Below are 117656 nucleotides of genomic sequence, written 5' to 3'. Positions count from 1 at the left end.
TCTGTCCACAAATTCTCATTCTCCAAATGTTCACAAAGTGAGCCTTTTCAAAGGTACTGTCTTCTAAAAGTAAATGTGAATTATTTCTTTGTATTTAAAACAAACAAACAAAAAACGGGTTTTCTATTAGGAGCATGTGCAGCAAGTTTATTACATGTGTAGGTCACAGGAGTGAAGGTGAATGACAAAAATAATTTATTAAAAAACCTGAAATTTGTAGTAACATACAACATAGTTATGGAACAGTATATAACAGTATGAACACAGCAGTTTTTCTGCTTGTCAGATTTGATTTGATTTGATTTGATTTCCTTTCAAAAATCAGTCAAGAAAAGGTAACCTGGCTACTAGATGCTGCAAACAATACAAACAGCTTCTACTCTTATTATTATTATTTGATAAAGTGTCCAACACATATCTTCTTTTTATAAAATGGTTGCTAAAAATAAGCAAAAGAACCTCTACTGGAACGAAAAAAAACTATGTCAGATTTTGGAATTGGGCAGTTACACTTCTAAATCCAGATTCCCTCCCCCCCAGTTACAAAATTTGAGTTAGCACAACTTTGAAAGACAAAACACAAAATGCTGATACTGAAATTCCAGATTATGTCATGGGTTCATCACAAATCCCACACATTGAATGGCTAGATTCAGTTTTTCACGATCCCTTTCCAGATCACAATGAGTTGTCTGGGAACTTAGTCATTTAAAAATGTAAATATTCAAGAGCTTTCAAAAGGGAAATTTTATTGCCAAATAGGAGCAACTGACCATGGTTTATCAAATTAAAAAAAAACCACTGATTGCATTCACAGAAGCCATCAAACCACTGGAAATGGATTCACATGGCACACTAAGCTGTGATCAAGGAAAACATTATGGCCTGGTGTTTTGCATTCATCCAGTCAACTTGTTAAGAAGGGGCTATCCTAGACTAGTTGCTTCAGAAAAGGGCATTGCATTAGTCAAAATGCCATTTTACTTCCCATAATCTCTACAGCTGAGCAATAAGAGCCACATTCTCATAACAAATAAAAATCACTCCTTCAAAAGATCAGGGAAAAGAATAAAGCAAATGCAATTATTTCTTTAAAATCAGAAATATTTACCAACAGAAAGAAACATGCAAAAAAGTGGATTTGGATTTATTTGGATTTAAATTGCATTTGGATTTAGTCCTCTCCCATTCCAGAAATATATGGTGTACAATGGGTGTAATATTTATATCCAATGAAGAAGTGGGATCCGGATTTTCTCTTTTGGAGTATAATAAAAATCACAAGAACTTTTTGATGCAAAAAATCATGACCATAGTCAGACTTTGCTGATGAATGGGTACCCAAACAGATAAGGCATTCACCACCTTGAAGGAATTTCACTGATCATATTGAATCTCTGTTTTTTTATGAAATTCCTCAAATGTTTCCTGGGAGTAAAAAAACAGCCTTTTGTTCCAGGCCAGGTATATTTCCCTAAGCGCTTCCTTGCCTTTCTTGGTTCATGGCCAGAAGAAAGATCTTTATAGCATTTGTGTTGTATTGTATCCTCACTGGGGCTTTCTACATAATTAATATTTGCTCTGTCACTGAAGATGCCACCTTGTCAGAAGATCTTGCTGTTCATTAGAATAATAATAATAGTAGTAGTAGTAGTAGTAGTAGTAGTAGTAGTAGTAGTAAAAAGTTGGGAGAAACCCTGGAGGTCATCTAGTCCAACCCCCTGCTCAGGCAGGAAACCCTACACCATTTCAGACAAATGGCCATCCAGTCTCTTCTTAAAGACTTCCAGTGTTGGCGCATTCACCGCTTCTGGAGGCAGGTTGTTCTACTGGTTAATTGTTCTGTCAGGAAATTTCTCCTTAGTTCTAGGTTGCTTCTCTCCTTGATTAGTTTCCATCCGTTGCTTCTTGTCCTGCCTTCAGGTGCTTTGGAGAATAGCTTGACTCCCTCTTCTTTGTGGCAGCCCCTGAGATATTGGAACACTGCTATCATGTCCCCCCTCGTCCTTTTCTTCATTAAACTAGACATACCCAATTCCAGCAACCGTTCGTTAATCCAATAATCTCCAAGAAAGTATAATTAAGCTTCATAAATAGAAGCTAGACAGTCAACTTTAATACATATAATAAATACAATTTAATAAATTAATATTAATATAGTTAATAACTTTAAGGGATTCTTTAGCTGGCATGTCCTCATGTCCTCAAGAACAAGATTGGTCAAGATATTTCTTAACATCTCTGTTTATTCAAGGAAGGAATTTAACTTAGAGTTTCCGACAGCCATTAGAAAAAACAGGAAGCACCAATACAGTGATACCTGTAAAAACATCAAGGATGGAAACAGATACAGAAAAAGAAATTCTTCTAAAAGTTCTCTAAACCTAGAAGAAAATTCCAAACTCAAATCAATATGCTAAAGGTGCCAATGAACAGATAATAATTGATTCAAAGAAAATAAAAGATGGGAGGCAGATACTGAGGTTCTGTACAGATAGTCCTTGACTTACGACCAGAGTTGAACCCAATATTTCCATAGCTAACCAAGACAGTGGTTAAGTGAGTTTTACCATTTTATGACCTTTCTTGCAACAGTTGGTAAGTGAATCACTGCAGTTATTAAAGTAGCACAGTTAAGTGAATTTAGCTTCCTCATTAATTTTACTTGTCAGAAGGTCACAAAAGGTGATTACATGACCCCAGGACATCGCAAGTGTCCTAAATATATGCCAGTTGCCAAGCATCCAAATATTAATCACATGATCACAGGGATGCTGCAACGGTCAGAAATGTGAAAAATGATCCTGAATCACTTTTTTTCAGTGCCATTGTAACTTCAGTCACTAAATGAATGGTTGTAAGTTGAGGACTATCTGTACCACAGAGATGTCAATATCCAAGAAATTTTGGAAGATAGTCCCTATTTACAAGAGTACCTGGTACTATTAGATCAACACTCAGCCACTACCAAGTTGGGAGGCTACAAGAATCGATGAAATATTTAGAGAAATAGGGCAAATGATCAATAATATTTCTAACCAAACCTATGCCAGCAAACCTGAAGAATGATATGATGGCCAATAGGCTGGAGGAGCTCAGTCTACACAGCAATACCAAAGAAAGACTTAACAGAGCGTGCAAACTATCACACAATATCCTTAATTCCACATCTTACCAAAGCAATATATAGAATAGTCCAGTATACATTAGATTTCTACATGGAAATGGAAATGTTCAAAATGTTTTTAGAAAAAGCTGAGAAACAAGAGACTTTTCTGCTGGTGCATAATGGATAATTGAAAGAATACTAAAGAATACTAAAAAGATGTCAAGACTGCTTAATTGAATATTAAAATACCCTCAATTCTGTCAAGCACATTGAGTTGTGGAATGTCCTTAGGAAAATGTGAAGCTCAGAATATCTCATTTTTATTATTCAAAACTTATATACCGATCAGAAAGCCATGGTCAAGATGAAACAGGCTGAAATAGATTGGCTCCATGTAAAAAGAGGTGTGAAATATAGCTTTATGTTCTTTCCACATTCATTCAACCCAAATGCAGAATATAAATATAGAGGGACATTTGACTGGAATAAGATGAATCTGGATTTAAAAACAGAGGAAACAACAATAACCTGTGCTATGCTACTGACACTATGATAACTGAAAAATGTAATTAATCTGGAAATTCTAGTAATGAAAGTTAAGGAGCATGGTGAAAAAAATGGGACTACAAATATTATGAAGACCAAACTAATGTCAACAGTTATACCTCATAATATACAAATATGATGACCAAATTAATGTCAACTGTTGGATAGTTTCCGCCTTGTAAAATTGGAACCAGCTATCAGAAAATATGTCATAGGAATCAGCTGTCAGAAAATATGCCATAGGTTAGTACTTGGTAAAGAAGCAATAAAGACCTTGGAGAAAAATATTCAAATGCTGTCATATGTCTATACCTATGAAGAATCATGCAGGTAATAGATTTTCTATGGAAGCGAAAGTTGAACTGTGAGGAAGGTTAAAAAAATATTGATTAAAAGAATTTTAGACTTTAGTATTGGAAAAGTTTCTTGAGACTATCATGGATAGTGAAGAAAATAAGCATGTGGATCATACAGTAAACCAGTCTGGAGTTGTCACCAAAAGCACAAATGACCAGGCTCATAATTATCATTGTGAGAAGATCCAAATCTCTTGAGAAGTTCATAGTGGTGAAAAAAATGGAAGAGGACAACAGCAGCAAAGTGGATGGAGTCAATTACAGCAGTCCTGGGTGCATCATTGGGATACTTGAATAACCAGATTGGACATAGACCATCCTGGAGAACATCTATCTATGCAGTCACTAATAATTGACACTGAATTGATGTTATATAATCAGTTAAACCATGAACTTCAAATGACTGCTCCATCAAGGAGTGGTTTGGAAGTATGAACAAGCAGTTGCCTATCAAATATACCACACTAGATCTTTTATATTGCTTCAGAATGTAATGCTTATTTATTCAATGCAATTGTGAGGTGGCAATCGGCACAAATGTGTGAACTATGTTCTAATGCACTAGATGAGTGATGGCAAACTTTTCAGAGACCGAGTGCTCAAACTGTAACTCAAAACCACTTATGTATCACTGGGTGCCGGGTGGGCGTGGCCCGCTGGGTGGGCATGGCTATGGTAGTCATGGCAGATGAGCGGGCATGGCCAGCTTGATGTTGCTCCTGGGGAGGGACGCCTGTGGGGGCCGGGCAAGGTTGGGGAGATCCAGGGGGTCTTTGGTGAGTGGGGCAGTGGGCAGAAGGCTCTTCCTGCGTGGTAAGGTAACGCAAGGTGGGGCAGGGCAGGGGTGCCATTGTCGCAGGGCAAGGCGAGGCAGGGGATGGTGTGGCTGCTGCCTAACACCATTGCCCCCACACACAGAGACCAGTGAGCACATGGGTGCTGGGATGCATCCGGCCATGTGGGACCTCGGCGAGCTAGTGGACGGCTGGTTGAAGAGGACGGTTGCCATCTCCAGTGCATGGCGTGCGTGCCCACAGAGAGGGCTCTGAGTACCACCTCTGGCACGCGTGCCATAGGTTCGCCACCACTGCACTAGATAAATGCCAATATTTTATCACCTCTAATAATCAGTCACTAGATGGTAAACCTGACCGGGCTGATTTTAGAGCAGGACTAGACCTCACTAATTCATGGATGGGAGCCTTGACTGAGAAATTAAACAAAAATTGGAAGAAGGCAACTGTTTCTGTATTGTTGGCAAGAAATATGTATCTTTATATTCAGCCAGAATCAAACTCAGAGAAAAGCTTTACTTTTATGGTTCCTAATAATTAGAACCTAAATTTATCTTCTTTTTAAATTTGCATTTTTAAAAAATATACCACTGGTTCTGATTCTCAGATTGACACTGCTGAATTATCATGGTAGTCCAGATTCCATGCCATGTACTTCCTGGATGAATCTTCAAGCAAGGCAGCAGAAGAAGAGCAAAGGATATATGAGGTCCTAGATAGAATAAACATTGGGGAATCAAGCCCAAGTTTACTTGTTCCAAACTCCACACTGTGGATTGTGATCTTAAAACAGACTCAAACTCCAAGATTCAACACTATTATTGTCACCACATTGAGAGCACAGAGAAAAAAAGTATTAATCTAAAGTTGCTCAGGGGAAATGGTTTATTCTAGATCAGATTATTGATCCTTATTAATCAGTTCTTGCATCAGGAGTGATCAGGACTCTCATCTTTGTCAAGACTTTTCACTTAACTAGGCAAAGGCAGGATTAAGGTGTTGGAAAACAACAAAACCTAGATAGCAACAAGGCAGAGTTAATTACCTTTAACTATCTTGAGTTTGGAAGAGAATAGTCTTACTTGTCAGCTGCGTTCAACAAAGGCCAACATTCAGCCAATAGTCAAAACTGCCCAGAAGGTTCTAGAAGAAGAGTGGGAGACACAGAACAGCTGTAAAAACAATTCTGTCCAGTAAAGAAGTCAGTATTAACGCAGTATGAAACATGAAATACATTTTCCAAATGCTTGCAATGTCCAAACTACATGTTGTTTTTTTTTATTCCTGCCTAGTCAGTGGGGAAGGGAGCAGACTGAAGTATTATCAATATTTTTCTGCTGGGGCATGATCTCAAGGCATGAAGGAAATGGGTGAAGATTCTGTATTCCTTATTACAAAGAAAACCTAACCCTTTTACTGTGTCCTGCCAAACTCATTGATAGTAAGATATGACTGGTTAGTGGCTTCCTGGGTTCTGCATGTTATGTGAAGAGATCCACTGTTTCTTTAACCCAAGATTGGCAGTTACTGGGCCTTCACCTAGTGGTTTTTCAATTATTGTCTCAAGCATTGTTTGAAAGGACAGGCATTTCAGTAGAAGTCAATTCATGGTGAAAAGTCAGAATTATCACCACACTAAAACACAATGTCACTTTTTAGATTTGAGGGAGGGCATTAGAATAATTGCAACGCAATTTGCACTAGTGTTTCTCAGTCATTTTAAGATGTTTGGATTTCAATTCCTAGAATTCTAGGAGTTGACATTCCCACATCTTTAAAAGGCTAAGAGTGAGAAACACTGGTCTACATACTGGGGAATTTTAGGAAATGAAGTTCCCCACTTTAGAGTGAAAAGGATTCTGACTTCAATTTCATCCTTTAAGACAGGGGTGGAGAACAATGGCCTTTTTATGACTTGTGGACTTCAACTCCCAGAATTCTGGGAGTTGAAGTCCACAAGTTATAGAAAGGGGCAAAATGTTCTCCATCTCTGCTTTAAGAGAACCCATTTGGCCTCCCTTCCCATGCGCCACTGAAAGATCCCACAAAGCCCTTTTCATAGGATTTCAATGAAAGATTTCATGAAAAAGTCCAGCACTACCTATGTTTTATGTTATGTATTGAATATATACAAAGTTGTGTTAATCCCTACTAACGTGAAACTAACTTAACTCCAACTGCTTGTGAAACTAAAATGAAGCTAACCTTTAGATGACCCTGACTGTTAACGCCAACTGTTTTGGAGGGAAACTTTGAACAGTCATACTTGGGCAGGTTTTTCAAGTAGTGTGATTGGTTAAGGCCGTGAGGGTTCAGAATATAAATTACAGGCAAAAATTGCCTGCAGTTCTCCAGTTCTAGTTGGAGTCAATAAATAACAGTTGTAACTATGCTGGTCTGTTCCTTACCTACTGAAGGCCACTACACAATATTTTATATATCATCAGCCACAAGTAGTGCCCTCAACATCTGTCTGCCATGATTTCCAATGGTAAATCTACAATTATAATTGTTCTCTTGTGCTGCTCCATGGGGAGCATTGTGCAGGAGAGGTTAGACTTCTGTTTTTATCTAGGAGTCCACAACTTGTGCTTTTTCCAGGCCAATGGCTACAATTAATGCAGCAGCAGACAACTGTGACCAGAGCAAAGAAATGGAAGTGGCCAAGATCAAGATTTAATATGGCTTAATTTAATTTGCATCCAAATATAATTAAAATAACTAACACAGATAAGTGAATATTTGCGATGTATTTAATCATTACCTCTTTGGTCACATTAAGGCTGGGTTTGCACATTTAACCTTAAACCTGGGTTAAGAAAATGTCATACTCATGTTTACAAAACATGCTGAGCCCAAACAGACTAATCATATATTATGGCTTAATGAGAGGGATGCTTCAGCCCAAATGTTGAGAGAATGGCAGGGTTCCCCCAGTACAGTGGTGGCGAACCTATGGCACGGGTGCCAGAGGCGGCACTCAGAGCCCTCTCTGTGGGCACGCGTGCCATCGGCCCAGGCCTAGACCTTCAGCTGGGTTTTATAAAACCTTTTTGCCTTAGGCCTCCGCCACCATATGAAAAAAAAAAAGGTTCAATCAATCGATTTCAACTTCTCGCGGGAAAAAAAGATCTTGCAAAATTGAAATTGATTGATTGAACTTTTTAATCCCATCCAGTCTGCCGTTACCACCACAGACATGCCCACCCAATGGGCCACGCCCACCCAATGGGCCACACCCAGCCAATTGGCCAGACCACCCAGCACCCGAAGATGCATAAGTGGGTTTGGGGTTGCAGTTTGGGCAATTGGTCTCTAAAAGGTTCGCCATCACTGCCTCAGTACATCAAATCACAAATGAACCAACCTTTTATTTGAATATTTATAATTGAAAGTATTGTGTAAGTCCAACCTCAGAGAAGATTTATGTACTGAGAACTGCATGTGTCTCTCCCAGGATGGTGAAGTTGTACACTCCTGACTCATATTAAAATACACTCTCAGCCAGGTGTGTCTTTAGTGTAAACACCTCCAGCCCCCCAAAAAAGAAAGCCATTTGCAGTGGTTCTATACTTCAAGATGGTTATGTAACCCTAAACCTAACCATCATTGGATGACTTTAGGAATTGCCATGGAGAGGGATCTCAGTTTGAAGTTCCACCCACTAAATGTTCTGTAATTTCTTAGAGAAAGAGCATAATTTGCTCTTGGTCTATTTTGGTCTGTGGTGCAGTGTTTTAGGAATTTTCTGCTTCTATCTCACTATTCCAAAAATTTACAGCACTCGTCTTGTTGTTCAACAGAATTATCTAGAGCAAAAATAGTGGTTTGTCAATACCTCTCTTTGGAGAGGAAGGATGTTTTGCCTAGGCCAGGAGTGGGGAACCTTGCCTCTTTTATGACTTATGGACTTCAACTCCCAGAATTCCTGAGCCAAAATCTGGGAGTTGAAGTCTACAAGTCATAAAAGAGCCAAGGTTCCTCACCTCTGGCCTAGGGGAAGATTGATTCTTCACACTGTTTGAGAATGGCATGAGATCACAGACTAGAAACACAAGCCAGAAGAAGCAAGGGATCCTTGCTGTGTTTCCTAAGTTCTCTTCATACGTGTCTGAAGGATTTGTTTCTTCTTCAGGTAACCCAAATATTCATTTCATTTTATGTGGTATAAAAAGAACTACAGGTAGCCCTCAACTTACGACCAGAATTGGGACCAGAATTTCTGTTGCTAAGCAAGGTGGTAGTCAAGTGAATCACACCCGATGTTTATGACTTTTTTGCCACAGTTGTTAAGAGAATCATGTGGTTATTAAGTGAATCCAGCTTCCCCCTTTGACTTTACTTGTCCAAAGCCGACTAAGAAGATTGCAAACGGTGATCACATAACCCCAGGATGTTGCGAACATTGTAAATATATGCCAGTGGTGCACGAATTTTGATCATGTGACCGCAGGGAGGCTGTAACAGTCATAAGTGCAAGGACTAGTCGTAAGTTACCTTTTTCAGTGCCCTTGTAGCTTTCAACAGTTGCTGAATGAATAGTTGTAAGCAGTGGTGGGATTCAAATATGTAAACAACCAGTTCTCTGTGTGGAAGAGAAGCTTCCAGAAATCTGTTCTGGGGCCTGGGCAACAAAAAAGTAACTACCCGTTCTGTCGAAGTGGTGCGAACTGGTTGAATCCCACCACTGGTTGTAAGTCAAAGACTACCTGTAATGCTGAATCCTTTTCTTTTTTCCTGATTTGTTTTTTAGTTATCGCTGGTTCCTTTGTATTGTGCCTTTAAAAAATAAACACATCTCATGAACCAGGAACATTTCTGGAAGAACAACACGTGTCGCTATGGAGACCTGATTTAAGGGGCCAGTGATCCCTCCCTCTAGATCAGCTTTTATCTCTTCAGATAGTCCTTGACTTACAATCACAGTTGGGACCAGCGTTTCCATTGCTAAGTAAAGTGGTCTTAAGTGAGTCAGACCCAATTTCATGACTTTTTTTTTTTGCCATGATTGTTAAGCAAATCGTTGCAGTTAAGTGAATCACAAGGTCATTAAGTGAATCCAGTTTACTCCACTGACTTTTCTTGTTGGAAGACAGCCTGGAAAGTTGCAAATGGAGATCACATGATCCTTGAATGCTGCGTCATAACTGCATGCCGATTTCAAGTGCCCTAATTTTGACATGAGACCGTGGTTGTAACGATGAGTATCCGTTAGTCACTTTTTTCAGCCCCGTTGTAATTTTGAACAGTGAGTAAACGAATGGTTCTAAGTCAGGGACTACCTGTTCTCACTGGAGCAGCTTTCCAGGGTTTCAACCAGTTTGAATCAGAGACATTTTCATGCGAAACATTATCCTGTCATTTATTGGTAAATTCTTCATGTGTAATCCAGTAGCAATGATATTGTGCCATATCAGTCCATCTTACTTACACGGATTGGCATTTGCTCTATTGACTGGTGCGACTCTTTTTCCCAACCCTGCTAGACTTGTTAGGACATGAATACAGGCAATCCTCGACTTACGACCACAACTGAGTCTAAAATTTCTGTTGCTCAGCGAGACAGTTGTTAAGTGAGCTTTGCCCCATTTTACGACCTTTCTTGCCACAGTCGTTAAGTGAATCGCTGTAGTTATTAAGTTAGTAACACAGTTGTTAAGTGAATCTGACTTCCCCATTGATTTTGCTTGTCAGAAGGTCGTAAAAGGGGATCACATGACCCTGGGATAAAGATAAGTCAATTGCCAAGTGTCTGAATTTGGATCATATGGCCATGGGGATGCTGCAGTGATCATAAAGTGTGAAAAATGATCATAAGTCACTTTTTTTAGTGCCGTTTTATTTTCAGTCACTAAACAAATGGTTATATGTCGAGGACTACCTGTATAGGGTTTTCTGCTTTTAACCAGCCCCTCCATCATCAAGCTGCTGCCTGTCATGAATTTAGAACTTCTGAACAGTGTGGTGTTTGGAAAACAGAGGTGGTGAGGGAGGTCCCCAACCACTCTCCAAAGAGTAGGCCGGAGGTCTTCAAACTTGGCCCTTTTATGACTTGTGGACTTCAACTCCCAGAATTCCTCAGCCAGGCACACTGGCTGAGGAATTCTGGGAGTTGAAGTCCACAAGTCATAAAAGGGCCAAGTTTGAAGACCCCTGGCCTAGGACAATTTGCCACGGCCAACTCACCACGGGACAACTCACACCAGGACAATTCAACATTCATTAATCGTTTCATTCAGTTGCTTTTATTATTAGTGACCACATTTTCATCTACGTAAATTATTGCAACTCTTATGTTTCTGAATTGACTTTCTTTAACTTTATTATTATTGGCCAAGGTTCCATTGGTCATAATTTAACTTTCATATTTGTTGAATTGTCCTGTGACGAGTTGTCCCGCAGCAAGTGTCCCGCAGCAAGTTGGCCGTGGCGAGTTGTCCAGTTCCGCCTCCAAACATGTGTGAGTGTGAGTGTGTGTGTTTGTGTGTGTGTGTGTGTTCTCACCCAGGCCACCCCAAAGAGGACCTGTCTCAAAAAGAAGGTGTTGGGATCAGCATAAATTCAGAACAACACTGGGGTTTAGTTGCGTCCCCTTGTCTCCAAGGGGATCATAAGAAAGGACAACTGACTGATCAACTTGTTGAGATGTATACACACACACACACACATATGTATATTTGAAATGATTGTCTCTTTTTCTCTCTTCTGAATAAAGACACTTGTGATTGGATGCTAAAAGGGAACACACTAGTCTGAAAAAGAAAAGATGCTAAAGTTCATTTGTTGGGTTTGTTGGAAAGATAAGAGGGCGGGAAAGTCAAGGATCGCTTTTGACCGAGACATAGATCTCCTGCTTGATGTTGGGCCTGCTGAAATCCATCCTAGCCAAGTGCCCCCTACCCTCATGAGCTGTTATTCCCACTTAACTTGCAGAGATGCTTCTTCCAACACCCCAGTTGATTTTAACAATGCACTAATATACAAAGGAAAGAAAATGGTGGAAAAGGAGGAACCGAATAAAACAAGAGAGAATTGACAAAGAAACGTCCACAGTCACATGAAATTAATTGATCCATGCACATACCTCCAGTTGAAATTAAATCTTGTTAGACAAACAACACGGCAAACCCAAATTCGCCCGCCCTACCCTCCCCCTCTCAATAATTATTACATTACTTCAAGAAAGAGTATATTTTTTCATGCATAAATCAAATTTTCATTTCTTTTTTTTGGTCTTTTTTTTCCTTCTTAAATTACATTTGAACACATAAACACATATAATAAATACTCTTGTAAGACATGACTCAGCAGAAAAAAGGAACACATCCCCAAAGCATAGGATATTACTACTATTTGTGATTTTTTTTTCTTTTAAAGGACTTGTTTAAATATGAAATCTGTAAACTCCAAGGAACCTTCTTTTGTCTCTCTCTCGCTCGCTCTCTCTCTCTCTCTCTCAATCTTTCTCTTTTTTAAACAAAAAACAAAAAAAAATCATGAAACTAATCAGTTTTTCCTTTCCTTTCCAAACATTCAATATGTCTTCCATTGAGCATGTCAACATAGTAACACTTGCCATCTCTGCAAAAATTATAATTTAACAGTATAAAGCTTCAAGTTGCAAATTCCAAAAACTAGCTAAGTAATTATTATTATCATTATCATTATTATTTTGTCACATAAACTATACATTAAATATTTTTTTTGAGGTATTTCAGAGAACATTGTCAAAGGCTTGCCAGGTTTGTGCTGGAGAGAAAGGCAGGGCCACCGGTTTGTTTGTTTGTTTATTTATTTATTTTTCTCCTGACAGGAGACATCTTTGGTATCAACAAGCCATTTGGGTGTTGGGTCAAAAGAAAAAAGCGGGATTTCGCCAGGTGAAGGGGTAATTCCATGGAGAAATAGGTTGGTCATTTGCGGCGGGAGGGGGGGTGAGGACGTTTGCACGAGTACCGTTAAGAGGCAATACAGAATATGAGAGAGGCAGTTTGGTATAGTGGTTAAAGTGCTAGGCTAAAAGCTGGGAGTCCATGAGTTCTATTCCTCTTCCCTTATGCAAGAAGGCCAGCCAGATGACTTTGAGCCAGTCCAACTCATCTCTGAGAGTGATTGTTGTGGGGCAGCAATAGAAGACAAGACCATTAGATATGTACCAATGGAATATTTGGAGATCAAACTTGAACTATGGGGGTCCTTGGTGTTCCCTGAATTTGGTTGTTTTCTTGCAGACGTTTCATTACCCAACTAGGTAATGTCATCAGGGTGTGGTTAGAACCAATCCCACTTTCTTCTAGCACTGAGATGTTACCTAGTTAGGTAATGAAAAGCCTGCAAGAAAACAACCAAGCTCAGAGAGCACCAAGTACTCCCACATTAGGTCTGTTGCTACCTTGCATGGCACAGAATAAAGGTGGGATATAAATTTTAAACCCACCCCCCAAAAAAACCCCTCAGAATTCAAGTAGCTGTTGACCAATCAAAATATCACTATCCCTTCTTCCTTTTTCTGCAATAAATGGACTGAGTTCTCAGGGGAGAAAGCAAAATTAATTGGCCCTCACCTCATTTTATGACTAGCATTTTTCAGATTGCAGGTGTGGGAGTCAAGAGCTTTCCCTGCACATGAAAGTATAGCAGGGGAGGAGGGGAAGCTGGCCAGGAAGCTTGTTGCTTGATCAGTTAGCTTTCCCACAGGGAGGGTCATTTGTTGGTCAAAGCGGGTCCCATCCAATCCACTTCATGACCTGTGCCTAGGATATAGTTTGTCCATCATGAGCTTTTGGGGGAGGTATCAGATGACTCTCAGGACATAGTTATTGGGGCAGCTTATCAATATTCTTACATTGGATCAATAGAAAAGAGTATTTGTAGGGTTGAACTGAGGGATACAGACAGTCCTTGACTTACAACTACAATTGAGCCTAAAATTTCCAATGCTAAGCAAGACAGTTATTAAGTGAGTTGTGCTCCACTTTACAACTTTTTTTGCCACAGTTGGTTAAGTGAATCACTGCAGTTGTTAAGTTAGTAACACGGTTGTTAAGTGAATATGGCTTTCCCCATTGACTTTGCTTGCCAGAAGATGGCAAAAGGTGATCATATGACCCCAGGGCACTGCAACCGTATTAACTACAGGCCACTTGCCATGGGACCACCTGTGGCCAGCTTAGTCTGATATGATGCTATATTTGATAATACCCATTGAATTGCCTGAGGATCATAGATATGTTTTAAAGTAGTTTTTCTCCAGCTCTCCTTCACGTTAGCCTTAATTTTATCTTGTTTTCCCCCTTGCTCTAAGGCAGGGGTCTCCAACCATGGCAACTTTAAGACTTGTGGACTTCAACTCCCAGAATTCTGGGAGTTGAAGTCCACAAGTCTTAAAGTTGCCAAGGTTGGAGATACCTGCTCTAAGAAGACCCCTGCTCTAAGGAGATCCTGATGGCGAGATGACCTGTGTAGGGCCATTATAGGACTATGCACCCCTTAGAATGTGCTGCTGGGATTCCCAACATGTACTCGTACTGGGCCGAAAAACTGCCCTGCTCATTTTCAATCCTGGATCAGCCCCTCTAACCCATATGTTGACTAGGGTCACAGAGATTTGGGCAGAAGACACTTTTCCCCAAGACTTTTGTATTCAGGAAGGGCTGGACGTAGCCTCCTTCGTATGCCAAGCATAACCACAATGATGGGCTATGCACCTCACTCTACCATCCTACATGGGTGGGTGGGTGGCAGTGAATCAGCAGATGCCCATCCGAGGTGCGGAGTTCTGGAGACAAAATGGAGAATAACAGAATTGGCAGGGACCCTGCCCAAGCGATAAACCCTATTCCATTCTGGACAAAATGGCTGTCCGATCTTTTCTTTAAAAAGTCCAGTGTTGGAGTATCAAGCAAACCTTTCTGAGGGAAATGTCACAAGGAAAAAGAACACACCTCACTATTTCTTGTGCACCTAGTGAATTAGATGTGCATTGGAGTGCACATGAAACACTGGGGAGTGTGTGTGTGTGTGTGTGTGTGTGCGTGTGGATTGTGTTAAGAGGGCAGAAGGAGAGGACCCAGAGGACCAAAGGAGAAATGGCTTTTGTCCCATCACCCAAAAGCTACAAGAGTTGCCAGAATCCCTCTGATTAAGAGAACTGAGGTAATATCTCATGAACTTATAGGACAAAGAAAACGAAAAAAAGAAAATCAGAAAAATGGTTTTACACCTTTTGTACAAGAAAAAGGCACTCAGCTATCACTCCAAGTTTCATTCATGCATCTAGCGCTCTTTTCTTTCTTTCTTTCTTTCTTTCTTTCTTTCTTTCTTTCTTTTTCTTTCTTTCTTTCTTTCTTTCTTTTTCTTTCTTTCTTTCTTTCTTTCTCTTTCTTTCTTTCTCTTTCTCTCTCTTTCTTTCTTTCTTTCTCTTTCTTTCTCTCTTTCTCTCGGGAAGTTGGAAAGCACAGGAGACAGTTGAATGGGGAAAGATCTGTGACTATGAACTATAAATGGAGGATCACAAGGGAACAAGAAAGGGGAGGCGCAAATGTGTATAATCCAGCACAAACCAGGCAAGGAGAACAAAATCTTTGGTATCAGATGTGATTTTCAAATCACAAAAATCGAAAACTCAAGTGAGGTAGCCTATATTTTCTGGTTCTCACTAAAAATGTCTTTGCATGTTCGGGGTCGTTCGTTTGATAGAACTATTCCTTTTCTTTGCTTTTTTTCCCCCTGCCCCTCCCTTCAGTTCTTCTACTCAGTTCAGGCCCCATCATTTCATTTCATTATTTCATTTCATTTCATTTTTTCTTCTTTTTTTCTTTTTTTTCCTTTAGCGAGGCTTCTCAGCCCTTCAATACTTCACAAAATCAGGTATGGGAAATCCACCAGAGTCCTTCTCCATCATTCTTTTAGCATCGACAACTCACAACAAGACAAGATGATGCGGTAGGGTGGGATAGGTTTGAAGGGGATGGACACTTGGGGCGGTCTGAGAGAGGTGACTTGGGGGGGGGCTTTTGTCCTCCTGTGGCATCCCCCACCCTCTCTCTGCATGTGTGTTTTGATAAAACATATCTCAGCATCTGCTATTTTCCCTTTTCCAGTTTTCTTTGGTTGGTCCAAATAAGTTCCCACTCATCCCACACCCTGATTGGTTGCACCCAACAGTCATGACCGGGACAAAATGTTTTGCTGAAGATAGGAAATATTAGCAGTCATTTAATTCTTTTGTTTCCCCTTCCTTCTTCCTTTTCTGCTCAAAGAATAAACTTTTGATGGTTCTGGGTTTTTTTTTTTTTAACTCTCTCTCTTTCTTTCTTTTTGTTCCATTCCCAAAGGTGCCTAACAGTTGCTCAACGCATTGTCTTCAACATAAAGTGAACGCATAAGCCATTGCGCAAGGATGGTGCTCTATTACCCGCATCAATTTGATAGTGTCCCGTTAAAAAAAAGAATAAAACAAAGAAACGACACACACAGAAACACATGTACAAAGAATCCCACGTTTAGCATGGAGAGGGCAAGGCTGCGATTCTGCGGCCTCTCTGCCTCCTCAAACGCCTTTTCTCTGGCTCCATAGGCAAAGGAGGGGGGGCTTCAACTTTGCCAGCCAGACATACAGGTTTAACTGGTGATGCTATTTCTCATCAAGTTGGCCATGTCTTTCTTTTTCTTTCTTTCTCTCTCTCTCTCTCTTCTTTTTTTTGCCTTGCAAACGCTCCTGATTCATGGCGCCAGACTCTGCTGAAGTCAAGTCCTCCTTTTCAAGCGAAAGAGGACTGTCATCTGGTATCCATCTTCTATTTTTAAGGCAAGCTGTTAATTGGCACACACACAAAAAATAGTCACTTATCTTTCGTACGTTGCCAGAATTCCTTTTTTTTAAGGGTTTTTTTTTTTTTTGTAGTTTGTTATTTTCAACAGGGAGGATATGGAGCTGGGACCGGAAAAGGACTGGGGGAGGAATCTTCCCCTTGCCAATCAAATCTATTGATCCATTTAGCAAACAGATTCATGATCTGTTCCCCCACTCAATTCAACTTGCCCAATCTGATTCCTATCACATATACCATCATGGTTTCTCTCCCCTTCTGCCATCCTGTATGTACTGGAGGCAGAAAATGGGGATAAGAGGCAAAAAAGGGGAGTGAGGATGGAAATAATTCAGCTGAGGCTGGCCTTTGGAATGAAACATTGGATGGAAGGTCAGCTGCTGATCCAGTGTCCAGGAAATAAAAATTCAGCTCCTGCACTGCTTTGCTTTGATTTCTTTAAAGCTTTTTTTTTTTAAATTACCCGATTTATGTACGTAAAATGTGCTTCATGACCCGCTTTTACTCTAGGTGACACAGTGCAACTTCGCTTTAGATTACACACGACTAATTCAAGGGAGAAAAGAGGGGATCATTTTTCGTCAGAGTTTCTGGTTTCTCCCTTGACACTTTGGCTTGGAATTCCTTGGAGAGGAATCGTCAAAAAAGAAAAAAAAAGTCTTCTTTTGAGACTTTTGAATTTGGTTTTGGTAACTTTCAGACCATGCCGTGATGCGCTTGGCAAGATTTCTGGTGGATTTTCATGGGGACCACTTGGACTCTGAAGACTTTTGTGGAGAACAGGATGTGGGGAAACAAGAGGGCTGAGCTGTAGGAAATGTACATGAGGACAACATGATAACATTTTGAAGATGTCTTTTTTTTTTCTGGAATGGATTTTCATGCATTTTCCCCTTGCTACTAGAATGAAGGATATAGGTGGCCCTTCCCTTGGCTTGCAAACTGAGCAACTCCCTAACCTACATTCACACATGTCATCACTGACTCTCATTTCAGGCTAAACAATTGCAGCTTGTCTCCGTATAAAGGCTAAATGATTCCTACATGATTCCCCCACATGTCTTTTCCCATATCAGAGGCAGGCCACTATCAGCTTCACAATAAATGACCTCTCTTTGAAATAGGAAGGAGAGACATAATTGGATATTACAGGCCTGATATGAATCTTAGAAGTATCCCACAATTCACTTCTATCTCAGTGGTGAAAGACAACCCCAGTAGGAACGATGAGTTAGTCTGGAATTTAAAACCCAGGAACTGGACGAAGTTCAGTTACCTGGAAAGGTATCTAGAAATACATCTCAGAGAACTGAATCAGCTTCACAAATTAATAAGATACTTGCTTTTTGCCCTCCCTTCAATTTTCCAGTGCTGGGCTGTTTTTTAAGGCATACACCACACACTTGCTCCTTACATAGCCAGGACATCTGGGATAAGCATTTTGTTCCCACAATGACAGCTTTCAAATCCACTTCCGTGAAAGCTTCTGCTATTAAGCTGGTCCTTACAGATCCCTCCCCCTCTGCCATCAGAACAATTTAATTACTCGCTGGCTGAAACTTCCAGGAAGGAAGATGTTCCTCAGCTAAACCCAAAGCTTGGGAGAAGATTGCTCACCAGATGAAGAGATGAAATGGCCCTCCTCCACAAATGGGAAGGTTTGAGGGAGGTCAAAGGCAGAGGCTGCCAAGGGATGCCTCTGGAAGATCTGGGATATTCCAGAGGCATCCGCTGTGGATTGGTAGTGAAGTGGGCCCCATGCGTTGTCGTTGCTCAATGTACAGGTATATGCAGGTGAGGGGAGCACACATGGAGAAGGGAGCGGGCTCTCTTCTGGGTGGAGTTCAGGGGGATGCAAGGGATGAGAGGCATATGAAAAAAAATAAAAGAGATCATGCTTTGGAAAAAGTGCTTGTGGATGAAGAGGGGACTCCGGGGTTGGTGCCTGGCTCCTCTTGCCAACGGTTCATACACCGCCGGCGAGCATTCATGAAGAAGTTGCTGACGGTGTTGAGCTCCAGGCCCAGCTGCTGCGAAATGGTCATCTGCATCTCCTTGGAAGGCCGCTTGTTCTCTTTGAAGATGGCGATCAGGGTGCGGCGCTGGAGGTCGGTGAAGACCAGGCGTTGCTTTTTCGGTTGCAGATTCCGGTCCTTTTGCTGCTCCTGCTCTTTACGTTTGCAGGCTATGCGGGTGGTTTTAAAGGAAAAGAGGGGGGAAGGGGAGGGGGGAAAAGAGAGAGAGAGAGAACAAATAACATGGCTATCAAATTCATGCACATCAAGCTTGTTTTCCATTTTTCTCCCCCCCCCCTCCACTCCCCCAATCCATACAACATTTGCAATGCCCCGTCTCCAGATAAAGGAATACACCAGATGGCTTTCATTAGCCTTTTTTCGCCATCCGTTCAATTGTGTCCCAGTCTCAGACATGTCCTTGCAGTTTTCTTGGCAAGTGGTTTGCCATTGCCTCCTTCCTAGGGCTGAGAGAGAGTGACTGGCCCAAGGTCACCCAGCCGGCCTCATGCCTAAGGCAGGACTAGAACTTCTGGTCTTCCAGTTTCTAGTCTGATGTCTTAGCCGCTACACCGAGCTGGCTCTCATTCATTAGCATTGCTTCTATTCAAATTTTTATTTTTTAAAAAAAAGACATAACAAATATACAGGCAGCCCTTGATTTACGATCACAATGGAGCCCCCAAATTTGTGTTGTTAAGCAAGACAGTTGCTAAGTTAATTTTGCCCCCATTTTACAACCTGTCTTGCCACAGTTGTTAAGTGAATAGCTGCAAGTGTTAAGTTAATAAACAGGTGTTAAGTGAATCTGGCTTCCCCATTGACTTTGTCAGAAGGTCGCAAAAAGGGATCACATGACCCTGGGACACTGCAACCGTCATAAATATGAGACAATTCAGATAAGTGTCTGAATTTTGATCACGTGACCATGGGGATGTTGCAACGGTCGTAAGTGTGAAAACTCTCATAAGGCACTTTTTTCAGTGCCACTGTAACTTGGAACCGTCACTAAATGAACTTTTGTAAGTCAAGAGCTATCTGTATAGTGCTCTCCGTCAATGGGACGGAAGTGTCTATTTGCGTAAAATATTCTGATTCCATTCCTCAAGCAGAAATAGGTGAGATTTAAGGGGACAGTCTCTGATGTCTCTCTGGATTGTAAGAATGCAATGCTGCAGCTGCCCACCTGCTTTTTTTTGTTGTTGTTGTTGAGGAGGGCTAGAAAAATTAAATAGCAAAATGTCTGCACTTAAATTCTGTATTCATTTATCATGATTAGTTCTCAGGGCTTTGTCTGAATCCAATCATTATGGCTTCCCATTGATATCACATGTTCCCTGACTGGCTACCCAGAGAGAGAATCATTAGTATTTAAATCGATTAAACTGTAAATCCTATCTTGAGCTGAGACAGGCACAGTGATTCCTGAATAGGAATCTGGAAAACCAGGATTTTTTTTTAAACGTTATATACATTTGTACATTCCAATTGACGAAAATTCTTTATGGCAATTCTGAAATGTCCCTCGCTCCATCTTCTCCATTCAGGAGAATGGGGTGGAGGATAGAGGATGGCAAAAAATGGTCTTAGAAATGCTTTAGCAGATTCTGTAGACTAGATGATCTCTAAGAGCCCTTCTAACTCTAAGATTTTATGAAAATAGGAGGAATTAATCAGATATACCACCCCTGAAGTTCCCAGTAAGCCCAGAAACTTGTAAGCTTTTAACTCTTATCTCCTCGTAAATCATCTCCTACAACTTCCCTAATCTTGGTGTCTTCCACCTGTTTTGGACTACAATTCTCATCAGCTGCCACTTAATACGGCCAATGGTCAAGGAGGATGAAAGTTGTAGTTCCAAATATCTGGAGGGTCAGGTTGAAAATGGCTGGTTCGGGTGCAGAGTGCACGATTTTGGCATAACATCATTCAAAAAACAATCTAGCTTAGCATAAAACCCAAAAATTTTTAATTTGATTTTTAATTTGAAAAGGGTCATTGATCAGGTATCAGGAAAACCCCATGAAGAAGTATTCTGGAACATATGTAACCCTAACTAGAAAGCAGGTATCAGTATGTTAGAATATCTGGCAGTTATTGGGTTAAATGCTAGGTATGTTGATGGGTCAGTGGGAGGAGTCTCAAAGGTTCATTGGGAGACTTCCTGGACATACGTTTACTATTCTGACTCTGATATAAAACGCCTTCTTTAAATCAAGTCAGATAGATAATTCAAAAGAAACGATCTCATAACAAACAAAAAATATATTTTATTAGAAAGGTTACTTGCATTCATGTTGTGATTGTTACTCCTAGAAAATACATCCTTTGTCCATTTCTTTAGACCATTTCTTTAGGTAAAAGTATGATGCTCTCTTCCATACCATCTTTATAACGGCTCAAGCTCATTGTGTGACCTTCGATGGCCCATGCTTCTTTCAGTCAAAGAGATTCCACCCTGGCTTGTGTCCAGGAAGTCTCCCAATGACCCTTTGAGACTCCTCCCACTGACCCATCAACATACCTAGCATTTAACCCAATAACTGCCAGATATTCTAACATACTGATACCTGCTCTCTAGTTAGGGTTACATACGTTCCAGAATAAGAAGTATTAATACCAGTAAAAGAGAAATTTTGTAGCTCAGGACTGAACTATGGAGTTTTTGGTGCTCTCTGAACTTGGATTTTTTTGTGGCAGACATTGCATTTCCCCGCATGGGTAGTGCTAGGAAAGTGTTATCACTGAAGATGTTACCTAGTTTGGGTAATGAAATGTCTAGAAAGAAAAAAAACAACCAAGCTCAGAGGGCACCAAGGACTCCACAGAGTAGTAGGAAAAATGTCTCCAGAAGTCAGTTCTCCTTTCAACCATCCCAAGCCCATACTTGAGCTGAACATTCTCAATTGGGAATGTTCAGTTCGCTCTTAAAAAAAAAAGAACTCCCAAATTCTACATTTTGAAGGGGAGATGGCTGCTCCCACCCAATCTGCATCTGGCCATCGTTCACCTGTTCATGACAGGTTTAGTAGGTGTTTTTGCATTGCATCAAAAACCCACGAAATCTGTTTGATAAGGTGCAGCTCTGAGACAGGAGACATCAGCACGGGCATGAGAAGACATTTTTGCCAAAGGCCTTTATATTCGTTTTCAGACTTCATATGTCCCAACTGACATTTAATTCATGTAAAGATAAAAATGCTGGCTATCAAAACCCCAGCAGATGAATGGACCACCTACCCTATGACCATCAGATGCTTGCAAGGAAAACAAAGAAAAATAAGCCTTTTTTTTGGCACAAAACAGTCATATTTTCTCTTTTAATTTTTTTTAAATAGATACCAACATTTTAAAAGGAAATTAAAACAAAAGAAAAATAAATCGACAGCAACGACATAGATTTGCAAATCAGAATTTGGATCAAAGCATTCACTACAATCAAAAAAACCCTTTCGTTTCCCCTTCCTTTCCCATCTTCCCTTGCGGGCTTCCCATTGCACAAAATTGATTCAGTCTGCAAATACATTGATGCTGTATAAGCCAAGCAAAAACAAAAATCCACCCAATAAATTCAGCCTGTGGCAGATGATGAGCAGAAAACAGACATGAGAATCACAGAGATTTAGTTGAGAGCGTCCATACCGGCAGAGGTCAATACTGAAGTCCAGGCAGGGTTAAAAGAACAAAGCAGCAGAATCTATTCTGCGGTATTAGGTTATAGACACAATTGGAACCAGCAAGAAGCTGCCAAGGGCCAACAGGGGCTGATTTGACCAGGTTTCTGAGCCAACATTTGCAGTCTGCAAAAATCTAAACCAAGTGGGAAGCTTTGTAAATTCATTTAAACCAGAGGGCAGTGGAACAACTCAAGAACAGACCTAAAATGTAGTCCTCGTTCAGCGACTTGCCATGTTTAGAGATTGCTCAAAGTTACAATGATGATGAAAGAATAATTTTACAACACTCCTCACATTTATGACCTTTGCATGTCTGTAAAACAAAAGAATGCTGAAATAAGATTATAACACCAGTTGCGGTTTTGCTACCAACTTCTTCACTTAACGACTGAGTTGCTGGTCCCAATTGTGGTCGCTAAATGAGGACTACCTGTATTTTAGTTATTCTATTTCTATTTCTATTTCTATTCTATTCTATTCTATTCTATTCTATTCTATTCTATTCTATTCTATTCTATTCTATTCTATTCTAGGCAAAAGCAGTTTCAGTTCATGGAGAAAGAACTATGAAACCACCAAACAGAACCTCCATGTTCCAAGGTAGTATACCTTAGAATGTCTGCTGTTGTTGTCCCTTCCCAAACATTTGGTAACTTCTGCTAGAAAGAGGGTAGTAAATTTATTGGATCTTTGCCCCATCCAGCAGGACTCTTACACATAAACTTGGAACCTAGATCTTTCTGATTTACACAATCATACCACAATCATACCCACACATATAAAGATAGGGAGAGATTGTTCATCTACTGAGACGGGTGTGCGCTTTTGAGTCCACAGTTAAGCTTTGCTGCATGTTAAACTAAGACTTGAAACACAAAGACCTTGAGAGCATGTAAAGATTGCCTTTCCCTCATTAATGAAATGGCCATTATTCTCCGTGTGCAACACTGATAAATGCAAATTTTAAAGAGATTCTTCATTTCTCTTAAGAGGTTAAAAGAAAAAAATGAAGGAGAGGAGAAGAGAAAGCTTTCCGCAGCTTAACATGTCTGTTCACAGTTCAATATAATTACTGTTCCACAGAGTAGGAATCAATAGCTGCTGTAGTTGAATTTACTACACACTGTGGGTCTCCAGAGCTGCAACAGATGGAGCTATTTCATATGCTCATCTCCCCACGGATGGTTGCTAGGCGGTCTCCATCTCACCTTCAGGTGAGAGGGGGTGGGGGTGGGGAGGCAGCGATGTTTCTGCAGATGTAACAAAGGTCGGGTAAAATAGAAGGCCATGCAGGTGGTCCTCAACTTACAACCACAAATGGGACCTGAATTTCCCATTGCTAAGCAAGATGGCTGTTAAGCGAGTCGTGTCTAATTTTACGATCTTTTCTTCCTTGGCTGCTAAGCGAATCACGTGGTCATTAATCAAATATGGCTTCCCCTTTGACTCCACTAGTAGGAAGCTAGTTGGGAAAGTCACACATGGCAATCACATGACCCAGGATGCTGCAGCTGTTGTAAATACATGCCAGTTGTCAAGTAACCAAATTCTGATCACGTGATTGTGGGGATGCTGCAATGGTTCTAGGTGCAAGGACCCGTTGTAAGTCACTTTTTTCAGTGCCAGTGTCCCTTTCAACAGTAACTAAACAAATGGTTATAGGTTGAGGACTTACGTGTACTAGATTTCAGCTATGACTAGCATCTTTCACCAATGCTATGTACTTTGACAACAACCCAGGAAGCTGAGTTTTGACTAAGATCAACCTCCTATTGGGATTCTTGGAATGAGCTAGTAAGATGCTAGGACAGTTTTTCTCAACCTCAGTGACTTTAAAATAGCCGGACTTCAACTACCAGAATCCTCCAGCCCACACATGAGCTGGGGGGATTCTGGGAGTTGAAATCTGCACATCTTAAAGTTGCTGAAGTTGAGAATCCCTAGATCTAGGAACATGACAGGAATGCTGCTGGTACAGGCCCCAAATCTGTCCTAGTTAGTATTCAAATCATGTACTGAATAGAACAGCTATTACAATCAATGAGTTAAACCAGGGGTTCTCAACCTTGGGAATTTCCAAGAGTGTGGACTTCAACTCCCAGAATTCCACAGCCAGCTTGACCATTGATAAGAATTCTGGGAGCTGAAGTCCACACTCATGGAAACACTGAAATTAAACAACATCCAGCCATATGTCTCTGGGACTGAAGTTGACAGTCCCATGTTTGATCTTTGGTAGAGTTATCATCATTGTAGTTGCCCTTGTCATCTTCATCGTGTATTGAAAACCTCATCCTCCATAGATTTATCTAATTCCCTTTTTATAATTTTCCAAGTGGATGGCCACGGCCACATCTTACACGAGTGAGTTCTGAATTTCACCGTGTGAAAGTACATAAGTACACAACCTGTCCTGAAGCTCCAAATCAAGTCTCATTCCATTCTATTGTCCAGCATTCTTTGTGTCTGTTTTTCCCACTGTCCTTTTATGAATCTTCTAACTTATTATAGCAGTTCTTACTCATTCCATTTTAAGGCTACCCACTCTCCTAGTATTCTGTGCAGCTTACCAGAGGGGTTAAAAAATCAAAACAGAACAACTAGAAAAAAAATTACAGCAGTTAAATAACGGCAATAAAACAGCCACACAGGAGAACAATATAATGCTTGACATTTTAGTAGATTTCCACATTGTCCTGACTTGGTGCTTACAGGAAGAGCTAGATCTTTAAGGCCTTTGTAAAGGTTGTTATCTTTGTACTGAATCCTGGTGTGAAAATGATCAAGGTCATCAGTTTCCTCCAGGAACCTCTGGAACTGCATCGTGATCATCTTCTCCAGAACCTTCTCCAAAATGGGAAGGTTGGAAATAAGCTAACATAGTTGGCCCCAGTGGTAGCTTTTTGAGAAGGAAACAGACCACCAGCTCCTCTGAGGCATATAGAAGCACCCTCTCACACAAGGATAATTCACCCCTGCTTGGACCCAACCATATGTTCTTCCGTAGGAGGCAGTCAGCAGTTAGGAGAGACATACAGTAGATGAGAACATACAGGAGACCACCCAAACAGCTCCAAGAACCTGTCCACTTCCTTCAGCTTTATAGACTCATCCTGCCAGATGACAGAGCAAGGCTGTGTCTCAGTTCAGAAGGCTCCATTACGGTTGTAAACTAAGGACTACCTGTAATGTAATCCCTAATATAGGCTTTAACATGTGTTTGGACAGACTCAATCTTTGTCTTTTCCCATCTCTTCTGTCCATCTTTTCTGATGAGCTCCTCAACAAATCCCAAAGCCTTTGGATCGATGTACAGGAAGAGGTCACTCAGGAGCAATCTGATCCTAATTCTCCCTTACTTCCCTTCACCTACCTTTCTTTTCAATCAGAAGTTCCTAGACCTTATGACCTTTCCTTATAGAGGGGTTACTGCAGCTTCCCAGCCATCTGGCCCCATACTCCAAGATCCTTCCCCCCTTCTGACAATCTGAATGTTCAAAACATGCCACATGCATTGGCTCACTCATGTTTACAGCCACAGACTGGTAAGATAAATGCAAACATAATGGGAATTTGTGAGGCAAGAGATATGCCAATCACAACCTAAAGTTTCTATAGAAGTGGATTTATGAGACTCATCAAAAGAAGCTCCAACATAATACAGCTAGTCCTTGACTTACAACATTCATTTAGGGACCGTTTTGAAGTTACACCAGCACAGAAAAAGTGTGGCCATTTTTCATACTTACAACCGTTGCAACTTTCCCATGGTCATGTAATCAAAATTCAGATTCTTGGCAATTGGCTCATATTTATGAAGAGTCCCAGAGTCATGTGATCACCTTCTGCGACCTTCTGACAAGCAAAACCAATGGGGAAGCCAGATGCACTTAACAATCGTGTTACTAATGTAACAACTGGGGTGATTCTCTTAACAACTGTAGCAAGAAAGGTCATAAAATGGGACAAAACTCACTTAAGAACTGTTTGATTTAGCAACAGTCAACTGTAATTGTAAGTCGAGGATTACCTGTATTCCTTTCTACTATGTACAGGGAGATCCGTGGGGTTTGATCAAAAAAGTCCTGTACCTGTACAGGTGCTGGGCTACCTGCAGGGATTCACAATGCACTAAGTCCTCAGGATATTTTAAAAATGTGACTGTCAACCCTTCAGGGTAGTCCAGACAAGAAGCACACCCAGAAATACTTACTCTGGTTTTATTGTAAAATTACATTAACAGAATCGTAGTGGTCTGAAGTTATGTCTCCCCCACCTTTTTTATAGTCTGAAAATCAAGGTAGTGTCTCTTCCAAGACATTTGTCATTCCCCCATTCCTTCTGCAGACTCAGCTGTCACTTATCTGATTGTTGCCCAGTCTGTGGCTCTTCCTTCTGTCTCCCGAAGTCATTTTCACACACCATTACAGTGGCACACTAAAGAACAAGTGGAGCTTATAGTGTACTATCTGGACTTTTTTTGATCACACCCCATGGACATACCTGTAAATAGTAGGAATGAATATTTGCCAGTACAGTACCTGTTTTGCTTCAGTTATAAGTCTACATAAAGGTTGACCTCTCCTTTGTTTGGATATCTCTATCACAGGCCAATACGGTCTTTTCATTTCCAAAAACTGAATGTCTCTACTATTCAGGATAGACAAGCAAGTTCTACATAACGGACAAGCACAACACCCACCCCAGTGTTTTCTCTATAGATGCAACAACTGAGATTCGCATTCTAACATCTTATGGAAAAGGAGCTTAACTATGTTAATGGACCTAGAACAGTGGTTCTCAACCTATGGCCTTTGGATCCCTGGGGGGGCCATGATGTCATCACAGGGGGCTTGCGAAGGCTTGAAGAAATGTTATGATTTAAATCTTGAGTCTTGGGGGTCCGTGGCCATGGTCTATGGCCACAAAAGGTAAAGGGGGTCTGTGGTGAAGAAAAGATTGCGAATCACTGGCCTAGAAGATTGGAATACTGGAGCAAGCATATAACTGAGACAAAAAGACAAAATTCACAAACTAAGAGTGGGAGCCTAGGTATATGGTAGAAGCCCTAGTGACATCAAGCAAATGAAGCTAATCATGTTATCTGAGGAATTGCCTGTCTCAAATTGTGTGGTGGAATGTAGTCTGGATTCCCAGGTGGGAGGGGCAGCATTCCAGAGGACCAAGAGTGAAGTTTAGATAGTTTGGTTGGGAAAAAGAGAGTCAGCGTGGTTCTTCCCTAGAAGTTCTCAGAATATATCTTTAATGAGGGGCGTGATGGCTCAGCAGTTAAAGATGCTGACAGCCTGGGTTTGAGACTCAAGCACCACATGACAGGGTGAGCTCCCATTATTTGCCCCAGCTCCTATCCACCTGGCAGTTCGAAAACAAGCAAATGGGAGTAGACAAATAGGTACCACTTCAATGGGAAGATAACAGCATTCCATGCACCTCAGCATTATTTATTTATTTATTTATGAGACTTATATACCACTTTAAGTGCAAGCACTCTCTAAGCGGTGTACACCAGTAAGCAATGTATATATATATATTTACATTGCCCCCAGCAATCTGGGTCCTCATTTTACCTACCTCGGAAGGATGGAAGGCTGAGTCAACCTTGAGCCGGTGAGATTTGAACCGCTGACCTGCTGAACACAGTCAGCTAAAGTGGCCTGCAGTACTGCACTCTAACTGCTGCGCCACCACATGACCACGGAAAAGTCTTCAGACGACACTGTCTCCCTTGGCTAAGAAGCAGAGATGAACCCTTCCCCTTAGAGTCAGACACAACTGGACAAGGGAAACCTTTACCTCTACCTTTGTCTTTAATGATGCAAATAGTTGACCCAGTTTGGCAAGATTTCTTTCTGTACATGAGGAACAATTAAGGAAACTGTTAGAAGTAATTCTGTATGTCTTTTTGTTTTTGGAACCTGAAACATTGTTCCTCTCCACCCAATACGTTTCAGGTCTCCTCAATTAAACATTGTCATCTGATGGGAATAAGGAAGGATGCTGTGGAGCACAATCCTTACCAGAGACCCATATGGAGCTCACTGTCTCGAGATTCAGGAAGGCCCTTAAGACCTAGCTCTGTTCCCACACCTGGGAGTAGTACCTTGTTTCCCCAGAAATAAGACTGGGTCTTATATTAATTTTTGCTCCAAAAGATGCATTAGGACTTATTATTAGGGTTGGACTTGATGACCTCCAAGGTCCCTTACAACATCATCATCATCATCATTATTATTATTTTTTTCTGGTTAGGGCTTATATTCGGGAAAATACGGTACTAAATGCATCCATCTGGCTCACAATCTTAATTGGGGCTTATTTTTGGGGTGGAGCATCCTGAAAAATCATGCTAGGGCTTATTTTCCAGTTGGATCTTATTTTTGGGGAAACACGGTATCCCTGTAGAGCACCTATCATGGTTTAATTTTTTGGCTGATATGGTTTTTTTTTCATCTGGGCAGGTTTTTTTGAATTTTTAAACTGTTTTGTAAGTATATATTGGGGTACTGTAAACAGCCCAGAGTCTTCTGGAGTGGATTTAATTTAATAAGAATTAATTAATTAATTATACATTAATATAACAATAAACAAGCCTTGAGTTATACAAAATAAATATAGCACATACAATTAGTCCTCAGCTTATGACCACAACTGGAACCGGAATTTTCTTCATACATTGTCGTGGCTGTATGTTGAGTCAGACCTGATTTTACAGTTTTTACAGCTGTCCTTGAGTGAATCACATGGTGGTTAGTGAAATCCATCGTACCCAATGGGTGTTTATTTTATTTTTTTTTGCTGGAAATCAGTAAAAAAGGTCGCAAACCACAATCGTGTGACCGAAGGATGCTGCAACTGGTCCGAAATGTGATTTGGTTGCCAAAGGCCCAAATTCTGATCCTATGATTGCGGTGGTGGTACGATGGTCCTAAGTGCGAGTTCAGGTTGTAAATCAGGTTTTCCCAGGCTATTGTAACTTCACAAAGGCCTCAGATAAATGGCCGAGGTAAGTCGAGGACCACCTGTGCTTCTAATAAATAAATAATTGTACCACTCTGTCTTGCGTCAATTTGCATCATGAGTGTATATGGTGATGTCACAAGACCAATTATGTCACTTGCTCATTTGTGGACACCCATGTGTCTCTCTCTCCTCAAAACTCAATCCCAGCCCTAATATAGGTAGTCCTCAATTTATAACCGTTTGTTTAGTGACCGTTCAAAGTTATAGCAGCACTGAAAAAAGTGGCATACCTGTTTTTCACACTTACGACTGTTGCAGCATCCCCGTGGTTATGTCAAAATAATCAAAATTCGGACACTTGGCAACCGGCATGTATTTATGACGGTTGCAGTGTCCCGGGGTCATGTGATCCCCTTTTGTGACCTTCTGACAAGCCAAGCCAGATTCACTTAACAACCATGTTACTAACTTAACAACTGCAGCGATGCACTTAACAACTGTGGCAAGAAAGGTCGTAAAATGGGGCAAACTTCACTTAACAACCGTCTTGCTTAACAATGGAAATCCTGGGCTCAAATGCAGTCGTAAGCCGAGGACTACCAGTAATTGCAACCTGGATGGCTGGTTCCTTCAAGAAAAAGCCTGATTATGATTCACCACCACCAATTCCCTGGACTGTTGCTCTTTCAGGTTTGAAGAAGGAAAAAAAAAAAAAACAACAACTCTGGAATTGTTCCTAAAAGAGGAGGATGCTATAGTGGAGACAATCAAGAGTCTGGCTGTTGAGAGGACGATTATCTCCCTGCGGGAATTCTCCTAAGCATTCCACTAAATAGGCCTGATTTTAAGGGCAAAGCAATTCTTCCATTGTGCCTGCCAAGGCGCTTGTGTGTGTGTGTGTGTGTGTGTGTGTGTGTGTGTGTTTCTCCCTCTGCCCTCTTGCGGCAACCAAAACCTGTAATTTTCTCTTCCTCTCCCTTTTATTTAAGTGCTGGAGGTTTGGAGCAGATACAAAGAGGACAGCCAGGCAGGGGAATGTTCCGTTCACACCTGCTAGTAGTAACTGGGACCAGGGAGCGACATAGCAGAAACAGTCCTCACCTTTCACTCTGCAGGTCGACAAAAAGAAAAGAAAAAAAGGTTGGACAACCGTTTGTCTGAAGTGGTACGGGTAATCCTCAAATTACAACAGTCCGTTTAATGACCATTTGTAGCTACAACAGCAAAACCAAGTGACTTATGACCACTCTTCACACTTACGACCCTGGCAGCATCTCTTCGGTCATGTGATCCAATTTTGGATGCTTGGCAACTGGTTCATATTCACGACGGTTGCAGTGTCCCGGAGTCATGTGACCACCTTTTGACAACCTTCTGACCATCAAAGTCAACGGGGAAGCCAGATTCACTTAACAACCGTGTTACCAACTTAACAACCGCAGCGATTCACTTATCAACCGTGGCAAGAAAGGTCGTAAAATGGGGCAAAATTCACTTAGCAATTGTCTCACTCTAGCAACAGAAATTTTGGGCTCAGATGTGGTCGTAAGTCAAGGACTATCTGTATAGGGTTTCCTGCCTGAGCAAGGGGTTCTAATAATAATATTCTAATAATAATAAAGTTGGAAGGGACCCTGGAGGTCATCTATTCCAACCCCCTGCTCAGTGACCGAGTGCCCAAACTGCAACCCAAAACCCACTTATTTATCGCCGGGTGCCAGGTGGGCAGTGGCCCACTAGGTGGGTGTGGCTGTGGTGGTCATGGAAGACTGGGTGGGTGTGGCCAAGGTGGGCATGTCACCTCGATGTTGCTTGTGGGGAGGGACGCCTGTGGGGGCTGGGCAGAGTTGGGGGTCTCTGGCAGATGGGGCTGTGGGTAGGAGGTTCGTCCTGCGGGGTGAGGCAAGGCAACGCAGGGTGGGGGTGCCATTGTTGCAGGGCAAGACAGGGGCTGGGGCGGCTGCTGCCTGACACCATTGGCCCCCGCACACAGAGGCCAGCGAGCGCATGGGGGCCAACAGTGTCCGTCAGCAGCCACAGCCTGCCGGCCCCTCGACCAGTGCACTCTGGGACTCTGCAGTCCACCACCAGCAGTTCAGAGAAGCCGCCTCTGAGCTTGACGGATAGCTGACAGCTGAGGAGGCAATGCAGTGGCTCGTGCCCGGGAAAAGGAGAGCATGCGAGACCAGGAGAGATGGGGCAGAGGGGAGGGAAACTAGCCGTGCTGGGATGCATCCGGCCACGTGGGACCTCAGTGAATTAGCAGGGGCCTGGTGAAGAGGGACGGTTGCCATCTCCGGGGCATGGCGCACGTGCCCACAGAGAGGGCTCTGAGTGCCGCCTCTGGCACAGGTGCCACAGGTTCGCCACCATTGCTATACCATTTTGGACAAACGGCTGTCCAGTCTCTTCTTAAAGACTTCCAGTGTTGGAGCATTCACTGCTTCTGGAGGCAGGTTGTTCCACTGGTTAATTGTTCTAACTGTCAGGAAGTTTCTCCTTAGTTCTAGGTTGCTTCTCTCGTTGATTAGTTTCCATCTGTTGCTTCTTGTCCTGCCTTCAGGCGCTTTGGAAAATAGCTTGACTCCCTCTTCTTTGTGGCAGCCCCACAGATATTGGAGAGAAGACCTCCAAGATCCCTTCCAACTCTGTTATTCTGAAAAAGAAAACTGGGGCAGAGGTAAGAGGGAAAATGGAGGATCCAAGGCAGGATCCACATTTCCAGTAGTCCACATTTTTGACAGAGAGGACCACTGGTCTGAAAGAGGGGTGGAAGAATCCATCTCTCTTAGAACTGAACAGCCCTTTCTCAACAGAGGGAGAGGAATAAGATGCCACCTGTCTCCAGTTGACAACAGAACCCTTGCAGCAGTTCCAGGAAGATTTCACAATCAATTGTACTCTGATTCAGGTGATCCTGAGGGCACAGATAAACCCCAAATGACCGCAAGAGCTGTCAGGGAGAGTGCTAATGACCAGATGACTGCAAAGCAATACAATCCTTCCATTCCCCCCCCCCCATCAGAACCTATCCTTCTATCTCCCCACCATCCAGTCTCAACTGTCAGTACTTCCATCCTCCCACCATCAGAACTGATGAAGCTTCTTGGATGAGAAGCGGAATGTCCTTCTTCCTCCTCAAGACAAAACAATGCAATTCCTTTGAAGAAAAGAAAAGAAAAAAAAAAGCACCTTTGAGACAACTGTGACCTGGATGACTGAGGATCTCCACAGACATCCCAGGCAGAAAGTTTTCAGAGTGGTAAAAGAGCTAAAATTGACTGCCTGCAGCAAATAAATTGCAGATCAGACATGAATTTATGAGCTTCACAATTCGCCCAATCAACTCTGGCCTATATTTCTGAATTCTGTCAATAGGTACAGCAGATGAGTGAAAGGGTCATGGAACGTATTTAACCAGGTTAAAGCACCTCGCAGGTGCAAACACACTAATGTGAAATGTGGTTAGTGTTAACTTTTTTTTTCTTTTACGGTGTGGCATGTGAGAGTCCGGGTGGTTTGATTAGGGAACGATTCAATATATTGCACAAACCCAGATTTATTCACTTGGATTTATACAGGGCCAGCAGACAGAAGTCTAGCAGATAAAATCACCAACTAATGCCACCCAGTCTTTAAAAAGAAAAGAAGTTTCTCTGGTAAATGGGAGAAATTCAAGGCAAAGACCAGGATATCAACAGAGATGTAATAACTGTTCGGGCCCACACACAGTTTATCATTTAAATCATATTCAATGTCCAATATTGCCATTTTCTTCTAAATATAGGTAGTCCTTAAATGCAGTGAATAATATTTATATGTTACTTATATGTAAGGGTGTAGGTCTATACATATGTTGTATATAGTATGTTTTAAATGTGTGTTGTGTATGTGTACACTTTGAGAGGAAGCAACTAAATTTCATTTTTAATGTGTGCCATTGTGCCCACAGGAAAAAATGACAATAAAGATTGTTTAATCTAATCTAATCTAATCCTTGATTTACAACAGTTCATTTAGTAACCATCTGAAGTTACAACAGCAGTGAAAAAAGTGACTTATGACCATTTTTCACACTTACCACCATTGTGGCATCGCCATGGTCACGTGATCAAAATTCAGATGCTTGGCAACTGATTCATATTTATGACCGTTGTAGTGTACTGGGGTCACATGCTCACCTTTTGCAACGTTATGATAAACTACTATCTTAACAACTGTAGTGATTCACTTAACAACTGTGGCATAAAAGGTCATAAAATGGGCAAAACTCACTTAAATGTCTCATTTAACAACAGATATTTTGGGCTCATTTGTGGTCGTAAGTCGAGGACTACCTGTACTTCCTTACTTCGTGATGCATGACCTTTGAACATTCCTAAGTACAGCAATATTTTCAATGGAAAAACATAATTAATTAATAAAACATAGTGATTAGATCCTGGTGCTTGTCTTTGGGAACATCCTTTCTCTCTCTTTCTCTCTCTCTCCCTCCCTTCTTCTCCCCCCTCCTATGTGTTATAAAATAAATATAGTATGTACATTATATGTTAATTTTGGTAACTCGTCCAGAACAAACCTGGGCATTTTAACAGCCTTCGGGCCACATCCGGTCCTTTGGCTGTCCCTGTTTGGCCTCCATGCGGTCAATAGGAAATTAGAAATCAAATGCAAATAAATTAGAAATCAAATGCAATACAGCCACATTGCTTTTATTCTGAAAGCCACTGCCATTTTTTTTTCCAGTTTACATATGTGCGTGCATGCAAGCCTACACCCCTTCGCAGCCCTATTGGTTCAGCCCTCCACAACAGTCCCAGTTTCTTATGTAGCCCTTTGGGGAAATTAATTGCCCTCCCCTGATCCAGAATCACACTGGTGAGATAGGCGGCCATATGTACCTGCATAAATAAATAGATTTGGGTTGCAAACATCTTTTTGGAAAAAATATGACTTCTGTCTTATTGCTGCCATCTAGTGATCACCAAGAGCATCGCATCCCAGGTCACGTAACTAATCCAATGACTCTGAGAGCGTTTCAGGAGGGTCCACACAATGAAAACTCTTTTCATAATAATACTAAGACATCATTTGCCTTTCTTCACTCTCATTCTCTTGTGAGAATCCAGCGGAGTTCCCCAGAAGCTGCATGCCACCATCGCTCTGGTGGCTAATGGAATATGTGCTTTGTATTCTAAGATAGTAGGTTTAGGGCAGGGGTCTCCAAACTTGGCAAATTTAAGACTTGTGGACTTTGACTCCCAGAATTCCTCAGCCAGCCATGCTGGTTGGAGAATTCTGGAAATTGAAGTCCAGAAGGCTTAAAGTTGCCAAGTTTGGAGAGCCATGGATTAAGGGTATAAATATGTGCATTTTCAGAGGTTTTCAGTTTTAGGGTTATATCTGTTAACAAAGATGATTAGGAGATTGGAGGCTAAAACATATAAGGAACATATAAGGGTATCTCTAGTTTAATGAAGAGAAGGACGAGAGGTGACATGAGAGCAGTGTTCCAATATCTCAGGGGCTGCCACAAAGAAGAGGGAGTCAAGCTATTCTCCAAAGCAGGACAAGAAGCAACGGATGGAAACTAACAAAAGAGAGAAGCAACCTAGAACTAAGGAGAAACTTCCTGACAGTGGAACAACCTGCCTCCAGAAGCAGTGAATGCTCCAAACTGGAAGTTTTAAAGAAGAGACTGGACAGCCATTTGTCCAAAATGGTATAGGGTTTCCTGCCTGAGCAGGGGGTTGGACTAGATGACCTCCAAGGTCCCTCCTAACTTTTATTATTATTATTGTTGTTGTTGTTGTTGTGTAATGGGTTTACTCTTGATACTTTTAAATGAACTGATGAATGCATATTTTTAAAATGTCTCCCTTTTCATTTCTAACACGGTAAGCAGTGCTAGATCATAGCCCACATAAACAAAAATTCTTTGGGGTCTTTAACAATTTTTAAGACCGTAAAGAGGTCCCGAGGCCAAAACATCTGAGAGCTGCTGCCCTGGATGAAGAGTTTTGAGGGTGAAGGTTCGTTCTCCGAACTTGTGGGTTAGTTTCCAAACATCTCGTTACCAAGCAAACTAATGCCTTCGGTGGAGGCTAGGGGATGTGAGTGTCAGTGTCCTTCTATTTATCAGAGCTTCAGGTACGGGTGTGTCAAGTGAGGGTCTCGCGATGGGTCCAGTGTAAGTCATCAGTGAGGGGCTTGTGATGGGTCTTGTGATGGGGAGGTTACATCCGGTCAGGGTCACTGGGAGGTGAACTGCTAGTGGGAGGCGGGGCTTGTGTGGTTGAGGGTGGATGCTGTCTCTGGTTGGCTGTGCGGTTGATTTGGATTCTGAGGGGTTCCTAGGCTGGTTGTTGGTCAATGTGTCCATTGCTTGTGAAGTGCCAGGCTTCTATGAACTCACGAGCATGGCGGGAAGTAGCGTGGCCGATGATTTTTGTGTTGCTGAAGAGTTTTGTTCAAATGCAGGGGGTTGCATTTGAGGACTTCCAAGGTCCATTCCAACTCTGTTATTCTGTTACTCTGAATATGTTTGGTAACCAAGGAAATGAACCAATGGATCACTGAACAAATCAACCCAGAATTCTTACTCAAGCACAAGTCCCCAGGCTTAAATTATTCTATTTCAGACATGTTATGCAAAAACCCGCTTTCTGGAAAAGGCTCTGATGCTGGGAAAGGTGGAAGGAAACAGAAGAAGATGACCAGCAGCAAGATGGATGGACTCAGTAACCGAGGCAATGAGTACACCATTGGGAGACATGAAAGAACAGGTTAGGGATAGATCGTTTTTGTTGAAAAATCTATCTATGTGGTTGCTAGGAGTCGAAAATGACTTGATGGCACATAATCAATCAATCAAAATGTTAGTCTGGGAAAAGGAATAGCATCACTCACCCTGCTCTATTAGAGCTTATTCTAGTGGTGGTTGTTGGGATCTAGGAAACACAACAACAATGTTTACTTTACAATGTTTACTTTACATGCAACAATAAGACTATATTCATTTGAAACAAGAGTGGGGAAAAACCAGCAAGTCCAATTGCTATATATGCTTTTGACCAGTAGGGGGCGAAATGGCTTCACAGACTTACTATATACTGGTAAATATATTTCTTCTTTCTTTCACACCCATCCACCCTACTCTTACACAAAGAGAGCTGTTTTGTACACAGTGCATACTGTACATCTTCGGAAATTTAAATTTTTGGCTCAATAGAAATAACACCCCTTAATAAAGCTCCTTTGGGTCTGAACTCACTGCATCTCCTTGCATTTTGAGGATCAATTCAGATGTCCTTCAGAATCACTGCTGTTGTTGCAAAAAGACTCCAGGCACTTCTCAGGGCAAACCGCCTTTAATAAAGTTACTTTTTCTTTCATTTTTCTAATACTTTTTTTTCTAAAGTGAGGGTCCAACGTTACATCGAAGTTCTGGAGCTGCATTTCTCTTGGAAGCCAACAATCAAAAGAAAACCGGTAGCACCTTTTCAGATTAACCAATTTTATTACAAAGGAACAGCTGTCATGAGCTATAGCTCCCTTCGCCTGGCTAGCCTTTTTAATCAAAAGAGGTCATCCAAAATGGTGCTATCAGACATCTTCTGATTTTTGCTCATCATAGGCTAACACAAGTCTCCTCCTAATATATTATCTGAAGACAGAAGAGATTTTATTCTTGGTGTTTAAACATAATAGCAGGAATGCCATTTTTTACATGTATTACAATGCAGTTAGTTCTTGACTTGTGACCACAATGGAGCCCAAAATTTCCATTGCTAAGTGAATTTTGAATCTTTCTTGCCACAGTTGTTAAGTGAATCGCTGCAGTTGGTAAGTTACTAACATGGTTGTTAAGTGAATCCAGCTTCCCCATTGACTTTGCTTGTCAGAAGGTTGCAAAAGTTGATCACATGACCCCAGGACACTGAAATACATCATAAATACATGCCAGTTGCCAAGCAGCTCAATTTTGATCATGTGACCACTATAATTCTGCAAAGGTCATAAGTATGAAAAACGGTCATAAGTTGCTTTTTTCAACACCGTGATAACTTTGGTTACTAAATGAATGGCTGTATTTCTGGGACTACCTGTATCTTGGAAATCTTCAGGTATGTTGGCTGTTGTGACAAATAATAGTAAGCCCATATGATTTTATCATCTTTTCGGTTTCCACAAGGCCCAAAGGCAAAAAACTAAGCTGCACAAAAGCTAATCAGGGTTTACCTTAACATACTGGTACTTAGCACGTTATGACAATACAAATAGTAACAGGTTTGTGCAGTGCTCTTGACCTTCCCAAAAGATTGTTTGAAGCAGAAATTAAATCTGAAGTTTCTGATTTGTAATTAATTTGATTTAAACTTGTTGTGTGTACATATTCCCCCTGTGTGTACACATTCCCTCCATAGCCACAGAAGCTTATTGGCTGACTTCGGGCTAGTCCCTCCCACTCAGCTCAGAAGCCAATCAGGTGTGGTGAGAAGGAGCTGGACTAGGAGTGGGGAGAGACAGATTCTACTCCACCCTGAATGCAGACTTCTCACTCAAGAGACAAAGGATCAGGCTCAAATCATCATAATTTGGATACATTATGTGAAGGCTTAGATCTCTGAAGAACACTAGGACAGGTAGTAGGAAAGAGAAGGACGACCAGCAGCAAGAGGAGATGGACTCAGTTGCCATGGAGATGAGGGCATAGTTTGAAGGCCTGGGCAACAACAGATCAAAAAGGAATATACCTATCTACGTGTTCACTAAAAGTAGATACTGCTTCATGGGATATAATCGATTAATCAATCAATCAGCAATGGAACTCTTGAGGGAATTCGGATCTGCCATTCTCTTTCCAGGCTGGCCTACTTTACAAGGTTGTTATTGCAGTGAAAAATGTATACATTTAGTATAAAATACCAAAAGGTGAGATACAGGTAGTCTTCAACTTACAAGAGTTTGTTTAGTAACCATTCAAAGTTACAACAGCACTGAAAAAAATGACTTATGGACATTTTTCACACTTAGAACCATTGCAGCATCCCCATGGTCACGTGATCAAAATTTGGATGTTTGACAGCTGGTTCATATTTATGACAGTTGCAGGTCATGTGATTGCCTTATGCAACCTTTTGACAAGCAAAGCCACTGAGGAAATCCGATTCTCTTAACAACTATGTTACTAAACTATTGCAGTTACTTTCTTCACTTAAGAAAGGTCATAAAATGGGGCAAAATTCACTTAACAAATGTTTCACTTAGCAACAGAAATCTTGGGCTCAATTGTGGTAATAAGTCAAGGACTACCTATATAAATATAATAAATATAATAATAAATAAATCCCTAAATCCTATTTCTTCTCTAAATAGAGGAAAAATCTAACCTAGTGTTTTTCAACCTTCGTAAGTTGGGAATTCTGGGAGTTGAAGTCCATACATCTTAAATGATGTGGATGTTGGAAAATACTGGTCTAACCCTTTACTGTCCCTTAAGGGTTCTGTGGATGTTTGCAGCCCAGATATAATCATCCTAGTGCAGGGGTAGGCAACCTTGGCTCTTTTATGACTTGTGGACTTCAACTCCCAGAATTCCTGAGTCAGCATGGCTGGTTCAGGAATTCTGGGTATTGAAGTCCACAAGTCATAAAAGAGCCAAGGTTGCCTACCCCTGTCCTAGTGGCACCAAGCTGGAACTAGTCGAGTTCAAGTCCCACTTTAGGCACAAAGCCAGCTGGCTGACCTTGGGTCAGTCACTCCCTCCAAATATGTTGCCCAAAAATTTTGCAGGGGCTTGTACCCACAGTCGCTCAGAGTCAAGAGCGCTCCAAAAACATGTGCAAAAACACACCCACACCCACATGCTACTAAAAAGACTAAATGGGACAATCCAATGTTTCTTCTTCTTTTGATTTTTTTTTTTTTACAAATTCTTCTAATTTCTGTAAGTGGGTTTCAAATCCCAATTCCTCTCTTATTAAACAAGTAGCAAGAAAACCCTGAGGAGTGACCTTTATGCCAAAGTTACTCCAGCTGAACTCTTCCCGATAACTCCCGCCACAGTCAATTCGCCGTAGACAATTCAGCACTCGCCACGAGACAATTTGCCGTAGACAATTCAGCACTCGCCACGAGACAATTTGCCGTGGGTCAACTCGGCATCACAGGACAAAAGTTACACAATAGCGAAGGAATGGTGAAATAGAAGCGTTGAAGAAATGATGAAAAAGGAGGGACAAAATGAAATGGGAATGGCAAAAATTAAAATAATGTTTTAATCGTTTTAAATAATTGAATGAAAATGTTGAGTTGTCCTGCAGTGAGTTTTCCCATGGTGAATTGTCCCAAAGTGAATTGTCCCGTGAGGAGTTGGCTGCGGGGAGCTGGCCATGCAAGTTGACCATGGCGAATTGACAATGGTGAGTTGGCCGCGGCAAGATAGCCTTGGAGAATTGTCCCATTCCAGCTCCTCCCTGAGTCTCGTTATCCATTGAGGCAGGGTGGGCAACCTGTCCAGGCTGGGTCTCCAAAGGCCCTTGAGTTAATCTCAGCAGCCCTTTGAGAGCAGTCAGTACAGACCCCAGGCACTTGGGACCTGTCATCTGCCTCTTCTTTAATCAACTGCAGAAAGAGGGAGAAGGAGAAGGAGAAGGAGAAGGAGAAGGAGAAGGGAAAGGAAAAGGAAAAGGAGGAGAAGAAGAAGGAGGAGGAGGAGGAGGAGGAGGAGAAGGAGGAGAAGGAGAAGGAGGAGGAGAAGGAGAGGGAGAGAATAATCTGGGAGGGAGGAGATAATCTTCTTTTCTCAGGGAAAAAAAGTTTCTTGCCTTTGATTAAGAACTGCACAGCAGACTGAAATGCAACAGAACGTTTTCCTTGCTTAAGTTGCAACCATTCAACAAATTTGGACACTCGTGTGGGAAGTTTTATTCGTCCCCCTTTCACACTCAGGGCATGCTTGCCACACCCCTATTAGCTTTGTGCTTGAGACAGCAAGAGCTGCCTCTGGAGAATAGCCTGTGTTTCTTTACAGTGCAATGCCATTCTACTTGTGGTTATAGCTAAAAACTCTTTATTGACTCCTGCACAGCATCCACGCAGCTGACCCAGGAAATGTCGTTAGGCTCAGAACTAAGGAAGGGAGAGCATGGATGAAGCAAAATTATTTTTTTAAAAGCAGCCGTTGATAGGAGGGATCTAGGAAAGGCTTGGAGGGGACAGATGGGTGATATATGCAGAAATGAAAAGGAGACAACATTATGGTTTTGTAGCCACAAGGATCTATCAACAGAATTTATTTTGATAGAATATTTGCAGCTCAGGGTTGAACTGTGGGGTCCTTGGTGCTCTCTGAGCTTGATTGTTTTCTTGGAGACATTTCACTGCCTAGCTAGGTAACGTGATCAGAGTTCTCTCACTCTTCACCCCATACCCCTTCTCCATACTTTTGCTTGTCAGTCAGGCCAGTAGGCACAAAAGTGAAATGGAAAGTAGGTTTGGTCTGTGACTACTTCTGCAAGGGTATGGTTGAACTAGCAGTGAATGGCCACCATTTTTAGCTGACCAAAATAGTACATCGGAGTGTCCAACCTTGGCAACTTTAAGGTTTGTGGACTTCGACTCCCAGAATTCCCCAGGATGGCTGGCTGTGGAATTCTGAGAGTTGAAGTCCACAAGTCCACAATTTGCCATAGTTGCCTAACCCTGCCTTATACAGTCTACTATCTACTCTGCTTCAACCTCCCTCAGAATTTGACTTTCCTTATTGAAAGAATGACCTGTAACCAAAGTCATGCCAACTTGAATGAAAAAGGATTTCCATTTCAGTGGGATGATACTGGAATGTCAGAATTTCTCAAGTTCTTAAGAGGCTTCATGTTTCACCGGGTTGGGCTAACTGTGCCACAGATCTGCCCCCGAGACCAAGTACTGAAATCCAATAAAAGGGGAAGGTGGAAGAAACAGGACATGTTGTCTCTTAATAAACTTCTTCTTCCTGACCTCTGTGGAAAGCAGGAAACTGGGTTAGAAGTCCTCTGCTTGGCTATGGGGACTGATTCCAGTAGAGGGGCAGCTGAAGATGGGCTTTCTCCATCCACCAGTTGTTGGTATACAGCTGGTGTGTCCTGAGAAAGCCCGCTTGCCCAAGCAGACTGTCTGCCACAAAGCAAATTAAATCTTCCTTTGACCTTATCAAATTAGGATAAAAGACAATACAAAAAGCTCCTGAGTCATGGGCTGCCCTCTTGATCTAGGCTTCTTTTGAAAGGAACTTAGTTGATGAAGGAAGGAAGGAAGGAAGGAAGGAAGGAAGGAAGGAAGGAAGGAAGGAAGGAAGGAAGGAAGGAAATAAATTGAAAAAGAGTGAAGGAAGGGTGGATGGAGGGAGGAAGGAAGATGGTAGTAGAAAAAGGAGGGAGGGAAGTGGCATCTAGGATGGAAGGAAGGGAGGGAGGGAGAGGGGGAGGGAAGGAAGAAGGAAGGAAGAAAGGAAGGAAGGCTGATGAGAATGGAGAAGAAGAAAGTAAGTGGTAAAAGTAAACGAAGTCCTTTTTTCCTTCCCACTCAATATCTAATTCTTCCAAGTCAGCCTCAGCTAATACAACATGAAGCAAACACTCCTAATAAACTCCCACGGTGACACAACATGGCAGTTGAAGTCTGCCTGGGTGCCAGAGGGTACCTGGAGAAATGTCTGACAGCTCAATTTATACCTGGTGCAAGGAGAAGAGTGACTGGGGCTGGAAGAGAGGCAGAACGTACTGTGGATGCAAGAAAAAGGCTGGAGCTGAGGGCCACAAAGTGAGCTGAGGGAAAAGGAAGGGAGGTTTGGGGCTTGAAGACTGCATTCCACACCTGATTAATTACACACACACACACACACACACACACACACACACACACAATTTAAAAAAAATAATGAGTTTTGAGATAAAACTATTTTTACAAGGGGAGGAATTTAAGTTGTTATATGTGAGATAACACCAAGTTTGGGATCTCCAAACTTGGCGACTTTAAGACTTGTGGACTTCAACTCCCGTGGCTGGCTGGGGAATTCTGGGAGTCGAAATTCACAAATCTTAAAGTCACCAAGTTTGGAGACTCCTGCCTTGAGATAAAATTGGGGGAACAAGGGGCATGATAAATGAAACCATGGAAGATGACAGCTTGAAAAGCTAAGCAGGGACAGACTTGATTATTACACCAGTGGGAGACCATTACAAGATCTCAGAATTGTAGTCTAAGTTGGGAAATTTAAAAAAAAAAAAATCCCAGAAGAAGACACTGGAAAATCACTTCTGTATTCTTGCCCACAAAACTAAGTAGACATGTGACACTCCCCACCCCCAAGAGTGGACTTCTACTGAGGAAGGCTTTAAACTTTATTTAATTTGTTCAAGAAAGGGTTGCACAATTCCCACCATTGCTCAACAGTTTCCCCCCCCCTCCAGGGCTGAATTTCACCCCTCCCCCCGCAATAAGACTACAGGTAGATTTCAACTTACAACCATAATGGAGCCTCTCCCTTACAGTCACACTTTGTAACAGGTGTAAAATGGAACATCCATATGGCCAAACAAATGTTACAACTGTTTTTGCAGTGGTCCTAAAGCGAACACTACGGTTGTTAAGCAAATCAATTGTTCACTATCAGCCGGTTTTGCCAAAAACTGGAAGCAAATGCTGGTTTCCAGCAAAAACAACATAAATCATGGCCATGTGACCATGGGGCACTGCAAACAGTTTTACATGGGGGCTGGTTGCCAAGCGCCTGAAATGCAATCACATGACTGGGAGGAGGTGCTGACCATCAGAACTGGGTTATATTGGAACTTTGAACAATTGCTAAGCAACCAATCGTAAATCAGGGATTACCTACATTGCCAATTCTTGGGAAGGCTTCCACCCTTTTATGACTACGGGTAATCCTCACTTAAGCACCACAATTGGGACTGGCAACTCCATCGCTAAGTGGAAAAATCAGGTGACTGTACAAGATTTACAATGTCACTTCCGCTTCCATCATTAAGCAAATTACTGTGCTCGTAAAGCAAGACCTCACATGATTTCACTGCTGGTTCTCTATTTACTCTACTTCAGGGGGCCCCAATCTCCAGGCTGTGGGCCACTATCCGGCCGTGGGCTATTTGGAGTTGGGCCGTGTGAGGGGCTGGCCAGAGCAGGCAAGCACAGCTCAACTTGTGCGAACAGCAGGCCAGTGGGCACAAGCCTGTGTGCACCAGCCTGTCACTTGTGCAAGCTGAAGCGCACATGTGTGTGTTGGCCCACCACTCATGCAAGGGCTGCACGCACGTGCATCTGCCGGCCCACTGCATGAGCAGTCCAATTCCCCTTTCTCCGCCCCCGCCCCCCAGCCAGGCTGCCAAGCCGCAAAGGGTGGGGATCGCTGGTCTGCTTGTCAGAAACCAGCTATGAAATGTGCAAACGGTGATCATGTGGTGATTGTGGGATGCTACAACAGTTGCATGTGTGAAAACTTTTTCAGCATGAAAGTTTGAAAGGTCGCTAAGCAGGACAGTTGTTAAGCGAGGACTGCCTGTATTCTTCCTCTCTTAACTAGAATACTTGTAAAATACAGGTAGTCCTCAACTTACAACAGTTTATTTAATGACTGTTCAAAGTTACAACAGCACTGAAAAAAGTGAGTTATTATCATTTTTCAGACTTATGACCATTGTAGCATGGCCGTGATCATGTGATCAAAATTCAGATGCTTGGTAACTGGTTCATACTTATGACCGTTGCAAAAGGGGTCATCTGATCCCCTTTTGCAACCTTCTGACAAGCAAAGTCAATGGGGAAGCCAGATGCACTTAACAACTGTGTTACTAACTTATCAGTTGCAATGGTTCACTTAACAGCTATGGCAAGAAAGGTCGTAAAATGGGGCAAAACTCACTTAATAAATATCTCATTTAGTACTAGTACAGGTAGGCCCTCTTTTAATGCCCCAAATTAAACAAGAAAAAATGCCACCTTTCTTGACCCAATGTAGCGGCTTAGGGACTCCTCGCTGAGTTTCCTTTTTTGCCAAATAATCCCATCCTGGGAATAGACAGCTGAGCTTAAAAACAACAACCAAAAAACAGATTTTCCCTTCTGCTTTGGCATACAGCCTCAGCAGCAAGCGATTCTGATTACAGTTGGCACCGTCAGCCGGTGTGAGCGTCCAGAAACAATAATTTTTACATGGATTGGCAAAGCCAAGGCTGACCGTGCTTTCACACCTTCTAACAAGTCATTTGAACATATATAACAAGCCACAGGCGGCTGGGTGAGGTTTCTGATCATCCTCAAGTGTTTGGCTCCAAACTCCGGAAGGCAGATTGATGGAGAAATATTTCCTCTTGGCACAGCCGAGCAAGTGAGCCCCAGTCACTGGGGCTTCCCAATAAATCTACTCATGGCACGGGCCTCCAAGTAGAAATACCCCAAGCCCAAGCTATTCATTAGGGAGACCAATCGATGGGCTTTTTCAAATTTATTATTATTATTCATTCGCCAAGTACATTCCAAGGCCGAGCAAATTTGACGGCGTGATTAGAAGTAGAGCTTCTGTGTCTGCACTGCGCTGTTCCTGGACTGGTATATGGGAAACTGTATGTAGAATCATTCCTGTTTATCCTACTTTAGCAGAGAATGCTAAATGTTGCCATTACAGTTAGGTCTTATCTGGGAAATGCCTGTCAGATCTGATAAATATACCTAGAGCTCTCTCTGTTGAGCTCCGTGCAGCTTCACATTGATCAACAAAAGTGTCATGGAAAGAAGATGGCATTTTGTGCACCCAATAGAACAATATTTCTCAATCTTGGCAACTTTAAGATGTATGACTTCAACCCCAAAATTCCTCAGCCTGCAGGAGTGGCTGGGGAATTCTGGGAGTTGAAGTCCGCACATCTTAAAGTTGTCAAGGTTAAAAAACACTGCTATAGGGTTACCGGTACTTTCATTCTAAGCTACTGAAGTGAAATGATATTAAGTCAAAATGCTCTAGCATCACTGGCTCAACAAATCCATATTTTTCTGACCCATAAACCTTTGTGATGTCAGTACTCTGAAGCTTCAAAAAGAGGCATCTGTCAATTCAAGCAGAAAAGTGAGGGTCTTTTCATTTAATCTTTCAAACAACATCAGAATTCTATCCCCCCTCAGCATTTACTCGTTTCTATTTTTATTCTCAGAATGGGTTTTTTCTGGGGGGGGAGGGGTGTAACACCCACAAATGCCAAATTGGTTTCCTTTTCAACACTGGAAGGGCGGGAAAGAGATCAGCAATTTGTTTATTTTACAGGTGTTATGGAATATAAGACAATTGTTTATCTGGTGGAAAAATGACAATGAGTTTTTTTTAAAAAAAAAAAACTAAATATGTTTTTAAAATGGGAGGGACATCTTAGATTTTATGAGAAAAGAAAATGGAGAGAAACATTGTTTTTCAACTTGATTTTTCCTCTGGATCTATTTAGGGAAAATTCAGAATTATCATCCTTTGATACATCAGAAGAGTGCTATTGGACTCACCAAACAACACACTCAGCAAACAGAATATGAACATAGCAGCCATCTCTTGCCTATTTAAGTTACCAGCAATATATACTGAGAGAAATACTTGTCCCCAATTTTGGAAACTATTTATAGACATCCTAACCCAGGGGTAGGTAACCTTGGCTCTTTTATGACTCAACTCCCAGAATTCCTGAGCTAGCCATGCTGAGGGGAAAGGGACGGGTTTCCAAACTGAGTCATGCTGGCTCAGGAATTCTGGGAGTTGAAGTCCACGAGTCATAAAAGAGCCAAGGTTGCCTACCCCTGTGACCTAACCCAAAGGCCAAGTTCCATCTAGCCAAAATATCTTAAGCCAGTGGTTCTCAACCTGTGGGTCGGGACCCCATTTGGGGTCGAACAACCACTTCACGGGGGTCGCCAAACAACGCAGTCCGCCATTTTTTTCCCCTTTTCCTTAGCTGTGCTACTCCCTTTTATTCTATTGGCTTTTGAAAGCCAATAGACTAGACTCTCTTGAATAGAGTCTAATTCTATTGGCTTTCAAAAGCCAATAGGAATTGTCCAGGCTGTCTCTTCCCTGCTGAGCCCGCCAAAAGTCCCATTCTGCAAACGGTGCTGCACCAGTTGAGTAGTCCTCGACTTACGACCGGTTGAGTAGTCCTCGACTTACGACCGGTTGGGGGGTCCTGGCATTAAAAAGGTTGAGAACCACTGTCTTAAGCAGTTTAATGAGACCAACCTGGGAATCATGAAAGAATACAGGTAGATCTCAACTTATAACACTTCATTTAGTGACCGTTTGAAGTTACAATGACATTGAAAAAAGTGATTTATGACAATTTTTCACACTTATAACTGTTTGCAGCATCCCCATGGCCATGTGATCAAAATTCAGACGCTTGGCAAACAGCATAGATTTATGACGGTGGCCGAGTCCTGGGGTCACGTGATCCCCTTTTGCAACCTCCTGACAAGCAAAGTCGATGGGGAAGCCAGAGTCACTTAACCACCGTGTTACTATTTAACAACTGCAGTGATTCACTTAACAACTGTGGCAAGAAAGGTTGTAAAATGGGGCAAAATTCACTTAGCTGTTTCCCTTAGCAACAGAAATTTTAGGCTAAATTGTGGTCGTATGTATTGTGATACATATAAAAATGGCCAGTCCTCTCTCTCTCTCTCCACCCTAGGAAGCAGAAAAAGGCAAACTATTTTTTAAAACCTTGCCAAAAAAAAAAAAACTGCAAGGACTGGTCTAGACAGTTTCCAGGGGTCCAAAACTGTCTCGAAATCACAAATAAAAAAATAAATTGAGAGCACTATATCAGCTGGGATCTAGTGAAAAGAAATGAAGAGAAATTAAACTGCCTTTTTAAAGGCCTTCACAATTTATACCAACATGTTTCTCTTATCTCTGGTTTTTTTTAATGGTAAAATCTAGTTTGAGTCATTTGATTCCTGGTGACTTCATGGAGACACCCAGGTAATTTCTTGGCAACAAGATAAGAAAATTGGTATGCATTTGAGTTTGGTTTATGTTTCTGGAATTGATTTATGAATTTATTATTATGTTTTTTCTTTATATACTATGTTTCCTAGAATCCTACAGGACTGTAGATTCTCTTTCTTTCTTTCTTTCTTTCTTTCTTTCTTTCTTTCTTTCTTTCTTTCTTTCTTTCTTTCTTCCTTCCTTCCTTCCTTCCCTTCCCTTCCCTTCCCTTTTTTTTCATGGCTGGCTGGGGAATATTGGGAGTTGAAGCCCACTTATCTAAAACCAGCGAAGATTGAGAAACACTGATGTTGAGAAAGGAAATTTCAATAAAAAGAAGTACAAACATAGATACAGCTTACCCTGCAGGACAGGAAACCTCTGATTTTTGTAGCTGGGAATCTCAGGAGATTGAGAAAGTACACATTCGTGCAGGTTCAGCCTTGAATTCTACATACTTCTATATTAAAATCCTCATCCACTCTAGAAACCTCCAAAATTACATTATAGTGATTTGTTCCAAGTGAACTAAAATATTTTTCCCCTTAGAGATGTCCTTCAAAACTGGTTGTAGGGTTTTTTTCCCTCTTCCCCCAAATCTTGAAACTGGTCTCTCAGAGCCCTGAACATAACCCAAAGGTTGCATGGATCAAGCTGGGAACTGTAGATGGCTTCAGGATTTCCTGGTCCCACAATAGTCTGATGGCAGGTTTACTCTAGCTTGAAATGAGCATCTTTTGAGCATCTCTTAATACACCGTCAGATGTTATTAGTTCTTCTCCCTGCGGCATTTTCAAGAGTTAATTGTGGAGAACTGGAAGGAATTGGGGGGGGGGGAAGCAAGGCTTGCATTATAATTGATGATGGTTGGGAGATGTTAAAGAGCTGGAAATGTAAATTTAAAGGGTGCAAAAGACAGGTTCTTGTCTTTAAGTGTCTGTAAGAGCAGCCTCAAAATGAGGCATTCTTTCTGGATGCAAACATCATTGAGAATCAGGATTGCTACCAAGACAATTTCTAACATAAGGAAGATGGTGAGGAGGGGGAGGGGTGTGTACAGATTTTTTTTTTTCCTTCATAAGCATGTGCTGAAGCAAGCTTGCCATTTAATTGCATTGCAAAAGTGTCCTACTAAGTGGTGGGATTCAGCCGGTTTGCACCGGTTCGGGAGACCCGGTAGCTAATTTTATACAATTATTAAATTTTCATATGACACAAAGAAAGAGGAAAGGAGAAGGAAAGAGAATAGGGAAAGGAAGGGAAAAGAGAAAGGAAAAAGGAGGTTTGCACAGATCATAAAGGGGTCATAGTTGCTGCCTCAGGAATTCTGGGACTTGAAGTCCACAGGTCATAAAAGGGCCAAGGTATGGTAAAAAAAAGGCAAGATGGCAGCCATATTTCACACACAAAGCCGGTGGCGCTTCAATTACACTGTCACGGCTGCCATCTTGGATTTTGAGACACCTTTGTCATTTCTCTAACGACCTGAAAAGGCTCAAAGATACCATTTCCAGCAACCACTGAGATTAGCTCAACTCCCACCATTCGCTCCAACCAAATCACAGTTGAATTCCACTCTGTCCAACCCCATTTATGCACTGTGAAAACTCAGGCTTTGCCCACAATGCACAATGAGCATTTCCAAACAGAAAAAAAAAATCCTCCTTTTCAAGTACAGGTAGTCCTCAACTTATGATCACAATTGAGCCCCAAATTTCCATTGCTAAGCAAGACAATTGTTAAGTCAGATTTGCCCCATTTTATGACATTTCTTGCCACAGTTGTTAAGTGAAGCAGTTTATAAGTTGGGCAACACAGTTGTTAAATGAATCTGGCTTCCCCATTGATTTTGCTTGTCAGAAGGTTGCAAATGATGGTCACAAGACCTCAGGACACGGCAACTGTCATAAATACATGCCAGTTGCCAAGTGAATGAATTTTGATCACGTGACCACGGGGATTCTGCAACAGTCATGACCGTGAAAAACAGCCATAAGCTACTTTTTTCAGTGCCATTGTAATTTCAAATGGTCACTAAATGAATGGTTGTAAGTCGAGGACTACCTGTACTTTGGCCCCTATCCAGCACTGGCAGCATCTTCTCAGCCTCATCAAAATCCTGTCTGGAGTAATGAGCAATCAATGATCCTGTTAAGCTGTCGAAATATTTAACTGATATTACAGCTAACAGGCAAGGGGAAACCTCAGCTGCCAGCCAGGAGAAAAATGACACTACGGTGTTTTATCCCACCAATGCAAATGAGCAGAGCTCCTTTCCAGGAGGCAGTGGAGAGTTTTGAATCCAGCCACAATGAGACAAGGCCCCACAGACAGTATAAAGAAAAGCATCAGCACTGCTATTTCGGGATGAACCAGGTGGTCTCCCTGCATGAGTCTTGCCCAGAAAGCAAGGAGGAAGTGGGGGTTTGGTTCACTGGAGCTGAAATTTTAGTCAAGATGTTTCCAAGAACAAAATCCCGAGAGTTATAATTTCCTGGCTGCTAATCTGCAATCTTTGCACAATTTTATCTAAATGTTCTGTATCAGTGATGGCGAACCTTTTAGAGACCAAGTGCCCAAAAACTGGCCCCACCCCTGCTCCACCCCCCATCCCCCGCTCCGCCTGCCCACAGGGCCACTCACCAGCTCCAGGTCCCGCCGCACATCACCCAGGCAGCCCAGCAGCGCTATGGCGGTCACGCCCTCTGCCCGCGCCCTGCAGCATCAACCGTGCACGATGGGGTGTGAGGGCAGAGTCTTGTCTATGCTGCCTGGCTGCCATGTCCTTGGCTGCGCTGCTCCGCAAAGGTGACGCTCAGGGCCGACTCTCCTTCAGGAGGGCTCCTGGAGAGGAGGGGGTCACGGTGGAAGGCGAGGCTGGGGCAACGGCACGTGTGCCCACAGAGAGGGCTCCGAGTGCTGCCTCTGGCACCCGTGCCATAGGTTCGCCACTACTGTTCTATATCATTCCCCCCCCCCAAAAAAAACATTCCAGAATGATGCTACCTGCAGGAAGAGATCAGGCCCATGTAAAATGGGAGGTGGAAAGCCAACACAGATCCTATGAGCTGCTTTTGATCTTTGAGGAGAAAAAGAAAACAGCCATTTGTCTGAAATGGTATAGGGCTACCTGCCTGAGCAGGGGGTTGGACTTGATGACCTCCAAGGTCCCTTCCAACGTTGTTGTTGTTGTTGTTGTTGTTGTTATTATTATTACAGGTTTGCTACAGATAGTTCTTGACTTACAGCCACAATTGGGTTTTGGGGAGTGGAAGTCCAGACAGCTTAAAGTCGCCAAGATTGAGGAACACTCTAAACAGAAGAATTTCTTGGAGTGGGTTTCACTTCCATGACCTTCCTATTTCTTCATTCTAGAGTCTCTAGATGTACAACAGAAGATAATCCTTTCACTGCAGCAGGCCTGTGCTCTTTTTACAAGCTCTTTTAACTTTCTTTTACAGGAATAGGTTTTCCAATCCCATCTTTCATTCATCTGGATTATTTTTTTTTTAACAAAGGATGATGCACATTATTGCAATGGCTTGCAGATTTCATACTCTCTTGAATGACAGTGGGGCTGAATCTAGGCTTACAGAGTGCCGTGGGGTTGTGGGTCAGTGACTTTGCAAGAAAAAGGTCAAGAGGAGATTCAGTCTCTAATGAAGAGGGACCTCTGGCAGCCTGGCTGGAAAAAGAGATGCCTAGTGACCCTTATAGTGGATAATGGAGGGTTACATGCACCCATAATTTCATTTGTTCATCAAGAGGCTATCTGTAGGTCAAGGGTGGAGCATATGCTTCGCTTGCAGGAAGTACCAAGCATTTCCAGTTAAACATCGAGTAACATGTGAAGAAAAAATCTTAGTCTTTCCATAAGACTCTGGGAATCTGCAAAGTAAAGTAAGCAAAAATGCCTTCTACTGTTCAGAACCTGTTTGGTGTAGTGTTTGAGGCACCAGATTACAAACTGGGAGATTGTGAGTTCTAGTCCTACCTTAGGCAAAAAGTCAGCTGGGTGATCTTGGGCAAATCATTCTCTCGCAGTCCTATGAAGCAGACAATGGCAAAACACTTTTGAAAAATGTGGTCAAAAAAAACTGCAGGGACTTATCCAGGCAGTTATGGGGAGTCAAAAATTGATTCTCCAGATGTTGGGCTCCATCATCTTCATACAGCTTATCCACTGGCCATGTTGGGGATGAAAGTCTTATCTTCAGAATTTGAGAATGTTAAAAAATGCTAAATTTAACTATAATCCAAAGGTAGATAATGTGGTGTCTAGGGCAGTGGTGGCGAACCTATGGCACAGGTGCCAGAGGCGGCACTCAGAGCCCTCTCTGTGGGCACGCGTGCTGCTGCCCCAGTCCTAGGTCTTCAGCTGGATTTTATAAAACCTTTTCACTTTAGGCCTCTGCCACCGTGTGCCAAAAAAAAAAAATAAAGGTTCAATCAGTCAATTTCAACTTCTCGTGGGAAAAAAAGATCTTGCAGAGTTGGAATTGATCGAGTGAACTTTTTAGTCCCACCACCCAGTCTGCTGTTACCACCGCAGCCACGCCCACCCAATGGGCCACGCCCAGCCACACCCACCCAATGGGCTACACCCACCCGGCACTCGACAATGCATAAGTGGGTTTTGGGTTGCAGTTTGGGCACTCAGTCTCTAAAAGGTTCGCCATCACTGGTCTAGGGAATTCCTCTCTTGACACCAAGAAGGCTTCCTGCCCCAGCAGACTGTTTTACAAATAGTTTCTATTTAAAAGGAGAGAGAAACTGGAAGCTGCCAAATTCCAAAGTCCCAACTTCAAGCATCTACTTTATCCGCAGGGATGTTTCTCAACCTCAGCAACTTGCAGATGGATAGACTTCAATTCCCAGAATTCCTCAGCCAACATGCTGGGGAAAATAAAAATATCAATGGCTAGAGTCCAGATCTTAATATTAATGAGAAAATTTTTTCTTAAAACCATCCATAGCCAAACAGAAAACATTGGTTGGGAGCACTTTGTTTCAGTGTGCATGCTCTGCTCATGAAGTCAATCTGGCCAGGCCCAAATCTAAGACCAGTGCTTCTTTTATTTAAAAAAAAAAAAAAGTGCTGGAACTCACACATGTCATACAACCCGCCTTGCCTACCCTACAAGGTTCCATCTAAAAAAGGTGCCGGAACTCCATTCTGGGCCTTCTATGAGAAAAAAAGCCCTGTCTAAGACTGAATGTTCTGATGAACATCTTGAGTAACAAGGTGGTCAAAAATTATCCAGTTATCCTATCTTGTGCCTTCATTCCAGTGACAGTAGGGAGCTGTGACCAGGATATTTTAAAGGGAAGACAAGTATCCTGCCTATGATTTATTGTTCTTTTTCTCCTAAACTTGATTCCATTTTTCCTGGAATTTAAAGGAAATTTAAACTGAAAAGAATCTAAAGGAGAATTTCTAAAAACGGTTCCACAAATGAACATTGACTATGTTTGTTAACTCAGAATTCTTCATTTGTATCTTTCAGCCCCCAACTTGCATAATGGAAAACAGGTCAAACTTCATAGAAAAGCAGTAGCAAAAAGATGTGTGTCTTTGTGTATGTATATCTGTGTTCCACAAAAGAGACCTAAAATAAGATGGATCAACGACATCAGCAAGTATTGCAGGCCCAATTGGCAAAAGAAAGCTCAAGACCATATTGGTTGGAAACATGAGGAAGGGGCCTTCATCCTGCCATAGATAAACAATGGCTACGATGATGATGATGATATTTGTGTGTGTATGCATGCTGTTTTTCAGTACACCCTACTGAAGAATGCCTGACTACTCTGAAAGTATCCACATATTTCTATGGACACTCCTGTATATTACTAAACTAAATAATACTAATACTAATACTACTAATACTAATAATAATAATAATAAAGTTGGAAGGGACCTTGGAGGTCATCTAGTCCAACCCCCTGCTAAGGCAGGAAAGCCTATGCCATTTCGGACAAATGGCTGTCCAGTCTCTTCTTAAAAACTTCCAGTGTTGGAGCATTCACAGCTTACTGGAGGCAGGTTATTCCACTGATTAATTGTTTTAACTGTCAGGAAGTTTCTCCTTAGTTCTAGGTTGCTTCTCTCCTTGATTAGTTTCCACCCATTGCTTCTTGTCCTGCCTTCAGGCTCTTTGGAGAATAGCTTGATTCCCTCTTCTTTGTGGCAGTCCCTGAGATATTGGAACACTGCTATCATGTCACCCCTCATCCTTCTCTTCATATTACGAAGCTGGCTGGGGAATTCTGGGAGTTGAAGTCCATTCAGCTTAAAGCTGCTAAGGTTGAGAAGTGCTGTTTATATAAACTGAGGTCAGCAGAACAGGCTGCACAAGAGGCAGCTAGGCCTCCTTCATTGGAGATGTTTAATCACAGGCCAGACAACCATCTCTCAGAGATGCTACAACTGCAAAGTCCTGCATTTTAGCTCCTGTGCTGAGCAAGGACCGGGTAGAATGACCTCCAACGTCCCTTCCAACACCCTGCGCCCAAGAGGACCAAATCCAGGCCCAAGCAGTCATTTTCCTACCCACCTGTCAAGAGATGTCCCCATTTCCCATCACTCACACTATGCCCCCCCCTTCCTCAATTCCAATCCCTCCCCCTCCCTCGCTAGATCTTTCACCAGGCTTCCTCTGCTTCCCCCCCTCCCCCCACACACACCTCCCCTTGATCGTGTTGCAATCAAAGCAGGCCAGCCACAACATCTAACACTTTGTTTCTAAAACTACTCCTGGGGGTTTCAATAAAATTGACAGGTTCAGGGATCAATTTTCCATCCTGGAAGGTTTTTTTTTTTAATTTTACTCCACCCACCAGTGTGCACAGAAGTCAGGATGGAGGTGGGGGGGGTGAGGAGAGGGGAGAACAAGAGCCTGGCTCCTGTAGCTGGGTTGAAGAGGGTTGTGGGAAGAAAAATTTGATTGAAAATCTATCACCCACTCCCCATGATTTATAGCTTCTTTCCCCAAAGCAAGAGCTTTGTACGGAGGTCATTTTTTAAAGGCAACGTCAGCTGGGAAGTTTTGTTCTCCTAAGGACGGCACAATGCAATCACCTACGGCATTTCTCAGGTAGGGAGAGCTTTTCCTTTGCACACCAAATTGCCCAAATAGCATACATTTAAGGAGACTGGGAAAATCGAGGGGATATTAGGCAAACGAGTTAGTCCCCCGTTCTCCGATTGACTGGATTTCTCTAGGGAAAAAAAAAGACATTGTTTCGACAGACAAGGTAGAAGAGATGAATTGCAAAGTAGAAATTAAAATAGAGTTATAGCCTTTTCAATGGATAGAATCAAGATCACGTGAAGTATTAATAGCACTTTACAATGCCTTGGAAAGGCCACACTTGGGAATACTGCATCCAGTTTTGGTCACCACGATGTAAAAAAGATGTTGAGATTCTAGAAAAAGTACAGAGAAGAGCAACAAAGATGATTAGGGGACTGGAGGCCAAAGCATATAAGGAAATGCTGCTGGAATTGGGTATGTCTAGTTTAATGAAGAGAAGGACGAGGGGGGACGTGATAGCAGTGTTCCAATATCTCAGGGGCTGCCACAAAGAAGAGGGAGTCAAGCTATTTTCCAAAGCACCTGAAGGCAGGACAAGAAGCAATGGATGGAAACTAATCAAGGAGAGAAGCAACCTGGAACTAAGGAGAAACTTCCTGACAGTTAGAACAATTAACCAGTGGAACAACCGTAATAATAATAATAATAATAATAATAATAATAATAATAATAATAATAATAATAATAATAATAATAATAAACAAACTGATTACAAGCAGCGGCATGACAAAGTAGCAACAATGGTGCATTGGAAGATCTGCAAAAAATATCATTTGCCTGTAAGGAAAAACTGGTGGGATCATAAAATAGAGAAAGTCATAGAAAATGATAAAATTAAACTGCTCTGGGAATTCAGAATTCAAACAGACAAGCACCTGCAACATAACACCCCAGACTTAACAATTGTCGATAAGAAAGACAAAAAAGTCTGGATAGTGGACGTGGCAGTGCCTGGAGACAGCAGAATAGACGAGAAAGAACTGGAGAAGATAACAAATACAAAGACCTACAAATAGAAATAGAAAGACTGTGGCAAAAGCAAGCAAGGGTAGTACCAATAGTAATAGGCTCCTTGGGTGCAATCCCAAAACAACTGGAGCACCACTTGAACACCATTGGCATTGACAAATTCGCTATTAGTCAATTGCAAAAGGCGGCCTTACTAGGACTGCTTCCATCCTGCGACAATACCTGTAATACCATCAAACATCCACATCTGCCTATCCCAAGTCCTGGGTAAGGACTCGATAGGTAGATAAAATGCCAAATCCAGTCTGAACATCTGGCTGACTGTGCGATGATCAATTATTATTATTATTATTATTATTATTATTATTATTATTATTATTATTATTATTATTAAATGTATGCTCGGAAGGGAGTTCCATCAAAATGATTTCAGAGAGAATTTACTGAGCAGTAAATAGCAATAGCATTTAAACTTACATATCACTTTATAGTGCTTTAAGCAGTTTGCAGAGTCAGCCCCCCAACAATCTGGATCCTCATTTTACTAACCTCAGAAGGATGAAAGGCTGGGTCAACCCTGAGCCGGTCAGAATCCAACTCTTGGCAGCAAACAGTGAGTTAGCTTGCAATACTGTGCTCTAACCACTGCACCACCAGGGCTCCTAATTACATTACATAAATATTACATGTTAACAGATGCTCTGTTACAAATGGATCTGCAATTAACCCCTTGCTCAGGATTACAACTGCAATAGTCTTGGACTTGCAAACACGATTGGGACCAGAATTTCCATTGCTAAGCAAGGCAGTTCTTAAGTGAGTCATGCCCCATTTTATGACCTTTTCTACCACTGTTGTTAAGTGAACCACTGAAGCTGTTAAGTGAATCACATGGTTGTTAAGTAAATCCAGCTTCCCCACTTGACTTTGCTTGTTGGAAACCAGCTGGGAAGGCTACAAATGGCAATGACACAACCCAGTCATTCTGGATCTGTCATAAATACATGCCGTTGGCCAAATACCTCAATTTTGGTATCCTATGACCACGGAGATCTTGCAACAGTCGTTAAGTGCAAGGAACGGTTGGAAGTCACTGTTTTCAGTGCTGTTGCAACTTCAAACGGTCACTAAATGAATAGTTGTAAGTTGTGGACTATCAATTTTCAGACAGATTTCCTGAGATTCATTGCTGTCATCCTCTCACAACAACACACTCGGTTGGGGGTGCTTTGATCCATTCTCCACATCCCCAATTTAAGTGTTTATGAGTGCAGGCGGGAGGGGGGCATTCACACAAGGGGCAAAAAAAGCCAAGAACTGGGTTGCAACTATGCAATCAAAGCCACACCCTTTGTTTTACACACAGACACGACACTCCCCACAGGCAACAGCACTCACAGCCCGAATCCTTGCACCAGGGGAAAGATTTCCTGGTGAGAATTATACCAATAGTTCTCGACTTACAAAATTTCATTTAGTGACCATTTAAAGTTAGGACACCACTGGAAAATGGACCGTTTTTCACACTTACAACCGTTGCAGCAACCATACGGTCACCTGATCAAAACTCAGACACTTGGCAACTGGCTCATATTTATGACGGTTGCAGTACCCGGATTGCATATCATCCTCTTTTGCGACCTTCTGACAAGGAAAGTCAATGGGGAATCCAGATTCACTTAACAACCTTGTTACTAACTTAACAACTGCAGTGATTCACTTAACCAACTGTGGCAAGAAATGTCATAAAATGGGGCAAAACAAATGTCTCACTTAGCAATAGAAACCTGGGACTCAACTGTGGGCGTAAGTTGAGGACTACCTGTATAGGTGGAGCAATGCTGACAGACAACTAGAGATAGCCATCCAGCTCTTCCTTCTGTCTCCCAAAGTCTTTCCCACATGCCCCTAAAATAATCCACCACTTTCTATTCCATTATTGAACAGTTGGGATCTAAAGCCCAACTAAAATCTATTTCCTTATAATTTAAACCCTTTGCTACTTGCCCTGTCTACTGGAACAACAGTGAATAAATTTGCCCCATTTCCTATATCAGTGGTTCTCAACCTGTGGATCGGGACCCCATTTGGGGTCAAATGACCATTTCACGGGGGTCGCCAAACCATGCTGTCCGCCATTTTTTTCCCTTTTCCCTAGCTGTCCTACTCCCTCTTATTGGTGGCCACACCCACTTGGGGGTCACCACAACATGGGGAACTGTATTATGGGGTCACGGCATTAGAAAGGTTGAGAACCACTGTCCTATATGATCCTTTTCAGAAACGTGAAGACAGCACTCATGTTACCCTAGGGCAGGGGTCTGCAACCTTGACAACTTTAACACTTGTGGACTTCAGCTCCCAGAATTCCTCAGCCAGCATAGCTATGCTGGCTGAGGAATTCTGGGAGCTGAGGTCCACGAGTCTTAAAGTTGTCAAGGTGGCAGACCCCTGCCCTAGGGCAATGTTTCCCAACCTTGGTCACTTGAAGATATGTGGACTTCATCTCCCAGAGTTTCCTAGTCAGTCTGGCTAGCTGAGGAATTCTGGAAGTTAAAATCCACATATCTTCAACTGGCCCAGGCTGGGAAACACTGCGCTGGAGTCTTCTGTTTTCAGGCTAAACTGTTTAATGAATTCATTTGTTCCTCTTAACTTATTCCTTCCATGCCCATTTTCATTTGGGTTACTTTCCTCTAGACACATTCCAGTTTATTAATGACATTCCTAAAATGTGGTGGACACAATTTTCTAGGTGTCACCTGACCACTAATCTTCTACCAAACTTTGATGAGTGATGAACTCAGGGGTCTTTCTCCTGGCCCTGTTATTGTGTTTTCCTCCATAGCCAACATCTTCGACCTGTATCACCTTGATTGCTCCTTTTGGGGAAGCTGTGGCCACCTTTAGTTTATGGCGCATATATATTGGAAACACAGAATTTGGATAAGGTCAATAGTCAATAAGCTCAGGGGCTGCCAATCTCAGGGGCTGCCACAAAGAAGAGGGAGTCAGGCTATTCTCCAAAGCACCTGAAGGCAGGACAAGAAGCAACGGGTGGAAACTAAGCAAGGAGAGAAGCAACCTAGAACTAAGGAGAAACTTCCTGACAGTTAGAACAATTAACCAATGGAACAACCTGCCTCCAGAAGCGGTGAATGCTCCAACACTGGAAGTTTTTAAGAAGAAACTGGACAGCCATTTGTCCAAAATGGTATAGGGTTTCCTGCCTGAGTAGGAGGTTGGACTAGATGATCTCCAAAGTCCCTTCCAACTTTATTATTATTATTATTATTATTATTATTATTATTATTATTATTATTATTATTATTATTATATTACTACTACTACTACTACTACTACTACTACTACTATTACTATTACAAAAAAAATAAGGCTTTTGCTTTTGGAAGAGCTCCTTACAGCCTTTGCTGCCTGTCCACCATCTTGGCTCTAAAATCTATTACTATTATAAATGCAGGTAGAATAAGGTAGCAAAAACACAGGTGGAGGAGACTCAATTTTGCCCCTGACAGAAGGAAGGATTGCCTACAGGCATTATCAATGTGATAAATAAATAAAATTATTGCCCCCTTTTTGCCAGTTGCTCATAGCCCACTGCAAAACCAAAGAAGGCCATAATTTAACAGTTTCTATTTCTATGCAAGGCAGTCATTAACTGAGTCACATTCAGTTTTCCAACCTTTTTTGCCACGGCAGTGATGTGGTTAAGTGAATCACTGCAGTTGTTAAGTGAATCACACCGTCTTTAAGCAAATCTGGCTTCCTTCATTGGCTTTCCTTGTCGGAAGCCTGCTGGGAAGGTTGCAAATGGCGATCACGTGACCCTGGGACACTGCAAAAGCCAGTTAAGTGCGAGCTGGTTTTGCCAAGTGCCTGAATTTTGATTACAAGACTGCGGGAAGTTCAAGGAGCCGTCGTAAGTCACTTTTTTCAATGCCTTTGTAACTTCAAATGGTTTCTAAGCAAATGGTTGCAAGTCAAGGACTGCCCGTATTGCAATTTATTATTGGCAATTAACTGAGTTGAAGGCAAGATATCAATCTCCTAAATAAATAAAAGCAATTGCCTTGTGGCTTACACCAAAACTCTGCTTTAGCCTTGGTGCGGCTTCCTTAAAGGAAGAGCCATGAGGGTTTGAAGGAATGAGCGGATGAAATGGAACCAAACAGGCCAAGTGCGTAATCACTGTATAGAATAGAGCTGGAAGGGACCTTGGAGGTCTTCTAGTCCAGCCCCCCAGCTTAAGCTTAAGTAGCTACTCCAATCATCACAGTATGCAAAGGAGCCAGAAAATCCATCTGTTTGGTGCAGAGTAGAGTCCATTGCTTTTTGCAGGTTCAGGCTGGACCTGAGCTTTGAATGACATGCCAGAGGCCATCCTCCAAAAAAGAGTGAGTGGGACCAGGACAAAACCCAAAGAGTTGCATATTTAATCGTTCCTTCCCCCCCTTCAATCACATTAAAAATTACAATTTAGTCAATTTATTTCATCTATATCCTGCTTCTCTGCTCCATCTGAGCACTCAAGGAGGCGAGCAATCGATAAAATGCAGAATACAAAAAAATAAGAATCCAAGGGCATGAAGTAAAACTAATGCAAGCATTAACTAACAGATAAATTTTTAATGGGTCTGATTAAGAAATTTTTGAAAGTCTCCACGGCCGTCCCTCAGGTCTGGGGAAATCGCAAGTGGTCCTACGGCTTCAGGATCTTCAGCACAACTTCTGAATTATATGGGTTGCCTCCAATCTGCTTTCTCTAAACAAAAGACCCATTTTCTCCAAACCAAAATGCCGGCAACTCCATTGATTTGCAATAAAAGAACCTCAGCTGTAGCTGGTGAGAAGCAGATCAACCAAAGATGGTCAAGACAAAAAGATCGTGGCACCTTTATTAACAAATCTGAATGTACTCTCTGCATCTAGATCAGTGTTTTTTAACCCTGACAATTTTAAGATGTGTGAACTTCAACTCCCAAGCTGGCTGGGGAATTCTGGGAGTTGAAGACCATAGGTCTTAAAGTTGTCAAGGTTGAAAAACACTGATCTAGATAACTTGTGATCTCACCTCTGGCTTTCCTGCGACTAAGGCAACTCCATTTTAGCTTTACTGTATGATAAATATAATTTAAAGATCCAAGAGGTGTTAAAACCCATCAGTCACTCCTTAGCCGAGTTTAAATCTTCTTCCAGATGATCTATATCAGTTGAGGTATTAACGAGTTTTCCAATTTCCATTCAATCAGCAAATCCAGCCTGTCTCTTGGCACACAGGCCCAGCCTTAGGTCATTAATAATTGCGATGGAAATCAGTGGCCACAGAAAGACACACACACACTCACACAAATATACCCTGTGCTATTTATGATGCAATTTCCCCTTCTCACCAATTACAGCCTGTTTGTTTCTAAACAACAACTTAAGCAGATTAAGCCTTCAATTCATTCTTTTATTGTTTGAGAACATAATTCAGAACCGCTCCTTTGAACTGCCTTTATTGCAGCTTGATTAGGGACATAATTTCTAAAATTAGAACACGGCCATTTGACCTCTACCTTTAAGTCCAGAGGTAACTTAGGAAGGGTCAAGTTTCAATTTCATCAGGAAATCCATGGTCTTATCCAGCGTCACTCTACAGATAATCCTCGATTTATGACAACCATTATGCCCAAAATTTTCACTGCTAAGCAAGACAGTTGCTAAATGTGTTTTGCCCTTTTCTATGACTTTTCTTGCTACAGTTGTTAAGTGAACCATATCAGTCGATAGGTTAGCAACCCGATTGTGAAGAGAACCTGGCTTCCCCATTGACTTTGTCAGAATGTTGCAAAAGGGGATCACATGATTCCGGGACACTGCAACCGTCATAAATACATGTTAAATAGTAGTCGTAGTAGTCATAGTAGTCATAATAATAATAATAACAACAACAACAACAACAGTAATAGTTGGAAGGGACCTTGGAGGTCTAGTCCAACCCCCTGCTTAGTGGTGGCGAACCTATGGCACGGGTGCCAGAGGTGGCACTCAGAGCCTTCTCTGTGGGCACACGCGCCGTCGCCCCAGTCCTAGGCCTTCAGCTGGGTTTTATAAAACTTTTTCGCTTTAGGCCTCCACCACCATGTACAAAAAAAAAAAGGTTCAATCAATCAATCAATTTCAACTTCTCGTGGGAAAAAAAAAGATCTTGCAAAGTTGGAATTGATTGATTGAACTTTTTAGTCCCACCCAGTCTGCTGTTACCACTGCAGCCACGCCCAGCCAATGGGCCACACCCACCCGGCACCCGACGATGCATAAGTGGGTTTTGGGTTGCAGTTTGGGCACTCGGTCTCTAAAAGATTCGCCATCACTGCCTTTTACCATTTCAGACAAATAGCTGTCCTGTCTCTTCTTAAAAACTTCCAGTGTTGGAGCATTCACTGCTTCTGGAGGCAGGCTGTTCCACTGATTAATTGTTCTAATTGTCAGGAAGTTTCTCCTTTCCAGGTTGCTTCTCTCTTTGGTTAGTTTCCATCCGTTCCTTCTTGTCCTGCCTTCAGGCGCTTTGGAGAATAGCTTGACTCCCTCTTCTTTGTGGCAGCCCCTGAGATATTGGAACACTGCTATCATGTCCCCCCTCGTCTTTCTCTTAGTTAAACTAAACATATCCAATTCCAGCAACCGTTCCTTATATGTTTTAGCCTCCAGTCCCCTAATCGTCTTTGTTGCTCTTCTCTATACTCTTTCTAGAGTCTCAACATCTTTTTTACATCATGATGACCAAAACTGGATGCAGTATTCCAAGTGTGGCCTTACCAAAGCATTGTAAAGTGGTATTAATACTTCACGTGATCTTGATTCTATCCCTGTTAATGCAGTCTAGCATGTGATTCTAAGTGAGTCTGTTCCATAGTTTAGTACAGTGGTTCTCAACCTTTTTAATGCCGTGACCCCCAACCGGTCGTAAGTCGAGGACTACTCAACCGGTCGTAAGTCGAGGACTACTCAACTGGTGCAGCACCGTTTGCAGAATGGGACTTTGGCGGGCTCAGCAGGGCAGAGACAGCCTGGACAATTCCTATTGGCTTTTGAAAGCCAATAGAATTAGACTCTTTCAAGAGAGTCTATTCTATTGGCTTTCAAAAGCCAATAGAATAAAAGGGAGTAGCACAGCTAAGGAAAAGGGGGGGAAAAATGGCGGACTGCGTTGTTTGGCGACCCCCGTGAAATGGTCGTTCGACCCCAAATGGAGTCCCGACCCACAGGTTGAGAACCACTGGTTTAGTACAAGGGTCTTCAAACTTGGCCCTTTTATGACTTGTGGACTTCTAGAATTCTGGGAATTGAAGTCCACAAGTCATAAAAGGGCCAAGTTTGAAGACCCCTGGTTCAGTAGGTCAGGAAATTCCTCCTTATTTTGAGCTGGATCCCTTTCTGTAAAGCTTCCATATATTGTTCTATTCATGAGTGAATAAACCCACACTCTCCTTCTTATGACAACTTTTAAAGCAGGGGTGTCCAAGTTTGGCAACTTTAAGACTTATGGGCATCAACTCCCATGTCAAAAAGGCGGTAATTTGGACATGAATCACTTGCTTAGGAATGGACATTCCCATGTCAATTACGGTCATAAGTCGAGGACTACCTGTAATTGAGCCATTAGTTGGGTAAATGTCTGCAAGCAAACAGCTAAGCTCAGAGAGTACCAAGGACTTCAGTTATACATATATATTTTTTTTACAGTATTAGGGGAAAATACTTTATAAGATGGGATTTTTATAAGTACATGTAAATATCAAGGGATAACTCCAAATATAGAGGTTCCAAATTAAAGATTATTTCCTTGTTTGTCCCAGACTAGACTAAATTTTTGATCAAGGTCAGCAAGTCTCATATTCATTCAAAGAGCCAGCATTTATCAGTGCAAGGAATAATGGAACTAGACCACCATTTTTATCCCCTTTTTTTTCCAAGTCCCCACTAGACATTATTGAATCACTGTTGGAGTAACTAGACTCAGCGAAGTTTGGGTCAAACATAGCCAACTCCTCTGCTCAAAGTCTGCATTCAGACAACATGCTTAAACCAGTTAGTAGGTGTTTGGTATATGAACAACACATCTGAGCCACAAACTAATCTTAAAAATTGGACCTGCATAATAACCCACCTACCACAATAACCCCACCAAGATTAATGTTAGTCTAATATTTTCTAGATGCCTACACTTGCTAGGCAGTTAAGGATGGTTAGGTCAACCATCTGACTTGTTTAATTGTTGTGTGAACACAGTCAAAATGTGCAACAAACATGAAGCAGGTTACACCTTCTGCACAAAAGGAAACTCTTTTTATTATTTATATAGTAAGTCTTCTCCTGAGATTTCTGTTTTTTTTTTCAGCTAAGCCTATCCTTACTGTTAAAACTTCTCTAAATAAAAACATATTGAATTTACTTAAACTCAATATTCTGTCTCCGATTCCTGGGGAAAATGAATGGTTCCTGGCCCAGCCTCTTCCATTAAAATAAAAGAGGAGAAAGGCCTTTGTATCCTTCAACCTTCATAACCCTCATCCACCCCCACTAAAAGTATAATTTCTTTGTTGACCATTTCTGCCAACGGTCCCAGCCAACAGCAGACAGGGTGGCGGGTGCTGAAATTGGCGACAGCCTCCCAGCCCTGCTCAGGCACCAGCGATGGGATTTTAATAGATGTATTTTCAAATTAGTTCTGTGGCTTTCAGGACTTATCAGTTAAATGAGCTTTTTCAAATTGATTCAAAGGTCACCAGAGAAGTTTCTACGTCTCTGTTATCTCTCTGTTAAGGTACCAGTGGCAACGGGCAGTAGGGGAGGCAAAGCTCAGGGAGAGATGTAACAGGTTGGGGAGGAGATGGGGAAGGGGAAAGGAAAGGGGGGGAAGGAAAGACGGAGAGGAGAGGGAGGGAGAGAGGGAGGGAGGGAGGGAGGGAGGAAAGAAGGAAGGAAGGAAGGAAGAAAGGAAGGAAGGAAGGAAGGAAGGGGAGGGGAGGGGAGAGGAAAGGGAGGGAGGGAGGAAGGGGAGAGGAGAGGAGAGGAGAGGAAGGGGGAGGGAGGAAGGAAGGAAGAAGGAGGAAGGGGAGAGGAGAGGAGAGGAGGGGGGAGGGAGGAAGGAAAGAAGGAAGGAAGAAGGAAGGAAGGAAGGGGAGAGGAGAGGAGAGGAGAGGAAGGAAGGAAGACCATTTTAGTGGGCAAATAAAGAGGTATCACTTAATAAAATAAGGGAAGTAAAACTTGTGTTTTGCAAAGAGAAAAAACAAGATCAGAGGAAGAAAGGAAATGTGAAAACTCAGCACAAAAACCACGAACAAATGGAAATACCATGGCAGGCAGAGAAAAAGCAGTAAGATAGAAAGACGACTATGTTTAATGTCATGCGCTATCTTATGTTTAGAGTGCTAATGTGCCCTTTGATATTTTTTATCTTTTTATACTAAAATATAGGGAGATGTATATACAGTAGATGGGACTAAGAAGCAAAGACTTAAAGAAGCAGGAGAGATGGATGAGAAAGAGAGGAAAAAGAAATTGAAACTAACAGGGCTCAAACAAACAGAGAGAAAAAATATCTTATTTTGCTGCAAGGGAATTAAATGGAAATCCTGATATGAATTTAACAAGGCCTCTGGAGTAGCCAGCAAAGATTTATCTGTTAATTATTTATCATAATTAAGTCCTGCAAATAGATAGGGCAGCTGTGGTTCTAAGGATATTTCTATTTATAATTAACACATGAAGTAGTAAATTAGAAGATGTTTAAGTGGAAGCTTTCCTTTCCCCATCTTCCTTCCTTCCTTCCTTCCTTCCTTCCTTCCCTCTCTCCCTTTTTTTCTTCTCTCCCTTCCCTTCCCTCTAACCTGAGATTAGTGAAACAAAAGAAAACAAAACATTTTTATGATTGGGAAATCTTAATCCTGGAAAAGAACCAAGGACAAGAATTTCTCTACAGGCTCCTTTGACACCACTGCCACTCTAACACCCAATTCTAACTGCAAATTCTAACATAATCAGAATCAAGGTTTAAAGTCAGTTATATGGTCCCTTGAAGAGGATATTATCTTTTAGTGATGGTTGCTTAAAATCACCCCCTCCTTTTAACCAGAAAACCTTTTTCAGCAATTAAATACTGCTGGGAAAATATTTTAAACACCCTGCATTTACATCTTTACTCCAGTTCACTACCAAATCTGACTTATGTTGTTCTTCCTACCACTTTGCATGTTGGCTTATGATGCATATCTTTTTGAAAGTAAGCCTGTTAAGTTCTATGGGATTTGCATCCAAGTTAAAACTGAAATTGAAATTCTAGGCTGGCATTCTCAAGAGTGGAAAATGAAGTTGCTTTTGAGTAAGCAGGTATAGGAAGATATTGTAACCCACTTCTAACTGATAGAGCTTGCTGATTTAAAAGGGGGGGCTGTAACTTTTCCCTATCTTTTAAGTAATATTGCTGGGAAGATCACCATCACTGTTTTAAGATAAATTGGCCTTCTCGGGATATTCTCTACCACTAGGAAAAGTTACAAAACCTTGAGGAGGGGAATCCACACATTTAGAATTGTTTCAGGAAGGCTGGGCCAGTTTGAAAGATTCCTTTTCTGTCACTTGGAATATGTGTGTATTTGGGGAATGAAGAGCAAACAGGAATTGAAAGTCCTTTCAACTGGGCTCTGAAGATTTGGGTGTCCCAAATATTCTAAGAAAATGAAGAAAACAGAGCCCACTTGCTTAATATCCATCAACCCAATGGAAGGAAGAGAGAGGGGGAAGTAAGGATACAACCTTTCTCATTTCCTTAGTGAAAGTTCATTCTGGGAACTTTATAAATTAATGGGAGCCCAGAATCAAATATTGGGGATAATGGGATCCTAGGATTATCCCCAATATTTTACATCCTCATGCAAAAACACATTCAAATGTGTCAGAGGCGCAGCAAAGAGCTATCAAACTGATCATACAAACTGCAAAATGAAGGCTTAGATAGAATTTTTTTTTAAAAAGCGGGTTCTTTTATACTTTCTTTCTCTATTCAGATCTTAGAAATATGCCCAGGGTTGGTTTTTTTTTTTTACATCTTGCAGTTTTTTGTTTTTACATCTTTGCAATGTTATTTTCCTTTCTCCCCTTTCTATGACTCCTTGCTTCTTTTCTTGCTTCAAGAACAGATCACGGGGCAGGAGAAGATCCACAATCCACTTGCTTGGATTCCCCAGATAGGCTGGGTGGATTTCTAAAGACTAGGCTGCTTTTATACCCAAGAGCTGCTCACATGATGCTGTAAATCAGTCACAACTTTAATGCCCCCCCTCTTCTTTTTTTTTAAGGAAATGGGAACATTTATGACTGGCAGAACCTGCAATTTAGATTTGATGTACTGTGAGATCCCAGAAAATGGATTTATTCATTAACCAGGTTGGAAGTGTTATGGGTACAAAACCATTAAATAGAGACCTTGCTTTGTCTTGTCATAAAGAAAATAAATTGGGGAAAATAAAATGTCGTTTATGAATGTATGTAATTGATGACAGAAAGAGGGAAGGAAGCAGAAATTATTATGAAATCAGCTACAATGTTTAACTCTTTTCTTCCATATCATATGCTGAAATGTTAATCACAGGTCTAAGTATGGCATATCATGTCTTTATATGGACAGAAGCAATACTCTTTGGAGATATACTCAGTTAAAGGATTAGCCAAGTTAAGCTATGTTTTGGCTTCTTCCTCTGTCTTACTTTCTTTTCAAAACTTGAGATATTTTAACTAAAAACAGGCACCTAGTGGGAATAGACTGAAATCCTTATTGAATAGCAGGGATTAATCTGGGAAGCATCTTCCACTATATTTTATTTGGACATCCCCACACCTATTTTCCAAGGAAGGTACATCTTGGATGCTACCATGCATTTACTCAGAAGACGTTTTCTGTCCAGTGGGCCTTCCAGTTCAATGTGATTGTCCATATTACAGAGAGGATTTGGAAGGAATGCAGACTTATCTCACAAGATTGGTTGCAGTAATAATGCAGGTGAAATGGCACAGGTAGGTGGGATCCAGATTCACATGTTGAATTGCTGACTTATGTTAAAATGCCTATTGGAAGGATGGCTTTTGACTGATAAATTATATGTTTTGATACAGGATACCCAGAACTCCAGGTTAAGACAGGGCATAGAATATTAATGTATTTGATTAGGTATCAAACAGCATAAATTATTTTGCTTTGCATAGCTAGGACTGCCTTTGCATTTTGACATCAAGCTGCCACTGAACTCACAAACACCCCAAAAGTACGGTGACTATGTTTTCTTGGAAAAACTGAAGGACCGATTTGAAAAAGGGGCAAGTCTGAAAGAGGTTCAAAAGGGTAATTTTTATAACTATGTTTTAGAAAGAAAAACTCGAGCTATGCCAAGAAAAACCGTACAAAATGCAGATTCTGATAAAAAAAGCATCCAACATTAAACAGCATACGTACATTTACTTAAAAAGGCAGGCCAACTTCCATATTTTTCATATGAATGTGAAGGACTGCGCATTAACTGGTGCAGTTAAAAGTTAAATGACTAAAATAAAGGATATAAGTTTGTGTTTTTGAAAAATAAGTAAATCTAAAGACCAGGTTTCTGAAATAAAGCGTTCCCCCTTTACCATAAAAAATATGCAGTATGGTCACAGCACCCCAAAGCCAAGATTTTTCCAAGCAACCACCCCAAACGCGTCCATTCCCAAGGTCGCCAGTCCAGACGGTCGAGCAATGACCACCCTCCAAGCGCCCCGCCTCTGTCGAGGCTCCGCCCCCTGGATCATCTCCAGCTTGATAGTCTGCAAATTGCAGATTTATTTTTTTGAACCTGGGCGTTGGGGCTCCTGAGTCATTAAGAAAGTACGTGGGCGTCGCTTGGGAGGCAGCCTCTGGAGCAGGGGTAGGAAACCTTGGCTCTTTTCTGACTCGTGGACTTCAACTCCCAGAATTACTCAGGAATTCTGGGAGTTGAAGTCCACGAGTCATAAAAGAGCCAAGGTTGCCTACCCCTGCTCTAGAGATTGCTTGCATGGGAGTAAATGGGGGGCTTCTGAGTAGCTACCACGTCTAGCATTGCGCTACGGTCGCAAACTGGCAAATGCAATTGACTGGAGAAATCAGCCGAGTAGACTCTCGGTTGTATACGCGGGCAGGCAAGCCCCTCCCAACATGGCGCTCGCCGCCCGGGCAATCTTTTTTATTTTTATTATTCTGTTAAAAATGAGACTCACCAACCTGGAAGGTACGCCTTTACTTCTGCATTCATCGATCCAAAAGTTTCCCATCGGTTCAACTACTAGACGAAGAATTAATTAACGACACCAGCCGTCTTCTCTATTTTTCTCCGTCCAGGATTAGAGGAGACCGAGGTAAACCTTAAACGGCTCTCCTTACTAGAATTGGCCTCGTTCCCACGTGAATGTGCACGTACAGTGCGATCCTAGCCTTACTCGTGTGTACAGTAATTCTCAGGGAACGCGTGTTTTCCAAGATATAGAGCTGCTATTTCCACCTACCCACGTTTCTAGTTTTTCTCCTTCCTTAAAATGTTTCCACCCTGACTTGTTTGGGTGTACGCGAACAATCGGGGTCTCGGTCGTCAGAAGAGTGTAAATAAATGCTACGTGCGCTGGAAAGCAAGATCTGTCAACCTAGGAAGCTGAAATAGAAAAATAAACCTTAGCTTCCTTTAACTCTCAGGAAAGCTAGGACAGCCTTCCAGTTTAAAGATGAATTATTTTTAAAAAAACTGAGCCTTCTTTCCGTTTAATTGATGGGCAAGTAGCAAAGAAAAGGATGAAAACACAGATCCAAGGTTGCCAAACACACACAAACACACAATACACGCAGGGAATCAATCCAACTCGTAAATTCTCAGTTACGCTTCCAGTGCGGTTTTAATTCCTCACTTCCTTTGTGCATTTTTCATGAGCAACGGAGGCCCATCGGGACGAGTGGCTGGGTGTCAATTCGATTTAGAAGCAAGGGAAGTAGGGAATGGGGGCCATTTTGACGTGGGATGGTGGAAGAGGCAGTTCCCTAAAAAGGAGCAACCTGCTGGATCGGACACTCTTCTTTCCCCGACGCTCTCTTTTTGCTCTGTTGACTCGTATTAATTCGCACACCGTGAGAACAGCACACGCATTTGCACAGAATCTCAACGTGACTCAGACCCAGAGCAACGGCGTGGTAGAAAATCTGGGGAGGTGTTCCTTGAATGCGCAAAGCCAAACTAAAAGAATCTTATTTGACTTGCATGTTTTAGAATTTATGCAATTTATGTTCTGCATCTCGCTAGTGCTATTTAATGGCTGTCAAGAGTTTTCTAGCATAGATTTAATAGTGCTATTTAATAGAAGTTCATCACTGCTAACGGCAGCCTGGAAAAGTTACAAGACCTCTCTAACTGGAAAGGAAGGAAGGAAGGACATTATTAAGACCATTGAAATTGGGTTTAAATAGTGTTTTTAGGGAGTCACACAATCCTTTTTTTATAGCTTTTTCCACCAGCATCCTGCAGGAAGTCTAAAAGTCCCTACTTTTTATTGTTGTTATTGTTGCTAATAATAATAATAATTATATCCCAGTCATTTTGAAAGAGATGATTAGAACAGCCCCGTTTGTAATGGGAAAGTGGGGGTAGGAATATGCTTTGCATCTAAATAGCTTAGGTGAGTTTTTCATTTCTCTTAAACTGTTTTCTATCAAAACTGAGGTCAGAGGAAGAAGATGGAACAGCCAGGAGTTAAAAAAGACCTTTGCTAACAGTAAAGATCCTCATCTTAATCTCAGAGTTGCCAATCCCGTTTTTTAATAAATAAATGAATGCATAAAAGTAAGTTATAGCAAGAGGCCAGTGTTACAGATAATGCCACAGAAATTGGTCTTTTGAAAACTGCTTCAGAAAAGGATTGCTTTCTCATAAATGGCCAGGAAGAATAACAGAAAGCCTGGTTTCTGTTGCCTCTCATTCTGTTCCTGGCAGAAAATGCTAAAATATTAAAAATAGTGTTCTTGCCTGTGTTTGGTGGCTATGTCGTGAGTTTATTTCACTGGCTTTGGAGAGAGAGAAAAAATCCCCAGAGGTGGAGAAATCTCTGATCTCATTCTGTTCGTGTATGTTACTATTTCACTCCATTTGTCTGCTTCTTCTAGTCTTCCAGCTTGTGGCTCAGGAATTGCATCAACCCTTCACACAGTATAGGTCAGTTTGCAAATCATCTGCGAGTATAGATTCAGATGGAGAGATCTACTTTTCTATATATCGCCTTGCATTTCTATTCTCTTGGAGCTGATCCTCACAGCCGCATATTTACAGGCAAGAGGTAGAAAATATTTTACCTGTGTGTGTATAGGACACCCTCATTTCACACACATGCAAGAAAAGACTGGGACTGTACTCTCTGTCTCTTCCACCTCCGTTTCTCTCTCTTTCCCTCCCTCTTTCCTTTGTCCTCCCAACTCTTCCCTCTCCCCCTCTCCACCCTTTCATTCCCTCCCAGATTGGGGGTTGAGGAGATGTATTTGTCAATACCACGCTTGCTGTTTTGTGCTTGGAATCGATCGATCTCGCTAGGCTGATTTCTTTTCTTTTTTTTTCTTTTTCAGATTTCTGGCCCGTTTGTTTCATCTAGCTGCAGCTTCTCAGTTTGATTTCTTCTTCCTTTTTCTTTCCCACCCCGATGACTCCATCTCTTTAAAGAAGGAAGAATTGCTGAAACAAACAAATAATGCTTCCTTGGCTGCTTTAGCAGACCTCTTAAAAAGCCCTACCGCCTCTGTCCTGTCCGTGGGAAAATAATCTAGCAGGAAAGACAGCAAGGACAAATTAGGTAACCCCCAGTTACAACTAATTGTAATGGAGAAAGGGAGGGAAAAGAGGAGGTGAGGGCAGGCCAGTTGAAAAACTCTCCAGCAGGCTGAGTAGTTGCTGCAAAACATCCTCACATTTGACCTTCCACACCATGTGGAAGACAAACTTGTAGACTGTGATGTGATAATAGAGGTGTTTGATTGTAAGATCCTATCAGACTCTTAACAGAATAACAGAGTAGGAAGAGACCTTGGAGATCTTCTAGTCCAACCCCCTGCTCAGGCAGGAAACCCTATAACATTTCAGACAAATGGTTGCCCTGTCTCTTCTTAAAAACTTCCAGTGTTGGAGCACCCACAACTTCTGGAGGCAGGTTGTTCCACTGATTAATTGTTCTCACTGTCAGGAAATTTCTCCTTAGTTCTAGGTTGCTTCTCTCCTTGGTTAGTTTCCATCCATTGCTTCTTGTCCTGCCTTCAGGTGCTTTGGAGAATAGCTTGACTCCCTCTTCCTTGTGGCAGCCCCTGAGATATTGGAACACTGCTATTCTGTCCCCCCTCGTCCTTCTCTTCATTAAACTAGACCAATGTTTCCCAAACTTGACAATTTTAAGGCATGTGGACTTCAACTCCCAGAATTCCACAGCCAGCAATGCTGGCTGTGGAATTCTGGGAGTTGAAGTCCACATGCCTTAAAATTGTCAAGTTTGGGAATCACTGAACTAGACATACCCAATTCCAGCAACCATTCCTTATATGCTTTAGCCTCCAGTCCCTTAATCATCTTTGTTACTTTTTTCTGCACTCTTTGCAGAGTCTCTACATGTTTTGTCATGTTTCTATAAAACTGACTGCTGGCAGATTTAAGCCTTTTGGAGGTCCAAGCCCACTACATACTAACCGCATGTCTGAACATATATAGACAGCATATTCTCTCAACTTCCCTTGATTTATCATATGATTGAGAATGCTTTCTTAAATGGAAGAGAGCTAGCAAAGGGTAGGAGAACATTTTAGTCACTTCCCTTATAGGGGATTTCTATAGAGGATTAATCATGATTAGCTATTCATCAATAGTAATAAAACCTGATAATGAAATAAAACTAATATGTACGGGGCACAAAACGCTATGGGGAATTTCTTCAGAAGTCTATTGACCCACTGCAAAGCCAAGGGTACCTATATTTAGCTTTCATGATGGGCTAATCCACCCAACACATTCACTTTTAGATTGAATCCATTTTGCTAAAAAAAAAAAAAAATTCCCATACAAACCACAGAATGTGAAACTTCCCAATTTTAAAAATTCAGTATCTGAATTAATACAATACGCCTACCAAATTTGGTACAAACCTAGCAGTTGCATTAACAAAATACGTTGAACTTTACTACATTTAAGTTTGGTCAGTGCCTGTGGTGAGCTTACTACAGGGGGGGGGCTTAATATGCTCTATAAATCAAAGCCCTTTGCTTAATTTTGGTTCAATCTGTTGTGCAAAGGATTTTTTTTAAAAAAAAAAAAAACAAGCATGACCACGTTCAGGATAAAGATGTTGTTGTCACAGTAGATTATGTGGTCTTGAAAGGTAGATAGGGGTATATTTCTGTGGAAGGGTCCTTAGGGATAGTTTAAAAAGTCTAACTCTCATATGTGAGCCTGTAAAAAAAGGGGTGGAACTTCTATCATATGACTGTAGCCACCATCTTGGATTTTTCAAATAACCCCCCAACACCCCTGCTTTCCTGAAAACTGAATCTTTTCCCCTTTTGCAAGGCCACAGGTCAGCTTGCTGAAACCAGTCTGAGTTTTCAAAATAATTAGGTTACTGAACAAACTCACTTGAGGGACTCGTATCAGACATAGAATCCCAAATTAAGCAAATAGGCTGCCTTTGTGCAATATGCTATGCCATACTTTCCCCCCTCCCCCTTCCATTCAATTGTGTTTGATTTGTGAAGATTATTTGGATAAGTCCCTGAAGTTTTCTTAGCAAGTTGTTTTTCAGATGCGGTTTGCCACTGCTGCTTCTTAAGGCTGAAAGAAAGTGACTGGCACAAGATCACACAGTTGGCTTGGTAATCAAGGAAGGACTAGATGAACTAGATCTTCCATTCTTCTGGTTTCTAACCTTAATCACTACATCAAACTGGCGCTCACAAGCCATGAATAACCAAGGTTAAAATTAACAAGATTAATAAATAAATTTAATGAGTAAATCAAAGCTCCTGAATTTTAAAGGGGCCTGATTAAGCTCTTACACAAAGGCAGCTTCTGCCTTGCCCCAGGTTCTCACCTCTGCAATTCCGAGGAGGGCCATTAAGAAAATTGGCCGATGTAACCACACTGTTACTTGTATTTAGACTAATTAACATGCCAGCAACCCAAGACCAGCCTCATCATCATGAACCCTGCTTGGCACTAGATTTAGCCTAATGGTTAAAAAAAAAAAAACAACATTCCAAATCTTCCTTGGACCAGCTTCATGCACTGCATTATAAACTAACTCCATAGTTTAGATTCACACCATACACATTAAATCCACTTTAAAAAGCAAGCAAGCAAACTAACCCTTAGGGAGTTCAGCTGTTCTACAAACACAGCCATTAGATTCATAACTGCCCTGATTAAGCCTGGTGTGTGATACAACTAGATATATGTTCCCCCCACAGAGGTTTCTTCCAGCCCCCATCAATAGTTGAATATTCTGCTCCGTTCTTGGAAGTGCATAGATTTAGAAAAACAACTTTAACCTGACTGTAAATGCATTAAATCTCTAAAAAGCAAGGGTGTGTTGTTAAGACTTGTGAACTTCAACTCCCAGAATTCCATGGCTGGCTGGGAAATTCTGGAAATTGAAGTCCACGTTTTAACGTTGCCAAGGTTGGACACCCCTGCTCTAAAGCAAGCAGAGAGAAGAAAAATCCAGTTTCTATTAGGGAATATTTATGGTGGGGGAAGTATTTGATTATCTAAGTCTGGACACCTTTGATATGGGCAGACTACATTGCTCAAAAAAGATCTCAAATATGTCAACACACAACACACACAGGCCAGGGTTGCACATCACCTTAAGCCTCAATATATTCGCTTTTGACCTGCATTAACTCAGCTGTGGTGGTTAGTAAACCATGAAAAATGGTTTAGTGTGTCACATGAACCCAGTAAATTGTGGCTTATTGAACGCCATGTGGTTAATTAAGCGATTGCTTGGCAAATGTGCAAAACCATCAATTATGTGCTGCAACGTAAGTCTTGTTTATAAATGGAAGTGCGGTGAAACTCACAAAGTAAGAATTAAGGCTGGGAGTAGGTCTATGGAGAGGCTGCAGAGGACCCAGCTGGAGGTGGCTGTGTCTTTCCTTAATATTTGAAGCCCAGGCTGGCTGGTTGATCTGAACAGGAAAAATATGCTTCTTGGTATTTGGGATGTGGGTTTCATTCTCAAAAGAAGTTACATTTAATTCCAGGCACGGTGGCTAGTGAGAAATTTTATGACAGACATGCATTTGTTTGCTTGCTTAAGATCTCCAATTTAGAACTGTAATGGAGATACCGCCTCAGTTTTTTGTCTTTTTCTGGGAAGCCTTTGCAAAGGAAAGAAATGGATACAATCGTGTTGATATGTGCAATTTCACTTCTTTTTTCTTGCTTGATTTTGCATCGCCAGGTTTTGTCAGGGCTCCGAGTCCCCTAGAGAAGGAGTGGGAGGCAAATCGCATCCTCAATAGGCGCCCTTTTCCTTTCCCCAGCTGGCGCTCAAAGGCTGCGTTCACACAACGCGCGTCACCCGGTTATCGATTTGAGTCGTTTTCTGGATCTGCAGAGATTGAACTAAGCTACAATAGACTGGAGGCCCGAGCCAGCACAAATCAAACCAAGACGAGGCGTGTTGTGCCAATAGCACCCCCGTGCGAAAGCAGTCGCAACCCCTGAGCATACGCAGAGCGCCGCTTTCCGTCCCGCCCCCTCCTGCTCAGCCCGGAATCTCTCGCTTTAGGAGCGTCGTGAGTTCCCCCGCCTGCCCCCTCCCTCGCCGGAGTCAGGCCGGCCCGGGAGCCGCGGGCGAGCGAGAGCGAAAGCTGCAGCTGAGAGGAAGCCAGGGATCGATCGATAGATCGATCGATCAATCGATCAGGGACATGCTGATGAATTAGGGAGGCCTAAGCAACCTCCCCGCGCCCGGGCGCCCTCACCCGGGATAATGACGCGTTTAAATGCAATCAGGCAAATGGGAGCCCCGCAGGCCGGAGAAAGACCCGGGGGGGGAAGAGAGGGGGAGGGAGACAGAGAGAGGGAGGGGAGGAGGAGGCGGGGGGGAGCAGATTCCTGGGAAAATCGGGGGGGGGGTAAGTGGAACCAGCCAGCCACGCTCGCCCCCCGTTGCCTACATCCCTAGATCCCAGACACCCCCTACACACACACACACACACACACACACACACACACACACACACACACACACACACACACACACACACACACACACACACACACACACACACACTTTACTACTCGCCTCCCCCGCAAAGGGCTGCCCCTTTCTGCCTCTCCTTCCTTTCTCTCTCCCCCCCCCCCGCTTCATCCTCTTCCCCTCCGCGCGTGTCTGCAGGGCAGCGCGCAGCTCTCCAGACAGACACAAAAGGTGGCGACGGAGGAAAAGTGGAGCTTTTTCCGGCTGGGTTCACCCGCCGCGTCCCCTGGGGCTCGCCTTGCGCGGCGCGGCTTCCCTCCGTCGCCCCCCCCCCCCGCCGCCGCCCGAGCCAGGTCCGAAATGCCCCATTCTGGCTCTCGGTCTGGCAGGGACGGATCTCCACAGAAGGGCCAAAGCACAGCCTGGCTCCCCCCTGCGCTGAGCTGGACCCCGCTCTTTTTCTCCTTCTCCCCCCCCCCCATAAAGTCTTTCTTTGACTTTCTTCCCTAGCTCATTCTGGATATTCCTTCTTTCTCTGAGAGAACTATAATTGCATCTTTTTCTTTCTTTCTTTCTTTCTTTCTTTCTTTCTTTCTTTCTTTCTTTCTTTCTTTCTTTCTTTCTTCTTTCTTTCTTTCTTTCTTTCTTTCTCTTTCTCTTTCTTTCTGCTTGCCTCCCTGCCTGCCTACTTTCTCTTTCTTTCTTTCTTTCTTTCTTTCTTTCTTTCTTTCTTTCTTTCTTTCTTTCTTTCTGCTTTCTTTTTCTTTCTGCTTGCCTTCCTGCCTGCCTACTTTCCCTTTCTCTTCTCTTCTCTTTCTTTCTTTCTTTCTTTCTTTCTTTCTTTCTTTCTTTCTTTCTTTCTTTCTTTCTTTCTCTCTCTCTCTCTCTCTCTCTCTCTCTTCCTTCCTTCCTTTTCTCTTTTCGTTCCTTTCTTTTCCTTATCTCTTCTATTTTTTCTTCTTCAAGATTTGGGACCCTCTGGAATATATCTGCCATCATCATCTCAGTCAGATCAGCCATCGCCCCTGACGCTGAGAAGGATGCCAGAGTCCCTCCAACAGATCTACGGTAGGACCTTGTAGTACAACTCGCCTGCGGAGCCCGTGGCCCCGGCCTTCGGAGGAGCACAGAACGGCTGGACTTCTCCCCGGGAGGGAGATTTCGAAAACGAACAACCCCAGTGGAGCTGGCTTTCTTACTACTCGCTGCCGAAGAGGGTCTGGAAGAATGAGAATTCCCATATTTTACTCGGACGAGGAAAAAGAAGAGTTTAACATTTGCACATGATTTTTATAAATTCACAAATGCTTTGGCGCCGGCGCTGGCCTGCTGAGGTTGGGAGTTTAAAAACAAACAAAAAAATACCCTTAATTTTATCTGCGATTCTCTGCTACCCGCAGCCCAAGCACTGAATCGGCCTGCAGATCGGTTTATTTTATTATCCCTGTAGCCTGCGATAGATTGGGAGATTATTTTTGTCTTCACAGCGTTATTTTTTTAAGAACTCCCTTTTTATTTTCGTAAAAAAAAAAAAGAAGAAATCCTCGTCTCCGGATCCCTAAACTTTACCACAGGCACGTAGGAGAGTTTTTGCTTCCTCTACGGTAGCCAAAAAATCAGAAAACGTGTAGTAGCATCGGTCAAGACGCAACGTTTCACTATAAAGCTGTAAAGTTTATACTGATTATATTGCCTTATATTGGAATTTGCTGGTCTTTTAAAAAGTGCTATCGGACGCTTTCCGATTTTTAACATTATTGCGATGTTTCCAAAAGATGCAATACCAAATTCCCCTGAATTTCAAATGTTCTGCAGATTTATCTTGCTTTTTTTTTTTTTTTTTTTCCATTTTAACATTCACTGCCCCATCTTCCGGCCACGGCTCCCTCGATCCTATCTGCGATTTAATTGGCATTTAGTCCCGAGTAAATAAGCGATAAACGCCAATCGAATGAAACCTTAGCCGGGCGCTAACCCGATTCGACGCCGTCTGATTTACCGCTGCTTAAGCGCTTGTATACCGTAGGGCTGAGCTGTTAGGAATATAAACAGTTTCTATTAGTGACAGTAGTAACCGTTCGTAGTAGTAGTAGTAGTAGTAGTAGTAGCAGCAGCAGCAGCAGCAGCAACTAGTAGGATGTCACATCAACTAGTAGTATTTTACTTATTGCATTTTCAAGGCAATGAACTCAGCCAGCATTGCTTTCTCGCGGCCTTCTCTCTGCAGTTCCGTTCCCATTTTCCTGTTGAAAGTCAGCGGGCTTCACTCCTGGGCAGTTCAGGCTTGTGTAGGCTTGTAGTAAGTCAGACGGCTTTCCCACAATTATTATAGGGAAAGTTAGTATTTATTCCTTCAATTTACGGATGTATACCAGAGACGCTGGGCGGTTATAACAATTAAAACCACCACCAAACAACAACATACAATAGAGAATGGGGAGTCCAGGTAAATAAAGTAGCAGTATCTCATACTACTACGTAACAAGACGGAGGTGGCAGAAAAATGAATGCCTTCTGATCGCACAGAATCCACAGGCTGCGTGAATGTAACCCTGCTGGTTTTTTTAGCCTATATAGGATCGCCCCGCTCCACAGACACTTAGAGGAGATTGTGAACAAGTGGTGTGTGTGTCTTGCTGTGCAGAAAAAGGGCTGCCGAGATTTTATTTTTTATTTTTTAGCAATCCCGGACACTTCCGTCCCAAGAAAGCCCAATTTTCTCCTGGGTGGGGTGGGGGGGGAGATAAAACCCGCTGGAGGAATTGTCCGACCCCCGCGCGTCGCTCTGCTTTAAAATCCACTCCCGTCGCATTCAAGAGGCCTATTCCCAGGAAAGCGCGCCTAGTAGAAAAACGTGACGAGAAAGCCTGTGTCCGCATGTCATGCTTAATTTAACCGTGGCTTATTCAATTAACCCAATTTTCTGGGTTGGCTGGACAAATGGCGCGATAAACCATCCACGGGGGGGGGGGGCTAGTTTGTGGCTCAGTGACTGCAGCGACTGAACCTATATATCCCTGTGTGGACGCGTGTGTTTGGTGGTGGCAGTGGGTGGGTGGCTGCAATTTTTTTTTTATGCAAGTATTTTAAAAGTCAAGAGTTTTTAAACTTGGCTTTCTTGCGGAAAAGGACGCCACCCCCGCCTAATGACACCTTTTCCTCGGCCGTGGGTCCTAAATGCATTTATTTGGGAGCAGACCGAGGTCGGGGGGGGGGTTGTCTTTAAAATTATTTTGGGGTGGGAAAACTGCGGAAGGAAAACCGCGCATTTTGAGAGCCTTTGGCTCATCCAAATGGTGGGGCCCTAGGTCGGTGATAATCTTCTGGAGGTGAGTCTCTAATACTAGGTAGTTGTGGGGAGAGGCTGGAGAAAAAGAAGAAAAAGGCTGCAGATTGAGGGGAGGGTGGGAAAGCTGGTGAATAGGAAGGAAGGAAGGAAGGAAGGAAAGAAGGAAGGAAGGAAGGGGAGGAAGGAAGGAAGGAAGGAGAGGGAGGGAGGAAGGAAGATAAGAAAGTAGGTAGGCTGGTTGGGACTAAAAGAGAAGGGAGGAGGAGGGAGATAAATAAAACAAAATAAAAATTTAATTAGACCATAAAATAAATTTGATTTGACTTCCCAAATGGGTGTACTACGAAGAAGAAAAGAGGGAAAATAATAGGAGGGGGCTGGTTCATTTTTTTCAGAAATATCTCTTTTGCAGAAGCGGAGGTGGGCACCAAGAATTCTGTTCGAAGCATCCCTAAGACTCCGGCTTCGCATCTGGTGGTCGGAAGGGAGGTGCACTTGCAGGACTGGGGTGACAAAGTTGCCTGGCATCTCGAGATGCGGCCGACCTCTCTTCCATCTGGCCAGGAACTGGAACCAGTTTCATGGGCCTCCGATATTTCCGCTTCTTTGTAGCGTCCGCTTTAGTTCCTTTTTAGACCGCGAGGAAGGGGGAAGTGGGCTGGGGAAACTGCAGGCGAAAGAAAGAAGGCAGTATATATTTTGCCTCGGTTTTGTTTCGCGTTTATTCTTTGTTTGTTGAATGTAATTCTAAAACATGCCAGGTTTCTTAAAACGCCACCCGGAGAAATTTCATAAGAGTCCGAAACACAAATCTACGAAACTAAGAGTTTAATTCACTGTTTAAAATGTTTAAAAATCGCTCTGTTAATCAGTGATTGCCCATTTTGCTTTCATTTCACTTCAGTGAAAGTTTCGAATCATTCCGCCGCCCCCCCCCAGTTAAAATTAGATACCTGTAACACAGCGGGGTAGGTAAAGACCCTCAGACAAATTCAGAAACTGTGTGTGTGTGTGTTTGTGTGTGTGTGTGTGTGTGTGTGTGTGTGAGAGAGAGAGAGAGAGAGAGAGAGAGAGAAGAGACGGGGTGCGGGGGGGGGAGGGGGGGAGGAATAAGATTTTAAAGAAAAGTAGGCACTTTTTCTTTTGCTTCTTCATCCAAACGCCTTGCTGTAAAGGGGAGCTGTACGTGGCTCGGATTTTCCTCTTGGTAAAATTAAATCAGCTTCCTTTTTATTTGCACCCAAGTAAGTGGAATGAGAAAAACGCAAGCTCCGGTTTTGAATAAGGAGCTGTTCAAGTTTGCGGGTGTGAAAAGTGAGGCTGACAATGTGGGCTTGGAGTACAAATGGACTTTGCAAATGATACAAACCAGTTTTTGCTTCCTGGTAAATCTGACCGGGTCCACAAGGATCTTCCCGGAAAGCGAATCAAGGGTCATCGCCGGCCTTGGGTTTCAGTCGTCGGTAAGCCCCATCCTTCAAAAGTGCAAAATTGCGTGGGGTGGGGGGGGTCTCCTCTCCCAAACTTTCCCCAAATTATCACGGAGTTGTAATGTTTCACCACGACTAAAACTCGACCGGCAAGCTTGCTTATTTTTCTCTACTTAATTTTAATTGATGGGGGATGAGATCAAACTTGGTTTCTTTACCCCAACTCGGACCGCTCGCTTGGAATCGTGATTCTGGCCAAGAAAAAAAACAAAAACAACAACAACAACAAAAACCCTCAGCCTCTCTGCTCCAGGAAGCTAGAGACCACAAGGCGAAAACTGGGTATATTTAAATATAAAGATAAAAATAATACAGTATACGGGTTGGAGGCAATCCTTTAAACCTACGCAATTCCTCTCCCTATTTTTTTTTTTCAATGCCCCGGAGTGGGTGAGCCGTATATTTAATTCTCCCGATAAGTTAGGATCCCGGCTACCCAAGAATAAAGAGCGCGGCGGGGGGGAATTTATTAAACCCATGCAGAAATGTGAAGTTCGGGGACTCGGGGTGCCCGGGTGTGGGGGAAGAGTGTTCAAACTCCTTCGGTCGCCTCAAGTTCCTCCGGGTCTGTTTGGATCGTGACTTTCCTCCTGGTTGTAGTTGTTGTGGATCCCCCCCTCCCCCCTCTCCTCTCCACCTTTTAAATTATTATTTATTTAGCAGCATCGGAAATAAAACAGGACGGTCAATTAGAGTGAACAACGGGGGTACTTAAAGAGCCAATTGTGGCGAGTGTTTAAATCTTTATTTACCAGAACCTTGTAAAGGCTGGGGGACAATTTGCATGCTATTAACGGCTTTTCAATAGGGCATCGACTGGAACTAAAAGATGCCACTCGCCCGCCCTAATTAAACACCGCCGGCCTCGCTCTCGACACGGAGGCCGAGGGAAGACGCGCGCTTCGCCCCCATAAATAATCCGCGCGAGACACCTGGAAGAAAAGGGAGGCCAGGCCGAAGAGGAGGCGCCGCCGCCGCCGCCGCCGCCGCCACCGGCCCAGCAGGCCCCAAAGCCGCCCGAGTCCCCGGCCGCTCCCGGCTCAGCTAGGCGCGCGGCTGCCGGTGGCGCCTCGGGGACTCTCAGGAGGGCCACGCGCGTTTCGGGGGGGGAGGGAAGAGAGGAAAATGGGGGGGCAAAAGAATGATGGGGAGTTCCTTCCTTCCTTCCTTCCTTCCTTCCTTCCTTCCTTCCTTCCTTCCTTCCTTCCTTCCTTCCTCTTTTCCTCTCTTTCTTTTTATCTATATAGCCATTCTTTTCACCCTTTCGTAACCTTTCCCCATCTTTCTGTTATCTTTTTTCTTTTCTTCCTTCCTTCCTCCATTTCCTTCTCTTTTCTTTTCTTCTTCCCACCCTCCCTATCTTTCTCCTTCTCCCCTCTCCTCTCCTCTCCTCCCCCCTGCCTCCCTCCCTCCCTCTCTCCCTCCCTTCCTTCCTCTCTTTTCCCCTCTTTTTTTCTATATAGCCATTCTTTTCACCCTTTCATAACCTTTCCTCATCTTTCTGTTATCTCTTTTCTTTTTCTTTCCTTCCTTCCTTCCTTCGTTTTCTTCTCTTTCCTTTTCTTCCTCCCACCCACCCTCCATATCTTTCTCCTTCTCTCCTCTCCTCCCCTCCTCCCCTCCTTCTCTCCTTCCTTCCTTCCTTCCTTCCTTTCTTTCTCCTTCCTTCCATCTTTCCTCTCTGATTCCTTTCCCTTTTCTTTCTTTTCTTCCTTCCATCTCTTCTCTTCCTCCCTCCCTCCCTCTCTCCACACACACACACACACACACAGAGAGAGAGAGAGAGAGAGAGAGAGAGAGAGAGAGAGAGAACGCTTCCCAGCTAAATCAATGGCCATTTCTTTTCCTGCCGAGTCCCATCTCATTTCTAAGAACCGCTTTTTATATATTGCCTAGCGTCTGGTTGGCTCACTGACAAGGTGGCGGCCTGCGAACTCCCAACTCCGATTAGCCAAACGTGGTTAACAGCAAGGCATAACGCTTGCTTGCTCTCTCTCACCACCTCTTCACCACAGCAGTTAAATAAATTTCGCTAGAATCGATGTGTATTGTTTCTACATAAATTACTTCAGGAAAACCTGGCTCTGTGTGTGTGTGTGTGTGTGTGTGTGTGTGTGTGTGTGTGTGTGTTGATTGCCCCCCCCTCTTTTCCTCCCTCTTCTCTCTTTCTCCAGTCTCTTCTTCTTGTCCTCCTATTGATCATTTTCTGCTTGGACATCTGTTTCTTTTTTTCATATCTTCTACACACCAATTCTGGTTTAGTCCTGTATCCTTTTATTTTTTTTAAAAAATGAAAATTTTACCAAATCTGCACTCTTAATAAAATAAGGAGAATTAAAACACGGTCCTGCAGTTGTCTAAGCCAGGGGTCTCCAACCTTGGCAACTTTACGACTTGTGGACTTCAACTCCCAGGATTCCTCAGCTGGCATGTTGCCAAGGTTGGAGACCCCTGGTCTAAACCACCACACTTCGTAAAAGATAATCCTTCTCCTAAAAATATTCTAAAGAGATAGCAACCATGATTTAGCTATTTGTGGGATTCACACGTTTCATTCACTGTATACAAACAAACACATATAAAGACACATACTTCCTTCTCTGTGCAGTTATCAAAATAAATTGTTGTATTTGCAGTATAAATATATAATTAATATTTATTCATCTGTAGCATTTTTATACTTTCTCTCCCAAGATTCACAATGTGTCAAGAAGATATGGTCTACTATAAATTACGGATTTATTTCCACCTGTTATGGGTGATCGTAAATACACTACTATGAAATAAAGATAACTCTAGGAACAAATCTAAAAATAACAAATTTATCAAATATAAATGTAGTTCCATAAAAAAAGCTTAAAGTCCATTCATCCATCCATCCATCCACCAAAAAGGACAGATTTTAAGTTATCAATTCTGTTCATATTTGTTACAGACACACCTCAGTAGATCTTGGGACTTATTTTTGAATGGGTTTCTTTAAGAGTTGAGGTTTTCACTGGACGGTCTCTAGATGATTTTATCTGGAGTTCTTTGGTTTTTATGAGAGAGGAGTCATGTAAAATAAGGGCAAATGATCAGGCAGGTTATTCAGGTGTCATTACCCCTCCCAGTTTTAGGAAATTTGTTGTGCGAATGAGTGGCAAGCATGGAAACCACTATTTTTCAAACTTGGCAACTTTGAGATGTACGGACTTCAACTCCCAGAACTCCCAGTCAGCATGTTCAACCAGGGAATTCTGGGAGTTGAAGTCCATATTTCTTAAAGTTGGTAAAACGCTGATATAAGCTGTCATGTGCAAAACTCAAGGACTCCAGAGACTGGACTGTGCTATGCGTTCTCGGATGATTTGGTGTCAAAGGTATGCTTTGAAATTCTGCTGTAGGCCCCTCCTGATGGGATAGCCAAAAAAAATCAAGACAGAGACTACAATGGTATGATCCCCACAATAATGTGACCACCATCTTGACTTTTTTGACCACACCTTGCAGTTACTCCTGTCAGGAGGGAGCTAACACCAATTGGTTTCACTCTGTTTGGACAGAAGTGCTGATGAGAATCTAGTGCAGGGGTAGGCAACCTTGGCTCTTTTATGACTCATGGACTTCAACTCAGGTTCAGGAACTCTGGGAGTTGAAGTCCACAAGTCATAAAAGAGCCAAGATTGCCTACCCCTGACATTCGATCAAACACAGAAATCAGATTTTGTTAAACTGGGTTTAGTATTCACCAGTTGTGTGAACCCCGATATCAGCTAGACACCCATAGAAGAGGGAGCGAGCCCTGTGAATCTCTTTGTAGATTCATAATCTGACATTCCAACCAACCTGAATAAAAAAAACAGCTCATTCAGCCCACTGTACCTCTAATGTGCATGGATGTAAGAGCATCATTTGGTATGATGGGCAGAAAATGACAACACAATAATTAGCTCTGCATTAGAAGAAGTGTCCTGTTGTATTGCTGCCTTGGCACTTTTCCTACCCAAAATCATCCCTAGCTGGATGACTCTTAGGAAGGGGGATCCATGGTTGTCATTCTTATTATACATTTAACAAGTAAAATATTCCAGCTGACAAGCAGAAAACGCACTGCCTGTGCACATCAACATGCACACCTCTCTATACACCTCAGCACAGTGTTTCTCAACCTTTGCAACTCAAGAATGTGTGGACTTCAACTCCCAGAATTCCTCAGCCAGTTGACATACAGCAGGGTCTTCAAAGTGGCCCTTTTATGACTTGTGGACTTCAACTCCCAGAATTCCCCAGCCAGGCACGCTGGCTGAGGAATTCTGGGAGTTGAAGTCCACAAGTCATAAAAGGACCAAGTTTGAAGATCCCTGACATACAGCTTCTCTGTATGTGTGACTACATAGCAACCAACTTATGTGGCAGGCAACAGACTGGAGAAAGCTCTGCCTAGGGGAAAAAATTAGGCTGTAGACCCCAATAAGAGATTAATATCACAAATCTCTTGGCATATACACTTTAAGCACTTCATTGCATGCTTCACAAACTTACAACTGGCCTGTTGTATCAAGGTCAACAATTCTGGGCTTGAACAGGAAGTTTGGCCCCAGCATCATGGCTTCCTCTTGCATTAAAGACAGAGGCCCGGGAAGGTGAGGTATGATCCAGACCAGGCCCTGCAGTGAACTTGCAAGGTGTTGGTCTAGAACAGGAATAGGCAACCTTGGCTCTTTCATAACTCGTGGACTTCAACTCCCAGAATTCCTGAACCAGAATGGCTCAGTTTGGAAACTCTCCCTTTCCCCTCAGCATGGCTGGCTCAGGAATTCTGGGGGTTGAAGTCCACAAGCCATAAAAGAGCCAAGGTTGCCTACCCCTGGTCTAGAACAGGGAGATCCTCTTTCAAGCACAAAAGTTCATTAGGAGACTTTAAACCAGTCTCTTATGCTCAGCCTGGTCCACCTTGCAAGGTTGTTGTGGGATCAATGAGAAAAAGGGTATCATGTGCACCACCATGTGTACATCTCTCCCTCCCTCCCTCCCTCTCTCTCTATCTCTCTCTCTCTCACACACACACACACACACATCTATCTATCTATCTATCTATCTATCTATCTATCTATCTATCTATCTATCTCTATCAAATTTATATAACAGCCTATCTCTCCCAAAGGGGATTTTTGGCAGTACACAGCCATAGTTAAACTAGCCAATATAAAACCGATGAAAAGTCACAGTGATAAATAGCATAAAAACAAAAAGTGCTAAGCCTGGGCGAAGGGAGGATCAAAGTGGCTCCCTTGGCCATGAAGGGCTGATCTTGGATAATGGGGAGGGGGAATTCAGTGCAACCAGTTGGGGGTGGGCTCAGATTGACTTGGGGAGCTGAGAGACCAAATTCCTAACTCATAACCTCCTGTTTTCAAGTCGCCCATTTCCCTGTGGACTGTGGGAAGCCTGGGAAAATCAGAGGCTCTCCCATTACAAGAAAAGCCACGGGGGATCTGGATGGATGTCCGAGATGGGGTGGCTTATACAGTAATTCATTCCAAAATGCACATCTTCAGACCCATACAGAATGTTCAAGCGTGCTGAGAATTCTTCTGCATTCCTTTTTCCAGTAATTATTTTTTTTTATCCAGTGAATTATTGTTTATCTTGAAGGGTCCTTACAGATTATGTGCTGGTTCTGGGCTTCATGTTAGCCACCGCGTAATATCAGCTTTCCATTTATATTCATTATCCTGACTGATCTGTCTTTCTAAATTGTACACAAGGCCTGGGAATAAGTAACTGGTGTCACTATTGGCTTTATTTAGTTCTCTTTTACCACCGGAGCATGACAAGACTTTAAGAGAGCCCCATTGAAAGGTAATTGATTCTTTCCGAACGATATTTTTTGGGGATGAAAGGGAGGAAACAGACTGAAAGGGTTACAGGCTGGAGGCTCAAAGCAGATCCCTCTGAATTCAGGGCAGCCATATTTAAGGAAGACTGCTTCGAACCAATGAGGGTTCTTGACTTATTTAAAGCCATGAATGTTCAGCTCTTTTTCTTAGCAAGGGGCGGACTTGGACCAGCAATGTGTCCACTCTCTCAAATTTAAGCATGCAAATAATTCCGGCCTTTAAACTCTGAAATTCTGAATGGTTGGAATGATCTAGCTGGCTTTTAAATCTGAATTCTCTCGGTGTCTGTCTCCCACTCGCATTTCTTTTAGAAAACCACAGATATCTCAGTATTTCTTTTACGTCTGTCCATATCAACTGTGGCCAAAATGGTTATTGTTTTCTGTAAGTACACGTATTTGGTTATAATCCATGTTTTTGATTGTTCAGTCATCCCGCTTTGGGTTTTTACATTTCTTACAGAAGATGGGTGTAATCCTGTAGAGAGCAGCCTGGCTTGAAGGAATTAAATAACCCTATTTCAGGGCTGACTTTCCTTGGAATTGCACTGCTTTTGATATCTTAATGGTTTCTGTTTTAGAACACTTGAACATGCCCCTCTTTGGGTGACAATGGCTGGGTGACAGTTCTGCAATAGATAATTTCATAATTTCATCTTCACTCCCTTCTTATTTTTCCTCCATGTGTACTCCAAGAGGAGTTTTCAGGCCTCTTTGCCTGCATGCCCTTGGTTCTAAGACAGCAAAGAGAAAGGGGTGCTTACCACTTGATACGGAAGGTCCAGTCCCCACCACCATCACCACCCAGGACCAGAGAAGGAAAGAGATGGTGGAGCCTAAATAGGAGAAGACAAAGGCAGGAAAGGCAGAAGGGAGAATGTGGGTATGGAGTTAATCGGCCCTGTTATTGATTAGGGGCTGAGTAAAGGAAAGGAGGAAGGGTGAAAATTCTGCTCACAAACCAGATGAGAAGGTGTCAAGTCAGAGCAGTTTTGGTCATCACAATGTAAAAAAGATGTTGAGACTCTAGCAAGAGTGCAGAGAAGAGCAACAAAGATCATCAAGGGACTGGAAGCTAAAACATATAAGGAACAGTTGCTGGAATTGGGTATGTCTAATTTAACGAAGAGAAGGAGGAGGGGGGACACGACAGCAGTCTTCCAATCTCTCAGGGGTTGCCACAAAGAAGAGGGAGTCTATTCTCCAAAGCACCTGAAGGCAGGACAAGAAGCAACGGGTGGAAACTAATCAAGGAGAGAAGCAACCTAGAACTAAGGAGAAACTTCCTGACAGTGAGAGCAATTAACCAGTGGAACAACCTGCCTCCAGAAAATGAATGTGAATGCTCTAACACTGGAAGTTTTTAAGAAGAGACTAGACAACCATTTGTCTGAAATGGTACAGGGTTTCCTGCCTGAGCAGGTGGTTGGACTAGAAGACCTCCAAGGTCCCTTCCAGTTCTATTCTATTCTATTCTATTCTATTCTATTCTATTCTATTCTATTCTATTCTATTCTATTCTATTCTATTCTATTCTATTCTATTCTATTGTTGCAGGCTGGGGAAAATGGTAGTTGTAGTCCAACCCTCTTGGACACAAAGATGGGGAAAGTTGCCTGAGAAATGGGCCACACTTAAGACCCCCAACGTCTTCATTTATCCTAGAGGAGATTTCTTTTCTGGAGAAAGAGAAAGAATTCCTGGCTGGCATTTTGGATCAAGCCTCTGTCGGTGTAAGGCTAATAGTTTTCTTGCAGAAATTCTTGACAATTGTTCATTCTTTGTTAGCACCATAAATGACCCATTAGTCTGCCTTCCGACAACAGCTTAACCCAGGATTTACTCATTTTCGAGATTCACACATTACATCTAACCAAATGAAAGAGACTAGGTTTGCTCAAAATGTGTAAAAGCTGCTTTCACCTGCCCCCAAATCCAGCAAAGGTTAAGAAGTTACAAGAATGCAGACACTAGGTTGGTGCCTGATCCGGGTGAACTACTGTGCGAAGAACGCCTTTCTTATAGTGTGTTGAGTGTGTAATAATAATAGTGCGATGGTGTTGTGTCATGGTTACAGGACTCTCAAATGTATATTTTGGAGTGTTTGTGTTTAAAACAGGGCATTTATGAACAATGGGGAGAAAATGTAGTAGAAGAACTTAGGATCAACCCAAGATAATGATTATATGTGCTAACTTGAGTTGTACAAAAGAGGAAGGGAGGGAGGGAGGAAGGAAGGAAGGGAGGGAGTGATGAAAGGAGGAGGAGCAGGAAGAGGAAGAGGAGGAGGGGGAGGGAGAGGAGAAGGACAAAAGTAAAGAATAAACTACAGAACTCACTGCCACAAGAAAACGTGACAGTGATAGCTAGGAATGTTGAAGGCCAGGGCAGGAGAAACGGGGGCAAGGAGAGAGAGACCTATCACCAGCTAGGAAGAGATAAAAAGTTCCTAATAATGGTATTAAAATACTGTTTTTCTCCCGTTGATAGGTAAGCTGGTAATTAAATTATAGAGCCAACCCTGGATTTTATGGATATGAAAGACTGAGAGTCAAGGAGAAGCGCTCCCTAATTCCCCAAAATAAGCCCCGGTGAGATTTCCCTCAATTTCCCTCTTCTATCACCTCCTGGATGGAACTGGTTTCCTCCTCAACAGAAGTGGCCAAAATGTTGCCATTGTTTCCTTTTAGCCAAGTTCGCCTTTTCTTCCACACACACATATACAAAGAGAGAATTGATCCGCGCTGCCATTGGTGAAGTGAAGGGCTGGAGTGTCTGCATGTTGTGGTCAAACAAATCAAGATGGTGACCACAACGTGGCTGATTAGTCGCAACTTGCAGGGACCAGCATGAAGGAGCGTGAAGGATGAAGCTTACCCACCTGGAGGGAGAGGAAAGGGAGAGTGGTGGGGAAGGTGGGGTTTGGGGAGAAGGCAGAGAGAAGAAGAGGTTAGAGGCCCTTGGGCCTTTGCAGGGCTGTGTGTATGTGTGTGTGTGTGTGTATGTGTGTGTGTGTAGCAAAATTGCTCAGGTTTGTGCCTTTTTTACAGGTGGGCAACAAAGGAAGGGGGGAAGGAAGACAAGAGAGGGAGAGATGAAGGAAGGAAGGAAGGATTGTAGGAAAGAAAGAGGAAAGCCACCCATCCCCCTGCCAAAAACCCCACCCTTCCCCCAAAGCAGCTACGAAAGCAAGGGGGGGGACCCCTCCATTGGAGGAGAGAGGGGAGGTTCTGTCCAGGAAGAGGAAGGGGCTGGATTCCCCAGAGCCCCCACCTTTGAACTTTAGGCTTCCAAATGACAAATTGGGGTTGGGGGGGGATTTCCCGCTCCCCTTCCACAAGAATTCCAACTCATCTTCGGAATCGATTTGGCAACAGATTCAAGAGGGACAAAAGGAGAGGAACTATCCACTCTCCGGAAGAGACAGAAATCCAGGCGATCCACTGAGCCCCTCCCCCTCTATCGGAAGCCAAAGTGGCCCCGCAGCTTTAGAAAGCTGAGGGAGAGCAGATTAGGTGTAATAAAGCAGTGGAGCCCCCATCTTCAGAGGGAGTATACCTTAGGTGTGAACGAACAATAGGCCGATCCAACCACCTTCCTGCCCTTCTAGAAACCATCTGATCATTGTTAGCCAGAGGGAGCCAAAGTAAATTGGGTTTGCGAGCCAGGATAACTCTAATTCTATTACTATTACTATTTATTATTATTATTATTATTATTATTATGGATCATCGCACAGTCAGCCAGATGTTCAGACTGGATTTGGCATTTTGTCTACCTATCGAGTTGTTGTTGTTGTTGTTGTTGTTGTTGTTGTTGTTGTTGTTATTATTATTATTATTATTATTATTATTATTATTATTATTATTATTATTATCTCTTCTTTCTCAGTTCCTGCCTAACGTAGAGGAAGCAACCATGGACGAACAGCCCAACTGGCCGAAGGCGAGATTGGAGTTTGGGCAAGGCAGAGAAAGGCGAGAGATTTCAGACCCTGAGCGTGAACATTTCTCGAAGGAGATGCCTGTTAGAGAGAGCAGAGGTTGCTAAGGCTGAGCATCTTTGTAGCTCAGGAAGGACACGAGGGGTCCTTGGTCTTCTCTGAGCTTCGTTGTTTTCTTGCAGACGTTTCATTACCCAAACTAGGTAACATCATCAGTGCTAGTGCATGATGGTGTTACCTAGTTTGCAAGAAAACAATCAAGCTCAGAGAGCACCAAGGACACCCCCTCCCCTTTCAGGTATTTCCTAATAATACCTGAATAATAACACTAATAACACTAATAACCAAAGCATCACCCCCCCCCCCAAAAAATTCTTACTATAAATGAAGGGGTGCCCATCTTCTCTTTCACCAAAGACATTTTTTTTTTAAATGGCTAGAAATTAACTCTGGCCTTTCTTTCCTTTGCTTTTCACAAATAACCGGGCTGTGGGAATCGGTTGTACGTGCAGGGCGCTCCGATTCCCCCGTTGCGAAGGCGGTGTCTAAAGAGGTGCTAAGGATTCACCCGAGCTCACCCTACGGAAAACAAACGCTAACCCAGCTGCGCATGAAATAAGTTTAAAAAGTAGCCGCTTCAGCCGAGATCCGCTGCTTACTTGGCGGGCGAAGCTGCTGTAGGAAAGGGCCGCGCCAGCAAATCTTTGGCTCTGTATTATCAGCCATATACACCCCCGAAGTCTTTCTAGAGCAACCTATTTGAGTGACTACAAGCGCGAGCGCGCACACGCAACACCCCCCCCCCACACACACATCACACGCACGGTTCTCGTACACCTCGCGCTTAATCTTAAAGCCCGGGGTTCACCAAACACAACTGCAGCTGCCTTGGCAGAGCGCGCGGTGTCCGAACAAAGAAACCGCCTCGAAGTGATTCCTACTTCACACAACCCGCGGCTAAGACAACGCCTGGGTTCCCACAACACTTTGAACCCTTGGCTACCCAGCCTCGTTCGCGACTTCTCGGAGCGTATTGTGTGGAATTCAGCCCGAGAGGGAAAAGAATCTGGAATGGATGGGTGGACGGACGGACGGATGAAAACACACACAGACTCTTCCGTTCAATACGGTCTGTTTTAGGAACGCCTCCACGTACTGTAGGCGCATGTAGGCTCGCACTTTGTGTACACATAGAGCATATTGTGCGTACATTTATGCCCAATAATACCCACCCGTTTCCTCTAACCTGGCTCATTCTAGGCGGGTTGGTTTTCAACTCCCGCCGTTCCAAACGGGACGGATTCAAAATGTGCAGGGCAAGTCACCCCTCAACCATTATCGTTTTAAACAGCGGAATTTGGCGGGGGTGGGGGGGGGTGGAAGTGAGGGTGGGAGAGAGGGAGCATATCTCCTGTCCAGCCCGCGGACGACCTCCTTTCCTCCGCTGTGCAGCGCCTGGCACTTGCGCCTTCAGATGCTTCTCCGCGGCATCTTCCACAGGCGAGGGGCGCCAAGGTGCCTCGGGAGACCCCAGACGGAAAGAGAAGAGCGGGCACGCGGTGGAAAGAAAGGTCGGGTAGAGCTCCAGCAAAAATCGATCCTGACGCGGTGTGCGCCCCGCGGATCGGCATACTGTACACACACACACACACACACACACACACACACACACACACACACACACACACACACACGTAGGCATTCCTTGAGGAGGGTGAGGAAGGGGTCGGCTGAACCGCCAAAACAAAGGCTTTGCGTGCTGGAAGCAGGCTGAAAGGTCCTGGGCGCCTTTGGCTACCTTGCACCCGGTCCTGTCTTGCAGAGCGCCGCGCCGCGCCGCGCCTCCCTTCCCCCGCTCCTTCCCGGCCTCCTGCCCTCGGAGTTCCTGGCTCGCCCCGCTCCTCGCTGCCCGCGTTCCCGCCTGCCAAGCCGGCTCTGAGCCCGACCCGCGCGCCTCCCGCTCCGCTCCCCGCCGCCCGGCGCTTCGCCCCCGCCCAGCCCCTTACCGGCCAGCCTCAGGGCGGACATGCGCTGGAACTCGGGCTCCTGCAGCCATTTCCACATCCTGCGGAAGGTCTCCCGGCCGGACTTGAGTTTACTCCAGGGCTTGGGGTTCCGCAGCAGGTCGGAGAGGGTGCCCTGCGAGCGGCACAAGATCCGCTGGGCGAAGATGGCCTGCGGGATGCTGTAGCGCTTCAGCTCGGCCGTGATGCGCTGCGCCACCTCCTTGGTGTTGATCTCCTCCACCTGGCCGGACCCGCCGCCGCCCGCCGCCGAGCCCGAGGCCGAGCCCTGCCGCTCCCGCTCGGCCAGCAGCGAGCCGTTGGCCTGGGCGTGCGGGTGGGCGTGCGGGTGGAGGCCGTTGAGGGCGGGCATCATGCCGGCGCCGGGCGCGCCCAGCCCCCGAGCCAGGTGCTCCTCGCTGCGGGAGAGCAGGTGCGGCTCGAAGCCGTTGGGGGAGAGCAGCTTGTCGCCCGCCAGGTGGCCGCCGGGCCCGTAGGGGGCCAGGGACTGCTGCCCGTTGTGGAGGCCGCCCAGCCCGTTGGCCAGCGGGGAGAGGGGCTGCCCCATGGCGGGCATGTCTTTGGGGTAGTGGCCGTAGAGGTTGCCCATGGAGGCGGCCAGGCTGCGCTCCTCGCGCATGAGGGCGAAGCTGCCGCTGACGTTGCCGGCCAGGCGCTGGTGCGGCGGGTGGTGGTGGTGGTGATGGTGGTGGTGGTGGTGGTGCGGGTGGGGAAACTTCTCCGAGACGGTGGAGATGGGCGGCAGGTGCTGCAGCGGCGTCAGCGTGGTGTAAGTGCTCATGCCCGAGGGCGACTCGCAGGCCATGCTCATGGCCGGGTGCAGCGGGCCGCCCAAGCTGTGCTCGGCCCGGTAGTCGCCCGCCCCGTCCAGGATGGACGCCATGCTGGAGACCATGGCCGGCCGGCCGTGCGAGGAGACCAGGTTGCGGTGCGTCGACGGCGGCGGCGGGGGAGGCGGCGGCGGGGGAGGCGGCGGCGGCGGCTGCCTGGCGTGCGCCCCGGCGGGGCTCAAGAGCTCCCCGGCTTGGTGGAGGTTGCCCAGTCCGTCGAGGTTCAGCTCCATCGCTCGCTCTCCCCCGGCCAGCCGGTCGCCCCCGCCTCCTCCTCCTCCTCCCGCCCGCCCCCTCCGGATCTCCGCCTCCCGCCTCCTGCCCCGCCGCCTTAAGCCAGATGGCCGGCCATCTCAGGAGGTCGCCATCCGCGGGTCCGGACGCCCGCAGTCCCGGCGGCGGCGGGAGCGACAGCAGCGACCGCGGCAGGAGCAACAGCGGCAGCTGGACACGCGAGCAGCGGCGGCGGCGGCTCCCCTCCTGCCCGAGGCTGCGGGGCTGGGCGCTCGCCTCTCGCTTCGCCCTCTCGCTCGCTCGCTCGCCTCCGCCTCCTCCAACCTTCGCCGGGGCTGCGAATCGCCGCGCTGCCTCTCAGCTCTGCCTCCCTCTCGCCTTGACGTCACGGCTCGCAGCTCCGGTCTGTCCGCCTCTCCCGCTCGGAGGCGCGCCCGCCCGCCCGCGCCCCCAGACGCGCGCCCCCGAGGCACACAGGGGTGCGCGCGCGCCTCGGACCCGCCGCTGCCGGCTGGCTGGCTGGCTGGCTGGCTGGCTGGGAGAGGAGCGAGCGCCCACCTGCCGGCCTCGCCTGCCGGGCGCTCGGCTTCCGTGGCCCAGCAGCGGCCGGGCTCTGCCTCCACCTCGCGCGAGAAAAATGGGAAAGTAGAAGGCAGCGCTCGGGGGGGCGGGGGGAAAGGAGGCGGGGATGGAGAGACGGAGGCGGCGGGGGCTCGGGAAGGCGGCGGGCGAAAATCAATTCTGGCTGCTGGAGGTTGAGCCAAGCGCAGACTCGACGCCAGCCGTCCCCAACCTGGGGCCCTCCGGGGCGGGCTGGGCTACATCGCCCACTACTGGTTGGGAACGGGAGGCCGACCCATCCGGAGTTGGCGGACTGGAAGTGTGGGGGAAAGAGCTGAGATTTATTGGTGTGAAGCGGGTGTGGAGGGAGGGAAGGAAGGAAGGAAGGAAGGAAGGAAGGAAGGAAGGAAGGAAGGAAGGAAGGAAGGAAGGAAGGAAGGAAGGAAGGAGAGCAAGAATGGGAAAATGATCGATCGGTCCCTGGAGAAAGAAGAGGGAGAGATAGCTACAAGCAAGGAAGGAAGGGAAGGAAGGAAGGAAGGAAGGAAGGAAGGAAGGAAGGAGAGGGAGGGAGGGAGGAAGGAAGGAAGGAAGGAAGGAAGGAAGGAAGGAAGGAAGGAAGGAAAAAGGAGAGCAAGAATGGTCCCTGGAGAAAGAAGAGGGAGAGATAGCTACAAGCAAGGAAGGAAGGGAAGGAAGGAAGGAAGGAAGGGAAGGAAGGAAGGAAGGAAGGAAGGAAGGAGAGGGAGGGAGGGAGAAAGGAAGGAAGGAAGGAAGGAAGGAAGGAAGGAAGAAAGGAAGGAAGGAAGGAAGGAAGGAAGGAAGGAAGGAAGGAAGGAAGGAAGGAAAAAGGAGAGCAAGAATGGAAAAATGATCGATCGGTCCCTGGAGAAAGAAGAGGGAGAGATAGCTACAAGCAAGGAAGGAAGGAAGGAAGGGAAGGAAGGAGAGGAGGGAGGGAGGGAGGGAGGGAGAGGAAGGAAGGAAGGAAGGAAGGAAGGAAGGAAGGAAGGAAGGAAGGAAAAAGGAGAGCAAGAATGGAAAAATGATCGATCGGTCCCTGGAGAAAGAAGAGGGAGAGATAGCTACAAGCAAGGAAGGAAGGAAGGAAGGGAAGGAAGGAGAGGGAGGGAGGGAGGGAGGGAGAGAGGGAGGAAGGAAGGAAGGAAGGAAGGAAGGAAGGAAGGAAGGAAGGGAAGGAAGGAAGGAAGGAAGGAAGGAGAGGGAGGGAGGGAGGGAGAGAGGGAGGGAGGAAGGAAGGAAGGAAGGAAGGGAAGGAAGGAAGGAAGGAAGGAGAGGGAGGGAGGGAGGGAGGGAGGGAGGGAGGGAGGAAGGAAGGCAAATAGAGAAAGCTATAAGTGGGAAGGCTGTCTTGGGACAGGTTGGCGGAGGTGGGAGGACGTGGCTCAGTTCTTTGCCTGCCGGCCCCTCCGCCCCGGACTGTATCAGCAAGCCATACATCACGGCACTCCATCGCGCCTAATCTCCCGGTCCATCTATCACGGGCGTTTCTGCTTTATTGCTCGATCCATCCAGGCTGGGGAGCGCGCTGGTGTCCACACAGCCGCCTAGCAGCAGCCGCCGCCGCCGCCGCCGCCGCGCTCCCTGTCCCCCGTCTTGTTCTAGTTCTGCCTTTGTGTGGATCGCCCCTCCGTCCGCCTGCCTCACTCCCCCCACCCCAGTCCCAAACTAACCTCCCTGCCTCGGGTCTGCCTCCCCCCCCCAACCACGCGTCTCTCCGCTTTTGGAGCTAGCTGGGGGCTTCTCCGGCTCCGCGGCACGGCCCCCTCCCGCGCTGCCCTTATCGATCGCGCAGCTCGCTGGGAATGGAGGAGGGGGATGAAAAGCTTTTACTTGAGACTGCAGATGCTCTGTAGGCAGCCTTCGGGGAGGGGGAGGAAGGATGCTTAGTGAAGGTGGGGGGGTCACCGTTTGAAATGCCCCCCCCCACACACCCACGCACGCGCTCGCTCGCGCAAACACACACACACACATAAAAGCACAACTCCCTCCGCCAAGCCCTTGCGCCCTGGGTGCCAAGGCTGGCTTCGAACAGGTCTTCAGCCCGAGCTCGGGCGCGGACAAAGCCCGGCCGTCGCAGGTTGAAGGAGGCGCCCACGCCGGGCGTTCCTGAGCCCTCACTGACGTGTGAATGTAGAACCTGTCCGTTGAGACCCCGTCCTTCCCTCTCCGCCCCGCTCCAGCCTCTGAGCGGCAGCTGCCGAAGTCCAGACACCGGCTCCCTGTTGATATTGTGGTAGTGAACTTTGGCAAGTCCAACGGTCTGGGGCTGGGAAGGGAGAGAGGGGAAGTTTGAAAAAGAAATGGCTCCGAACGAGCTTTGCCCAGCCGTCCGGCAAAAGAAAGGAATCTCCCTTCCCACAAAAACAACGACAACCCAAGCACACTGTCCATAAAGCGATCACAGCAGAGATTCGAGTCCCTCCTAGGAAAAGCGGCCGCGATTTATTTATTTGATTTACACCTCGCTGCTCACCACCAGAGAAGTATTCGAGGCTGCTAACTACGTTCAGGAACAGACGTCATTACAAACAACAACAGGTTTTAATTCTGTTTACTTGTGGAGACTGATAGCTGTCCCGTGACACAGAAACACACTTATAATTGGTTCCTGAATTAACCCACTTGTCTGAGTTCACACAATCTTTTGAATATAAGCTAAGCGAACAAGCTGAATTTACCCCGTAGTACAAATCACAAAGCAAGTTTGACGGTGGCCAAGACCAGCATCTTGAACAAATGCATTTGTTAGGTTTTTGCATTGTGGGAATGCTGACATCCTGTTGGAACTGGGATTGAAAAGGCAACCTATTCCCCTGGGGTTCTCCAGATGTCATCCATACTGACTAAGGATTTTATCTCTAGTTTTCTCTCTCTCTCTCTTTCTCTCCCATCTCTCATCTGTTACACTCTTTCTTTCTTTCTTTCTTTCTTTCTTTCTTTCTTTCTTTCTTTCTTGCTTGCTTGCTTGCTTGCTTGCTTGCTTGCTTGCTTGCTTTCATCTATCTACCACCATCATCATCATCTATCTATCTATCTTAAACATGTCATGCTTCAGATGTTGTAGCTTAGCCTGGAAGCTAAGCAGAGTCAGGCTAGGTAATATTTGGGTGGGAGACCCCAGGGGAACCTAGGGCAATAGATAAAAGTGGGAAGCTCAAAAACATCCTGGCAGAAGACAGTGGCAAGCTTGGATGTGTCCTTTCTTCCTATCTATTGCCCTGGAACTCCCTGGTGTCTCCCAATCAAATACCAGTTAGCTTGATTCTGCTTAGACTCTCTCCTGTGAGGTTCAGGCTCAACATAAAGGTATCTCAAATACCTTTGTTCTTCAGCAGAGCCTACCTTGTTTTCATGTCAGAGATCAATTCTGAGAAAAAGTTCATATTAAAGACTAAGAGCCCTCTGAACAGATAAAAGGTTTGTCTTTCCACTTAATCATTAGGAAAAGCTCCCACCTGTAAGACCATTTTGACCTTCTCTGGGTGTCCTCAAGCCTAACTGGAATGCCACCTATCTGGATGCTTTGGTTTGAAGTCTTATCCTGAGCAGGGAGTTGGACATGACAGCCCAAATATATCACAATAATCTTCCAGAGCAAAATGAATCATCCTGTAATAGCAGAAATGGTAGAATTTCAGTAGCTCAGGGTTTGAACTGTTGGGTTTTTGGTTCCCCCAGCTTGGTAATTTTCCTGCAGATGTTTCATTACCAGGCTAGGTGATACCATCAGCACACAATAGTGGAAATGCTCTATCTAGCAGTCAGTGTTTCTCAACCTTGACAATTTTAAGGCATGTGGACTTCAACTCCCAGAATTCCACAGCCAGCAATGCTGGCTGTGGAATTCTGGGAGTTGAAGTCCACATGCCTTAAAATTGTCAAGGTTGAGAAACACTGATTCTAGCTTTTGGAATGGAAGAAAAGTAGCCTCTTTGATTTGAGGCATAGTTTTAGAACATGATTATCAGTGCTCTAAGCCTTAAGATGTTGGGTTGGCTGGGGAATTGCTGGGAATTGCTGGCTGGGGAATTGCTGGGAGTTGAAGTGCACACATCTTCAAGTTGCTTGAGATTGAGAAACGTTGGCTTAGAACAGAACTCAATCAGTTCTGGCTTATTAAAAGAATAATGATGAAACAAATCATGGCTAGCACAATGAATCGTGATATGTTGTCCTTGTAGGCTTCTCTGTAGCTAGAGATTGAAGTTGAGACAAACTTGTACACCAAAAGAAGAATTTTGGGGTCCACTGAAAAATAGTATTTTATTCCAAGATTCTTGGAAGTCTTCCAGTCTGTCTTTCTGGTCACAGCAGGAAGTGCTATGCAGAATCTTGCAACTATACAATTTCTGGTAAATGATGTCCAGATTCCGTTTAAATACATTTAGTGAAAGAATGCCAACTATCTCCTACTCTAATTCTATTCTAGTACCCAGTGGCTCTTATGATATGGAAGTGTCCCATAATGTTTAATGTAAATCTGTTTCCTGTGACTTTTGTAGAACATAAAATAATAGGTTTGAAAGGGACCTTGGAGGTCTTCTAGTCCAACCCCCTGCCCATGGCAGGAGATTCTACAGCATTCCAGACTTTCTTTGAGATACACGTGATGATAGAAAGAATAACAGAATAACAGAGCGGAGTAACAGAATTGGAAGGGACCTTGGAGATCTTCTAGTCCAATCCCCCGCTCAAGCATTTCAGACATATGGCTGTCCAACCTCTTTTTAAAAGCCTCCAGTGATGCAGCACGCATAGCTTCTGGTGGCAAGCTGTTCCACTGGTTAATTGTTCTCAGTGTAAGGAAATCTCTCCTTAGTTCTAGGTTGGTTCGACCCTTGATTGGTTTCCATCTGATTTGATTCTAGTTTCTACTGAATTGGTTGTATAGGAATATCTGTTCTGGAACAGCAAAGAAAAGACACGTTTCATCTTCTGGGTGGTAACTTTTTCAGATGTCTGAACACAGCTTTCTTGCTACCCACACTTCTCCTCTCCAGGTTAATGCTACACAACTTCTTTCCCTGATTTTCATGGGACAAGGCTCCTCCATCTTTCACACCTTGCCCATTGCTCTTCACTGTTCTTCCTACAACATCCCAGTCCGAACTTGACACATTTCCCCAAATGCAGCCTACATTTTAACTCTCATAAAATATCATTGCCTGAACACTTGCCACCTTTGCCCTCAAGATATTTCAAGTGCATTAAAATCTTTGATAGGCACCAATGAATTATCTCCCATTGCAGAGGGTGTGAAGGAACTGTCCCTATTTCAGATGGGGGGAAAGCTGCAATGAGTCAAGGTCCAATCTTGGGCAGGGGGGGGACCAAAGTGCTTTGTTTCCAGAACACCATGGCTTGTGGTCACACGTCACTTCTGAAACTCTAGACCAGGGGTAGGCCACCTTGGCTCTTCTATGACTCGTGGACTTCAACTCCCAGAATTCCTGAGCCAGCCACGCTGAGGGGAAAGGGAGAGGTTTCCAAGCTGAGCCATACTGGCTCTGGAATTCTGGGAGTTGAAGTCCACGAGTCATAAAAGGGCCAAGGTGGCCTACCCCTGCTCTAGACACTGCCCTACAAATCAGTGTCAAAAGTCAACCTTGACTTGCACAAGGTGAGGAGACATAGGGAGGCATTTTCTCTTTCTTTGGAAGATTTTCAGGCGCGAGAGAGAGAGAAAAGAAAGAAAGAGGGGATAAATTATAGGTAGTCCTCGACTTATGACCATAACTGACCCCCCCAAATTTCTGATGTTAAGGGAGTTTTGGCCCATTTCTCAACCTTTCTAGCCACAGTTGTTAAGTGAACCTCTGCACTTGTTCCCCATTGACTTTGCTTGTCAGAAGGTCGCCAAAGAGGATCACATGACCCCGGGATACTGCAACCGTCATAAATAGGAGCCAGTGGCCAAGCTTCTGAATTTTGATCACATGACTATGCGGAAGCTGTGATGGTCATACGTGTGAAAAATGATCACAAGTCCCTTTTTTCCAGGACTGTTGTAACTTTGAAAAGTCACTAAATGAACTGTTGGGAGTTAAGGACTCCCTGTACTTCGGTGAATGAATTAGTTTGGTTCCATGACTTCACTTGTCTGTGAGAATGTTCTAGAGCAGGGGTCTACAAACTTGGCCCTTTTATGACTTGTGGACTTCAACTCCCAGAATTCCTCAACCAGGCACGAGTGCCTGGTTGAGGAATTCTGGGAGTTGAAGTCCACAAGTCATAAAAGGGCCAAGTTTGAAGACCCCTGTTCTAGAGAGACAGGAGCAGCTGCAGCAGCAGTAGGAGCAATCTGGGGAAGAGTCAGATAAGGCAGCTGAGTCCTCAGTGGGGGTTGGCCAACATCTCAGCAAGGACCCTCCCTAGTTTCTTGTACTGTAAAGATGTCAGGGGAGAAATGTACTTTCACACTTGGAAGATTCCTTTACTGTTGTCTTACAATAAAGGTCGTATACAATGTATACTCATGGCTGGTTCTTCTTGTCCGGATTGGCTCTAAACATGGAATATAGGCAAGTATATGTTTTTCAGTCTCTTTTAGAGACTTCTTAAATTTTAGCATTCTTAAGAATACTGGGATTTGCAAGTGGAGATAGCTAGGCTGAATAATATTCCCTAGAACAGAGGTCCCCAATCTTTTGGGCACCAGGGACCGGTTCGTGGAGAGAGGTTTTTCCGCAGACTGGAGGGTGTGTGGTTTTGTGTGTTGCCTGCATCCCGTGGATGGGGCTTTGCTTGTTTGTGTGGACCAGTTGCTGGCATGCCACGGCCCAGTACTGGTCCACGGACCAGGGGTTGGGGACCCCTGCCCTAGAAGAAGTCCTGGCAAGAAAGAACATCGAAGTATTTATATCAGAAATGGTTTTGTTGCTCGCTTTGTGTGGTTAAATAGGAAACGTTTCAGTAAAGAATTTGCAGATGGATCTCCATCTTTTCTTCCCCTTCAGATAATCAGCACTCACCCATTCTTCTGAACAGCTAGATTGAATTTTAGAGAAGCACAAAAACAAAAAGGCCATCAAGTCAAACTCTACCTCTGATGACTCTAAGTGTGCCGTTCTCTTGACAGTCGTAGGAACATGGCTTACTTCCGCTTTCTTTCTGAATTTTGTTGTTGCTCCTAGATCCCTAAAATTGTCTCTTTCTTCCAGCCAGACAAAGTTGGCCAAGAACTGTCTCCTGCTCAAACTTTGGGCATGTAGGTAGATCGATGTTATAGTGGTTCTTTGGCTCCATAGGATACTGCCAGAGCAGTGACCTGCTTAATACTGTGCTGCTCCTTGAGGAATACTTCTGGATCAGTCTCTGGCCTATCTGGAGACAGAAGAGGCATCCTTGGTGAATTTAAATAGTGGAGCTGTCCTGGGTACTGATATTTAAATCAGAAGACAACTCGGCAAGTCAGATCAGGTCATCCTTATCAATCACAAGCTAAACTGGCTGTGAGATTCAATTGCAAAAAAGTAAATGCTGCAGGAGCATAAAAGTCCAGATCCTAAGAAGCAATTGTTCTTTTTTTATAAAGTTTTATTGAATATATATATATACAGAGTTCAATAGTAATCATTCAATGAAAACATGTTGTCTGAGTATCTTATTCACTAATACAAATTAAATTCCTAATCCCTAAATCTTTTCTCTAACCATTGATAAAATAGGTCTTAAGTTTGAAAATATTCTTTTTCTTCTTTTTCTTTCAACCTTAAAGTAAGTCTGTCCATTTCTGCACAGTCTAGTATTTTTTAAATTATTTCTTCTTCTGGTGGTGTCACTTTGTTCTTTCAGTATTGTGCAAATGTAATTCTTGCCACTGTTATCAAATGTAAAAACAAGCATGTAATTTGCTTTTCAAATTTTTCTGGCATTATACCTAGTAAAAAAAAATCAGGTTTATAGTCCATGTATTTCTCTAACATTTTTTTCTAACCAAGTGTGAATTTTTTTTCCAATATCTCCTTGCTTTAATCCATGTCCACCACATATGATAATAAGTACATGGAAGAAGCAATTGTTCTATTCTCTTCTGCCCTAGTTCAAATTCTACTTGGAGAATTGTGTCCACTTTTGGGCAACATAGTCCAAAAAGAATAGCAACAAATAGGAACAATTACAAAAGAGGGCTGCTATGACAGAGAAGAGTCTGGAAACCGAGGCTTATCGGAAAGGCTTAAAGGAGGTTTGGCCTGCAGAAGAAAGTCCAAGGGCCAACATGATCGTAGTCATTTTATATATATCAATGGTTGCCACACAGAAGGAAAAGTGGACAATGGAAGGACCAGTGCCAGTGAAGGAGCTTCAGGTAAGACAGTGGACAGCACTTTACCACATGAGCTGTTGGCCAATTAAATAGGCTACCACAAAGAATGGACCTCTGGATGACCATCTATCTGAGATGCTTTAGGGCAGTGTTTCCCAACTTCGACAACTTTAAGATGTAAAGACTTCAACTCCTAGAATTCTCAAACAGCTGGCTACAGTAGGTAATTCTGAGACTTGAATTTCACACATTTTAAAGTTGCCAAGGTTGAGAAACAGTGGTCTAATGGATTCTACACTAAACATGGGGATTAGATTAGATGATCTCTACAGTCATTTCCAACCATGCTTCTCTTTTCGACTGTAGACTACCTAGTTGTGGGAAGCCCACAAGTAGAGGAAAGCATGCAACTGGTGCTTTCCATTGTTCCTGTATTGCCCAATATGGTACCATCTCCACGAAAGATGGAGAGACCCTCTGAATGGAGAGATAAAGTCTGTTGGAATTAACTCTTGGTGACTTCAGGGAAAGGTCCATGTGGTGTTTTGGCAAGAGTTCAGAAGTGTCTTCTTCTAGGAAGTTCTTTCCACTCCACAGCTTTGACATTTTCTGGTAAATTTTCATCCAAGTACTAACCAGGTTCGATTCTACTTTGCTTTTTGAAAGCAGCTAAGATGGACTAGGTTTTGCACGGCACATCTAGATATTCCATGATTAAGAGGAGAAAGCCAAGGTTTTGTAGTGATTAAAATGTTGGACTAGGACTTGGGGGAACTAGGTTCAAGTCCACCCTTAGCCATAGAGACTCACCGGAAACTTTAAAGCAGTGACCCTCTCAGTCCAACCTTCTCAGAGGTTTGCTGTTGTGGGGTAAAATGAACAGAGAAACTGATGTTTGTCACCTTGAGTTCTTGACATAAAGATGGATTATAAATCTAATAAGTATTGTTAACCTGGAATTAGGAGACAGCATAGGAAGTATCAATTGTGAATATGTGCAGATGGCCCTGCTGTCTTTGGGCACTTGCAGAGTCATGGATATAGGATCATGAAAGGACAGCAAGGAAAACACCCAATGTCCTAACCCACCCGGGAACGTACAATGTCTTTAGGGAAATACCCAAAAGGGAACATTTTTAGCTACTTCTGCTTTCTCCCTTCTTATCTACAGTGTGCCAGGCTTACTGGGTGAAATATTTATCTTATGTGTGTCAGCGTTGCTGGGTGGATTGCTTATGTAATCAGAAAGAATAAATACAAGGATTTCTTGTCATTCGGGGCTTCTCTCTTTTAGAGGAGCCCGTCTTTGTTCAGCTGAATAAAAATGTAACGCTTAAAGGCAACTTCTGGTTTCCTGTATGTTTTTTATCAAGCAAAACCTCAGAACCTGCACAGCAGTATGATAGACCATGCTGCAGAATGTAGAATTAAAGTCAGATGGTATCAGATAGAAGACCACCAGTAATTTCATTGGTAAGATAGGCTGATGTTGACAGGGCTGAGTGAATGGTGAAGATTTCAGTCTAACTTATTCATTTATGTTGAGAGATTAAATCCAGGAGTTCAAACTAGCATAGAGAGCACCTTCCTCCTATTTTCCACAAAACTTGTTAAATGGGAGGGCGGAAATACAACACATGTATACAAGTGCTCATCAGCCACAGTTACGTAAGAGGAAAATCATGTCCATTTCTGAAAGTCATAGAGCAAAAGAGTGCAAAGACTTCAGATTCAGCCCAATATACAGGTAGTCCTTGACTTACTAACCACAATTGAGCCCAAAATTTCTGTTGCTCAGTATAACTGTTGTTATCTAAATTTTGCCCCATTTTACAATTTTTCTTGCCACAGTTGTTAAAGTGAATCTGTCAACACTGCTAACATCGGATGTTTTTGCTTTGACAACATATGGAGATGCAACCATTTTCCTTCTTATGAATTACTCTTAGAATTGGAATTAGAATTAGATGATACTGGGGGGGGTAGGAATGTGCGTGGGAGTTTAGTTAGACATAACAATATTGTAACTAGTGTGAGAACCAAGGTTTTTGAAATAAGAGATGATAAGAAATGGAAGTTGGAGAACTGGAGGGAAAGTCTGCATTTCAAACTAATTGGAGAATGTGATTTATGACTGTAAATTAGAGGAGGGAATTGTGCTTTGATACTCAGGGGAGGGGAATTCAGATTTTGGCTTTGGCTATGTAAGTGCCGATGCTATGCTTCTCAAATAAAGATTCTTTAAGGTAAACAATGCCTTGAAGTTCTTTGAAGAGTTTCATCTGTCGGAACCATGACAGAATCACTGCAGTTGTTAGTGACACAGTAGTTAAATGAATCTAGCTTCCCCATTGACTTCGCTTGTCAGAAGTCTCAAAACATGATCACATAACCCTGGGACATGCAACCGTCACAGATATGAGTTGGTTGCCAAGCATCCAACCCTGGGGCTGCTACAATGATCATAAGTGTAAAAAAAAGGTCATGTCACTTTTTTCAGTGCTGTTGTAACTTCAAATGGTCACTAAATAAACTGTTGTAAGTCGAGGACCACCTGTAAATCATGAATTACTATTTCCTTTCATTTAGTCCCCAACAACTGATCATTTCCTGGAATACAATAGCCAGAGATCTCCTGAGGGTGGAGTTGTCAGTTATGTCTGAAGTACAGCATGTCCCTGTTGCTGCTAAGACCACTTTGTAAATGTGTCCATGCAGTCACTTGACTCTGAGCTCAATTTGAGGATGTCTTTATAGCACTAATGGATCGGTTCTTTTCATTATCTCTTCTTACATGATTCCCAGGCCTTGGATGAGTCTGCTACCCAAATAGAAGAGGAAGCAGTTTTTTTTAGGAGACTCCTGTCTCATATTCAGCTGCCAACACCCAATGGACGTGAGCAAAATAGGTGCTTGTATCCTTCCTTTGCTGGGTGTGACGCTTCCATCCACGACAGAGGGTAGCAGAGGACACATCATGAAGAATAGCAGAATGACAGAGTTGGAAGGCACCTTGGAGGTCTTCTAATCCAACCCCCTGCTCAAGCAGGAAATCCTATTCTATTTCAGACAAATAGTTGTCCAATCTCTTCTTAAAATCCTCCATCACCCACAACTTCTAAAGGCAAGCCGTTCCATTGGTTAAATGTTCTGTCAGAAAATTTCTCCTTATTTTTAGATTGGTTCTCTCTTTGATTAGTTTCCATCCATTGCCTTCAGGTGCTTTGACCTGAATGACCTCATCATTCCTTATCTCTGGGTTGTCCTTTCAAGGCCCCATAGATGACCCACTCTTTCAAAAGGGTTTTGTCCTTTCTTTCTTGATACCCTGATATCTGGGATCTCTTAGAGATCCATAGATTTTTCACCTCCGCTTGTTCCCCTTTGCTGGTCCTTCTGACTGGAACATAACAACAACAACAAAACAACAACAACAACAACGATAATGATAATGATGGAAGGGACCTTGGAGGTCATCTAGTCCAACCCCCTGCTCAGGCAGGAAACCCTATACCATTTCAGACAAATGGTTATCCAATCTCTTCTTAAAAACTTCCAGTGTTGGAGCATTCACAGGTTCTGGAAGCATGTTCTTCCACTGATTAATTGTTCTAACTGTCAGAAAATTTCTCCTTAGTTCTAGGTTGCTCCTCTCCTTGATTAGTTTCCATCCGTTGCTTCTTCTCCTGCCTTCAGATGCTTTGGACTCCCTCTTCTTTGTGGCAGCCCCTGAGATATTGGAACACTGCTATGATGTCTCCCCTCGTCCTTCTCTTCATTAAACTAGACCAGGGGTAAGCAACCTTGGCTCTTTTATGACTCGTGGACTTCAACTCCCAGAATTCTTGAGCCAGCCATGCTGAGGGAAAAGGGAGAGGTTTCCATGCTGAGCCATGCTGGCTCAGGAATTCTGGGAGTTGAAGTCCACGAGTCATAAAAGAGCCAAGGTTGCCTACCCCTGAACTAGACATACCCAATTCCAGCAACCGTTCTTTATATGTTTTAGTCTCCAGTCCCCTGATCATCTTTGTTGCTCTTCTCTGAACTCTTTCTAGAGTCTCAACATCTTTTACACTCAACATTCTTGCAGAAATCCACTATATCACTCCCTCAAAAGCTACTGTAGCATCTTCTTCCTATTCTTTTTGCTTTGAACTGCCTGTGGCAAAATCTGGCAACTGCCTCTCTTGGTTCTTGGAATCCCGCTTTATAGTCCAAGTGTTCCACCTTCCCCAGACTTGCAACGCTACCCAGAATCCTTCAAAAGTACATTATAGGAAGGAAGCTATGATAGCAAACCAACAGGAATTTGGTTGCATATTTCCAACCAGCCTGTTTTATTAAGAGGCATTAGCTTTTGTTGTAGCACAAAAGCTTATGCCCTTTAATAACACTTTTAATAAGAAAGGATGTGACCAGACAATTTATGATTAGAAGGAAATAAATAAATTGATATGCTTCCAATATTACTGTCTGTCCAGTTTTGGTCGCCACAATATAAAAAAAATATGTTGAAACTTAGAAATAGTGCAGAGAAGAGCAACAAAGATGATTAGGGGACTGGAAGCTAAGAGATATGAAGAACGGTTGCAGGAATTGGGTATGACTAGTTTAATGAAAAGAAGGAATGAAAATAGTAATGAAAATAGTAATGGGGGACTTTAACTACCCTGACATCAACTGGGAGACAAACTCCGCACCAAGTGGAAGATCAAACAGGTTCCTGGCAAACCTAGCAGACAACTTTGTCTCCCAAAAAGTAGAGAAGGGAACTAGGGGATTAGCCATTTTGGATCTAATTCTCACTAACAGAGATGAAATGATAGACGGTGTTGAAGCCATAGGAACCCTGGGAGGAAGTGATCATGCAATATTAGAATTCAACATTATAGAAGCACAACCAATAGAACACAGTCAAACTAGAGTCTTGGACTTCAAGAGAGCTAATTTCAATAAACTTAGAGAGGGCTTGGGAAGGATTCCATGGATGAGAATCCTCAAGGAGAAAACAACTCAAGAAGCTTGGGAAATTTTGAAAAATGAGATAATAAAAGCACAGTCTAGCACAATACCAACAAAGAGGAAAAATAACAGCTCTCAAAAGAAACCAGCATGGCTGCATAAAGAACTCTCTGACAAATTGAAAGATAAAAAGGACAAGTACAGAAAGTGGAAAGAGGGGAACATAACTAAGTCAGAATATCAGCAAATAGCCCGAGCCTGCAAAGATGAAATGAAGAAAGCCAAGACTCAAAATGAACTAAGGCTTGCGACCAAAGTCAAAAATAACAAAAAAAGCTTCTTTCAACATGTAAAAAACACGAAAAAAGTGAAGGAAATGATTGGTCCATTAGTGGGTGGAAGTGGCAAGAAGGTGACAAGCAACAGGGAGAAAGCAGAACTATTTAACTCATTTTTTGCATCTGTCTTTACACAAAAGGAAAAAACAGACCAACCTATCAAAAATAGTGCCATAAAAAACAAAACAGAAAAACAAGTTAAGATAGGCAAGAAAATGGTTAGGGAGCACCTGTCCAGCCTAGATGAGTTCAAATCGCCAGGACCAGATGGATTACACCCCAGAGTTCTCAAGGAACTGGCAGATGTGATATCGGAGCCACTGAACTATATTTTTAAAAGATCCTGGAACACAGGGGAACTACCAGAGGACTGGAAAAAAGCTGATGTAGTTCCCATCCTCAAAAAAGGAAAAAAAAATGGATCCAGGAAATTACAGACCTATCAGCCTGACCTCAATACCTGGGAAGATCCTGGAAAAGATAATCAAACAACGAATCAACGAACACCTAGAGGCAAACAAAGTCATTACTAAAAGCCAACAGGGGTTTGTCAAAAATAGATCATGCCAGACAAATCTTATTGCATTCTTTGACCAAGTGACAAAATTAGTGGATCAGAGGAATGCTGTGGACATAATTTACTTGGACTTCAGTAAGGCATTTGATAAAGTAGATCACAACCTACTACTTGACAAGATAGAAAAATGTTGGGTAGACAGAACCACCACCAGATGGATCCGTAGCTGGCTGACCGGCCGTACTCAGCGAGTGGTCCTCAATGGAACTGAATCTATATGGAGGGAAGTGTGTAGTGGGGTGCCCCAGGGCTCTGTTCTGGGCCCAGTACTCTTCAACATCTTCATCAACGATTTGGATGAAGGGATAGATGGGGAATTCATCAAATTTGCAGATGACACCAAGCTGGCAGGAATAGCCAACACTCCAGAAGACAGGCTTCAGGTACAGAAGGATCTGGACAGACTTGAACACTGGGCACTAACTAACAAAATGAAATTCAAAGGTGAAAAAAGCAAGGTTCTACATTTAGGCAAGAAAAACCAAATGCACAAGTACAGCATAGGTGGCACCATGCTCAATAGTAGTAACTGTGAGAGGGAACTCGGAGTCCTAGTAGACAATCACTTAAATATGAGCCAGCAGTGTGCTGCAGCTGCCAAAAAGGCCAACACAGTGCTAGGCTGCATTAACAGAGGGATAGAATCAAGATCACGTGAAGTATTAATACCACTCTTCAATGCCTTGGTAGGCCACACTTGGAATACTGCATCCAGTTTTGGTCACCACGATGTAAAAAAGATGTTGAGACTCTAGAAAGAGTACAGAGAAGAGCAACAAAGATGATTAGGGGACTGGAGGCTAAAACATATAAGGAACGGTTGCGAGAATTGGGTATGTCTAGATTAACGAAGAGAAGGACAAGGGGGGACATGATAGCAGTATTCCAATATCTCAGGGGCTGCCATAAAGAAGAGGGAATTAAGCTATTTTCCAAAGCACCTGAAGGCAGGACAAGAAGCAACGGGTGGAAACTAATCAAGGAGAGAAGCAACCTAGAACTAAGGAGAAACTTCCTGACAGTGAGAACAATAAATCAGTGGAACAGCTTGCCTCCAGAAGCAGTAAATGCTCCAACACTGGAAGTTTTTAAGAAGAGACTGGACAGCCATTTGTCCGAAATGGTGTAGGGTTTCCTGCCCGAGCAGGGGGTTGGACTAGATGACCTCCAAGGTCCCTTCCAACTTTACTATTATTATTATTATTATTATTATTATTATTATTAAGGATGAGGGGGGATATGATAGCAGTGTTCCAATATTTAAGGGGCTGCCACAAAGAAGAGGGAGTCAAGCTATTCTCCAAAGCACCTGAAGGCAGGACAAGAAGCAACGGATGGAAACTAGAGAGAAGCAACTAGAACTAAGAGGGAATTTCCTACTAGAACAATTAATCAGTGGAACAACCTGCCTCCAGAAGCTGTGAATGCTCCAACACTGGAAGTTTTTAAGAAGAGATTGGATAACCATTTGTCTGAAATGGTGTAGGGTTGTCTGCTTGAGCAGGGGCCGGACTAGAAGACCTCCAAGGTCCCTTCCAAGATTGTTATTCTCTTCTATTATAAATTGCAAAACACTCACCATACTGTTTTTATTCAGACTCAAACATAGATATTCTTATACCTATGTATTCTGCAGGAAAGGGAAGAAAGCAGATTCACTGTACAATCCTATAGTGTGTATAATAAGGCACAACTCTCTCCAGATCCAGTGATTTTTAATCCCAAATAAATGATAATTGGTAAAATGAATCCCCAAAATACAGCTGGGGGCTGGACTAGAAGACCCCCCCAACTCTGTTATTCTGTTCTGTTCCCCTCTGATTATTGTCTTCTTCCATATTGATTATCCAGGCACTCCTTGACCTACCACCATTTGTTAGTGCCTGAAATTACAATGGCACTGAAAAAAAGTGACTTATGACTGGTTTTTCACAATGATAGCAGTTGCAGCATCCCCACCATCATGTGATCAAAATTCGGGCACTCGGCAACTGGCATGCATTTATGACGGTTGCATTGTCCTGCGGTCATGTGACCATCGTTGTTAACCTTCCCAGCTGGTTTCCAACTAGCAACGTCAACGGGGGAAGCCAGATTCTCTTAGCAATTTGTGATTAGTGATTTGCTTTACAGCTGGGGCAAAAAAAAGGTTGTAAAGCGGAGTGCAGCTCACTTAACAACTGCCTTGCTTAGCAACGGAAATCTTGGTCGTAGATGGAGGATATCCTGTAGACTTACGGTATTTCTTACAACTTTGCAAAGCACAAGCCAACAGCTGAGTGTAAATAAAGCATTACTCCTATTGCCTTTATTTTTTTAAAAAAGAAAAGAAATCCACCCTGAAAAGGCCCTCCTGCCCCCTTACCCATCCCCCTCTTTGTAAAATGACTGGATTGGCTGCAATATGTCTTTGGCTCTCTGTACGGTGTTAGCTGGACCTTCCTTCCCTCCTCTCTGTAATTAATAAAATATAATTGAGCTGTGCTTGCCTGTTCGCCTTTCTACTGGGCAGTGACACCCCGTTGCTCCAATTTAATCAATACAATGTCATTAGGCAAAAGGGAAGAAAATGTGCTAAAGCATGGAAAGGGGGGGCTAGTTGAAGGAGGGGGGGGAGGAGTGCTCTTTCCCAGAAAAAGGCACAAAACAATGGAAGGATCCTGATTCCTAAAGGATGCCTTTTGAAGAAGTTTCTTTCCTCGCAGCCTTGCATGTTTGAACGTTTCCCTTCTTTATTTACTAATTACAGATTCTTGGGGCGGTTTGTCTTCCTCTTTTCCATGTGCGACACAGTTCTTTTCTCCGGGGCACATTATTTGCAATCCCACCACTTCAGTTTACCCCCCAGGCCCAAATATTTAAAAAAACAGGCCGTTCAGGACAAGGGTTCAATTTCAAAATTTCTCCAGATGCCTTTGCTTTTCGTGAGGGTCATATGGATAGTCTCAACTTACAACCGTTCGTTTAGTGACCGTTTGAAGTTACAATGCCACTGAAAAAAAGTGACTTATGACCATTTTTCATACTTAGGATCGTATCAGCATCCCTAGGGTCACGTGATCGAAATGCAGACATTTGGCAACTGATTCACAGTTGTGATGCTTGCAGTGTCCCACGGTCACTTTTGGTGACCTTCTGACAAGCAAAATCAATGGGGAAGCCAGATTCACTTATCAACTGTGCTACTAAATTAACTGCACTGATTCACTTAACATTCATGGCAAGAAAGGTCGTAAAACAGGGCGAAACTCACTTAACAACTGTCTTGCTTAGCAACAAAAATTGGGGGCTTAATTGTGGTCCTAAGTCAAGGACTATCTGTAAAGGAAGAGGCCTGTTGAATCAGGTGCCGGATTGATTTAATCTAATATTTGTTTCCATAAATCAAGAATTCTTTTTCCCTAAGCAACCGATCTTCCATGGTGGACCTGGAGGAGAGTCGCCCCCAGGCATGGCCCGCCTGAAGCAGTGCAGCCAAGGACATGGCAGCCGGGCAGTGGGGACAAGACTCCGCCCTTGCGCCCCATCACAAACAGATGATGCTGCGGGGCACGGGTGGAGGGCGTGGCCACCATGGCGCTACTGGGCCACCATGGTGATCTGCGGTAAGCTGTGGAGGTGGCGGGTGGCCCAGTGGGTAGGTGGAGGCGGGGCAGGGATGGAGAGGGGTGGGGCGGTGTGGGGGGTGGGACAGTTTTTGGGAACTCGGTGTCTAAAAGGCTCACCATCACTGGTGTAGTATATGTGCAGTTCCAAGTAGTGTGGCCTTTTTGTAATTGACAGATGAAAATGTTGTCAATAAGCAGATTTCATTGTCCAAATTTTTTTGGAATGATACCCACTGTGCCAATAATTATTATAATATCAATATGCTGTATCAGAGGCCCCCAACCTTTTGGGCACCAGGGACTGGTGCTATAGAGAAAGACTGGACTGGAGGACTGGAGGGGGCATGGTTTTGTGTGCTGCCTGCATCCAGCGGTTGAGGCTTTGCTTGTTTGCGTGGTCCGGTTGCTAGTATGCCATGGCCCGGTGCCAGTCCAAGGACTGGGGGTTGAGGACCCCTGTGCTATATAATTATAATTTTTTATTATTATATTTCTTGTTCCATCTTTTTAGAAATTTGGTCTACTCAAGGCCGTGACTGTACTTAATACTTTTGCCTCCTATTCTGCCTGCAACGACCCCGTGAGGTGGGTTTGACAGAGAGAGAGTGACTAGCCCAAAATCACCTAAATTTCCATGCCTAAGGTAGGACTAGAACTCATCATCTTCTGGTGATTGGCCCAAGGTCACATGTCCATCTTTCATGCTTAAGGCGGGAGCAGAACTCATCATCTCCTATGATTGGCTCTGAATCCCCCAGCTGGCTTTCATGCTTAAGGCAGGACTAGAACTCAGAGTCATCTGTTTTCTAAGCCAGCACTTTAACCACTACACCAAAATTGCAGTGAACAACTGTCATTAGACATCATCAGCATGATTTCTTTCACTTCTGACCAATGAAGGTCATCTCAGCTTGTAGAGTGTACCATATCTTGTAGCAAATCACCCACCAGACATATGAGAAACTCAGTGCTTATTGTTGTAGCAGGAGAGCCTTACTAGTCTAGTTAACAAAAAAACAAACAAACAAAAATTGGAAGGATTCCAGTATCACCTTTTCTGACTGGCACATTTTGTTAAATGATTCATAAGCACGGTACTTAATTTTATAATTTAATACAATTTGTCACTTGGAAAAGTGCTGCTGCCAGACAGCTGTGGATTTTTGGACACCAAAAGCTCAGAAATCTTTTATCAGCCTAATTTTGCTGAATGGGGAAATTGTGAGGTTGGTGGTGAGATGCTGAAATGAATTTGAGATCCTTGATTTTTTGGGGGGGGCAAGTTGTCTCTCTTCTCTAGAGCAGTGTTTCTCTACCTCAGGGACTTTAAGGTGTTTGGACTTCAGTTCCCAGAATTCCCCAGTCATGTTAACTGGGGAAGTCCACACATCCCAGCATTGTTGAGAAACACTGCTCTAGAGCAACTTAGGGATAAGATCTGGAATACAAACTTCCCTCTATAGCAGAGGTGTGTAACTATGGCAACTTTACAACCTATGGCAGAGGTAGGCAGCCTCGGCTCTTTTAGGACTCATGGACTTCAACTCCCAGAATTCCTGAGTCAGCATAGCTAATGAGAATTCTGGGAGTTGAAGTCCGTGAGTCATAAAAGAACCGAGGTTGCCTACCCTTAACCTATCGACTTCTGGTTGGCTCAAGGATTCTGGGAATTGAAGTCCACAGGTCATCAAGCTGTCATAGTTGCCCACCCCTGCTCTATAGCCATGTCAATAACTGAAACACGGGCAGAGGCCCTTTCCTTGTATAGGACAGTGTTGGCAAAGTTTCCAGTTGCACTTGCACAATATAGTAGTAGTAATAACACTTTCCTCCCCATCGTGCTTTTCAACCCTCTCTGAACAGTTTACCATGTCAGCATGTTGCCCCTCATTTTACTGACCTCGGAAGGATGGAAGGCTGAGTCGACCTTGAGCCCGTCAGGATCAAACTCTTAGCTGTGATCAGAGTTTGCCTGCAATTATGCTCTTGAACCACTGCGTCACCAGGGCTCTTATGCATGCAGTGTATGCTTAGTGTTACCCTTGATTCATTTCCCTGCAGCTTAGTCTAATGCATGAAGCCCGCCCAAGCGACACATGAATCCATAAAATGAATGAATTCACTGGCCAGGGAAAGCATACCATCCATGTATCCCAAATAGTCCCTAAGATAGCTTGTTTTAAATGGCCATAGCTCTCCTGAGTGGCAAGCAGAGAAGAATCTTTCTAGTACAGTTGGCAGAGACTTCTGCAGACTGAATCTGCTCTTCTGTCAAGCCAGTTTGGTCTAGTGGTTAAAGCATCAGACTAGAAACTGCAGGATCATGAGTTTTAGTCCCACCTTAGGCATGAAAGGTGGCTAAGTGACTTTGGGTCAATCACCAAGAGATTGTGAATTATAATCCTGCCTTAGACAGGAAAGTCAACTGAGTGACTTTGGACCAGTCCCTCAATCCAACCTACCTCACAGGGTTGTTATTGGGGAAAATAGGAGGAGGAAGGAGTATAAGGTTATGTTTGTTGTCTTGAATTATTTATAAAAATAATAAAGGTGGAAGATGATAGACAGATAGATATAAAAGAGAGAGAGAGATGATAGAGAGATAGATAGAAAGATGAGAGAGAGAGAGAGATAATAGAGTTAGAGATAGATGAGAGATAGATAGAAAGAGAGATGAGTGAGAGATGATAGAGAGAAGAAAGATAGATGAGAGAGAGAGAAAGAGAGAGAAGTTTTCCACCCCACAAAAAAAGAACAGAAAGTTCTCCCTCCCAAAAACTGGGAGAGCTTCTAAACACCAATATTCCACCACTATAGCTAACCTATTGTGGTTTGCATTGACTATCCCAGGATCCCTGTAATTCCCTATCCTGGAAAGCCAATGCAAAGGTCTCAGGGTCAAGGAAGCAGGTCAAGCTGGGGAAACCACGGAGGTCAAGCCAGATTGATCAATGGATTGATTAGATTTATATTTCACCTTACAGTCAGGAGTTCAAGGCACCCCACTGTCAGAAATGTAAGGCTCCCTCTACCTATTTATTTTTCCACAACAGCTTTGTGAATTAAGCTGGGCCAGGAAAGAATTGCTGGACGTACCGAAATATAACTGGGAACTTTGAGAGGCCAAAATTCGGGTCTGCTGGTTCCCAGTGCAGCAACTTCACCGGTGTGCCACCTTGGGTCCCTAACAAGGTCTCCCAACCTTCGTGTGTGCCGGGGTGAAACATCTTCATAACGGATCCCTGGCTTTCTCTGCATGTTGACAGCAATTGATGCTCGGTTTCCAAGGCTATGCCCAGGGTCTGTAGCCCACTTCGCTATTACAGGTGGTCCTCGACTTACCACCCTTCCTTCAGTGAACGTTTGAAGTTACAATGGCATTGAAAAAAGGGACCAATGACCAGTTTTCACACTCACGACCCTTGTACCATCCCCACAATCATGAGATCAAAATTCAGACGCTTGGGAATTAATAATAATAATAATAAAGTTGGAAGGGACCTTGGAGGTCATCGGGTCCAACCCCCTGCTCAGGAAGGAAACCCTATACCACTTCAGACAAATGGCTGTCCAGTCTCTTCTTAAAAACATCCAGTGTTAGAGCATTCACTGCTTCTGGAGGCAGGTTGTTCCACTGGTTAATTATTCTGTCAGGAAGTTTCTCCTTAGTTCTAGGTTGCTTCTCTTCTTAATTAGTTTCCATCCGTTGCTTCTTGTCCTGCCTTCAGGCGCCTTGGAGAATAGCTTCACTCACTCTTCTTTATGGCAGCCCCTGAGATATTGGAAGACTGCTATCATGTCCCCCTTCATCCTTCTCTTCATTAAACTAGACATACCCAATTCCTTATATGTTTTAGCCTCCAGAGAAGTTGCTCTTCTCTGTACTCTTTCTAGAGTCTCAGCATCTTTTTTACATCATGGTGATCAAAACTGGATGCAGTATCCTGGGATCACGGGATCCTCTTTTCTGACAAGCAAAGTCAATGGGGAAGCCAGATTCACTTAGCAACTAATTTAACTAATTTAATTAATTTAACTAATTTAAGAACTACGGTGATCCACTTAACAATTGTGGCAAGAAAGGTTGTAAAGTGAGGCAAACTCACTCAACAAATGTTTCACTTAGCAACGGAAATGTTGGGCTTGATTGTGGTCATACATTGAGGACTACCTGTATTTATATTTTAGCATTTTGGACATTTCTGTCTCACTTTTGCATCGTACTTCAACAGCAATTTCGAGGCAGAAATGCCATGCTTTCTCTTCAGTTTCTCTTTCCATATTGATTAAACTTTGCTATTTATTTCTGTAGGCCTGGTATTAATTTGCTTGGCTCTTGTATTTACTGGGATTGGATATCGTATTTATCTGTGTTCCAACCACATATTCTTACCTTATTTCATTGCCTGGCTTTACACTCTCACTTGGTAATTTAAAAAAAAAAAAATTCTTCTGAATGGTTATATACAGAGTCAGCCATTCAGATCTAGTGATACAGTTCAAGTTATAAAGATCTGAAGAAATATACTTTGGCAATGCAGTGTTCTCTCTCTTTTTAATGAAATGTATGTCATCATGCATCTTTTTTTTTTGTCTTAAAAATGGGGCAGGAATTCACATTTTTACCTACTTTCCAACATTTCAAACAGGAAGAAAAAAACACCCAACCATCTCAAAATCTGATGGCTTCAGTTCCTTCCTTTCCCTTCACACAACTTTCAAACTGGTTAAAAAAAACAAGTCAGGAAATGTCCTGGCCCTTATCCAAGGTGGATTAATTTATTATTAATCGCCCATTAATAGTAACAATTTATTTCTTTGCAAAAAATGAATTATTAAATAGATGCAGCATTATTGTTCAAAGTAGCACTGCTGAATAAAGAGCATCTCAAAAGTCCTTCATCCTGCACTCCGCAGGATTCAACAAGATGGCTCTAAGATGGAGTGAAGCAGCACATTTAAGGCCGAAGCATCTTCTATGGTGGGTTCTAACAGCTGACAAAAGCTACAAAAGAACAGGACGGCTTTTGACACCAGCTTTACACCAAATAACCCATGTTGCTCCGGATTGGCACAAGAGATTGTCAGCAGCTTATCAACATTTCAGACAGGAGATTTGGAGGAGTATGTTCCAATTGCAGAAGCTGGGACTTAAATTTAAGATTGTGCATAGCCAATCATTGATCCAGGTAGGTAGTTTTTGATCCTTTGTTGTAATGCGGGTGGGGGAAGATATCCAAGTCTTGAAAATAAACACCATTTGATTTTCAGAAGGAGAGGAGAAAGTAAATAAAGAGAGGAGAGGAGATGAGAGGAGAGGAAAGGGAAGGGAAATGGGAGATAGAGAGTAAGGAGTGGAGGAGAGGGGATTGAGACAGTAAGAAGAGGAGAGGGAAGGGGAGGGATGGGAAATGGGAAGGAGGGAGGGAGGGAAGGAAGGAGGGCCAGAGGGAGGGAGGAAGGGGAAGGAAGGAAGTAAGGAGACGAGAGGGGAGAGAAGGGGAGGGAAGGGAAATGAAAGATAGAGAGTAAGGAGAGGAGGGGAGTGAGGGAGTAAGAAGAGGAGAGGAGAAGGAAGGGGATGGATGGGAAATGGGACAGAGGGAATAAGGGAAGGAGTAAGGGGAGGGGAGGAGAGCAGAGCAGAGGGAAGGAGAGAAAAGGAAAGGAAAATCCATAGAGTGCACACATATTCAAACAGAAGTGTGTATATTTACAGTTACTGCTCCACCAACCACTCTGTATCTAAGAAATGTTTTTATAAAACTTAAAAGAAGGAAGAGATGTGACAGCAATTGGTATCAACACTCCTGAGTGCCTGTCATTCTTCATCTCAGGCCTATTTATTTATTTATTTTATTTCTAGGCCATCCTCTGGAAATCACCATTTGCAAGAGGTCACAGATGTTGCTTTTCCAATTCACCCTCCACTCTTATGCATGA

General features: G+C 43.4%; 1 protein-coding gene across 1 annotated transcript; it reads right to left on the bottom strand.

Moving 5' to 3' along the window:
- Positions 1–14780: 14780 nt before the first annotated feature.
- On the bottom strand, positions 14781–93376 carry LOC120309713 (one cut domain family member 2-like). Its single transcript, XM_039347227.1, has 2 exons — positions 92296–93376; positions 14781–18821 (listed from the first exon to the last, which is right to left on the bottom strand). The coding sequence occupies exons 1-2, from the start codon at positions 93374–93376 to the stop codon at positions 18529–18531; spliced, it is 1374 nt and encodes a 457-aa protein (XP_039203161.1). The 3' UTR covers positions 14781–18528.
- Positions 93377–117656: the final 24280 nt, after the last annotated feature.

This window comes from Crotalus tigris, unplaced genomic scaffold, assembly GCF_016545835.1.
Source record: "Crotalus tigris isolate CLP2741 ecotype Arizona unplaced genomic scaffold, ASM1654583v1 scf7180000018057.1800818, whole genome shotgun sequence".
NCBI classification, from domain to species: domain Eukaryota; kingdom Metazoa; phylum Chordata; class Lepidosauria; order Squamata; family Viperidae; genus Crotalus; species Crotalus tigris.
This window is presented reverse-complemented; position numbering and strand designations above follow the sequence as displayed.

Bases quoted from the DNA above. Each gene is read 5' to 3' on its own strand.
- LOC120309713 (XM_039347227.1), bottom strand. From the start codon at position 93,376: ATGGAGCTGAACCTCGACGGACTGGGCAACCTCCACCAAGCCGGGGAG. The intron at 18,822-92,295 runs GTAAGGGGCTGG...CCACCCGCATAG, and splicing joins GTCCGCCCTGAGGCTGGCCG to CCTGCAAACGTAAAGAGCAG.